Below are 105901 nucleotides of genomic sequence, written 5' to 3' on the forward strand. Positions count from 1 at the left end.
AGTGTCGCTTTAAGGACGGCCCACGGCGCCTGATGGCGATCTGCGCTTCGAGGCGGCAGCGTCTCGCCGTTTCAAGTTGAAAACTTCCACATTTCAGGCTCTGTTGACCCAGTAAGTCATCAGAGAACAGAGAACTTTCAGAAGAAGTCAGCATGAGTTTATTCGGACATTCCATTGTTAATGGACATTTTGTAATGAAAGAACGTGCGGGCAGAGTCGCATGTCGGGCCGGACCCGACCGTGGGGGGTTGCGACAGGAAAAACACCTCCGTTGGAAACCTTAACGGACAAGTTGGAACATGCCCAAGCTGTTAAACAATTTCTCAGTTACTCACTTGTTGAAAGCCATCAAAAGCCGCCTGAATTTTACAAATGGTTTTCAAACACGGAGGTGTTTTCCTGTTGCGGCGCACACAGATTTGCCAAGTTGTCACGGAAACGACTCGGCGAATTTGCACGCACGTCTTTCATTACAAAATGTCCTTAAACAGTGGAATGTCCGCATAAAGTCCTCATGCCGGCCTCTTCTGAATCTTCTCTGTTCTCTCACAACGTCCTGGGTGAATTAAGCCTTAAATTAGGATGTTTTCAGGTCGAAACAGGCCGACGACGGTGCCTGGAAGCGCTGCACGACGTCCCGCTCCGTGGGAAGTCTTTAACAGCGACAGAAACACCCCATAATCTCTCATCAGCCGTTAAACTTTTCACCGAAAACCAGCTTAATTTCTCGAATAGTGTCCACATCGGATATTCCTCACAGGTCCAGAAAAATGTTGATAAAGCAACGCGCGCCGTCCGCAGCGGCTATTCAGACAAAGAGATTCCGACGGGCGGGGTGGAGCACTCCTCACTCAAGGCCTGCCCACAGGCGAATGACGTCACCGACACGCGTGAAAAAACTCACGCATGCGCACGAGGGTTCAAGCTTGTCTGACGTAAAAACATATGAATCAAATCCATTTATTTTTTGAAAAAAATAAAAAGGACCGCTTTTTTCATCACAGACCTCGTATAGCTCTGATTAATGTGTAAACTATAGGAATATGTTGTCAGACATAAATCCTCAAGAGGATTCACATGGAATCCGTCTGTGCACGGTCGTATCACGTATGAGTAATACACCCTCGGATCTTCAGTGCTCTTCATAAAGGTTTAGACCCTAAAAGTCGTTGAAAGAACCAAAAAAAAAAAAAAAAGATGTAATTTTTTGTTCATCTCATAGATTTGGGAGGCTCAAAAACTCTCTTAAGCGTCTATGAGCGGTCAGAAGACACACGCTCATCGTTGATCAATTGAACAGGCGCCTTAAAGGTCCAATAAACGGATTACTACCACGAGATGCACCAGTACCAACATCTCACACCAAAACATCAGCATCCCTTCGGCTGCTCTGCCTCACCTCACTACTACCGACATGAAAGACAAGGAACGTCAGTTCCATGTCAAATTGAAGCACTTTAGCAACTCACAGGGCTCCACATATGGGAAAAGCTACATCTTTGTTGAATGTAGTCTCACTATATTCTTGGCCAGAGGTCTCTTTATTCTCTGTCTGTAGTTTCTTGGGGGCAAAGCTAAGTGGGCGGTCACTACTGTCTCTTTATCAACGTGGGGGTTACACCTGCAATGAAAACAAGGACCATAAAAGCTCAGATTACATCACACACAGAGGGAGTGTTGCTTCATCCTTTGCACAAGATGCCATTACGCCACCACATCTTTACATAGGAAATAGTTGTTGGCTGCTATATTAATGTGTAAAATGTAATTTAGTGGACCTTTAAATGCTTTTGGTAAACACCTCATAACAACAATTCTACAATCATCTTAGCCTTAAGATGTTTTTGGGAACCCTGGCTCCTTTTTTTCTTTATTTTTCATATTTTTTGGGCTTGGCATTTTATTTCCTTGACTTCATGTCAACAACTTGTTCTTTTTTTAAAACCAAAACATTTTCTTGATTCACTACTTTTAAACCATTTCCAATGCAGTGATTTTTTTTAAAAAAAGAAAAAAGACTGAAGGATGAAATACAGATTACAGCTATTGTTGTTTTTTTTTGTTTTTTTTTTTTGTTAATGATCAAATAAGTATTTATTGTCTGTATTTGTACATTACACATGTTTATATAAATTATTTAAGTCTGTATTTACAGTGCCCTCCAAAAATATTGGACCCCTTGGAAATTCACATTTTAATTTGTTTTTCCCATTTCAGATACAGAAATAAATCAGGCTTCTCAAGATAAAAATTTCTGAAATTATCTTCCTGAAACTGAAACTCAAAGCAATCTCAAAAACCTGATATAAATTAGTTAAAAATAAAAGCCAAGATGATGGTTGCATAAGTAATGGAACACTTTGGTATGATACCTAAATTAGTTTTATTGCCAGTTTTCTTCAGAGAAGTCAGGGGATGGATACATAAATGTTTCCAAGTCACTGAATATGTCTTGGACTTTATTTACAACAATTATGAAGAAATGCAAACAGTATGGCACTCTGTGGTAAATCTGTGTGGAGTGGACAGTTCTCAAAAACAGAGTTACTGTGAAAGGAGAAAAGTGAGGAAAGACACCAAGACACGCAGACAACCCAGAAGAAGTTATAGGCTTCTCTGGCTGTGATGGGAGAAATTGTGCATAGTGTATGTTTTGCGTTTTGTATCCCCAGTTATACAGCTTCATGTTGAAGTGGTATAGAGCAGGATTTTCTTAAAAAGAAGACCTGAAAGTTCAGCTACAGTTTGCCAGAAGGTACATCTGAGATGCAAACCTGAATTTGTTTTGGTGAAAGAAAACGTCTCAAGAAAACTGGCAGTAAAACTGATTATTTACAAGTATTATACCAAAGGGACCCATTACTTATGCAACCCATCATCTTGGCTTTTATATTTTAATTAATTTATATCAAGTTGTAGAGATTTGCTTTGAGTTTGAGTTTAAGGAAGATAGAAATTTTTATACCGAGCCTGATTTACTTTTTGTATCTGAAATGGCATGAACAAATTAAAATGTGTGAAATACCAACGGACTCAGTACTTTTGGAAGGCACTGTAAGTCTCTAGTAGCTAAATGGAAAAGTTCAATTCGTAATTTGTTGTGGACCTACACTTTTAGTGGGCATGTTTGCCATTCGTTTGTGCCTCTACCTTTTGTAAACAACTTTAGTTCTTCTCTCTCAGCACTTGTATTTTTCCCACTTACCATCTCATGAAGACATTTTTTAGTTAGAAAAGTCACTGTCATATACTCTCAATGACTTGCGTCATTGTGGAGTGTGAATATTGTCACTGATTTCCCACAGTGTGTAACGTTACAGTACAACTCGTCACTTATGTTGCATTTAAAACTCTCTGAGCTTTTTTATCGATGCTGCTGCAGCCTGATGTGTTTGTTAATCATGCTACAGTTTGATTAGCCTAGTGTTTTATGGGTTTAAGTTTGAAATATTTCCAGGATGACCTCAAACTCTGACATGAAATGAATTAAAGTCAAATAGATGAACAAGTAACACTTCACAATAAGGGTCATTAATTAACATTAGTTAATGCGTTAATAAACATGAATTAACAGTGAATTACAACTCTGTTTGGTTGTAATTTATTAATAGTATTCATGTTAAGCATGTTAATTTCAACATTAATAAATTATAGACACAAAACACATTACTAAATTATTGCTAAAACATAACTCTTCATGCTTACTAATGCATTAACTGACATGGACACCAATAATAAATGATTACGAAACACCTGACTCTTAATGCTTGTTAATGCATTAACTACATTAACAAGCACATCATTAATTGTGTTCATGCGCCTTAATCAGTTCATGTGCATTAATCATGCACATGAACATGATTACTAAACACAGTTAACTCTTTATTCACTGTTAGTTAAAGCTTATTAATGCCTTAATTAACTTTAACACATTAATAAATGATTAGTAAACATCTTAGTTAATGCTTAAGTAACTGTTAGTTAATTGTTACGAATACAGTAATTAGCAATAAATGACTACTAAACACCTTAGTTAATGCTCATTTAACTGTTAGTTAATGGTTACTGATGCATTAATTAGCATCAGCACATTAATAAATGATTACTAAACACCGTTGTTAACAATTATCTGTTAATACTTATTATACTGTGACTAACATGATTAATAAATGATTACAAAACACCTTTATTAACAATTATCTGTTAAACTTATTATACCTTTACTAACATGATTAATAAATGATTACTAAACATGATCAACGCTTTACTGTAATGCTTTCTATTTATTTATTTATATTTATATAGCGCCAAATCACAACAAACAGTTGCCCCAAGGCGCTTTATATTGTAAGGCAAGGCCATACAATAATTACGTAAAAACCCCAACGGTCAAAACGACCCCCTGTGAGCAAGCACTTGGCGACAGTGGGAAGGAAAAACTCCCTTTTAACAGGAAGAAACCTCCAGCAGAACCAGGCTCAGGGAGGGGCAGTCTTCTGCTGGGACTGGTTGGGGCTGAGGGAGAGAACCAAGAAAAAGACATTCTGTGGAGGGGAGCAGAGATCAATCACTAATGATTAAATGCAGAGTGGTACATACAGAGCAAAAAGAGAAAGAAACACTCAGCGCATCATGGGAACCCCCCAGCAGTCTAAGTCTATAGCAGCATAACTAAGGGATGGTTCAGGGTCACCCGATCCAGCCCTAACTATAAGCTTTAGCAAAAAGGAAAGTTTTAAGCCTAATCTTAAAAGTAGAGAGGGTGTCTGTCTCCCTGATCCGAATTGGGAGCTGGTTCCACAGGAGAGGAGCCTGAAAGCTGAAGGCTCTGCCTCCCATTCTACTCTTACAAACCCTAGGAACTACAAGTAAGCCTGCAGTCTGAGAGCGAAGCGCTCTATTGGGGTGATATGGTACTATGAGGTCCCTAAGGTAAGATGGGACCTGATTATTCAAAACCTTATAAGTAAGAAGAAGAGTTTTAAATTCTATTCTAGAATTAACAGGAAGCCAATGAAGAGAGGCCAATATGGGTGAGATATGCTCTCTCCTTCTAGTCCCCGTTAGTACTCTAGCTGCAGCATTTTGAATTAACTGAAGGCTTTTCAGGGAACTTTTAGGACAACCTGATAATAATGAATTACAATAGTCCAGCCTAGAGGAAATAAATGCATGAATTAGTTTTTCAGCATCACTCTGAGATAAGACCTTTCTAATTTTAGAGATATTGTGTAAATGCAAAAAAGCAGTCCTACATATTTGTTTAATATGCGCTTTGAATGACATATCCTGATCAAAAATGACTCCAAGATTTCTCACAGTATTACTAGAGGTCAGGGTAATGCCATCCAGAGTAAGGATCTGGTTAGACACCATGTTTCTAAGATTTGTGGGGCCAAGTACAATAACTTCAGTTTTATCTGAGTTTAAAAGCAGGAAATTAGAGGTCATCCATGTCTTTATGTCTGTAAGACAATCCTGCAGTTTAGCTAATTGGTGTGTGTCCTCTGGCTTCATGGATAGATAAAGCTGAGTATCATCTGCGTAACAATGAAAATTTAAGCAATGCCGTCTAATAATACTGCCTAAGGGAAGCATGTATAAAGTGAATAAAATTGGTCCTAGCACAGAACTTGTGGAACTCTATAATTAACCTTAGTCTGTGAAGAAGATTCCCCATTTACATGAACAAATTGCAATCTATTAGATAAATATGATTCAAACCACCGCAGCGCAGTGCCTTTAATACCTATGGCATGCTCTAATCTCTGTAATAAAATTTTATGGTCAACAGTATCAAAAACAGCACTGAGGTCTAACAGAACAAGCACAGAGATGAGTCCACTGTCTGAGGCCATAAGAAGATCATTTGTAACCTTCACTAATGCTGTTTCTGTACTATGATGAATTCTAAAACCTGACTGAAACTCTTCAAATAGACCATTCCTCTGCAGATGATCAGTTATCTGTTTTACAACTACCCTTTCAAGAATTTTTGAGAGAAATTAATCAACACTGATTTCTTTATAAATGATGACTAAGCACTTTAGGTAGTGTTTAATTAACTGTTAATTCATGCTTATTACTGCATTAACTAATGTCACTTAATGTACCCTGGTTGTAAAGTGTTACCATTGAGCACCTTATCGCACAGTTATTGCATATTATTAGTTGTTGAAGGACCATTATCCTGCATAAGACGCTTCATTGTGTACCAAAGACTTGGTCAGCCAACCATATTGTCTTTAGGTTTTTTCCTTTGCTTTCACTGGCAACTATGAGATTAGTACGTTGTGCTGTGTGTGAAACAGGCCAGTCAACCTGTTGATCACTGCAGCCTAACAATTTCAAGATTCACACAGTCATATGTAACAAACTAATATTCAGTAAACTTCTAAATGTTTGGGTCATCTTGGGATTTTTTGTGCTTTCTTTTCACGCATATATGCTTATTATTATTCTTGAAAGGTAATTTATAATTATGTGATCAGTTATTCACGCACACAGGTTTGATATTGAACAATGTTTTAAGAATGTCTGGAAAAGTGCATTTTGAAATGCAGGTTTTCCATCTCAATTAATTTTCTTCTGTAACGGTCACAAATATAAAAGTGAATTTACATTAAAATTCTCAATGCTTCCAAGGATATTGTGCTAAAAATAAAAGAAAACACTTTGTGAAGAAGCAGTTTTAGTGCACAGGAAAGAAATTGTTGAAAGTTAAATGAGTTAATTATTTTATATTTTGCAGCGTTTTAAATGTCATAGCTGTGGATCAATGCATGCAGGTCCATTTATCTTCTGCTGTGGTCTACTTGTCTCTCTCTCTCTCCTGCCTTACAGCTTACTAACATCACCTCTCCCCTCCTGAAGTGCTGCTTGTAAAGTATTGTCACTTACAATCCTTGTAACTGGAAACATTCCTCTTGGCTCTGTCTTGTATATAAATGGAGATTTCTGTGTTGGCACCCATCACACAGATATTAACTCCTCTGTATATCACGGTGAAGAAACTGGCTTGCTGCTTTGTCAAGCGTCATTGTTACGAGTGATGGTCGGCAGTCGGTTTTGGCCGCGTCAGGTCAGGGTTGGCGTGGTCTGGGTAGGTGACCCCGAGTCTGCACAATGACTCTGAGCTGCTTGACACAAACAGGTGTCAGCCTGTGACAAAGTCTTAATCCCAATGCTCACCTTTATCTTTTGAGTGTTCTGGAATTCTTTCTCATGTCTGTGGACAAGTAACAAAAAGTTGTCAATAAAATAAAAATAAGGCAAATAAATGTGTTGAAATTTATGTTTGATTTTTGTGTCACATGTTTGTTCTCATTGATTGTGGGAATCCTGCAGGTATAAAACTGCAGCTAGTCACTTTAAACCTTATCATAGAAAGTGTTTGCATTTGTTACTGTAATTACAAATTTGTACCATAGATGTGATGTGTGCACACAATATCAAATAATCAGTGACAATAATAGACTAAATAATAAATACATACATACATAAAGCAGTGACAAGATTAGGGACTACCATAGAGTTGAAGACATAATTTACTGAATGTTAAATGTGGAATTAAGGGACTTTTGGGTCGCCCAAAAGTAATTTTTCATTTTATTAGCAAAAGTGTTGCCTTCCAAGAGCCAACAGTAACTTTAATGTTCGGGCCAATATTAGTGCCATAATGATGGGAACCAATAACTTGACCAACTATTAGCAAATCTGGCTGAAAATGGTGTAAATATGTACATAGTTATAGTTGAAATTTTGTTGAAATCACCCTGACCATCTGTCCATGAGTGTTCGTGAGCGCAAGTCCTACTAAACCGGTCTATGGGTTTCAGTGAAATTTCACACAATGGTAGCACACTGTATGAAGACATCCTTGAAGGGAAACGATCCCTGTCCAGTGTCTTCAAGTGAAAATTATTTGAGTTTTTCCCCCCTTGATGTATCATATGATCTTGACAATGTAAGGGAAACTCCTGGTCTGTTTTAGGGATTTCGATAAACCTTCACACAATGGAGGCACACTGTGTGAAGATGTGCATGAAGGAAAATAATATTCAAGGGGAGATCATTGAACTTTTGTGTTCATTTAATGCATCATATGACATTGATGTACAAGTGCAACTCCTCCTTAACCAGTTTAAGGAGTTCAATGAAATTTAACACAACAGTAGCACACGATGTGAATGTGTGCATGAAGGAAAACAATTCCACTCCGACGTCTTCAAGCGGAAATAATTAAACTTTTGTCAATTATGTGTATAAACAGATCTGTTGGCTTCTTCAGAATCAGAATCAAATTTATTGACAAGTAAGCTCTCATATACAAGGAATCTGATCTGGTGTCATTGGTGCATAAACAACAGCAAAAAGAAATGTAACATAGTGGAATGGGGCTGTGCAAAGGCATGCAGATGTACCATCACCAGTTTGTTAATTCTGATATTTACTACCACAAATATATAATATGTGCAAACACCCATCATTGCATAATTTTGTGACTTTGCACTTAAAACTTAAACAACTTGAATAATCTTTAAATTTTAGGATATTCTGACAGGAAGCAGCAACATGAAGAAAGCTCTGTAATTGTTTCTGTTTTACTGTCAGTATGTGACTTTGGAGCCAAAGATAACTGGGAAAACTGGGACTAATATCGGAACCTTCATGACATGATCCAAAAGTATGACCATCTAACAACAACTTGCTGAAACTCTATGATGCTGTAATCTTGCAGTGAAAATCAACTCTTATCGACGTAGGTTTGCCAGCTGAATCTCTGTGACCTGAGTTGTCAGTAACAGATGACATAATACTGAGCAGCTGTGCCTGTAGCATTGTGAATGTACCCTTTTGTTCCATAAAAACACATCCATCTGAGCATGTGCACAGACACAGTGCATGAGAACCCACAGAAACAAGCACGCTACATGGAATTTTTTCCCAACATACATTTACAGTAGCATCATTCTATACTTCCAGGTGCAGGTAACTCAATCCTACCTCTTGAATTATAAACACTAAAAAGGCCCCCATCTGAGGTTTGGCATCAAGGTGATGCTTCTTCTGGGTCCTTTTGGATTTTGTCTCCAACATTGTGAAGAGACTTGTGGATTTTCAGCACAATTATTGTTATTATTTTGAGACATTTTGGTTGGTGATCCAATATTGTAAGTATTCAGTGAGTTGTGTTAAATGTTAACAAAATGGGTATATTTGATATAGTACTAATCAAAATCTTTGATGTGTCAGACTGAATGGGTTTAATATGCATTTTGATGTAAAGGTTAAATTATTAAATGATTTGTATCTTATCTGACATAAGTTACATTTAGGATTAATTAATTTGTGTGTAGAATTACAATTTTGATTAAAAACACCGGCCAGCATTGTGCACAAGTTTTAGGTTTTCCACAATGTTTGATAAAAATGCAGATTTTTATCAAGTTCTTTTCTGTGTCACCAGAAAATTAAGGTTGCTCAAAATGTCAAATGGCAAATGTTTGTGTGTGTGTGAAATTTATTATTCACAACTGTAAGTTGTGTTTCTGAAGAGTATTGCTGTCCTTATGCCCAATTGCCTGTCCATCCATCAAACCTTCCCTGTCCTAAAACTCAAGAACTGTTGAACTCTCAAAATCACAATTTTTACACATTTATACTGGGAATCAAAACTCTGTCTGCCAAAAAAATCATGCATTTCTGACATTTATAAATGCCTTTTTTTTTAAACTGAATTTTGGGTTTCAAATATGAAATGTACCAGAAGCCCTGAAATGCTCACATCACCCACTAGATGGTGACAAAAGCTTCTCAAATGTGTGGCAAGGTCTTGACTGTTTTCATTTGAGAAGTGAACTTTTGGCGAAAAATAAGTTGGGTTGACATCCAAAAATCAACTTTCAGTTGTGTCCTTTGCCCTTATGGGAAATTTACTTGTATATTATATTGCATATACTGCATATACTGACTCTGGTGGACATTGATACATGCCGTACTGCCTGAAAGGTCTGATGCCACCAGTAGGTTGGACACAAATGCAGGATTTAGGATTCACTTTACAGAGTTTAATGCAAGTGTGGGTTGGTACACAAAAAGGCAGTCCATACATAGCAGCAGTAGCAGAAGCATGAGGCAGAGACAGAATCCAAAAAACAGGCAGACAGGTCGAGGCGCAATTAAGCAAAAAACAGGACTAGGAAACTCTGAGGACAAACGCTTGAAAGTGGCACAAGGCTCAACAACCTCTCAAGTGAGAGAGGAAGAAGGTGTGACCAATAAAGGGGACGTGAAAATACACCGCAGGTGTGTGAGGAAAGATCCAGAACGAGGCATGGCAAGCAGGGAGGGAAGACAGGAGGGACACGCCCAACACCAAACACACAACACAAGACAAGAGAGATCCAACCCCCAAACCCCAGTGCAAAAACTAACAGCATACCCAAAAAAAGAAGACGACTAAATAACATACAATAAACCCCACAAACCCAGTCGTGACACTGCCACCTGTTGGATGGTTAGTGGAGTTGCCTGACTTTACATTCATTAGTTAACAAATTACAAACGGTTAGTGGATGCTGAATAAGTTGTCTGGAAAAGATGAACAGCTGTGGTTCAAACTTGAAGTTTATTTGTTTCCTGAAATCTGGACATGCTGTTTGCTCGTCACTGGCTTTGGAACCAGTTAGTAGTATACATAGGGACAAATATGATGCCCACTACAGAATGGGAAACTAAAATTAAATAGAACGTGGGGCTGGGGATGGTGCCAAAACATTGTTCTACAAACTAATGATGCCTAACTACTACAAACACTACCCCAGAGTATTTCAGTGCCTGTTTCAAACAATATTCCAGAGTCTGTGTGAAAGAGTTGACATTGAAAAACTGATCTGAATGAACATCAGATCAATGTGTATATTGTGTTGATAACCACAAGCTGTGCTAAATTGGGCCCCAATGTGTCAACAACTGATTCAAAACAAATGCGTTGGAATGTTCCAGTTGCAATTATGATATATTTACAAAAATTGATTAAACATTAAATACACATAATTACAGCCCGAAGCTTGTGGTAATATTTTACATGCAGCCTTCAATCACTCAGAAGTTTAATTTGATAAAATACTGTGGTGCAGATCGTATCAGATCCGCTGTGGCGACCCCAAGCAAAATGGGAGAAGCCAAGAGAACGTACATTGACAGCAGTGATTGTCTGGAACTTGTTCATGCAGCTGAATCTGCTTTAACTGAAAGATGAATCTGTAATCTGCCATTACAACTTGACATTTTTTCATTTCAGTCTGTAGTGGCACCTGAAACAGGATATCATGTCTCCCCAAACTCCAACACTTGCTTTCTTCTCCACTCCGTGTGGTCTATGGTGCATTCAGTGATCCAGGTCCAGTTTCATCACTGATTCTGTCTACTGTTCTGTGCATTGAGCATGTTTGTACATGCACTTTCAGGGGGGTCTCTGTTTTAGAACATGGCTCTGAGGCCGTCCAGTTTCACGGCTCACTGATCTTCTGCATCATGTTTCTCCTCTGGTGGAGGTCCCTTTTTCCTCCCTCTTTATCTGCTTTCAGTGGGTGTTGCTGCACATTGTTCTTATTTTCTTTGTCGTTTTCTGACAGAGGAGCTCCTCCTCCTTTCAAACGTCCGGGAGCAAATGAGCAGAACCGACATGGAGACCAACAAGGTGACTGCTGATCAGATAATTTACAAGTGTTGACAAAAACAACAAAATATTCCCATGAAAGAACAATTCACCTGAGAGAAAGTTCATATTATTCACTTCATTGCCATATTGACCCAAATGTAAGGCAGCGTGCTGTTCTTTAAAACACATCTTTAAAAAAATAAAACAATAAAAATCAGAGGATGTCTTATAATCAGGACCGTCTTATATTGGAACCATTACTGTATTTGCTAAACTTAGCAAATCATTGCTGTGGAAGAAAGTCATGATTAAAGGGGAAAATATGGTCATCTATGAGCGTGATATTACGTACCTACGGTACATGCAGTTAATCACTACACCGATACACCCACAGTCAGGGACTGACACTTTATTCGGCACACCTTTCTATGCAATATTACGTAATGTTGGCAAGTGCTTTAAGGTAATTTTGCAAACACTAGACAGGAATGTCATCAACCAGTGACAGCTCCAGACATTTTGTTCTTGGTGGGGCTATAGGTGGTGGTGGATGGTGGAGGTTAAAAACAAACACCCTCCTGCTCACAGAACGTAGATCCTAATACTCTGCAACATTAGATCCTTACATTGTGATGTGCTCAACATGGTTTTCACATTATTTCCTGTATAGAAGGACAGACACACAGAGTCCATAAGGCTGGTTTTTCAGTGATATATACTAAGGTCCATAAGTATTTGAACATTGCCCCATCCTGCTCTGCTTATTAGGTGAATGATTGCTAGGCAACTAGTGCTTGAATTGTCTTAGATTTAAACCATCAATAGCATCAAAGATGGATTTGAGCTTTGAGCTTTCTTATTGAGCTTTGATCTTGACTGATCAACAATTTTATTGCTTTAACATTAGGAATATTAGGACACTGAGAGCAGACAGGAAGGAAGGAAGGAAGGATGTTTGTAGCAGGTGTTGTATTTGGAGGAGTTGCATGTGTGTGTGTGTGTGTGTGGGGGGGGGGGGGTATGTGGGAGTTGTGTGTGTGTGTTTGTGTTGATTTAAGGGTGGGGATGTTGCTGCAGTTACTGTTGCTTAGAAACAGGCCAGTCATGGGTGGACATATATAATACCCACATACAGTTTTAGTAGGACACCTTTCACCCTAATACTACATTGCCCGATAAGCTAAGGAATTGCTCATGCCATATGTGTGTGTGTTCCCAGCAGCCAGTGAAGGAGGTGCTTCCTCTGCCACACCACTCTGACCCCAGCCAACACCATGTGTCCTCTTCCTTGGTGACTCCAGCTGCCGCTCTAAAGAAACACAGCACAAGCTCCATCCAGCATGTGCAGCTGGCCTCCTCAGGTTAGTCAGAAATACAAGAGCATATCATTAAAAATTCCCATCACTTGTCTTTCTGAGAATATTTTTGATTTTATTCTGCACTTGAGTGAGTCCCTTCACCTGGATGCTCTTCCTCACACAACTACACATTACAGTGAGAATGGGGAGGAGCGGCAGTGAACCAGGAACCATCTGCTCTGGAAACCACCACCACTGCCAACTTAGATTTGATTCATGTACCTTTGTTATTATTATTTATTTTTAAAAATCATTTTTCTTAATGATTTTCCTATTTTGCAGTGGTGACGTCATTCAGTCACCTGAAGCCTCCAGAGAAGGACACCACCGTGCTGGCTCATATGAAGCCGATCAAGTCCCTGAGACAGGCTGGTTTCACTGCTGTCTTCACCGGAAAAGCGGTGGGTGAACCAGACTGCTTCAATTAAATTCAGGAAGTGCAAAGGATGTGCTCTGACATCATAAAGACAGCTGATATCGCTGTTACACAAACTGAGGATAATATGAGGTATAATTTATTTCATTAGTGTCAGTGTTCTTCTATCCAGTAATGGCTCCAAAGATATTTTTGGTTTTGTCTTGGTGGTGGTGGGGCATAATTATTTAAGGATGTCGTACCAGATTCCGCATATGAAGTGAAAATATGTATTTTAAAATATAATCCATGATTTTTTAAAATGATGAGTAATGCAAACTTAATCAGTTGATCATAGTCCAGTTCATAAACAATGTGTCATGGTTGCCATGGAAACTGGGGGTGCTATGGAACAGGATCAGTGAGAGCAGCCCCTCCCTAACTTAAGAACGTCACGGCTCACTGTGAAATCACATTTTATTTGATACACGAGACCATGATGAAGTATTTCCATATGTATGACATGTTAAAGTAGCTCAAATGAAGAATAAGGCATAATTGAAATATTACCATAAAGTTTGAAATTAGTATTTTATATATTTCCTCCTTCAGTAAGTCACATTTTAATCAATGTGAATTATATTGTAGTATTTATTGTATTTTAATTTGTGCACTTTGTATATACAGCTGTTCATTTGTGTTTTGTTATTTGTGATAAAATCATAATCATAAATGTGTTTGAGTAATTTTAAACTTTATTAGAAAATGGAAAAATGTCGGTTTTTGAAATGTTAATGCTAAGGAAGGGTAGGTTTGTGTTTTTCCAGCACAGCAATGAGGTGTGATTTTTGTGCCCGCTGACAGAAGCCTGAGAGTGAGGTGAAGGTCCCGATCATTGATGTGATCCTGGCAGACGTTGACTCTCTGGTGCCCACTCATGACGAAGGCGGACAGCCCATAACAGAGTGGAAACGCCAGGTGATGGTGCGGCAGCTGCAGGTCCGGCTGCAGGATGAGGAAGAACAGAGGAGTCTGGTATCTATCAATTATCCATTTTGTTCACACAAGTGTGAATGTAAAATGCATGGAGAATTGGTTCAAAATACGCCTATACAGTAGTTATTAAAAAACACTACTATGGATTCATGTATCACCTTTCTATGACCTTTGAGTTTGACCTTTCAAAGTTAGCCAAGCTCAATGTCACAAGAGTTTGGAGCCAATAACATTTGAACATAATGGAAAGATGATGAAGTGATTTAATTTTGGACAGAACTGACAAATGCCAGCAGGTACAGTAGTGTTCAGAATAATAGTAGTGCTATGTGACTAAAAAGATTAATCCAAGTTTTGAGTATATTTCTTATTGTTACATGGAAACAAGGTACCAGTAGATTCAGTATATATAGATTCTCACAAATCCAACAAGACCAAGCATTCATGATATGCACACTCTTAAGGCTATGAAATTGGGCTATTAGTAAAAAAAAGTAGAAAAGGGGTGTTCATAATAATAGTAGCATCTGCTGTTGACGCTACAAACTCAAAACTATTATGTTCAAACTGCTTTTTTAGCAATCCTGTGAATCACTAGTATTTAGTTGTATAACCACAGTTTTTCATGATTTCTTCACATCTGCGCGTCATTAATTTTGTTGGTTTGGAACCAAGATTTTGCTGGTTTACTAGTGTGCTTGGGGTCTTTGTCTTGTTGAAACACCCATTTCAAGGGCATGTCCTCTTCAGCATAAGGCAACATGACCTCTTCAAGTATTTTGACATATCCAAACTGATCCATGATACCTGGTATGCGATATATAGGCCCAACACCATAGTAGGAGAAACATGCCCATATCATGACGCTTGCACCACCATGCTTCACTATCTTCACTGTGAACTGTGGCTTGAATTCAGAGTTTGGGGGTCGTCTCACAAACTGTCTGCGGCCCTTGGACCCAACAAGAACAGTTTTACTCTCATCAGTCCACAAAATATTCCTCCATTTCTCTTTAGGCCAGTTGATGTGTTCTTTGGCAAATTGCAACCTCTTCTGCACATGTCTTTTATTTAACAGAGGGACTTTGCGGGGGATTCTTGCAAATAAATTAGCTTCACACAGGTGTCTTCTAACTGTCACAGCACTTACAGGTAACTCCAGACTGTCTTTGATCATCCTGGAGCTGATCAATGGGTGAGCCTTTGCCATTCTGGTTATTCTTCTATCCATTTTGATGGTTGTTTTCCGTTTTCTTCCACGCGTCTCTGGGTTGTTGTTGTTGTTTTTGTTTTTTTTGTTTTTGTCCATTTTAAAGCATTGGAGATCATTGTAGATGAACAGCCTATGATTTTTTGCACCTGCGTATACGTTTTCCCCTCTCCAATCAACTTTTTAATCAAACTACGCTGTTCTTCTGAACAATGTCATGAGCGTCCCATTTTGCTCAGGCTTTCAAAGAGAAAAGCATGTTCAACAGGTGCTGGCTTCATCCTCAAATAGGGGACACCTGATTCACACCTGTTTGTTCCACAAAACTGACGAACTCACTGACTGAATGCCACACTACTATTATTGTGAACACCGCTTTTTTTACTTTTTTTTTACTAATAGCCCAATTTCATAGCCTTAAGAGTGTGCATATCATGAATGCTTGGTCTTGTTGGATTTGTGAGAATCTACTGGTACCTTGTTTCCCATGTAACAATAAGAAATATACTCAAAACCTGGATGCAAAAAAACACTACTGTATAACGAATGAATGATTCTTATATTTACTTCTCTTTCATTACAGACAGTGTGAATCAAAGATTTTTCAAGTTTTGTTCAGCCAACTTCACTTCATTTGTTAATATACACCCATTTCTGCATTTCAGGCTCGCAACACATTCAAAAAAAAAAGTTGGGAAGGAGGCAATTTGTGGGCGGTAATGAAAATAAATAAATTATATTATTTCAAACAGGTGAATGAAATCATGATTTGGTACAAAAACAGTATTCAGGAGAGGTTGAGTCTTTAAGAAGTGGAGATTAGCAGAGGGTCTCCAGTTTTGGAACAAATGTGTGATAAAAATTATTGAAATATTTAAAACAATCTTGAAAGATTGGAAACAATCAAAAGATTGCAAACAATCAGAAAGATTGGAAGAGATTTGCATATTTATCCCTTTGCAGTTCCTAATATTATTAAAGGATTCAAGGAATCTACAGGGATTTCAGGGAGTACAGGGCAAAGACATAAAGCCTAACCTCTACACTCCAGATCTCCAATCCCTCAGACGGCACTGCATCAAGAACCACTATTCATCAATAGCGAATATAACCACACGGGCAAGACTTTACTTTGAGAAATCTTTGTCAAGCACTACAGTACAGAGATATGTTTCCCAAAAGCAACTTTTAAAACTTTACTGTTAAAAAAAAGAAGCTTGAAGTTTACTTTTCTCAGAAGTGGAATCAGCTTATTTGGGCTCAGAGGCATCTGCGTTGGACCATCATACAATGGAAACATGTGTGTGTATATATATATATATATGCAGTCATACTACATTAGATTTGAAGTAGAAGTAAGCTATGGAAAGCTTTCTTACCTTTGTTAAAGCTCAGTTCAGGTAAACAAATTCTACAAACATCATTTTCAGCATCAGATGATTTTGTTGGAATAAATTATATTTCTCCTCCCTCCAGGGCATGACTGATGAATACACACATGGGGACGGCTGGAAGTACTCCCAAAACCACAACACTGTCCTGGGACCTTTCGGTGAGCTGCTAACTGAGGATGACCTGGTATACCTGCAGCAACAGATTGAGAATATGTCAGTGCAGAAGCGACGTCAGGCCTACGAACTGGAGCTGAGCAGGCTGACCGAGGAGCTGAGGGCCATCTTACCTGATCCGCTTTTCAACATAAGCCTTAACAAAGAGATGGTACAGCAGATGGAGTCAGAGGGACGATGGACTTTACCGAAGTGGTGCCGTCTTGTGTCAGAGATCGTCAAGAATGTGTCGCTGCTCATGACCAATCTGACCCGAGACACAGAAGAAGATACGGAGAGAGCACGGTGGATGAAATGACCAATGGCTTTTTAGAAGCTGCAAATAACATAGGAATTGGTCCAGGCCAGGTTCTGATGCAAGAAGGCCAGAAGATGGCTCCAACACATGGGGAGACATCGAGTAGTTACAAGATAGGGAACATAGAGATGGAGGCACCATGTGGCCTTCCTCTGGACACCAGCTGCTTCAGCAGATCCCAGAGGGAAAAGGTGTCAAGGGAGATCCAGCAGTCTGGGGTGTCGGTCAGAAACCTCAGATCCAACTTTGAGGCACAGATCGGATGTATTTATCCCTTTGCTGGGATGGTGAACAACACACATGACCGTGTCAACGTGCAGAGTTTAAACCGTGAGAACAGTGAGAGCTCCTGCAGAAAACAACCAGAGCGACAACACAGCCTCTGATTTGCAAGTGCACCCCTGTGAAGCTACTAAACATCTGGGATCAGTCATGGAAACCACCAGATTAAGGAAAGAGCGTATAGTCATCCTGTTCCTCAGCCACTGGAAGAAGTCTGCATATGCTGCTTCACTGAGAGCAGGGAGGCTGAGAAGCAACCAGGAGGCTTCTTCAAGCAGAGCGCAGCATCCTCACCAGAAGACCACCTCCATGCCTCACGTCTGCCGACAAAGAGGTGCTGTGGACAAGATGCTCCACTCCTGGAAGAACAAACTAGCCCCCAAAGATGCGAAAAGTCCTTCAGTGACCTACTCGCCAGAACAATTCCTGCAAGATGTGAACGGTGCAGCAATGACACATGATAGCTTGACCCTTGACCTATTCATGCTGGGATACTTCCACATATTAGAGCAAAAACTGTCGCCCGAGGAGAGGAAAATGAGGCATCTCCTCTGCTTTGAAGTCTTTGACCATGTAGGGAGCTTCCCGTGGGAAATGGTCCGTGACTTCCACAAGGCTGTTCTGCAGGAAATCCAGGCTGGGAAGAGACAGTGGAACGACGGCTTTGAAGACATCAAAGCTCGCTTCTTTGGCAGCTCAACACTATGCCGCCGTTCATCATCATCATTCTTGTTGCCAGACATCAGGCTAGTACCAAAGGTTATAGTTCAGCCCGACACGCCACAGGATGGCGACAGTGACAAAAACATCCTGCGCCAGCAGTGACGATATCTGTAAATAATCGACCGGAGCTTTGCTTTCTGGAAACAGAAGGAGAAAGAACTGTTTGATTTTAAACATTAGTTTTGAAATGTATATTTCTGATTTTGAGCAGGACTGTAACAGAGAGCCTTAATCATTTTCACGGGGATGGGGGATACTCAGTCATGTAACATTTCACTTGTTAGTAATATTACTTCAGTTGTAATGACATGATTGTCATAAAACTTGGTATATGAATTACGCATGGTGACCCCAAAAAGCCTATTGGTTTTGGGGTCAAAACGTCAAAGATCAAGGTCACTGGAGAGTTTTATAAAAGTCTTGTGAGCATAATAACTTTTTAAAAAACTTCCCCGTCATCAAACTTGGTAGGTGTATTAGACATGGTGATCCCAAGAAACTGACTGATTATGGGGTCAAGTCAAGGTCAAATCCCTGAACAGCAAAACCCTTGTGCAGAAAAGTGTTACTCAAAGGTAAGTGTATGGTTTGTCCCAGGCGCTGCAGATGCGACTGTGTACTTGTCGTTGCTGTTGTTGTAAATAATGTCACAACAATTATTTACAGCCTTGGTCAGTCAAGAAACAACCACAAACTCCACACAGATGTACCCTGTTACATCTCTGACACATCAGAAATCAAAGTTACAACATGTACATACTGTGTAAAAGTTTTGGGCATCCCAGGATTATAATAAGAGTAGTGCTTGATGCCCCTCCCCCACTCTCTCTTTTTATTGGCATGTCAAACAACATCAGTTCGAACAAAAGTGAATATGTGAGCTATATTTTCATTCCAAAATAATAACAGTTTTATTGTAAGTGTACTGGCCATTAGAATATCACACAAGACAATTACACACGATCATGCAATATTAAAATAATTGTCAAACACGATGACTCACATTTTGCTGCATTTTTCTTAAAATAGCTTTTGAGGTGCTGCAACTTATATAGTAAAATCACGCATAAATAGAACCCAATTTTCATATCAATTATCATTAAAGCTGAAATTCATTACACATTCATTTATTTATGAATATTTCTCAGGTTTTCATAGTTTTTAATGCTTTTCTGATGCAATAAATATGCCTAAAACATTTACACAGTATTCCATGTTTGCTTGGGCAGCGTGGTGAATTAGTAGTTTGTACTGTTGCCTCATAGCAAGAAGGTCGTGGGATCCATTCCCACCTGTGGCCTTTCTGTGTGGAGTTTGCATTTTCACCCGTGTTTGTGTGATCCATTTTCCTGTTGTGCAATCCTTCTCTACTCCGCCAACATGGAGCGTTCAAAGAAAGAAACCAACGTTACAAACCTGCACATTCACCATTTCAACAAGTAGATCAAACAGATCCTCCAACACAGAATGCAGAATCAAAACCAGTTTGATTTAAACAATTTATTACTTAAATTCTATAAACAGATAAAAAAATAAATACATATATCCTAAAAACACACAGTGTGACCACTTCGGATGTCACGTGGAGGTCATGGTTCCATGTACACGGAAGCGATAAACACACGTGTACTCGGGATGACCCCAGTTTGTGAGGACACGCAGCTCCACAAAACGATGGAGCACATCGCTGGGTTTCTGCAAGCAGAGAAGAAAAAGAAGATTAGAACAAAGTACATACTGTTAGAATGTGTGTAGGTCTGCAGGACAGCAGGTCCCTGCCTAAAGTCTGCAGATAAATATTCTGCAGTCAAACCAGATCGGATTCTTTGGACTCACAGGCAGCTCAAACGTCTGCGTCGGCTCGCCATCCTGATTATAGATGAATTTCCCCAGCAGAGTACCGTCTTCATTCTCACTGACTGTCCCCTGAAAAAGACGCAAAGACATGTCAGAAAAAAAAAACTTAACTGCAAAAAGTAACAGAAAGAAAGTGTAGAACACTGAAGCTAACAGCTACGCTAACGAGCAGAATGAAAAGTGCTGTAAAATGCAGAAGGCTACGGATTAGCGACGTGATTTTGACTGAACATTATTAGTATAAATTTATCAAGAAACACAATCATAATTTATTTTGGCTGCCTGTGTTTTGTTTGGGGAAACCACAGTAGATGAATAACTGTTAAAAATTAAGTCTGTAAGTAGTTAATGTTAGCTTATCCCTCATGAGGCAAAAATTGGTTAATCGCTGCTGACGCTCTGAAATGTCCCATACGCAGTGAAGGCAGGGGGACCGATCAGACCGCAACACTGTTAGCTTGGACATCAGCATTAAAGTTTCACAATAAACTGTTTTCTGAAGTCTTCTGCATTTTAAAACCAATTAGTTTTTTCCTTTTAGCTGAAAAGAAATCACAGTCGCAATGTTGTGCACGTTAAATGTTAGATTAGGTGTTAGCATAGAAAAGCAGCAGGTCAGTGTGCTAACGTGACCACAATGTGATTTCTGTACAAGACGTCGATTCTGCTTCAGTTTTCCAAAAAAATTTTCAACAGCCAAAGTTTTGTTTGACAAAATTTCAAAAATATCTGAATTAAACAAGGTTCCAATAGTTGGGTAACACGGTGCCTGTCAACAACAGGTTATCCATGAGCAGGTAAACAACAAGTCTACAATTCTTGGGTAAATAAACGAGTCCTGGAGTTCCACACTTCTTTTCTGGATTGTAACCACTCACGTAGATCTCGAAATCTTTTGGCGCCGAGTCCATGCGTCCAGTTGGGGAGTTGTAGCGTGGCAGGTGGTCCAGTGTCACATGGGTAATTCTGACCGGGTGGGACAGGGAGATGAAAAGAGTTCCCTGTGCACCCGGAAATGGCCAGCACCTCCCTGAGAGCAGCACAGGGTGACCCTGAAATATCAAAGTCAGATTATCGTTACTGAGAAGATCTTCAGAAAGAAGAAGAGACTCAGAGGTACGAACAACCAAAGCAAAAATAAAAAACATACCTGAATAACAACGCGTGGGCTCACTGAGCACTGCCACAAGGGGAGGCCAAACAGGGTCAGGCAATTTGAAGGACAGCTGTGGGTCTTAGAAGTCGCTGTCTGACCACATGAGCACCTACAAAGAATAAAACCAACATCAATTCAATGTAAAGAAAAATAACTTTTACCTGAAAACTAATGAGATAAAACCACAGAGTAGCTGATTAAACATTTTTTAAAATTACGAGGAAACTCAACTTTTCATTAAAAATATAATAATTCCACAAACAAAAAGTGTACTAAATTGTTACGTCCATGTTTGTAGTTTTTTTTAACTCTACATTTTCCATCTAAAAAATTCATGAATTTGTTGAATATTTTAAATATTAAATCACTGGATGGCAGAAATGAATAAAAACTGAAAGTATTTTATTATTACACTCCAAACAACAACTGAGAAACCAACCGAGAGACTCCAGGGCAAAATCGGGCATTTTGTCGGCAACGGGTCGTCCACAGTCTGAGGAGCAGCGTTGGTCCAACAGCCGGATCATATCGTACTCCTGATTAACACACAACACAAAGAAAGACACAACAAAATGATTAAAACTCCACTGAGTCCCATCTGCCTGTGAAACTTTCATCCACATCATCATCATTTAACCACAAAGATTAGTGCAAAAGAACAAATCAAACTGCTGATATCATCTCTGAAGTTGATACATCTTCTAGATCCACCGACCTTGATACGCCCAGCGAGCCACTGCTCCAAGGCCTGTTTGAGCTCTGGGCTCAGGTCATCAGGGTCCAACACAGGACCGAGTTCTGCAGGTGTCTGTAGCTTTGCTGTGATGGTCATGTAGGTGTTGAGGAACAGAAAGAGAAACCAAACACCTGGAGAAAACAGGGAATACTGCTCTAAAAACCACAGAGGAAAAAGAACCCAGGTGCCATAACAAAAACAACAACAATAATAAAACATCAAATAGATGTTGAACAACACCACAACTGACAATTGTGCAGGTTACAAATGTGACTGGGTTCAAAATATGTAAACTAAATAAATTATTTTATATTTAATTGCAATTATCAGATTCTTAAATGAAGGTTTTAATCTGTGCTTCTTCTGTGAATTTCACATTGACTTCCTCCAAGCTGCAGGTGGCGCACTTTCACCACTCCAGCCCAACGATATTCAAAGTCTTGAAGTTAAACACTTGTTGCAGGTGCTGCAAATTAAAATAATTTATTTTTATATAACTTTAGACCCTTTTGGGTTTTAAAAATAAAAAAAATTGATAAACTTTATAATTTATATAATTGTGAACACTGAAGTGAAAATCTGCCAAAGAGATGATCAACCTAGTGAAGAATTTATTTGGTGTTGCCATGACGACAACAACTTCTGAGTTCACGAATTCCATCAGCTAAAATGACGGATTACATTATAAATTTAAAGCGGCACAAAACAGATTTTTAATTTATTGCAGTTTAAATTTTCCTGTTTTCTTCTTGTTAAAACTTTACATTTTAGAATCTGGAAAAATTTTTAAAAAAAAACCATTTCCCAGCGGGGACTTTGCAGTAAGCTTTAACATTTCTGTAAACTGGTATTTAAGCGTAAATGAATTGTGCTTCTTACTGAGAGCGATGAAGAAGAGATGGAGGAAAAGTTCACATGACTTCTTTGTAGCTGTGAAGAAAGAAAAGAAGAAAATTTCTATGAATAATGATAATCAGGAGCTCAATCACATGCAGCGTTAACATGTGCATGTAGCTCCACGTGCACGCTGTGCTACTGTTGTGTTACATGAAGTCATGTTAGTATCACCTTTGTAGAGATGAGACACGCCGCTCTTTGCACGTGCAGCCATGGGTGGCTCGGTGCTGGCAGAACCGCCATCCTCTCTGACCGGCCGACTGAACTTATGAGTGCTCCTCTTCATTTTGGAATCCCTGGAGGGAGGAAAGAAAAATAAAGAGACGGCAAAGAAAATATCAGAATTAAAGCTACAAATCCCCGAATCAGGTACCTGAGATGAGACTCGCAGTCAGAAAGACTCATGGGACTCGAGTCAGTGTCCTCATGGAAGCTTGAGTCCATCTTGGAAAGGAGGCGAAGACTTCTACGAGTCTGAGAGAGAGAGAGAGAGAGAATACCAGACTTCATTAAATATTTCACAAATTAAAATTCCATTTGTGTGAAGAGTCAACAACACACTGATAATGTTAATAACTAATAATACACTGGATCTCCAACTTTCTGATGGACAGGACACAGCAGGTGAGGCTGGGGAGCATCACATCCAGCACACGGACAATCAGCATTGGCACCCCTCAGGGGTGTGTGCTTTTCACTGCTCTTCTCTCCATACAAACGACTGCACCTCAGGGAACCCCTCTGTTAAACTCCTGAAGTTTGCGGATGACACCACCATCACTGGACTCACCCAGGATGGTGATGAGGCTGCATACAGACAGGAGGTGGAACAGATGGTCCTCTGGTGTGGTCAAAACAAACTGGAGCTGAACCCGCTCAAGACTGTGGCAATGTTAGTAGACTTCTGGTGGAACCCTCCATCACCACCCCCCCTCCCTGCCGCAATCATCAACAACTATGTCTACTGGGGACACTTTCCGGTTCCTGGGATCCACTATCTCCCAGGATCTAAGAGAGTGCAGCTCAAACTGAAGTCAATTCCTTGTATTCTTGTAGATACTTGGCGAATAAAAGCTATTCTGAGTCTGATGTGCCCTCTTGTGGTGCTTTTTTAAATAGCAGAATTGGCATATTAATTCATGTTGATTTTTATGTACTTCAATGAACTTTTTCTTTGAAATAAAGAGAATGAAATTAATTTTTCACGATTTTAACAATCATTTTATTTTGATCTTTTAAATGAGAGTTATATTCCTTAATAATACAGGATTATTTTATTTGTGGAAATGTGAATATCTGTGTGTATAAATTTTATTTCCTGTAAACCCACTGATAAAATCATATAAAAACAAATGGTTTGGTTCAAAAATCATTTGAGGTCATCTAAAACTTTTGCACAATCTGATGTACCATTATTATCATTATTATTACTGTGTCTGTTATAATCTCACTGTTTACAGACTAAATCATTTAAATTATGTATTTTTCAGCTTCTGGTCGCCCAGTAAGTCCGAGTGGGAAAGACAGTGAATTTTTACTGATTTATTTGACAAACGGTCATATTTTAATCCACATTAAATGGTGCCTGCACAATATTGTGACTGTGATGAAATATGAAATTTAACTGTAAACAGACGGCAACAAAAACACGAGCGTTAAAAGTCTGAATCATTTACCTGATTTTGTTGAGACGATCTGTTTAAAGTTTGTCAGAAATTCCACTCAGCGACCACAAACCTCAACTTCGTTTGACTTTTAAAACAATTATCACACCAGCTGAAGATCTGATTTATCAAAGAAACAAAATCCACAGAGCGAAAATAAAAAGCTGCTGCACGTTAAGTTAGCGAGCGAGAACTGAAAGACCGAGCATTGGAACAACAGTCTCTTATACAAAGAGACTGGTAGCGTGTTTTTGAAACATGGCTGTGATTGGTCCATCTGATACGTCGGCTGCTATTGGCTATCACGCCACGCTCTGTGATTGGCTGTGGCGTAACCGCCGAAAATGTAAGTTGGTTCCACTGTGTTACGTTGTAAACAAAGGCTGCAGCCAATCAGAGAGCGGCGTGTCTCAGCCAATCAGCAAAATGTCAGAATCCTGACTAAAAGTCAGGTGACCAAATAACCCGATTCCGACTCCTTTGCATTGGCTGGAGGAGTGGAACCAACTATAAAGACCAAACGCTCACGCGTCATCAATACTGACGAAACGCACCCGTCAGAAAGAAAAGATCACTTCCGTTGACCCACCAAATTAAAAGCATCAGCCAAACCAAAAATGTCACTTCCGGTAAAACCAAATTAAAGCAACCATCATTTAAAAAAAGGACACTCGGTGAAACTACATTTGTGGACACACCAAAAATCTAATTTATGAAAACTCCACCTATAATCAACACAATTTTCCTCACAATGAGTATCAGTTATATTGCAAATAACTGAAATATACCAGCTTACAACTGGCTAAAGAAATGGGAACAATTTTACAAATTAATAGACTCTGAATGTCAGTGACCTTTTTGTATATTGAATCTTCGTATTACTTCAGCCGTATTTTTATATTTTAACATGCCTTATTTTGAAGTCTGTCAGTATTGTTCACACACACACACATATACATATATATATATACACCATGGTCAATGAGAATTCCATGTCAACTGGCGTGCATTATTTTCGTGTATATGCACATGTAGTTCGGCGAGTCACTGTTATAATCACTCCGCTGGTCGTCACCATAGCAACGCACAAATCAGTTGGCGCAGATCAGCTGTGTTTTGAAAAGTGAATAATAGAAACGCGATAAAACATGGATTTCCAAGTGAATTTTAATATTGGTGGCCAAATAAAACGTTTGAGGGATGGAAAGGGGAGAGCAAACGAGAAGAACAGCAAAAGCAACAGCGTAAAGATTTAACATCGGACAAACTGTACAAGATTGAAGATGGGAGAGAAAAAGAGAACGGTTCTATCCTTGTGGGCTGCCGGAGCGCTCTGCATTAAAATAGCGAGCGGAGCCTAGTTTCTGGACCTGTTTGCCAGAGTTTGTCACAACGCGACACAGCGGGGGGGGGAGTGGCCTGCTGCGGCTCGAGCCCGCAGACTCAGTAACCGCATCAGAGATAAAATAAAACATATAGTTCCAAATACTCACACATTTTTATCAAGTTCTGTTAACTTAAATATTTGTGTGTTAGCTCACTGTGTGGGACCATGGTATAAGCGGATTAAACAACTCAAAGCCGTGCATTATACGGTTTGAATGCACTTCGCGGAGTGTTTCAGACTCCGCGTCATGCATTCAAACCATATAATGCACAGCTTTGAGTTGTTTAATCCTTTTATATATTATATATATATATATATATAATCTTTATATATATATAAATCTTTATTTAACCAGGTTAGTCCCAATTGAGCAATTGAGATCAAGATCTCTTTTGCAAGGGAGGCCTGGACAATTATAGTTTCCAATTCACCATTTTACCATTTCATGAGTGTGCCGTTACCAAGCAACACATACGCCAAGCAAGTGTGCTCCCCAACACATGAGGCATGTGAGTGTGTCAGCCCCCCCAACACATGACATGCGGGGTGGGGTGGGGGTGGGGGAGCACACTTGCATTACATGCTGATAATTATGTACAGACAAGAACACATCTGAGCCACATCTCATCTGAGCCAGCTACGTCTGAGTGCACACGGCAAGGCGCTTTTCAGCTGATTGCTGGCCAGCCACTCACTGACAGCTGGAAATGATGGCTCAGTGCACATGATGTGATAAATTAAAAACACAGAGAACACAGCCAGGATAAGTATATAAATAAATACTACAATAACTACATATATAATTACATAACAAATACATAAAATAAAAATCACAACAAAGAAACAGATAGTGACACTTTGTTCTGTGCACTGATTGAAAAGGTAGGCGTGTCCACAAACAGCAGCAGCTGTTGGGATCTGTAGACTTGCAAGTCACAGTTGTAAAAATGTATTCTGTTATGATGGACATGACCTTACAACTGTCCACCGTGATGCGCGTACATGTGCATGCTGTCCTCATGTGGAAATACATAAAAACATATATCGCCTTTACAATGGGCTGGAACGACCATGTCAGCGCACACATTGGCATTCTGTGCCAGGTGAAAAGGACTGTCTGATCATGTGTACACTCAGCTGGAGATCTGAATGTCACATCACCTACATCAGCTATGGTCCACATGATGCAGTGTCCTTCGGCGTGCTGCTCGCTGGACATGCAGGGCCAGCTGGACATGCACGTGGGGCCGGCTTGACACACAGGGACATGATAAGAGCACACTGCTTCATCCATGTCATTTCATGACTTGACAGGTGACTGTCCAACTGTGTCCCTCTCGACAGCAGGTGGAATGTAAAACATTCCACAGTGTGTAAGTTGCCTATGCCATGGGTACTAACACCCCCCATACCATCACAGATGCTGGTTTTTGAACTTTGCACTGGTAACAATCTGGATGGTCTTTTTCCTCTTTTGTCCAGAGGACACGACGTCCATGACTTCCAAAACCAATTTGAAATGTGGACTCATCAGACCACAGCACACTTTTCCACTTTGCATCTTTCCATTTGAGCTCCAGCCCTGAGAAGGTGGCGGCATTTCTGGACGTTGTTGTTGATGTATGGCTTTCACTTTGCATGGTAGAGTTTTAACTTGCACTTGTAGATGTAGCGACGAACTCTGTTAATTGACAATGGTTTTCTGAAGTGTTCCTGAGCCCACGCGATAAGATCCTTTACACAGTGATGTCAGTTTTTAATGCAGTGCCACCTGAGGGATTGAAGGTCACAGGCATTTAATGTTGGTTTTCAGCCTTGCCACTTACATGTAGAAATTTAAAATAAACTTTATTGATCTCACAGAGAAGAAATTCATGTTACATCAGCTCTTAAAAAACACACAAGATGGGTGTAAGTAGAGGAAAATGTTCATTTCTCCAGATTCTCTGAATCTTCTGATTTATTATGGACTGTAGATGATGGAATCCCTAAATTCCTTGCAAGTGAACTTGAGAAACATTGTTCTTAAACTGTTGGACTATTTCTTCATGCAGTCGTTCACAAAGTGGTGATCCTTGCCCCATCTTTGCTTGTGAATGGCTGAGCCTTTTGGGGATGCTCCTTTTATACCCAATCATGACACTCACCTGGTTCCAATTAGGTGTTCTTTGAGCATTCAACAACTTTCCCAGTCTTTTGTTGCCCTGTCCCAACTTTTTTGAAATGTGTTGCAGGCATCCATCTCAAAATGACCAAATATTTGCACAAAAACAACAACGTTTATCAGTTTGAACATTAAATATCTTGTCTTTGTGGTGTATTCAATTGAATATAGGTTGAAGAGGATTTGCAAATCATTGTATTCTGTTTTTATTTACATTTTACACAACGTCCCAACTTCATTGCAATTGGGGTTGTACATTCAATGGGGTTTTCAATGGTAAATTTAAATGGCCACAAAATCTGTAATCTGGATCGGATCTGGATCAAACTTTGTCAGTTGATAAAGGATACCATCCTACATAAAGCTCACAAATATGAAAGAAATTAGTTTTTTTTTTGACAGCGTTATGAGTTTTTGAAAAATTGTTCAATGTTAAACATAGGGATTTTCCCAATTTTCCGAGATTTTTCCTGACTTTTACCTTTGACTTATGGCCTTGAAAATTGAATCAGTTCTTGCCTACCAGGATATGAATCTTCATGAAAAATGTCATAACGATATACAACCCCTGGCAAAAATTATGGAATCACCGGCCTCGGAGGATGTTCATTCAGTTGTTTAATTTTGTAGAAAAAAAGCAGATCACAGACATGACACAAAACTAAAGTCATTTCAAATGGCAACTTTCTGGCTTTAAGAAACACTATAAGAAATCAAGAAAAAAAGATTGTGGCAGTCAGTAACGGTTACTTTTTTAGACCAAGCAGAGGAAAAAAATATGGACTCACTCAATTCTGAGGAAAAAATTATGGAATCACCCAGTAAATTTTCATCCCTAAAACTAACACCTGCATCATATCAGATCTGCTCGTTAGTCTGCATCTAAAAGGAGTGAACACACCTTGGAGAGCTATTGCACCAAGTGGACTGACATGAATCATGGCTCCAACACGAGAGATGTCAATTGAAACAAAGGAGAGGGTTATCAAACTCTTAAAAGAGAGTAAATCATCACGCAATGTTGCAAAAGATGTTGGCTGTTCACAGTCAGCTGTGTCTAAACTCTGGACCAAATACAAACAACATGGGAAGGTTGTTAAAGGCAAACATATTGGTAGACCAAGGAAGACAAAGCGTCAAGACAGAAAACTTAAAGCAATATGTCTCAAAAATCGAAAAATGTACAACAAAACAAATGAGGAACGAATGGGAGGAAACTGGAGTCAACGTCTGTGACCGAACTGTAAGAAACTGCCTAAAGGAAATGGGATTTACATACAGAAAAGCTAAACAAAAGGCATCATTAACACCTAAACAGAAAAAAACAAGGTTACAATGGGCTAAGGAAAAGCAATTGTGGACTGTGGATGACTGGATGTAAGTCATATTCAGTGATGAATCTCGAATCTGCATTGGGCAAGGTGATGATGCTGGAATGTTGCTGCTTTATGCATGATGTTTTTTTTGTGTGTGTGTGGGTGTTTTAGCTCTGTGAGATGTCTGCATCATTAATGAGAGATTCATCATCCCTGGACTGAGCACAATCACTCCGTCCTCTACCTGCCCCTCTCTGGTAGAGGGACACTATGACATTAGGTAGGTACATCCTCTTATAGCATCAGTTTAATGCAGTCACTTTAACACAAAAAACCCCCACAAATTACTCATTTTTTAGTGGTATCTAATCAACAAGAAAAATACCATACTCACTTGACATTGTTTTTCTTTGGAAATACATCTGAAAAATATGGGGTCATCACAGACTACACTTTTACCTGTTATATACATCTGCAACAGTAGGTGGTGCCAGATAAGCACAAAGCAGTTCCTGCTGTCTTCCTCAAATTTTGTTTCAGCAATGTCATTCTATTTTTTGCTGCTCAAACTGCATCAGAAGAGATACAATATTCTTAAAGAGAGCAGCCGAATCATACCACATCATGTTTTTTTTTTTTCTCATACCTTTATCTTCCTCAGACAGGACCCACAGCAAGGTCTGGTAGTTCATCCATGTCATGAAGCACCTCTTCAGTCTATTTGTTCCAGGCCACCAAAACAAGAAAGATAAAAAAAAACACCTTCTTTTCTAATCTAAGTAGTCCCATTCGTGTCCCTTCATGAGAATCTTAGACAGCCTTTTGGGTATTTGCCCATCTGAAAATTTCTCAGAGTATTTCACTGATCCTATGTCATTACACAACTGGTTAGCACAAGCATAAAGTTATGCCTATGGAGAAATGATTGACTGACATGATGATGTGAGCAGTCATTGTAGGCTAGATCTCAGTGTTGACTGCAATACTGCTTTGTGCAAGCTAGCCTGATTTATTTCTCTCTCACTGGGGTTATATTGACATTATTTTAAAATAAAAACAGTTTCTGAATACAGACAAACATGATTTGGTCTCCAGAAAGTAGTTTCCTTATAATATGTTTGAAAAAAGGGGGTCTTATAATTGTTGTTGTTTATTCGGGCCAATGTGATGTGTGTTCTGGGTATAGGCTTTTGAAGGTAGACATCAAACCTCACAGTTCATGCTTTTTGCAGATGACATGTTATTCTGCAAACAGTGGAGGAAATAGCAGGGAAGCTACATTTATCAGAACAGAGAAGGGTGATGAGGACTAAAGAGTAACACAAAGAGCACCAAATACTCATATATATATGTGTGTGTGTGTGTGTGTGTGTGTGTGTGTGTGTGTGTGTGTGTGTGTGTGTGTGTGGTGTGTGTGTGTGTTGTGTGTGTGTGTGTGTGTGTGTGTGTGTGTGGATCCTCGAGCGGTTTTCAATATGCGGATACAGTTAGTTGTCAAGTAATGTTGCTGAAAGACAGATGTTGTAAATAACTGTTTTTGGGACCTAGGGGAATATAATCTACTGTACAAAGCAAAGGGGAAGCTGTATCACCTTGCAAATGTTAAAGATGTAGCAACTGGGGCAGTGTGAAAAATCAGTCTTCCATTCAAGGGAACCTGCCATCTGGACTAATCAATCCAATCAATGTTTGGGCACAATAGGCCATCCAGTGAGACATAAACTGATTTAGATGTACAACTGTAGTTAGGTTTTGCTAGTTGCTATCCCATCAGAGGTTGTTTGTGTTGTGTTGTGTAGACACACTGATCCCAGTTCTGGAGCATCCACCCCGGATCTGGACCCATACAGCCCCATGGACAGAAAGAAAGCTCTCAGAGGATGCACCTTTGTTCCTGACATCCAGGAGATTCGCGTCAGGTCAGGAGCTTTCAAATATTATCATTTGTTTGTGTGTAAAAGTGATGACATGTGGAAAAGTCATTCAATATCTGTGTTTTGTGTGTGTGTTTGCAGCCCCATTGTGTCTAAGAAGGGCTACCTGCACTTCCTGGAGCCCCACACCAGCGGCTGGGTGAAGCGCTACGTGGTGGTGCGCCGACCCTACGTGTACTTGTACCGCAGCGAGAGGGACAGCGTGGAGAGAGCCGTCATCAACTTGTCGTCTGCTAAGGTGGAATACAGTGAAGACAAACAGACCTTACTGCGGGTACGGCCGATAAAGTCTTTTCATAAGATAAATGTATTAACAGCTCCGCTGAAGCAGTAAGTAAGATCAAAATATTTTATCCTTCCAGACGCCCAACACATTTGCTGTGTGCACCGAGCATCATGGGATCCTGCTTCAGGCTGCCAACGACAAGGAGATGCACGACTGGCTGTATGCCTTTAACCCACTCTTAGCTGGCACCATCAGGTGAGGGGTGGAGACAGTTTGTAATAAAAAAAAAAAAAAAGAAAATCACAAAAAACTCCTCATCATTACTGTGAAGCCAATCTGGAGGCAGGGAAGAGGGGTGTGAGAGGAGCACATGTCCGCTTACGTAACACCAAAACTATTAATGTGATGACTTGAAGTTTTGTATGTGGTAATATGCAAATAAATGTCATCCTGTGTAGGGTGTTACCATGGTCTGGCCTTCTTCCAGGTAATCCCACTCCAGATTTGGATTTAGATTGGACTTTTTTTAAGTACTGTTTACCGCTGAGATAATCTTAAGTCGTATGTAGTTGATGAGGTCCACTGGTGCCAGTTTTGTGCTTATCATGGGATTCCTGTAGCGTGACATGGATGAGTGTTTACAACTCTCCCTGCACGGGACTCCAGTCCATCGCAGGTTATTTCCCCAGACAAGGCTAATACCCATTTATACTGTAGATGGGTGGACTGTGACAATGCAGATGAACTGTCTTGGCCGAGGACACAGATAGGGAGTGTGACTGGGAATCAAACCCAGGTCTACATATTGGTTACCCGACTCCTATCCCATTGAGCTACTTGCTAAATAACATTTATTTATTTCGTTATTAGTTTAACAAATTGACACTTTTGCCTCACAGCAAGAAGGTCCAAATTTCAAGCCCCCCAACGCCCAGTTCCTTTCCTGGGGTGATGCTTCTTCTCCATATCTGTGTATCTTTACTCTACTTTCTTCCATCAAACACATGCAGTATGAGATCTCGTAGATCTAGAGGGTGTCAGGCATAAAATGTGCCAAACCAAAATGGTGTCGCTGCACCCCATTCATTCTCCAAAGCCAACCAGGTCTGGACCAAGATTTGGGTTGGACTTTTTAAAACAAGTTCTTTACCTTAAATAGACTTTCAGTGTCTTGTCTTCTATGCCTGATGAGTTATGCTTTATACCGGTGGTTCTCTGACCTTTTCTTTCTTGCTGTCCTTTGAAAAGCCAAAAAAACAGCTACGCCAACTCAAGTGAAAAAATTTAACATTTGTTTTATCAACCTTTAACCCTCAAGCAACCGAGCTATTTTAGTGACTAATATGACTGAGTCATAAATGACCTCATTGACTTTATATTGGAATACATCCATGTAAATTATTGTTTTAGTGTTCTTCATATTTAGTACACTCCCTAATATAATTGTCCATCATCTAATGTAGTAAGGTATGGAATTTGATATTTATTTCACCAAAAGTAGGCAAACACACACACACAGATTGCCTTGTCTGTTACATCATATAAAATGCATGTTACCTTTATTTATTTGCGTTTTATTTCTGTGCATCAAAAATGAAAACAATACTTCTTTAAAAGTAAAGTTTCATTGAGTACAATATGTATTACAATGTGGTAGGATAGTTATAGCACCAAAATATTCCATAACAATTCTATATCAGGGTGGTCTGACATCTCAGAGGTTCGATCTTTACTGTCTGATGCTGACTCATCTCCATCAATGGAGCATTTAGCAGCAAAGCTTCACAAGTCCCACGTGGTCTGTCTGTATTTATCTTATGTTCTGAATAAAGTTGTCTGATTTAGATTCAGATCACTGTTTATGTTAAATGGTTCAAAATAGGAGGTTTGCTGGTCTCCCCCGTATCTAATAGATGCCAAACTTTCAGAGCTGAATATGCTGTAGGTTTTACGGAATTATTTATGGACTTTTGCAGATCCACCAGTCAAATCGAAGCTCTAACAAGATAGATTCTGGTCTGAGTCATTTTAAATTGAAGTGTTCTGTTCTGTTTTCAGGTCAAAGCTTTCTCGGAGAAAGTCGGTCCAGTCAGTCCAGCCTGCTCAGAGGATGTGAGAGGTGAACCAGGCTGGTGGAAAAACAGCAAACAAACACCATCTAAAGACTCGCCCTGCTCTCATCAACAAATACACATAAACAGCTGCATAAACTATTCAAAGAACCTACCCCCCCCCCCCCCCCCCAAAAAAAAAACACGGCAGCCTCTTCCCAAACACCCTAACAATAAACCCAAAACCACACATCCTGTTTTAGCATTCGCATGTCAGTAGCCATCTGAAACCCTGCATGGTTCACATTACATCCTCACTCTAGAAGAACACATAAACTAACAGCTCCAATCCAGTAATTACCTTAGCAGTGCTGGGACAACTTTGGATTGGTCTTTGATTTTCATATACTACATGTTCAACTGTCCTGTGTGAGGCTGTAAAAAACATAGAGGTAACAAATGTTTACTTCATGTGCTGTCTACCGTCATCCTTTCACTGTGAATAAGACCCAATCATACCCCAACCATTCATGTATTTCTAATAAATGCCATCAGGAGAGGCGAAAAACAATATTAAATCATCTTGTTTCCAGCCAGTAATCCGGGTGTTTGATTGTCGAAAGTGCGCTAGGTGCAGAGACAACAGCATGGCCTCGCTTATGAAACACCACACTTTACCTCAGTCAAGACGAGCGCGGTGCTTTCCACCATATGTACATTTGTAGTTTCACTGCAGAGATTTCGGAGAGCATGCACGGCATTTGCACACTGAGGTAGCATGAACGATTGCATAAGACGCAAGGGGAAGCTGTTATTGTGTTTGTTTCTCTCCCAAATGCATTTAACTGATTCAATAACAAATCAGTGTATTGCCAGATGTGGACGAAGGAAATCAAGTTTTTGCCTTGTGATTTTTTTAATATATTTATTTATTTATTTGTACAAATATTAGCATAAAGGATGACTGCTCCTGTTGCTATTGTAGCTGTACTTTTAGAACCACTAATAACCAGGGCCAGGGTTCTCCGAGGTTCAATCTTCATAGTTAAGATGTTTTCTACAATGGTTTTTCCCCAAAAGAGAAAACACATGATCTAGATCTGCATAAGAGGAGCTGTCCGTGGTGCTGATTGGACGTTAGGCACATTAATGCAGTCTGGTGCGTTCACGTCTGCCAGTTGTGTTGTATAATACAAAATAAAAAAATAAAATAAAATGTGTGCAACACATAAAACATTAGAAATCATCATGAAAATGAAGATGAAAACCGAGCTTCAAATGTGGTCTGGAGTCTGAATTTGTATTATTTAAGTTGTATTCCCCCCCCCCCCTTTTTTTTTTTACTGCGGTACTGACTGAATGTATTTTTTTTAATTACATGCTTATCAGTTGTCGATATAAACAGGATATTCAGGAAAAGCAGCATTTCAGTTGGATAAAATGGATATAATGTAGTATTGTGCCAATAACTGATAGAGAAAAAAATTTAAGTCAGAAAAAGTCATTATTATACGAGGTCTGTGATAAAAGTAACGGACCTTATTATTTTTTTCAAAAACCACATGGATTTGAATCACGTGTGATTACATCAGACATGCTTGAACCCTCGTGGGCATGCAAGAGTTTTTTCACGCCTGTCGGTTATGTCATTCGCCTGTGGGCAGTCTTTGAGTGAGGAGTGGCCCACCCTCTCATCGTTTTTTCATTGTTTAGGAATGGCTCAGAGACTGCTGCTTTGTTTGATAAATTTTTTTTCAAAAACTGTAAGGCACAACTGAGTGGACACCATTTCGATAAATTCAGCTGGTTTCGGTAAAAATTTTAACGGCTGATGAGAGATTTTGGGTCTGATAGTGTCGCTTTAAGGACGGCCCACGGCGCCTGATGGCGATCTGCGCTTCGAGGCGGCAGCGTCTCGCCGTTTCAAGTTGAAAACTTCCACATTTCAGGCTCTGTTGACCCAGTAAGTCATCAGAGAACAGAGAACTTTCAGAAGAAGTCAGCATGAGTTTTATTCGGACATTCCATTGTTAATGGACATTTTGTAATGAAAGAACGTGCGGGCAGAGTCGCATGTCGGGCCGGACCCGACCGTGGGGGGGTTGCGACAGGAAAAAACACCTCCGTTGGAAACCTTAACGGACAGTTGGAACATGCCCAAGCTGTTAAACAATTTCTCAGTTACTCACTTGTTGAAAGCCATCAAAAGCCGCCTGAATTTTACAAATGGTTTTCAACACGGAGGTGTTTTTCCTGTTGCGGCGCACACAGATTTGCCAAGTTGTCACGGAAACGACTCGGCGAATTTGCACGCACGTCTTTCATTACAAAATGTCCTTAAACAGTGGAATGTCCGCATAAAGTCCTCATGCCGGCCTCTTCTGAATCTTCTCTGTTCTCTCACAACGTCCTGGGTGAATTAAGCCTTAAATTAGGATGTTTTCAGGTCGAAACAGGCCGACGACGGTGCCTGGAAGCGCTGCACGACGTCCCGCTCCGTGGGAAGTCTTTACAGCGACAGAAACACCCCATAATCTCTCATCAGCCGTTAAACTTTTCACCGAAAACCAGCTTAATTTCTCGAATAGTGTCCACTCGGATATTCCTCACAGGTCCAGAAAAAATGTTGATAAAGCAACGCGCGCCGTCCGCAGCGGCTATTCAGACAAAGAGATTCCGACGGGCGGGGTGGAGCACTCCTCACTCAAGGCCTGCCCACAGGCGAATGACGTCACCGACACGCGTGAAAAAACTCACGCATGCGCACGAGGGTTCAAGCTTGTCTGACGTAAAAACATATGAATCAAATCCATTTATTTTTTGAAAAAAATAAAAAGGACCGCTTTTTTCATCACAGACCTCGTATAGCTCTGATTAATGTGTAAACTATAGGAATATGTTGTCAGACATAAATCCTCAAGAGGATTCACATGGAATCCGTCTGTGCACGGTCGTATCACGTATGAGTAATACACACCTCGGATCTTCAGTGCTCTTCATAAAGGTTTAGACCCTAAAAGTCGTTGAAAGAACCAAAATAAAAAAAAAAAAGATGTAATTTTTTGTTCATCTCATAGATTTGGGAGGCTCAAAAACTCTCTTAAGCGTCTATGAGCGGTCAGAAGACACACGCTCATCGTTGATCAATTGAACAGGCGCCTTAAAGGTCCAATAAACGGATTACTACCACGAGATGCACCAGTACCAACATCTCACACCAAAACATCAGCATCCCTTCGGCTGCTCTGCCTCACCTCACTACTACCGACATGAAAGACAAGGAACGTCAGTTCCATGTCAAATTGAAGCACTTTAGCAACTCACAGGGCTCCACATATGGGAAAAGCTACATCTTTGTTGAATGTAGTCTCACTATATTCTTGGCCAGAGGTCTCTTTATTCTCTGTCTGTAGTTTCTTGGGGGCAAAGCTAAGTGGGCGGTCACTACTGTCCTCTTTATCAACGTGGGGGTTACACCTGCAATGAAAACAAGGACCATAAAAGCTCAGATTACATCACACACAGAGGGAGTGTTGCTTCATCCTTTGCACAAGATGCCATTACGCCACCACATCTTTACATAGGAAATAGTTGTTGGCTGCTATATTAATGTGTAAAATGTATTTAGTGGACCTTTAAATGCTTTTGGTAAACACCTCATAACAACAATTCTACAATCATCTTAGCCTTAAGATGTTTTTGGGAACCCTGGCTCCTTTTTTTCTTTATTTTTCATATTTTTTGGGCTTGGCATTTTATTTCCTTGACTTCATGTCAACAACTTGTTCTTTTTTTAAAACCAAAACATTTTCTTGATTCACTACTTTTAAACCATTTCCAATGCAGTGATTTTTTTTAAAAAAAAGAAAAAAGACTGAAGGATGAAATACAGATTACAGCTATTGTTGTTTTTTTTTTGTTTTTTTTTTTGTTAATGATCAAATAAGTATTTATTGTCTGTATTTGTACATTACACATGTTTATATAAATTATTTAAGTCTGTATTTACAGTGCCCTCCAAAAATATTGGACCCCTTGGAAATTCACATTTTAATTTGTTTATTCCATTTCAGATACAGAAATAAATCAGGCTTCTCAAGATAAAAATTTCTGAAATTATCTTCCTGAAACTGAAACTCAAAGCAAATCTCAAAAACCTGATATAAATTAGTTAAAAATATAAAAGCCAAGATGATGGGTTGCATAAGTAATGGAACACTTTGGTATGATACCTAAATTAGTTTTATTGCCAGTTTTCTTCAGAGAAGTCAGGGGATGGATACATAAATGTTTCCAAGTCACTGAATATGTCTTGGACTTTATTTACAACAATTATGAAGAAATGCAAACAGTATGGCACTCTGTGGTAAATCTGTGTGGAGTGGACAGTTCTCAAAAACAGAGTTACTGTGAAAGGAGAAAAGTGAGGAAAGACACCAAGACACGCAGACAACCCAGAAGAAGTTATAGGGCTTCTCTGGCTGTGATGGGAGAAATTGTGCATAGTGTATGTTTTGCGTTTTGTATCCCCAGTTATACAGCTTCATGTTGAAGTGGTATAGAGCAGGATTTTCTTAAAAAGAAGACCTGAAAGTTCAGCTACAGTTTGCCAGAAGGTACATCTGAGATGCAAACCTGAATTTGTTTTGGTGAAAGAAAACGTCTCAAGAAAACTGGCAGTAAAACTGATTATTTACAAGTATTATACCAAAGGGACCCATTACTTATGCAACCCATCATCTTGGCTTTTATATTTTAATTAATTTATATCAAGTTGTAGAGATTGCTTTGAGTTTGAGTTTAAGGAAGATAGAAATTTTTATACCGAGCCTGATTTACTTTTTGTATCTGAAATGGCATGAACAAATTAAAATGTGTGAAATACCAACGGACTCAGTACTTTTGGAAGGCACTGTAAGTCTCTAGTAGCTAAATGGAAAAGTTCAATTCGTAATTTGTTGTGGACCTACACTTTTAGTGGGCATGTTTGCCATTCGTTTGTGCCTCTACCTTTTGTAAACAACTTTAGTTCTTCTCTCTCAGCACTTGTATTTTTCCCACTTACCATCTCATGAAGACATTTTTTAGTTAATAGAAAGTCACTGTCATATACTCTCAATGACTTGCGTCATTGTGGAGTGTGAATATTGTCACTGATTTCCCACAGTGTGTAACGTTACAGTACAACTCGTCACTTATGTTGCATTTAAAACTCTCTGAGCTTTTTTATCGATGCTGCTGCAGCCTGATGTGTTTGTTAATCATGCTACAGTTTGATTAGCCTAGTGTTTTATGGGTTTAAGTTTGAAATATTTCCAGGATGACCTCAAACTCTGACATGAAATGAATTAAAGTCAAATAGATGAACAAGTAACACTTCACAATAAGGGTCATTAATTAACATTAGTTAATGCGTTAATAAACATGAATTAACAGTGAATTACAACTCTGTTTGGTTGTAATTTATTAATAGTATTCATGTTAAGCATGTTAATTTCAACATTAATAAATTATAGACACAAAACACATTACTAAATTATTGCTAAAACATAACTCTTCATGCTTACTAATGCATTAACTGACATGGACACCAATAATAAATGATTACGAAACACCTGACTCTTAATGCTTGTTAATGCATTAACTACATTAACAAGCACATCATTAATTGTGTTCATGCGCCTTAATCAGTTCATGTGCATTAATCATGCACATGAACATGATTACTAAACACAGTTAACTCTTTATTCACTGTTAGTTAAAGCTTATTAATGCCTTAATTAACTTTAACACATTAATAAATGATTAGTAAACATCTTAGTTAATGCTTAAGTAACTGTTAGTTAATTGTTACGAATACAGTAATTAGCAATAAATGACTACTAAACACCTTAGTTAATGCTCATTTAACTGTTAGTTAATGGTTACTGATGCATTAATTAGCATCAGCACATTAATAAATGATTACTAAACACCGTTGTTAACAATTATCTGTTAATACTTATTATACTGTGACTAACATGATTAATAAATGATTACAAAACACCTTTATTAACAATATCTGTTAAACTTATTATACCTTTACTAACATGATTAATAAATGATTACTAAACATGATCAACGCTTTACTGTAATGCTTCTATTTATTTATTTATATTTATATAGCGCCAAATCACAACAAACAGTTGCCCCAAGGCGCTTTATATTGTAAGGCAAGGCCATACAATAATTACGTAAAAACCCCAACGGTCAAAACGACCCCCTGTGAGCAAGCACTTGGCGACAGTGGGAAGGAAAAACTCCCTTTTAACAGGAAGAAACCTCCAGCAGAACCAGGCTCAGGGAGGGGCAGTCTTCTGCTGGGACTGGTTGGGGCTGAGGGAGAGAACCAAGAAAAAGACATTCTGTGGAGGGGAGCAGAGATCAATCACTAATGATTAAATGCAGAGTGGTACATACAGAGCAAAAAGAGAAAGAAACACTCAGCGCATCATGGGAACCCCCCAGCAGTCTAAGTCTATAGCAGCATAACTAAGGGATGGTTCAGGGTCACCCGATCCAGCCCTAACTATAAGCTTTAGCAAAAAGGAAAGTTTTAAGCCTAATCTTAAAAGTAGAGAGGGTGTCTGTCTCCCTGATCCGAATTGGGAGCTGGTTCCACAGGAGAGGAGCCTGAAAGCTGAAGGCTCTGCCTCCCATTCTACTCTTACAAACCCTAGGAACTACAAGTAAGCCTGCAGTCTGAGAGCGAAGCGCTCTATTGGGGGTGATATGGTACTATGAGGTCCCTAAGGTAAGATGGGACCTGATTATTCAAAACCTTATAAGTAAGAAGAAGAGTTTTAAATTCTATTCTAGAATTAACAGGAAGCCAATGAAGAGAGGCCAATATGGGTGAGATATGCTCTCTCCTTCTAGTCCCCGTTAGTACTCTAGCTGCAGCATTTTGAATTAACTGAAGGCTTTTTAGGGAACTTTTAGGACAACCTGATAATAATGAATTACAATAGTCCAGCCTAGAGGAAATAAATGCAGGAATTAGTTTTTCAGCATCACTCTGAGATCAGACCTTTCTAATTTTAGAGATATTGTGTAAATGCAAAAAAGCAGTCCTACATATTTGTTTAATATGCGCTTTGAATGACATATCCTGATCAAAAATGACTCCAAGATTTCTCACAGTATTACTAGAGGTCAGGGTAATGCCATCCAGAGTAAGGATCTGGTTAGACACCATGTTTCTAAGATTTGTGGGGCCAAGTACAATAACTTCAGTTTTATCTGAGTTTAAAAGCAGGAAATTAGAGGTCATCCATGTCTTTATGTCTGTAAGACAATCCTGCAGTTTAGCTAATTGGTGTGTGTCCTCTGGCTTCATGGATAGATAAAGCTGAGTATCATCTGCGTAACAATGAAAATTTAAGCAATGCCGTCTAATAATACTGCCTAAGGGAAGCATGTATAAAGTGAATAAAATTGGTCCTAGCACAGAACTTGTGGAACTCTATAATTAACCTTAGTCTGTGAAGAAGATTCCCCATTTACATGAACAAATTGCAATCTATTAGATAAATATGATTCAAACCACCGCAGCGCAGTGCCTTTAATACCTATGGCATGCTCTAATCTCTGTAATAAAATTTTATGGTCAACAGTATCAAAAACAGCACTGAGGTCTAACAGAACAAGCACAGAGATGAGTCCACTGTCTGAGGCCATAAGAAGATCATTTGTAACCTTCACTAATGCTGTTTCTGTACTATGATGAATTCTAAAACCTGACTGAAACTCTTCAAATAGACCATTCCTCTGCAGATGATCAGTTATCTGTTTTACAACTACCCTTTCAAGAATTTTTGAGAGAAATTAATCAACACTGATTTCTTTATAAATGATGACTAAGCACTTTAGGTAGTGTTTAATTAACTGTTAATTCATGCTTATTACTGCATTAACTAATGTCACTTAATGTACCCTGGTTGTAAAGTGTTACCATTGAGCACCTTATCGCACAGTTATTGCATATTATTAGTTGTTGAAGGACCATTATCCTGCATAAGACGCTTCATTGTGTACCAAAGACTTGGTCAGCCAACCATATTGTCTTTAGGTTTTTTTCCTTTGCTTTCACTGGCAACTATGAGATTAGTACGTTGTGCTGTGTGTGAAACAGGCCAGTCAACCTGTTGATCACTGCAGCCTAACAATTCAAGATTCACACAGTCATATGTAACAAACTAATATTCAGTAAACTTCTAAATGTTTGGGTCATCTTGGGATTTTTTGTGCTTTCTTTTCACGCATATATGCTTATTATTATTCTTGAAAGGTAATTTATAATTATGTGATCAGTTATTCACGCACACAGGTTTGATATTGAACAATGTTTTAAGAATGTCTGGAAAAGTGCATTTTGAAATGCAGGTTTTCCATCTCAATTAATTTCTTCTGTAACGGTCACAAATATAAAAGTGAATTTACATTAAATTTCTCAATGCTTCCAAGGATATTGTGCTAAAAATAAAAGAAAACACTTTGTGAAGAAGCAGTTTTAGTGCACAGGAAAGAAATTGTTGAAAGTTAAATGAGTTAATTATTTTATATTTGCAGCGTTTTAAATGTCATAGCTGTGGATCAATGCATGCAGGTCCATTTATCTTCTGCTGTGGTCTACTTGTCTCTCTCTCTCTCCTGCCTTACAGCTTACTAACATCACCTCTCCCCTCCTGAAGTGCTGCTTGTAAAGTATTGTCACTTACAATCCTTGTAACTGGAAACATTCCTCTTGGCTCTGTCTTGTATATAAATGGAGATTTCTGTGTTGGCACCCATCACACAGATATTAACTCCTCTGTATATCACGGTGAAGAAACTGGCTTGCTGCTTTGTCAAGCGTCATTGTTACGAGTGATGGTCGGCAGTTCGGTTTTGGCCGCGTCAGGTCAGGGTTGGCGTGGTCTGGGTAGGTGACCCCGAGTCTGCACAATGACTCTGAGCTGCTTGACACAAACAGGTGTCAGCCTGTGACAAAGTCTTAATCCCAATGCTCACCTTTATCTTTTGAGTGTTCTGGAATCTTTCTCATGTCTGTGGACAAGTAACAAAAAGTTGTCAATAAAATAAAAATATAGGCCAAATAAATGTGTTGAAATTTATGTTTGATTTTTGTGTCACATGTTTGTTCTCATTGATTGTGGGAATCCTGCAGGTATAAAACTGCAGCTAGTCACTTTAAACCTTATCATAGAAAGTGTTTGCATTTGTTACTGTAATTACAAATTTGTACCATAGATGTGATGTGTGCACACAATATCAAATAATCAGTGACAATAATAGACTAAATAATAAATACATACATACATAAAGCAGTGACAAGATTAGGGACTACCATAGAGTTTGAAGACATAATTTACTGAATGTTAAATGTGGAATTAAGGGACTTTTGGGTCGCCCAAAAGTAATTTTTCATTTTATTAGCAAAAGTGTTGCCTTCCAAGAGCCAACAGTAACTTTAATGTTCGGGCCATATTAGTGCCATAATGATGGGAACCAATAACTTGACCAACTATTAGCAAATCTGGCTGAAAATGGTGTAAATATGTACATAGTTATAGTTGAAATTTTGTTGAAATCACCCTGACCATCTGTCCATGAGTGTTCGTGAGCGCAAGTCCTACTAAAACCGGTCTATGGGTTTCAGTGAAATTTCACACAATGGTAGCACACTGTATGAAGACATCCTTGAAGGGAAACGATCCCTGTCCAGTGTCTTCAAGTGAAAATTATTTGAGTTTTTCCCCCCTTGATGTATCATATGATCTTGACAATGTAAGGGAAACTCCTGGTCTGTTTTTAGGGATTTCGATAAACCTTCACACAATGGAGCACACTGTGTGAAGATGTGCATGAAGGAAATAATATTCAAGGGAGATCATTGAACTTTGTGTTCATTTAATGCATCATATGACATTGATGTACAAGTGCAACTCCTCCTTAACCAGTTTAAGGAGTTCAATGAAATTTAACACAACAGTAGCACACGATGTGAATGTGTGCATGAAGGAAAACAATTCCACTCCGACGTCTTCAAGCGGAAATAATTAAACTTTTGTCAATTATGTGTATAAACAGATCTGTTGGCTTCTTCAGAATCAGAATCAAATTTATTGACAAGTAAGCTCTCATATACAAGGAATCTGATCTGGTGTCATTGGTGCATAAACAACAGCAAAAAGAAATGTAACATAGTGGAATGGGGCTGTGCAAAGGCATGCAGATGTACCATCACCAGTTTGTTAATTCTGATATTTACTACCACAAATATATAATATGTGCAAACACCCATCATTGCATAATTTTGTGACTTTGCACTTAAAACTTAAACAACTTGAATAATCTTTAAATTTTAGGATATTCTGACAGGAAGCAGCAACATGAAGAAAGCTCTGTAATTGTTTCTGTTTTACTGTCAGTATGTGACTTTGGAGCCAAAGATAACTGGGAAAACTGGGACTAATATCGGAACCTTCATGACATGATCCAAAAGTATGACCATCAGTTAACAACAACTTGCTGACAACTCTATGATGCTGTAATCTTGCAGTGAAAATCAACTCTTATCGACGTAGGTTTGCCAGCTGAATCTCTGTGACCTGAGTTGTCAGTAACAGATGACATAATACTGAGCAGCTGTGCCTGTAGCATTGTGAATGTACCCTTTTGTTCCATAAAAACACATCCATCTGAGCATGTGCACAGACACAGTGCATGAGAACCCACAGAAACAAGCACGCTACATGGAATTTTTTCCCAACATACATTTACAGTAGCATCATTCTATACTTCCAGGTGCAGGTAACTCAATCCTACCTCTTGAATTATAAACACTAAAAAGGCCCCCATCTGAGGTTTGGCATCAAGGTGATGCTTCTTCTGGGTCCTTTTGGATTTTGTCTCCAACATTGTGAGAGACTTGTGGATTTTCAGCACAATTATGGTTATTATTTTGAGACATTTGGTTGGTGATCCAATATTGTAAGTATTCAGTGAGTTGTGTTAAATGTTAACAAAATGGGTATATTTGATATAGTACTAATCAAAATCTTTGATGTGTCAGACTGAATGGGTTTAATATGCATTTTGATGTAAAGGTTAAATTATTAAATGATTTGTATCTTATCTGACATAAGTTACATTTAGGATTAATTAATTTGTGTGTAGAATTACAATTTTGATTAAAAACACCGGCCAGCATTGTGCACAAGTTTTAGGTTTTCCACAATGTTTGATAAAAATGCAGATTTTTATCAAGTTCTTTTCTGTGTCACCAGAAAATTAAGGTTGCTCAAAATGTCAAATGGCAAATGTTTGTGTGTGTGTGAAATTTATTATTCACAACTGTAAGTTGTGTTTCTGAAGAGTATTGCTGTCCTTATGCCCAATTGCCTGTCCATCCATCAAAACCTTCCCTGTCCTAAAACTCAAGAACTGTTGAACTCTCAAAATCACAATTTTTACACATTTATACTGGGAATCAAAACTCTGTCTGCCAAAAAAATCATGCATTTCTGACATTTATAAATGCCTTTTTTTTTAAACTGAATTTTGGGTTTCAAATATGAAATGTACCAGAAGCCCTGAAATGCTCACATCACCCACTAGATGGTGACAAAAGCTTCTCAAATGTGTGGCAAGGTCTTGACTGTTTTCATTTGAGAAGTGAACTTTTGGCGAAAAATAAGTTGGGTTGACATCCAAAAATCAACTTTCAGTTGTGTCCTTTGCCCTTATGGGAAATTTACTTGTATATTATATATTGCATATACTGCATATACTGACTCTGGTGGACATTGATACATGCCGTACTGCCTGAAAGGTCTGATGCCACCAGTAGGTTGGACACAAATGCAGGATTTAGGATTCACTTTACAGAGTTTAATGCAAGTGTGGGTGGTACACAAAAAGGCAGTCCATACATAGCAGCAGTAGCAGAAGCATGAGGCAGAGACAGAATCCAAAAAACAGGCAGGACAGGTCGAGGCGCAATTAAGCAAAAAACAGGACTAGGAAACTCTGAGGACAAACGCTTGAAAGTGGCACAAGGCTCAACAACCTCTCAAGTGAGAGAGGAAGAAGGTGTGACCAATAAAGGGGACGTGAAAATACACCGCAGGTGTGTGAGGAAAGATCCAGAACGAGGCATGGCAAGCAGGGAGGGAAGACAGGAGGGACACGCCCAACACCAAACACACAACACAAGACAAGAGAGATCCAACCCCCAAACCCCAGTGCAAAAACTAACAGCATACCCAAAAAAAGAAGACGACTAAATAACATACAATAAACCCCACAAACCAGTCGTGACACTGCCACCTGTTGGATGGTTAGTGGAGTTGCCTGACTTTACATTCATTAGTTAACAAATTACAACGGTTAGTGGATGCTGAATAAGTTGTCTGGAAAAGATGAACAGCTGTGGTTCAAACTTGAAGTTTATTTGTTTCCTGAAATCTGGACATGCTGTTTGCTCGTCACTGGCTTTGGAACCAGTTAGTAGTATACATAGGGACAAATATGATGCCCACTACAGAATGGGAAACTAAAATTAAATAGAACGTGGGGCTGGGGATGGTGCCAAAACATTGTTCTACAAACTAATGATGCCTAACTACTACAAACACTACCCCAGAGTATTTCAGTGCCTGTTTCAAACAATATTCCAGAGTCTGTGTGAAAGAGTTGACATTGAAAAACTGATCTGAATGAACATCAGATCAATGTGTATATGTGTTGATAACCACAAGCTGTGCTAAATTGGGCCCCAATGTGTCAACAAACTGATTCAAAACAAATGCGTTGGAATGTTCCAGTTGCAATTATGATATATTTACAAAAATTGATTAAACATTAAATACACATAATTACAGCCCGAAGCTTGTGGTAATATTTTACATGCAGCCTTCAATCACTCAGAAGTTAATTTGATAAAATACTGTGGTGCAGATCGTATCAGATCCGCTGTGGCGACCCCAAGCAAAATGGGAGAAGCCAAGAGAACGTACATTGACAGCAGTGATTGTCTGGAACTTGTTCATGCAGCTGAATCTGCTTTAACTGAAAGATGAATCTGTAATCTGCCATTACAACTTGACATTTTTTCATTTCAGTCTGTAGTGGCACCTGAAACAGGATATCATGTCTCCCCAAACTCCAACACTTGCTTTCTTCTCCACTCCGTGTGGTCTATGGTGCATTCAGTGATCCAGGTCCAGTTTCATCACTGATTCTGTCTACTGTTCTGTGCATTGAGCATGTTTGTACATGCACTTTCAGGGGGGTCTCTGTTTTAGAACATGGCTCTGAGGCCGTCCAGTTTCACGGCTCACTGATCTTCTGCATCATGTTTCTCCTCTGGTGGAGGTCCCTGTTTTTCCTCCCCTCTTTATCTGCTTTCAGTGGGTGTTGCTGCACATTGTTCTTATTTTCTTTGTCGTTTTCTGACAGAGGAGCTCCTCCTCCTTTCAAACGTCCGGGAGCAAATGAGCAGAACCGACATGGAGACCAACAAGGTGACTGCTGATCAGATAATTTACAAGTGTTGACAAAAACAACAAAATATTCCCATGAAAGAACAATTCACCTGAGAGAAAGTTCATATTATTCACTTCATTGCCATATTGACCCAAATGTAAGGCAGCGTGCTGTTCTTTAAAACACATCTTTAAAAAAATAAAACAATAAAAATCAGAGGATGTCTTATAATCAGGACCGTCTTATATTGGAACCATTACTGTATTTGCTAAACTTAGCAAATCATTGCTGTGGAAGAAAGTCATGATTAAAGGGGAAAATATGGTCATCTATGAGCGTGATATTTACGTACCTACGGTACATGCAGTTAATCACTACACCGATACACCCACAGTCAGGGACTGACACTTTATTCGGCACACCTTTCTATGCAATATTACGTAATGTTGGCAAGTGCTTTAAGGTAATTTTGCAAACACTAGACAGGAATGTCATCAACCAGTGACAGCTCCAGACATTTTGTTCTTGGTGGGGCTATAGGTGGTGGTGGATGGTGGAGGTTAAAAACAAACACCCTCCTGCTCACAGAACGTAGATCCTAATACTCTGCAACATTAGATCCTTACATTGTGATGTGCTCAACATGGTTTTCACATTATTTCCTGTATAGAAGGACAGACACACAGAGTCCATAAGGCTGGTTTTTCAGTGATATATACTAAGGTCCATAAGTATTTGAACATTGCCCCATCCTGCTCTGCTTATTAGGTGAATGATTGCTAGGCAACTAGTGCTTGAATTGTCTTAGATTTAAACCATCAATAGCATCAAAGATGGATTTGAGCTTTGAGCTTTCTTATTGAGCTTTGATCTTGACTGATCAACAATTTTATTGCTTTAACATTAGGAATATTAGGACACTGAGAGCAGACAGGAAGGAAGGAAGGAAGGATGTTTGTAGCAGGTGTTGTATTTGGAGGAGTTGCATGTGTGTGTGTGTGTGTGTGTGGGGGGGGGGGTTATGTATGTGGGAGTTGTGTGTGTGTGTTTGTGTTGATTTAAGGGTGAGGGATGTTGCTGCAGTTACTGTTGCTTAGAAACAGGCCAGTCATGGGTGGACATATATAATACCCACATACAGTTTTAGTAGGACACCTTTCACCCTAATACTACATTGCCCGATAAGCTAAGGAATTGCTCATGCCATATGTGTGTGTGTTCCCAGCAGCCAGTGAAGGAGGTGCTTCCTCTGCCACACCACTCTGACCCCAGCCAACACCATGTGTCCTCTTCCTTGGTGACTCCAGCTGCCGCTCTAAAGAAACACAGCACAAGCTCCATCCAGCATGTGCAGCTGGCCTCCTCAGGTTAGTCAGAAATACAAGAGCATATCATTAAAAATTCCCATCACTTGTCTTTCTGAGAATATTTTTGATTTTATTCTGCACTTGAGTGAGTCCCTTCACCTGGATGCTCTTCCTCACACAACTACACATTACAGTGAGAATGGGGAGGAGCGGCAGTGAACCAGGAACCATCTGCTCTGGAAACCACCACCACTGCCAACTTAGATTTGATTCATGTACCTTTGTTATTATTATTTATTTTTAAAAATCATTTTTCTTAATGATTTTCCTATTTTGCAGTGGTGACGTCATTCAGTCACCTGAAGCCTCCAGAGAAGGACACCACCGTGCTGGCTCATATGAAGCCGATCAAGTCCCTGAGACAGGCTGGTTTCACTGCTGTCTTCACCGGAAAAGCGGTGGGTGAACCAGACTGCTTCAATTAAATTCAGGAAGTGCAAAGGATGTGCTCTGACATCATAAAGACAGCTGATATCGCTGTTACACAAACTGAGGATAATATATGAGGTATAATTTATTTCATTAGTGTCAGTGTTCTTCTATCCAGTAATGGCTCCAAAGATATTTTTGGTTTTGTCTTGGTGGTGGTGGGGCATAATTATTTAAGGATGTCGTACCAGATTCCGCATATGAAGTGAAAATATGTATTTTAAATATAATCCATGATTTTTTAAAATGATGAGTAATGCAAACTTAATCAGTTGATCATAGTCCAGTTCATAAACAATGTGTCATGGTTGCCATGGAAACTGGGGGTGCTATGGAACAGGATCAGTGAGAGCAGCCCCTCCCTAACTTAAGAACGTCACGGCTCACTGTGAAATCACATTTTATTTGATACACGAGACCATGATGAAGTATTTTCCATATGTAGACATGTTAAAGTAGCTCAAATGAAGAATAAGGCATAATTGAAATATACCATAAAGTTTGAAATTAGTATTTATATATTTCCTCCTTCAGTAAGTCACATTTTAATCAATGTGAATTATATTGTAGTATTATTGTATTTTAATTGTGCACTTTGTATATACAGCTGTTCATTTGTGTTTTGTTATTTGTGATAAAATCATAATCATAAATGTGTTTGAGTAATTTTAAACTTTATTAGAAAATGGAAAAATGTCGGTTTTTGAAATGTTAATGCTAAGGAAGGGTAGGTTTGTGTTTTTCCAGCACAGCAATGAGGTGTGATTTTTGTGCCCGCTGACAGAAGCCTGAGAGTGAGGTGAAGGTCCCGATCATTGATGTGATCCTGGCAGACGTTGACTCTCTGGTGCCCACTCATGACGAAGGCGGACAGCCCATAACAGAGTGGAAACGCCAGGTGATGGTGCGGCAGCTGCAGGTCCGGCTGCAGGATGAGGAAGAACAGAGGAGTCTGGTATCTATCAATTATCCATTTTGTTCACACAAGTGTGAATGTAAAATGCATGGAGAATTGGTTCAAAATACGCCTATACAGTAGTTATTAAAAAACACTACTATGGATTCATGTATCACCTTTCTATGACCTTTGAGTTTGACCTTTCAAAGTTAGCCAAGCTCAATGTCACAAGAGTTTGGAGCCAATAACATTTGAACATAATGGAAAGATGATGAAGTGATTTAATTTTGGACAGAACTGACAAATGCCAGCAGGTACAGTAGTGTTCAGAATAATAGTAGTGCTATGTGACTAAAAAGATTAATCCAAGTTTTGAGTATATTTCTTATTGTTACATGGAAACAAGGTACCAGTAGATTCAGTATATATAGATTCTCACAAATCCAACAAGACCAAGCATTCATGATATGCACACTCTTAAGGCTATGAAATTGGGCTATTAGTAAAAAAAAGTAGAAAAGGGGTGTTCATAATAATAGTAGCATCTGCTGTTGACGCTACAAACTCAAAACTATTATGTTCAAACTGCTTTTTTAGCAATCCTGTGAATCACTAGTATTTAGTTGTTTAACCACAGTTTTTCATGATTTCTTCACATCTGCGCGTCATTAATTTTGTTGGTTTGGAACCAAGATTTTGCTGGTTTACTAGTGTGCTTGGGGTCTTTGTCTTGTTGAAACACCCATTTCAAGGGCATGTCCTCTTCAGCATAAGGCAACATGACCTCTTCAAGTATTTTGACATATCCAAACTGATCCATGATACCTGGTATGCGATATATAGGCCCAACACCATAGTAGGAGAAACATGCCCATATCATGACGCTTGCACCACCATGCTTCACTATCTTCACTGTGAACTGTGGCTTGAATTCAGAGTTTGGGGGTCGTCTCACAAACTGTCTGCGGCCCTTGGACCCAACAAGAACAGTTTTACTCTCATCAGTCCACAAAATATTCCTCCATTTCTCTTTAGGCCAGTTGATGTGTTCTTTGGCAAATTGCAACCTCTTCTGCACATGTCTTTATTAACAGAGGGACTTTGCGGGGGATTCTTGCAAATAAATTAGCTTCACACAGGTGTCTTCTAACTGTCACAGCACTTACAGGTAACTCCAGACTGTCTTTGATCATCCTGGAGCTGATCAATGGGTGAGCCTTTGCCATTCTGGTTATTCTTCTATCCATTTTGATGGTTGTTTTCCGTTTTCTTCCACGCGTCTCTGGGTTGTTGTTGTTGTTTTGTTTTTTTGTTTTTGTCCATTTTAAAGCATTGGAGATCATTGTAGATGAACAGCCTATGATTTTTTGCACCTGCGTATACGTTTTCCCCTCTCCAATCAACTTTTTAATCAAACTACGCTGTTCTTCTGAACAATGTCATGAGCGTCCCATTTTGCTCAGGCTTTCAAAGAGAAAGCATGTTCAACAGGTGCTGGCTTCATCCTCAAATAGGGGACACCTGATTCACACCTGTTGTTCCACAAAACTGACGAACTCACTGACTGAATGCCACACTACTATTATTGTGAACACCGCTTTTTTTACTTTTTTTTTACTAATAGCCCAATTTCATAGCCTTAAGAGTGTGCATATCATGAATGCTTGGTCTTGTTGGATTTGTGAGAATCTACTGGTACCTTGTTTCCCATGTAACAATAAGAAATATACTCAAAACCTGGATGCAAAAAAACACTACTGTATAACGAATGAATGATTCTTATATTTACTTCTCTTTCATTACAGACAGTGTGAATCAAAGATTTTTCAAGTTTTGTTCAGCCAACTTCACTTCATTTGTTAATATACACCCATTTCTGCATTTCAGGCTCGCAACACATTCAAAAAAAAAAGTTGGGAAGGAGGCAATTTGTGGGCGGTAATGAAAATAAATAAATTATATTATTTCAAACAGGTGAATGAAATCATGATTTGGTACAAAAACAGTATTCAGGAGAGGTTGAGTCTTTAAGAAGTGGAGATTAGCAGAGGGTCTCCAGTTTTGGAACAAATGTGTGATAAAATTATTGAAATATTTAAAACAATCTTGAAAGATTGGAAACAATCAAAAGATTGCAAACAATCAGAAAGATTGGAAGAGATTTGCATATTTATCCCTTTGCAGTTCCTAATATTATTAAAGGATTCAAGGAATCTACAGGGATTTCAGGGAGTACAGGGCAAAGACATAAAGCCTAACCTCTACACTCCAGATCTCCAATCCCTCAGACGGCACTGCATCAAGAACCACTATTCATCAATAGCGAATATAACCACACGGGCAAGACTTTACTTTGAGAAATCTTTGTCAAGCACTACAGTACAGAGATATGTTTCCCAAAAGCAACTTTTAAAACTTTACTGTTAAAAAAAGAAGCTTGAAGTTTACTTTCTCAGAAGTGGAATCAGCTTATTTGGGCTCAGAGGCATCTGCGTTGGACCATCATACAATGGAAACATGTGTGTGTGTATATATATATATATATGCAGTCATACTACATTAGATTTGAAGTAGAAGTAAGCTATGGAAAGCTTTCTTACCTTTGTTAAAGCTCAGTTCAGGTAAACAAATTCTACAAACATCATTTTCAGCATCAGATGATTTTGTTGGAATAAATTATATTTCTCCTCCCTCCAGGGCATGACTGATGAATACACACATGGGGACGGCTGGAAGTACTCCCAAAACCACAACACTGTCCTGGGACCTTTCGGTGAGCTGCTAACTGAGGATGACCTGGTATACCTGCAGCAACAGATTGAGAATATGTCAGTGCAGAAGCGACGTCAGGCCTACGAACTGGAGCTGAGCAGGCTGACCGAGGAGCTGAGGGCCATCTTACCTGATCCGCTTTTCAACATAAGCCTTAACAAAGAGATGGTACAGCAGATGGAGTCAGAGGGACGATGGACTTTACCGAAGTGGTGCCGTCTTGTGTCAGAGATCGTCAAGAATGTGTCGCTGCTCATGACCAATCTGACCCGAGACACAGAAGAAGATACGGAGAAGAGCACGGTGGATGAAATGACCAATGGCTTTTTAGAAGCTGCAAATAACATAGGAATTGGTCCAGGCCAGGTTCTGATGCAAGAAGGCCAGAAGATGGCTCCAACACATGGGGAGACATCGAGTAGTTACAAGATAGGGAACATAGAGATGGAGGCACCATGTGGCCTTCCTCTGGACACCAGCTGCTTCAGCAGATCCCAGAGGGAAAAGGTGTCAAGGGAGATCCAGCAGTCTGGGGTGTCGGTCAGAAACCTCAGATCCAACTTTGAGGCACAGATCGGATGTATTTATCCCTTTGCTGGGATGGTGAACAACACACATGACCGTGTCAACGTGCAGAGTTTAAACCGTGAGATAACAGTGAGAGCTCCTGCAGAAAACAACCAGAGCGACAACACAGCCTCTGATTTGCAAGTGCACCCCTGTGAAGCTACTAAACATCTGGGATCAGTCATGGAAACCACCAGATTAAGGAAAGAGCGTATAGTCATCCTGTTCCTCAGCCACTGGAAGAAGTCTGCATATGCTGCTTCACTGAGAGCAGGGAGGCTGAGAAGCAACCAGGAGGCTCTTCAAGCAGAGCGCAGCATCCTCACCAGAAGACCACCTCCATGCCTCACGTCTGCCGACAAAGAGGTGCTGTGGACAAGATGCTCCACTCCTGGAAGAACAAACTAGCCCCCAAAGATGCGAAAAGTCCTTCAGTGACCTACTCGCCAGAACAATTCCTGCAAGATGTGAACGGTGCAGCAATGACACATGATAGCTTGACCCTTGACCTATTCATGCTGGGATACTTCCACATATTAGAGCAAAAACTGTCGCCCGAGGAGAGGAAAATGAGGCATCTCCTCTGCTTTGAAGTCTTTGACCATGTAGGGAGCTTCCCGTGGGAAATGGTCCGTGACTTCCACAAGGCTGTTCTGCAGGAAATCCAGGCTGGGAAGAGACAGTGGAACGACGGCTTTGAAGACATCAAAGCTCGCTTCTTTGGCAGCTCAACACTATGCCGCCGTTCATCATCATCATTCTTGTTGCCAGACATCAGGCTAGTACCAAAGGTTATAGTTCAGCCCGACACGCCACAGGATGGCGACAGTGACAAAAACATCTCCTGCGCCAGCAGTGACGATATCTGTAAATATATCGACCGGAGCTTTGCTTTCTGGAAACAGAAGGAGAAAGAACTGTTTGATTTTAAACATTAGTTTTGAAATGTATATTTCTGATTTTGAGCAGGACTGTAACAGAGAGCCTTAATCATTTTCACGGGGATGGGGGATACTCAGTCATGTAACATTTCACTTGTTAGTAATATTACTTCAGTTGTAATGACATGATTGTCATAAAACTTGGTATATGAATTACGCATGGTGACCCCAAAAAGCCTATTGGTTTTGGGGTCAAAACGTCAAAGATCAAGGTCACTGGAGAGTTTTATAAAAGTCTTGTGAGCATAATAACTTTTTAAAAAACTTCCCCGTCATCAAACTTGGTAGGTGTATTAGACATGGTGATCCCAAGAAACTGACTGATTATGGGGTCAAAATGTCAAAGGTCAAAATCCCTGAACAGCAAAACCCTTGTGCAGAAAAGTGTTACTCAAAGGTAAGTGTATGGTTTGTCCCAGGCGCTGCAGATGCAGACTGTGTACTTGTCGTTGCTGTTGTTGTAAATAATGTCACAACAATTATTTACAGCCTTGGTCAGTCAAGAAACAACCACAAACTCCACACAGATGTACCCTGTTACATCTCTGACACATCAGAAATCAAAGTTACAACATGTACAATACTGTGTAAAAGTTTTGGGCATCCCAGGATTATAATAAGAGTAGTGCTTGATGCCCCTCCCCCACTCTCTCTTTTTATTGGCATGTCAACACAACATCAGTTCGAACAAAAGTGAATATGTGAGCTATATTTTCATTCCAAAATAATAACAGTTTTATTGTAAGTGTACTGGCCATTAGAATATCACACAAGACAATTACACACGATCATGCAATATTAAAATAATTGTCAAACACGATGACTCACATTTTGCTGCATTTTTCTTAAAATAGCTTTTGAGGTGCTGCAACTTATATATAGTAAAATCACGCATAAATAGAACCCAATTTTCATATCAATTATCATTAAAGCTGAAATTCATTACACATTCATTTATTTATGAATATTTCTCAGGTTTTCATAGTTTTTAATGCTTTTCTGATGCAATAAATATGCCTAAAACATTTACACAGTATTCCATGTTTGCTTGGGCAGCGTGGTGAATTAGTAGTTTGTACTGTTGCCTCATAGCAAGAAGGTCGTGGGATCCATTCCCACCTGTGGCCTTTCTGTGTGGAGTTTGCATTTTCACCCGTGTTTGTGTGATCCATTTTCCTGTTGTGCAATCCTTCTCTACTCCGCTCCAACATGGAGCGTTCAAAGAAAGAAACCAACGTTACAAACCTGCACATTCACCATTTTCAACAAGTAGATCAAACAGATCCTCCAACACAGAATGCAGAATCAAAACCAGTTTGATTTAAACAATTTATTACTTAAATTCTATAAACAGATAAAAAAATAAATACATATATCCTAAAAACACACAGTGTGACCACTTCGGATGTCACGTGGAGGTCATGGTTCCATGTACACGGAAGCGATAAACACACGTGTACTCGGGATGACCCCAGTTTGTGAGGACACGCAGCTCCACAAAACGATGGAGCACATCGCTGGGTTTCTGCAAGCAGAGAGAAGAAAAAAGAAGATTAGAACAAAGTACATACTGTTAGAATGTGTGTAGGTCTGCAGGACAGCAGGTCCCTGCCTAAAGTCTGCAGATAAATATTCTGCAGTCAAAACCAGATCGGATTCTTTGGACTCACAGGCAGCTCAAACGTCTGCGTCGGCTCGCCATCCTGATTATAGATGAATTTCCCCAGCAGAGTACCGTCTTCATTCTCACTGACTGTCCCCTGAAAAAGACGCAAAGACATGTCAGAAAAAAAAAAACTTAACTGCAAAAAGTAACAGAAAGAAAGTGTAGAACACTGAAGCTAACAGCTACGCTAACGAGCAGAATGAAAAGTGCTGTAAAATGCAGAAGGCTACGGATTAGCGACGTGATTTTGACTGAACAATTATTAGTAAATTTATCAAGAAACACAATCATAATTTATTTTGGCTGCCTGTGTTTTTGTTTGGGGAAACCACAGTAGATGAATAACTGTTAAAAATTAAGTCTGTAAGTATGTTAATGTTAGCTTATCCCTCATGAGGCAAAAATTGGTTAATCGCTGCTGACGCTCTGAAATGTCCCATACGCAGTGAAGGCAGGGGGACCGATCAGACCGCAACATCCTGTTAGCTTGGACATCAGCATTAAAGTTTCACAATAAACTGTTTTCTGAAGTCTTCTGCATTTTAAAACCAATTAGTTTTTTCCTTTTAGCTGAAAAGAAAATCACAGTCGCAATGTTGTGCACGTTAAATGTTAGATTAGGTGTTAGCATAGAAAAGCAGCAGGTCAGTGTGCTAACGTGACCACAATGTGATTTCTGTACAAGACGTCGATTCTGCTTCAGTTTTCCAAAAAAATTTTCAACAGCCAAAGTTTTGTTTGACAAAATTTCAAAAATATCTGAATTAAACAAGGTTCCAACAGTTGGGTAACACGGTGCCTGTCAACAACAGGTTATCCATGAGCAGGTAAACAACAAGTCTACAATTCTTGGGTAAATAAACGAGTCCTGGAGTTCCACACTTCTTTTCTGGATTGTAACCACTCACGTAGATCTCGAAATCTTTTGGCGCCGAGTCCATGCGTCCAGTTGGGGAGTTGTAGCGTGGCAGGTGGTCCAGTGTCACATGGGTAATTCTGACCGGGTGGGACAGGGAGATGAAAAGAGTTCCCTGTGCACCCGGAAATGGCCAGCACCTCCCTGAGAGCAGCACAGGGTGACCCTGAAATATCAAAGTCAGATTATCGTTACTGAGAAGATCTTCAGAAAGAAGAAGAGACTCAGAGGTAGCGAACAACCAAAGCAAAAATAAAAAAACATACCTGAATAACAACGCGTGGGCTCACTGAGCACTGCCACAAGGGGAGGCCAAACAGGGTCAGGCAATTTGAAGGACAGCTGTGGGTCTTAGAAGATCGCTGTCTGACCACATGAGCACCTACAAAGAATAAAACCAACATCAATTCAATGTAAAGAAAAATAACTTTTACCTGAAAACTAATGAGATAAAACACACAGAGTAGACCTGATTAAACATTTTTTAAAAATTACGAGGAAACTCAACTTTTCATTAAAAATATAATAATTCCACAAACAAAAAGTGTACTAAATTGTTACGTCCATGTTTGTAGTTTTTTTTAACTCTACATTTTCCATCTAAAAATTTATTCATGATATTTGTTGAATATTTTAAATATTAAATCACTGGATGGCAGAAATGAATAAAAACTGAAAGTATTTTATTATTACACTCCAAACAACAACTGAGAAACCAACCGAGAGACTCCAGGGCAAAATCGGGCATTTTGTCGGCAACGGGTCGTCCACAGTCTGAGGAGCAGCGTTGGTCCAACAGCCGGATCATATCGTACTCCTGATTAACACACAACACAAAGAAAGACACACAACAAAATGATTAAAACTCCACTGAGTCCCATCTGCCTGTGAAACTTTCATCCACATCATCATCATTTAACCACAAAGATTAGTGCAAAAGAACAAATCAAACTGCTGAATATCATCTCTGAAGTTGATACATCTTCTAGATCCACCGACCTTGATACGCCCAGCGAGCCACTGCTCCAAGGCCTGTTTGAGCTCTGGGCTCAGGTCATCAGGGTCCAACACAGGACCGAGTTCTGCAGGTGTCTGTAGCTTTGCTGTGATGGTCATGTAGGTGTTGAGGAACAGAAAGAGAAACCAAACACCTGGAGAAAACAGGGAATACTGCTCTAAAAACCACAGAGGAAAAAGAACCCAGGTGCCATAACAAAAACAACAACAATAATAAAACATCAAATAGATGTTGAACAACACCACAACTGACAATTGTGCAGGTTACAAATGTGACTGGGTTCAAAATATGTAAAACTAAATAAATTATTTTATATTTAATTGCAATTATCAGATTCTTAAATGAAGGTTTTAATCTGTGCTTCTTCTGTGAATTTCACATTGACTTCCTCCAAGCTGCAGGTGGCGCACTTTCACCACTCCAGCCCAACGATATTCAAAGTCTTGAAGTTAAACACTTGTTGCAGGTGCTGCAAAATTAAAATAAATTTATTTATTTATATAACTTTAGACCCTTTTGGGTTTAAAAAATAAATAAAATTGATAAACTTTATAATTTATATAAATTGTGAACACTGAAGTGAAAATCTGCCAAAGAGATGATCAACCTAGTGAAGAATTTAATTTGGTGTTGCCATGACGACAACAACTTCTGAGTTCACGAATTCCATCAGCTAAAATGACGTGATTACATTATAAATTTAAAGCGGCACAAAACAGATTTTTTTAATTTATTGCAGTTTAAATTTTCCTGTTTTCTTCTTGTTAAAACTTTACATTTTAGAATCTGGAAAATATGTTTATAAAAAAAACCATTTCCCAGCGGGGACTTTGCAGTAAGCTTTAACATTTCTGTAAAACTGGTATTTAAGCGTAAATGAATTGTGCTTCTTACTGAGAGCGATGAAGAAGAGATGGAGGAAAAGTTCACATGACTTCTTTGTAGCTGTGAAGAAAGAAAAGAAGAAAATTTCTATGAATAATGATAATCAGGAGCTCAATCACATGCAGCGTTAACATGTGCATGTAGCTCCACGTGCACGCTGTGCTACTGTTGTGTTACATGAAGTCATGTTAGTATCACCTTTGTAGAGATGAGACACGCCGCTCTTTGCACGTGCAGCCATGGGTGGCTCGGTGCTGGCAGAACCGCCATCCTCTCTGACCGGCCGACTGAACTTATGAGTGCTCCTCTTCATTTTGGAATCCCTGGAGGGAGGAAAAGAAAAATAAAGAGACGGCAAAGAAAATATCAGAATTAAAGCTACAAATCCCCGAATCAGGTACCTGAGATGAGACTCGCAGTCAGAAAGACTCATGGGACTCGAGTCAGTGTCCTCATGGAAGCTTGAGTCCATCTTGGAAAGGAGGCGAAGACTTCTACGAGTCATGACTGGAGAGAGAGAGAGAGAGAATACCAGACTTCATTAAATATTTCACATTAATTAAAATTCCATTTGTGTGAAGAGTCAACAACACACTGATAATGTTAATAACTAATAATACACTGGATCTCCAACTTTCTGATGGACAGGACACAGCAGGTGAGGCTGGGGAGCATCACATCCAGCACACGGACAATCAGCATTGGCACCCCTCAGGGGTGTGTGCTTTCCTCACTGCTCTTCTCCCTCCATACAAACGACTGCACCTCAGGGAACCCCTCTGTTAAACTCCTGAAGTTTGCGGATGACACCACCATCACTGGACTCACCCAGGATGGTGATGAGGCTGCATACAGACAGGAGGTGGAACAGATGGTCCTCTGGTGTGGTCAAAACAAACTGGAGCTGAACCCGCTCAAGACTGTGGCAATGTTAGTAGACTTCTGGTGGAACCCTCCATCACCACCCCCCTCCCTGCCGCAATCATCAACAACTATGTCTACTGGGGACACTTTCCGGTTCCTGGGATCCACTATCTCCCAGGATCTAAGAGAGTGCAGCTCAAACTGAAGTCAAATTCCTTGTATTCTTGTAGATACTTGGCGAATAAAAGCTATTCTGAGTCTGATGTGCCCTCTTGTGGTGCTTTTTTAAATAGCAGAATTGGCATATTAATTCATGTTGATTTTTATGTACTTCAATGAACTTTTTCTTTGAAATAAAGAGAATGAAATTAATTTTTCACGATTTTAACAATCATTTTATTTTGATCTTTTAAATGAGAGTTATATTCCTTAATAATACAGGATTATTTTATTTGTGGAAATGTGAATATCTGTGTGTATAAATTTTATTTCCTGTAAACCCACTGATAAAATCATATAAAAACAAATGGTTTGGTTCAAAAATCATTTGAGGTCATCTAAAACTTTTGCACAATCTGATGTACCATTATTATCATTATTATTACTGTGTCTGTTATAATCTCACTGTTTACAGACTAAATCATTTAAATTATGTATTTTTCAGCTTCTGGTCGCCCAGTAAGTCCGAGTGGGAAAGACAGTGAATTTTTACTGATTTATTTGACAAACGGTCATATTTTAATCCACATTAAATGGTGCCTGCACAATATTGTGACTGTGATGAAATATGAAATTTAACTGTAAACAGACGGCAACAAAAACACGAGCGTTAAAAGTCTGAATCATTTACCTGATTTTGTTGAGATGAGACGATCTGTTTAAAGTTTGTCAGAAATTCCACTCAGCGACCACAAACCTCAACTTCGTTTGACTTTTAAAACAATTATCACACCAGCTGAAGATCTGATTTATCAAAGAAACAAAATCCACAGAGCGAAAATAAAAAGCTGCTGCACGTTAAGTTAGCGAGCGAGAACTGAAAGACCGAGCATTGGAACAACAGTCTCTTATACAAAGAGACTGGTAGCGTGTTTTTGAAAACATGGCTGTGATTGGTCCATCTGATACGTCGGCTGCTATTGGCTATCACGCCACGCTCTGTGATTGGCTGTGGCGTAACCGCCGAAAATGTAAGTTGGTTCCACTGTGTTACGTTGTAAACAAAGGCTGCAGCCAATCAGAGAGCGGCGTGTCTCAGCCAATCAGCAAAATGTCAGAATCCTGACTAAAAGTCAGGTGACCAAATAACCCGATTCCGACTCCTTTGCATTGGCTGGAGGAGTGGAACCAACTTATAAAAGACCAAACGCTCACGCGTCATCAATACTGACGAAACGCACCCGTCAGAAAGAAAAGATCACTTCCGTTGACCCACCAAATTAAAAGCATCAGCCAAACCAAAAATGTCACTTCCGGTAAAACCAAATTAAAGCAACCATCATTTAAAAAAAGGACACTCGGTGAAACTACATTTGTGGACACACCAAAAATCTAATTTATGAAAACTCCACCTATAATCAACACAATTTTCCTCACAATGAGTATCAGTTATATTGCAAATAACTGAAATATACCAGCTTACAACTGGCTAAAGAAATGGGAACAATTTTACAAATTAATAGACTCTGAATGTCAGTGACCTTTTTGTATATTGAATCTTCGTTATTACTTCAGCCGTATTTTTATATTTTAACATGCCTTATTTTGAAGTCTGTCAGTATTGTTCACACACACACACACATATACATATATATATATACACCATGGTCAATGAGAATTCCATGTCTAACTGGCGTGCATTATTTTCGTGTATATGCACATGTAGTTCGGCGAGTCACTGTTATAATCACTCCGCTCTGGTCGTCACCATAGCAACGCACAAATCAGTTGGCGCAGATCAGCTGTGTTTTGAAAAGTGAATAATAGAAACGCGATAAAACATGGATTTCCAAGTGAATTTTAATATTGGTGGCCAAAATAAAACGTTTGAGGGATGGAAAGGGGAGAGCAAACGAGAAGAACAGCAAAAGCAACAGCGTAAAGATTTAACATCGGACAAACTGTACAAGATTGAAGATGGGAGAGAAAAAGAGAACGGTTCTATCCTTGTGGGCTGCCGGAGCGCTCTGCATTAAAATAGCGAGCGGAGCCTAGTTTCTGGACCTGTTTGCCAGAGTTTGTCACAACACGACACAGCGGGGGGGGGAGTGGCCTGCTGCGGCTCGAGCCCGCAGACTCAGTAACCGCATCAGAGATAAAATAAAACATATAGTTCCAAATACTCACACATTTTTATCAAGTTCTGTTAACTTAAATATTTGTGTGTTAGCTCACTGTGTGGGACCATGGTATAAGCGGATTAAACAACTCAAAGCCGTGCATTATACGGTTTGAATGCACTTCGCGGAGTGTTTCAGACTCCGCGTCATGCATTCAAACCATATAATGCACAGCTCGAGTTGTTTAATCCTTTTATTTATATATATATATATATATATATATATATATATATAAATCTTTATATATATATATATAAATCTTTATTTAACCAGGTTAGTCCCAATTGAGCAATTGAGATCAAGATCTCTTTTGCAAGGGAGGCCTGGACAATTATAGTTTCCAATTCACCATTTTACCATTTCATGAGTGTGCCGTTACCAAGCAACACATACGCCAAGCAAGTGTGCTCCCCAACACATGAGGCATGTGAGTGTGTCAGCCCCCCCAACACATGACATGCGGGGTGGGGTGGGGGTGGGGGAGCACACTTGCATTACATGCTGATAATTATGTACAGACAAGAACACATCTGAGCCACATCTCATCTGAGCCAGCTACGTCTGAGTGCACACGGCAAGGCGCTTTTCAGCTGATTGCTGGCCAGCCACTCACTGACAGCTGGAAATGATGGCTCAGTGCACATGATGTGATAAATTAAAAACACAGAGAACACAGCCAGGATAAGTATATAAATAAATACTACAATAACTACATATATAATTACATAACAAATACATAAAATAAATAATCACAACAAAGAAACAGATAGTGACACTTTGTTCTGTGCACTGATTGAAAAGGTAGGCGTGTCCACAAACAGCAGCAGCTGTTGGGATCTGTAGACTTGCAAGTCACAGTTGTAAAAATGTATTCTGTTATGATGGACATGACCTTACAACTGTCCACCGTGATGCGCGTACATGTGCATGCTGTCCTCATGTGGAAATACATAAAAACATATATCGCCTTTACAATGGGCTGGAACGACCATGTCAGCGCACACATTGGCATTCTGTGCCAGGTGAAAAGGACTGTCTGATCATGTGTACACTCAGCTGGAGATCTGAATGTCACATCACCTACATCAGCTATGGTCCACATGATGCAGTGTCCTTCGGCGTGCTGCTCGCTGGACATGCAGGGCCAGCTGGACATGCACGTGGGGCCGGCTTGACACACAGGGACATGATAAGAGCACACTGCTTCATCCATGTCATTTCATGACTTGACAGGTGACTGTCCAACTGTGTCCCTCTCGACAGCAGGTGGAATGTAAAACATTCCACAGTGTGTAAGTTGCCTATGCCATGGGTACTAACACACCCCCATACCATCACAGATGCTGGTTTTTGAACTTTGCACTGGTAACAATCTGGATGGTCTTTTTCCTCTTTTGTCCAGAGGACACGACGTCCATGACTTCCAAAACCAATTTGAAATGTGGACTCATCAGACCACAGCACACTTTTCCACTTTGCATCTTTCCATTTGAGCTCCAGCCCTGAGAAGGTGGCGGCATTTCTGGACGTTGTTGTTGATGTATGGCTTTCACTTTGCATGGTAGAGTTTTAACTTGCACTTGTAGATGTAGCGACGAACTCTGTTAATTGACAATGGTTTTCTGAAGTGTTCCTGAGCCCACGCGATAAGATCCTTTACACAGTGATGTCAGTTTTTAATGCAGTGCCACCTGAGGGATTGAAGGTCACAGGCATTTAATGTTGGTTTTCAGCCTTGCCACTTACATGTAGAAATTTAAAATAAACTTTATTGATCTCACAGAGAAGAAATTCATGTTACATCAGCTCTTAAAAAACACACAAGATGGGTGTAAGTAGAGGAAAATGTTCATTTCTCCAGATTCTCTGAATCTTCTGATTATATTATGGACTGTAGATGATGGAATCCCTAAATTCCTTGCAAGTGAACTTGAGAAACATTGTTCTTAAACTGTTGGACTATTTCTTCATGCAGTCGTTCACAAAGTGGTGATCCTTGCCCCATCTTTGCTTGTGAATGGCTGAGCCTTTTGGGGATGCTCCTTTTATACCCAATCATGACACTCACCTGGTTCCAATTAGGTGTTCTTTGAGCATTCAACAACTTTCCCAGTCTTTTGTTGCCCTGTCCCAACTTTTTTGAAATGTGTTGCAGGCATCCATCTCAAAATGACCAAATATTTGCACAAAAACAACAACGTTTATCAGTTTGAACATTAAATATCTTGTCTTTGTGGTGTATTCAATTGAATATAGGTTGAAGAGGATTTGCAAATCATTGTATTCTGTTTTTATTTACATTTTACACAACGTCCCAACTTCATTGCAATTGGGGTTGTACATTCAATGGGGTTTTCAATGGTAAATTTAAATGGCCACAAAATCTGTAATCTGGATCGGATCTGGATCAAACTTTGTCAGTTGATAAAGGATACCATCCTACATAAAGCTCACAAATATGAAAGAAATTAGTTTTTTTTTTGACAGCGTTATGAGTTTTTGAAAAATTGTTCAATGTTAAACATAGGGATTTTCCCAATTTTCCGAGATTTTTCCTGACTTTTACCTTTGACTTATGGCCTTGAAAATTGAATCAGTTCTTGCCTACCAGGATATGAATCTTCATGAAAAATGTCATAACGATATACAACCCCTGGCAAAAATTATGGAATCACCGGCCTCGGAGGATGTTCATTCAGTTGTTTAATTTTGTAGAAAAAAAGCAGATCACAGACATGACACAAAACTAAAGTCATTTCAAATGGCAACTTTCTGGCTTTAAGAAACACTATAAGAAATCAAGAAAAAAAGATTGTGGCAGTCAGTAACGGTTACTTTTTTAGACCAAGCAGAGGAAAAAAATATGGACTCACTCAATTCTGAGGAAAAAATTATGGAATCACCCAGTAAATTTTCATCCCTAAAACTAACACCTGCATCATATCAGATCTGCTCGTTAGTCTGCATCTAAAAAGGAGTGAACACACCTTGGAGAGCTATTGCACCAAGTGGACTGACATGAATCATGGCTCCAACACGAGAGATGTCAATTGAAACAAAGGAGAGGGTTATCAAACTCTTAAAAGAGAGTAAATCATCACGCAATGTTGCAAAAGATGTTGGCTGTTCACAGTCAGCTGTGTCTAAACTCTGGACCAAATACAAACAACATGGGAAGGTTGTTAAAGGCAAACATATTGGTAGACCAAGGAAGACAAAGCGTCAAGACAGAAAACTTAAAGCAATATGTCTCAAAAATCGAAAAATGTACAACAAAACAAATGAGGAACGAATGGGAGGAAACTGGAGTCAACGTCTGTGACCGAACTGTAAGAAACTGCCTAAAGGAAATGGGATTTACATACAGAAAAGCTAAACAAAAGGCATCATTAACACCTAAACAGAAAAAAACAAGGTTACAATGGGCTAAGGAAAAGCAATTGTGGACTGTGGATGACTGGATGTAAGTCATATTCAGTGATGAATCTCGAATCTGCATTGGGCAAGGTGATGATGCTGGAACTTTTGTTTGGTGCCTTTCCAATGAGATTTATAAAGATGACTGCCTGAAGAGAACATGTACATTTCCACAGTCATTGATGATATGGGGCTGCATGTCAGGTAAAGGCACTGGGGAGATGGCTGTCATTACATCATCAATAAATGCACAAGTTTATGTTGATATTATGGACAATTGAAAGGATGTTTGGGGATGATGAAATCGAAATTGAGTGATTCCATATTTTTTCCTCTGCTTGGTCTAAAAAAGTAACCGTTACTGACTGCCACAATCTTTTCTTCTTGATTAAAAAAAAATATATATAAAAAAATTGATTGATTGATTGATTGATTGATTTCTTATAGTGTTTCTTAAAGCCAGAAAGTTGCCATTTGAAATGACTTTAGTTTTGTGTCATGTCTGTGATCTGCTTTTTTTCTACAAAATTAAACAACTGAATGAACATCCTCTGAGGCCGGTGATTCCATAATTTTTGCCAGGGGTTGTATGAAAAATTGTGGGTTCCATGCTCTTCACAAACAGACAAACAAACAGACAAACAGAAAAACAAACTACGGGTGAAAACATAACCTCCTCCGAATTTGTTGGTGGATGTAATAACACCACACATTCTGGATTTAGTAATGCACGTTGTCACAGGCCATACATGAACATCCCAGGTACCTTAAGTGGCCCTTAGTTTTGCCCCACAAGTCAAACTTTCATACTGCTCATTTACAAGGTTATATTGTATTGGTTTATATATCACCATTTTGACTCACTGATCTTTTTTTTTTTTTTTTTTTTAACTATATTTGCCTTTTCCTATTTTAATTTTCCTGCCTGTTTGTAACTTCCACGGTCCAACCTGTGGGTTGTAACTGATGTGGATCGTGGCTGCGTGACTTGGTGAGGGGGGAGGTGGGACGTGGCTTGCGTTGATGACGCGTGCCATCGGGAGACATTAGGACAGCCGATGTAACCCACATAACCGAGCAACAAATGGTGCGTGTGCGCTGCGTGGGGACCTGATGCTGGAGCAGGGGAAGATGCCCCCCAAGACTGCAGCGTGGCTTTAAAGATCTGCTGCAAAATCCGCCACAGGAGCACGAGACGCGCCGTGTCATCTGTTGATCCGGAGGACTGGAGATGTGTCCGACTTTGCACAGGTAGGTGCCGAAGTGCAAAAAGGGAAAAATAGCGCATCTGTGCGCGGCTGTCAGGGCGCGTTCACGGGCGCAGGAGCAGGTACGGGGGGGCTATAATCGGCATGCGGATGATGACTTCAAAGGTTGCCTGGAAACCCTTCTGCATCCGCCTCTCGTGCACTTTCAACCGCGGCGTTATTTTCCCGATAATTGCAGGATTTGCAGGCCTGCACACATTAAAGGCGGGGTGACGTTCAGACATCAGCATGCGTGTGGCAAAGTCATCAGCTCTCTGCAGCCAGTGCACGCAAACTGCACTTGTTCTAAATCACAGCGCTGGGATTTATCGATTTATTATTATTATTATCTCGTACTCTTTGTCAAACAGCAAGCAATGAAACAAACCAGGTGAATTCGCCTTTTGTAACAATGTGGACGCCTCATGAAAGGATTAAAGGGGTTATATTGCGCAAAATATTTTTTCTACATTGCACACTTGCATACTTTTGGGGTTTCATGTTAGATGTCCCAGAAGTTGCAAACTTTTTTTGACAGCATGGACAGCATCAACATCTGATCCTGTTGTAAGCAAAGTGTCAGCTCATTTTAGACACATACATACATATGTACGGGCCATACTAAAATACGAAATGGATGAAATGGAGTGAAATGGGCGTTGATAATCACGAAAAAAAAAAATACCTAATAGCGGAGCAGATATGTGATTGTAAAATTTTATGGGGAAAGCACCAACGTTTGCACTGGCATTGCGTGATATCTAAAAAAAAAAAGAAAAAAAAAAAGATTATCATGCAAAGCTCAATTTGGATAATAAATAGGACAATCCAGATGGCCGACATTCCTTTCTGGAATATCTTCAAAACACTGTCTTTATTAACCTATATCATACAGACACAAATGAAGTGATGTTTTCTTACACACTGAATGCATTTCAACCAGAATTAAACTGATTAATAAAATTAATTAATTGAAAACTATATATCAAACAATGCCTGTGCAAAATGTATTGCCTTGGCCATAAAACAGTTGTAGTGATATTTTCCACCGATCTGCCTCGATATAAACTGACAGATAAGTAGGACTATAGCACTTGTTGCAGCTTGGGTGTGTGCAACAACAATGTGCAACATCTGGATACATAGAAGAGGAACTGAGGGCTCAGAATGACTTGGAATGACCCAACATGACAAGGAAATTCTGATTTGTGTGTTCAGATCACAGTTGCAGGCATCTGATACGTGTCCAATTTGTTTCCACTTAAATTGGATCTGATAATAAGCAAATCATTGTTATATTTGTGATGCATTTCAGTGCATGCCACATGTGAGCAAAAGATCAGAATCAGTAAGTGTCACTGTAACTGTAGCCATAGAGACATGAGCATTAGGTTACAAAAAAAAAAAAAAATCATATATGCATTTTGATTAGAACAAACTAGAGCACCTCACTCGCAGAGCACAAACCTCCGCCAACACTAGTCTCCAGTTGCACAAAATCTTACCTTGGAAAAAAATTTTCAAGGTCAAAGTCCTGTTAGAAGTGACTTTTCATAAGCAATGCAAATTATGTATTTAGTTAATGCATTGAATCAAAGGTTTTTTTTTAATGTGAATTCGTTTTCAGATCATTTTCACATTGGTTATCTCTGCTATGCACAATTTGTCATTGCTTTTTGGAACTTGGTTTCTGAATGATAACTGGAAGACAAACAGGCATAAAATTGGAACCTCCATCCAATTTTGATGGTGTAGGTAAATCCATAACAGAAAAATGAGAGTGATTGAGGCACTTTTGAATGAGATATAATGCAAAATGTAAACCAAACTGGCTTTTCAATATTAAATTCAAAAGTCCACAAAATCCACAATCCGGATCAGATCCAGATCAAACTTTGTCAGGTGATAGTGAGTGCCAGTCTGCACCTCACTTTCAAATATGAGAGTGATTGGGGCACATTTGATTAAAATATAATGTAAAATCTACATTAAATGGGGTTTTCAATGTTAAATGTAAAGGGCCATAAAATCTGTAATCTGGATCAGATCCAGATCAAACCATGCCAGTTGATAAAAGATACCACCCTACATAATGCTGTCAAATATGAAAGAAATTTGATATTTTGTGACAGTTATGAAATTTTGAGTATTTCGTCAATGTTAAAGATAAGGATTTTTTTCCCAGTTTTCCAAGATTTTTCCTGATTTTGACCTATGACCTTGAAAATTACATAATTTCTTGCCTACCAGGATATGAATCTTCAGTAAAAATCTCATAATGATATATGAAAAATTCTGGGCTCCAGGCTGTTCACAAACATACAGATAAACAGTCAAGCAAACAGATAGACAAAAACAGACAAACAAACCAACAAACGGGGCAAAAACATAACTTATCTTTTCTTATATGTGTGTATGTGGACGGGGTCCGTTTTGCATATGACCTCTCATGGCCCACCTGCAGTACCTTCATTGCCCATCAAGGGATCACAACCCTCTCTTTGGGACTCACTGGTGGACACTACAAGCATATCTTGCCCCCCCCCCCCCCCCAAAAGGTACCAAAAATGTCACTGTCTAATAACTTCTGGACCTGACAGTACCTAATTTTCTTGCACACCAACACCTGTTATTTTTGACATGAAAATAAGCTTTGTAGCCACATTTAAGAGCTGTGACTCACACTTTCTTGGCTGCTTTGCTGAGCCACTCAGATTACGGCTGTCTCGCTGTCAGTCGTGATCGGATTGTTGACACCTGAGTACCAGAGGTGGTTCAAATCTTTCTTATTCCTACTCGTACTAACAGACACTGAGCCTCTGGGTGCCCAGGCTGCAGGCTGCAGGCTGATTTGTTTGTAGTTAGGCAGTACCATATCACATTTAATAGGGATCAGCAGCCTTGTGATATACTGACAGCAGCTGGTCACACGCCATATGTTTGTTTGGTCTTGTGCAGATTGTTACCAGTGCCTTAAACTCGCCTGCCCCCAACCATTCGAACTGGGTTCACCGGCTTACCGTGGCTTTAGCGTCTGTGCAGGAAATTTAGGGCATACTGTAGCTGTTTGTTTGTCTGCCCGATGCTTTAAACCAGTAAAGTCAGGCTGTGATTGTAAGTTGCGCTGTGAAAACTTCTCCACGTAGCCGTGATGAGATCCAGAAGGAGAAACTGCAGGATGACACACCGGGACGAGGAGGTAGGATGAAGTCCTGTGAAAAGATGGAGATCGGCACCAGGAGACCGTCAGTGTGCTCCATGTGTTTGCCGGCTATAGTTGTGCAATTATTGTGATTATTAATTAATTGTTTTCATCAAAAATGTCAGTTATTATCCAGTTGAAGCTTCTCCAGTGTGAGGGTTTTTTACTTTGAATACCTTTTACAGACCTCCAGCAGTTACTCAAACAGCTGATTAATTTAGTAAACTTTGCAAAAAAAAAAAAAGTTCAAATGTTTTAATAATCAAATTATTGTCATTTATTATGGAAAAAATATAAAACATTTCCAGGTTATATAATGTATTGTTTGCTTTACTTTTATATAGGTTTTATTCTGTTCATTGGAGAAAACAGGACATTTGACTTTGGGCTGTGGGACACTGATCAACGTTTTTACTATCATACAAGATTTTATGGATTAAATCAGTGATTCCCAGAGTTTTATTCTTGGACCCCCTACTTATATCAAAGAACGGCTGACACCCCCCCACCACCACACATGCTTGCATATGTGACTGCACGCATGTATGCACACAAGCATGCGTGTGCACCCAGAGTATTGTTTTTTTGTTATTGACAAAATTAACTTTACCACATGTATATATATACTTATATCTTTTTAATTAGTTTCAATTGTCCAGTAAGTGTGTTATTATGCCTTTTAATACTAACTTCAAATTTTTACAATCTCAAAGCAGATATAGTACCCCCCCCATCCTTATTTTGTTGCCCTCTGAAACCATCTTGGGAAAAAGGGGTGGGGGTATAATTCATTCATTCTAAAAATATAAGAGATTATGCAATATTGAATATAGTTTTTACTTTAGCTTTTTGGTTGCAGAAATGATGTTATTTTGATCCATTTTTAGACATATGTTGGATTTGGGAAATTGTGAGTGGCATTTTTCATTGTTGTGTAACATTTTATAAATTTATTCATGAACCACAAATACAGTAGCCCTGAATGATATTTTACCTGATTTCTCTAAAATAATCTACATTAGTAAATGTGAGCAATGAATAATAATGGAAACATTTACTTAAATCTCTATTAACGGGCGTGCACATGACTGATGCTCAGGTGCTTGGGTCAGCTAAAAATACATGATGCGCAGAAGAAAACACGGAGAGAAGCATTTCTCAAGAGGAGGAAAAGCGCTTTCTTCCCCGTTTTCTGCTGTGCATCTTTTTTTTAGCACGCACCAGCACCGGTTATGTGCACATCTGCATATTAAGTGGTTTTATTACAACGTTTGAATGTTGGAAAAGTATACACTGGGAATACAGATGGGTGTCCTGAAACAGGAAAATGCGGATTGAGATGACAGGAATGACTGGTGCATTGTGATGAAATGTGTTCCTTCCTACAGGTGAAGTTAGAGGAGAGTGAAATGATTCCAAAATCAGGAAAATCTCCGGCAGACTCGAGGAAAGGTGTCAGCATCCATGATTTCGCAGCACTTGCCAGATCCTCCTTCAATGGTAAACACTCCCCCCCCCCGGACATGTTGTCAGTCCTTCAGATGCTGACCTTTGCCCCTGTACACAGGTATCTCTCAGGCAGTAAGGGACCATGTGACGAAGCCCACCTCTCTGGCTCAGGGCCGAGTTGCCCACCTGATAGAATGGAAAGGATGGCCCAAACCTGTGAGCCTGCCACTGGCTGCCCACTCCCACTTTAACTCCTACTGCCACCTGACTGAAGGAGAGAAGGAGGCCCGCTTTGCTGCAGGTAAAGATGATGATGATCTTCATTTTGTTGTAATCTGTCTCAAGACATACCAGAGACAGGTTCTGTGTCTCGCTGCCATCAATCTAAAAACATGACGCAAGCACAGCGTGGCAGGAAAACATTTGAGGTGTTGTGAGTGTGAAGTCCCGCAGTGATTGGTGTGGGGGTAACTGTTCATCATTGTGTGTTTCTCTTCCTTATTAATATATATATATATATATATATATATATATATATATGTGGGCTATGATACAATTCCAGGGCAATATTTTTTATTGTAGAATAATTCCGTTTGGTGCAATTTGATGGAATTTGTTTTGTTTTTTTTCCCCCCGTGATAAATTAGAATAAGCCAGACGTGGCCTTGCTTATCTTCAAATACATGTTTCATGAAAAACCAGGGGGCCCTGTGATGGACTGCCATCCGGTCCAGGGTGTATCCTCTCACACCCTATTACTGCTGGGATAGGCTCCAGCCCCCCCGCGAACCTTAATTGGAGTAAGCGGTTGAAGATGAGTGAGTGAGTGAGTGAAAAACCAGGGATGATCTTCAGGTTTTTACTACTGTGCTACAGCATGTCTACACTGCATCTTCTCACCTTTTTAACCACTGGGGGGCAGCACTACATAAGTAACAGAAAATTCAGCATGGAATCCCAGAAGAAGAAGCCAGCTGTTGTTAGCCTGTTCAATTCAATTCATTTTCAATTTAATCATCTTATAAAGCGCCAAATCACAATAAAAGCCATTTCAAGGTGCCTCACACAGAACAATTCAATATAAAAAAAAAAAAAAATTAAAAATGAATAAAAAATTCAAATACATAATTAAAACAGAAGTAAAAGAATAAAACAGATTAAAAAATAAAAACTATTCATAAGAAAGAATAAAAATAGGTTTTAAGTCTTGACTTAAAAATGTCCACGGATTCCGACTGCCTCACGGTTGCAGGAAGACCGTTCCACAGGGTGGGTGCACGATGAGAAAAAGCTCTTTGACCCGCTGACTTCTTCACCCTGGGAACACAGAGAAGTCCCACATCCTGCGACCGCAAAGCCCGGGCCGGCACGTAAGGTTCCACCAGATCAGCCAGATAATATAAGCCTGTTACCATAGCAAAAATTTACAAGTGCTGAAATTCATCTTCTTTTTTTTATGTTTGAACTCCTCAATTTTCTTCTTTATTTTGTAATGATTCAAGCCTGTTGTGCAGCAGAAATGAGCCCGTCCATCAGCCAGAAGCGACGTGTAGAAACGTGGGAGTAAAAATGGGCATATAAGCGTTTAAACGGACTTTCCTGTTCTGAACCGGCGACAGTCTCATGCTAGCCTTTGAATATTTTCAAGAGTTTGAGGACACAAAAATAGCAGCACAATACTTTCACTCAACTGATTCATGATGTTAAAGTTGGACCATTGATCCAGGGGTCCACGATTTGATGTATCAAGGTGTCTTTAATAAACATAACATAGATCTTAACTATGGCATGAAAACTCACCAAATAGTAAACATAATAATACAACATAAAATAATAAGAAAACTAGTTAAAAACCACTCGGGATAATGTTTAAAAACCTAGCGACAGTAGGTATATAAAAGAGTTCTTGTACCTATTGATCTTACATCTCTTGGACATAAATCTACAACCAGACAGAAGGAGTTTGAACTCTGGGTACAAGGGGTGACTGGGATCATCCAAGATGGACCATGCCTTCTTAATGGCTCTGTTTTTATGCAAGGATGGCAGGTCATTTAAGGAAAATCTTGCTGCACTTATTTACAATACGACGCAGACGGTTTTTGTTTTTCAAAGTTAAAAACCCATACCAGTAGATAACAGATTCAATGAAACATCTTCATAAAAGTGCTGTCCACATTAAAATGCCTGAGTTTATGGTAACAATGCATGCGTTGGTGAGCTTTCTTACATACCTGGTCAATCTGTTGCAGTCATTAACTTTAAAACTAATTTCCAGTTCACATCAGTGAATTGTTCCACTCATAACCTGCACCAAATTTTGTTAAAATGTAATCAGTTCATCTACTCCCCAGGTTGTACCACTGGTGTAAGTATCAAGTGTGCACCATGTAGGTGACTGAGCTAAGGATGTGTTGTAGGAAAATGTGAAAATGGTGTTTATACTGGTTGGGGATGAAAGAAAAAAAAAAATAACAGGTCATGTGTGTATGGCTGAATGTGCACAGATGCACTTTAACCCAAACAGAGACCTACGGCGACAGATCGTCTGCCCCTGAAAGACGCTCTGATAAGTTCTTAGTGCAGATTAGCTCCACTACTGTCTTCTGGTTTGAAGTTAGTGGTTAGCTCTCCTGATTGCTCAGTCTCTTGGGTGATGACTTGCCTTGGCGGCAGCAGATGGCGTCTGATCAGACAGTCTCCCCAAACGCATTACTGTCCACCAGTCATAAGACGGCTCGAGTTGTTGTGCTGTGACTCATCCTCGCCAGCTTTGGTGGCATCTGTGTGGCTTCACTGACAGACAGGAAGGAGAAAAAACAAAGCAAAAGTACACAATGACAGTAATATACATTGACGAGATCAGTATGTATCAGAGTGCATGAGTGCAGGCTTCAGCCAAGGGCCAACTGTGCGCACAATCTGGATCTAGAGCCTTAGGTGTAATGCTGCATTCAATCGGATAAAAGAAATGTTAGCTGCTGTCTTGAGGCTAAATCTGTTTTATGTGTTCTGCTGTGGTCTCTCTGTAACTATGCATGTTACAACCAGTATGGCACTGTGTGGTAAATCTGTTTACAGCAGGCCTGGTGCCAGGAAAAAAATATTAAGGGGGCGATGAGTTTATCACAGGGTCGCGCCCCCCCCCCCCCCAAAAAAAGTGCGCACTGGAGGAGACGTGCCTCTGAGCGTGCGTAATGAATTGGGTGCGCTCCTGGAAAGCTTGTGTATTTAGGCTACACCGTTGTAAGAGACTGACTGCGTAAGAGTAAAGAGTGATGACAGTATTTTTTTTTTATCATTTGAATGTATAGACCCTCGGTCAAGTGATCTCCTGCATACCACACAGAGCCGGTGTTCTGTCGAGATGAGGTGCGCCAACTTTCGACACTGAGCTGTGACGTACCTTTGTGTTGTCCAAAAAATGAGGTGGGCTTCATAGATAATTGGCAAAGCTTCTGGGGAAAACCTGGTCTTGTTAGGAGAGACGGCAGCCATCCCACTTTGGATGGAGCAGCTCTCATTTCTAGAAATCTGGCCAATTTTCTTAAATCCTCCAAACCGTGACTATCCAGGGTTGGGACCAGGAAGCAGAGTTGTAGTCTTACACACCTCTCTGCAGCTTCTCTCCCCCTGCCATCCCCTCATTACCCCATCCCCGTAGAGACGGTGCCTGCTCCCAGACTACCAATAACCAGCAAAAATCTATTTAAGCATAAAAATTCAAAAAGAAAAAATAATATAGCACCTTCAACTGCACCACAGACTAAAACAGTTAAATGTGGTCTATTAAACATTAGGTCTCTCTCTTCTAAGTCCCTGTTGGTAAATGATATAATAATTGATCAACATATTGATTTATTCTGCCTAACAGAAACCTGGTTACAGCAGGATGAATATGTTAGTTTAAATGAGTCAACACCCCCGAGTCACACTAACTGTCAGAATGCTCGTAGCACGGGCCGGGGTGGAGGATTAGCAGCAATCTTCCATTCCAGCTTATTAATTAATCCAAAACCCAGACAGAGCTTTAATTCATTTGAAAGCTTGTCTCTTAGTCTTGTCCATCCAAATTGGAAGTCCCAAAAACCAGTTTTATTTGTTATTATCTATCGTCCACCTGGTCGTTACTGTGAGTTTCTCTGTGAATTTTCAGACCTTTTGTCTGACTTAGTGCTTAGCTCAGATAAGATAATTATAGTGGGCGATTTTAACATCCACACAGATGCTGAGAATGACAGCCTCAACACTGCATTTAATCTATTATTAGACTCTATTGGCTTTGCTCAAAAAGTAAATGAGTCCACCCACCACTTTAATCATATCTTAGATCTTGTTCTGACTTATGGTATGGAAATAGAAGACTTAACAGTATTCCCTGATAACTCCCTTCTGTCTGATCATTTCTTAATAACATTTACATTTACTCTGATGGACTACCCAGCAGTGGGGAATAAGTTTCATTACACTAGAAGTCTTTCAGAAAGCGCTGTAACTAGGTTTAAGGATATGATTCCTTCTTTATGTTCTCTAATGCCATATACCAACACAGTGCAGAGTAGCTACCTAAACTCTGTAAGGGAGATAGAGTATCTCGTCAATAGTTTTACATCCTCATTGAAGACAACTTTGGATGCTGTAGCTCCTCTGAAAAAGAGAGCTTTAAATCAGAAGTGTCTGACTCCGTGGTATAACTCACAAACTCGTAGCTTAAAGCAGATAACCCGTAAGTTGGAGAGGAAATGGCGTCTCACTAATTTAGAAGATCTTCACTTAGCCTGGAAAAAGAGTCTGTTGCTCTATAAAAAAGCCCTTCGTAAAGCTAGGACATCTTTCTACTCATCACTAATTGAAGAAAATAAGAACAACCCCAGGTTTCTTTTCAGCACTGTAGCCAGGCTGACAAAGAGTCAGAGCTCTATTGAGCTGAGTATTCCATTAACTTTAACTAGTAATGACTTCATGACTTTCTTTGCTAACAAAATTTTAACTATTAGAGAAAAAATTACTCATAACCATCCCAAAGACGTATCGTTATCTTTGGCTGCTTTCAGTGATGCCGGTATTTGGTTAGACTCTTTCTCTCCGATTGTTCTGTCTGAGTTATTCTCATTAGTTACTTCATCCAAACCATCAACATGTTTATTAGACCCCATTCCTACCAGGCTGCTCAAGGAAGCCCTACCATTATTTAATGCTTCGATCTTAAATATGATCAATCTATCTTTGTTAGTTGGCTATGTACCACAGGCTTTTAAGGTGGCAGTAATTAAACCATTACTTAAAAAGCCATCACTTGACCCAGCTATCTTAGCTAATTATAGGCCAATCTCCAACCTTCCTTTTCTCTCAAAAATTCTTGAAAGGGTAGTTGTAAAACAGCTAACTGATCATCTGCAGAGGAATGGTCTATTTGAAGAGTTTCAGTCAGGTTTTAGAATTCATCATAGTACAGAAACAGCATTAGTGAAGGTTACAAATGATCTTCTTATGGCCTCGGACAGTGGACTCATCTCTGTGCTTGTTCTGTTAGATCTCAGTGCTGCTTTTGATACTGTTGACCATAAAATTTTATTACAGAGATTAGAGCATGCCATAGGTATTAAAGGCACTGCGCTGCGGTGGTTTGAATCATATTTGTCTAATAGATTACAATTTGTTCATGTAAATGGGGAATCTTCTTCACAGACTAAAGTTAATTATGGAGTTCCACAAGGTTCTGTGCTAGGACCAATTTTATTCACTTTATACATGCTTCCCTTAGGCAGTATTATTAGACGGTATTGCTTAAATTTTCATTGTTACGCAGATGATACCCAGCTTTATCTATCCATGAAGCCAGAGGACACACACCAATTAGCTAAACTGCAGGATTGTCTTACAGACATAAAGACATGGATGACCTCTAATTTCCTGCTTTTAAACTCAGATAAAACTGAAGTTATTGTACTTGGCCCCACAAATCTTAGAAACATGGTGTCTAACCAGATCCTTACTCTGGATGGCATTACCCTGACCTCTAGTAATACTGTGAGAAATCTTGGAGTCATTTTTGATCAGGATATGTCATTCAAAGTGCATATTAAACAAATATGTAGGACTGCTTTTTTGCATTTACGCAATATCTCTAAAATCAGAAAGGTCTTGTCTCAGAGTGATGCTGAAAAACTAATTCATGCATTTATTTCCTCTAGGCTGGACTATTGTAATTCATTATTATCAGGTTGTCCTAAAAGTTCCCTAAAAAGCCTTCAGTTAATTCAAAATGCTGCAGCTAGAGTACTGACGGGGACTAGAAGGAGAGAGCATATCTCACCCATATTGGCCTCTCTTCATTGGCTTCCTGTTAATTCTAGAATAGAATTTAAAATTCTTCTTCTTACTTATAAGGTTTTGAATAATCAGGTCCCATCTTATCTTAGGGACCTCGTAGTACCATATTACCCCAATAGAGCGCTTCGCTCTCAGACTGCAGGCTTACTTGTAGTTCCTAGGGTTTGTAAGAGTAGAATGGGAGGCAGAGCCTTCAGCTTTCAGGCTCCTCTCCTGTGGAACCAGCTCCCAATTCAGATCAGGGAGACAGACACCCTCTCTACTTTTAAGATTAGGCTTAAAACTTTCCTTTTTGCTAAAGCTTATAGTTAGGGCTGGATCAGGTGACCCTGAACCATCCCTTAGTTATGCTGCTATAGACGTAGACTGCTGGGGGGTTCCCATGATGCACTGTTTCTTTTTCTTTTTGCTCTGTATGCACCACTCTGCATTTAATCATTAGTGATCGATCTCTGCTCCCCTCCACAGCATGTCTTTTTCCTGGTTCTCTCCCTCAGCCCCAACCAGTCCCAGCAGAAGACTGCCCCTCCCTGAGCCTGGTTCTGCTGGAGGTTTCTTCCTGTTAAAAGGGAGTTTTTCCTTCCCACTGTAGCCAAGTGCTTGCTCACAGGGGGTCGTTTTGACCGTTGGGGTTTTACATAATTATTGTATGGCCTTGCCTTACAATATAAAGCGCCTTGGGGCAACTGTTTGTTGTGATTTGGCGCTATATAAAAAAAAATTGATTGATTGATTGATTGATTGTCCAATACGAAAACACGGATGACTCGTGGCAGAAACCACTGATCTGTACAAAATGGATTGGACCAATCCGATTGGTGCAGAAACCACTGATCTGTACAAAACAATGTGTGACAGGACTGCTCATTTAGAGAGCAGTTTTCTGAAGAAAAATCATTGAAAATGTTTTGTTGTTACCTCAAAATTTCTGATTACTGTTAAAAAAAAGTTTAGAACACTTGTAATTAAAATAGCTAAATAAATCAATAAATGGTTCTTTAGAAGCCTTTCATCTGTAAATTAAAACCACCTGTTATTTCATATTAGATAATTTCTTGTTTAACATAAGGAACCTCAGACATTTATTTTTAGACAAATAAAATAACATGGAAACTTGTATATTTTTTAAGTCTGGTAGATTATTCATATCTCATTTCAACCAGAAAAACAAACACTAAATAAATACAAATGTTTATTATAAATGCAAAAGGAAATAATTTAACAATGACTGCAGCGTGATTGTAAAGTAGGATTTCTGTGACATAAACCTCATGATGAATTTTTTTAGTCATTTAAACTTGTAATTTCGTCAAAATATGTAATTGCCTTTAATGTTATCAGGACAGAGTCATTTCTAAAATATGAATTTGAGCACAATAAGTGGAGAGCTTCTACTTGTGCAAATGTCTTTTGACTTTGATTTCGTGGACATTTTTAATGATCCGTTCATTTATTGTTAAAATATAAAATGAAACAGCTTTTTTAAAAATAATAAAATAGTTGCTGTTCAAAGAGCCTTTTATTTAGAAGCAGGTGTTCTGCTGGATTCTCGGGACCAGATGAAGGTCTCTTCTGCAGCTTTGAACTCTGGTGGTGGTGCTGAAGACACTTTTGTCCTATTTTGAAGAGCAGAGATGTTTTCTTTCGACTGGACTTCGCGGTGTTCAGCTCATCAATGGAAGTTTAGTTGTCTGCACAGCAAATGTTCCTGATTGGGACAAATAAAAATATTTCTTTAAATATAAAGAAACACTAAACAGTTTATACATAAAAAAAGGGGGGGAAACGGCAAAAAAAAAAAAAAAAAAAAAAAAGGAAAAAAAGCCCGAAAAAATAAGTTATTTAAAGTTGAGCTTTTGTGGTGTCTGAAAAAAGCTGTAGCTTTATTGGTAAAAATAAAAAAGACAACCATTTACAAATTAAAAGTGTTTACTCAGATCAACTGTGCTAAAAGGTTAAGCTAACATTAGCCGATCATTAAACCTTCACAGTTCAGTAAACGTCACGTTTTATTTGTACATTATTCTCACCTCGATAAAGCTGCAGAACTAAACTCCATTGGGCAAACTGGGACTTCGCATATATCCAAAAAGTGGGAGATTTCAGACTGAGTGGGTTTGCTCCATCACCCCGGTGGCCTGGATTGCTCTGCCCAGTGATGATGCCTGAAGGCTGGCTTCTCTGTGTGGGTCAGCCCGCTGTCGCGGTTCGATCGATATCCCACCAAGACGTCAGTCCTCCCTCAGTCGGTGTCACTCCGAAAAGTACAACCCCTGGCAAAAATTATGGAATCACCGGCCTCAGAGGATGTTCATTCAGTTGTTTAATTTTGTAGAAAAAAAGCAGATCACAGACATGACACAAAACTAAAGTCATTTCAAATGGCAACTTTCTGGCTTTAAGAAACACTATAAGAAATCAAGAAAAAAAGATTGTGGCAGTCAGTAACGGTTACTTTTTTTAGACCAAGCAGAGGAAAAAAATATGGAATCACTCAATTCTGAGGAAAAAATTATGGAATCACCCTGTAAATTTTCATCCCCAAAACTAACACCTGCATCATATCAGATCTGCTCTTTAGTCTGCATCTAAAAAGGAGTGATCACACCTTGGAGAGCTGTTGCACCAAGTGGACTGACATGAATCATGGCTCCAACACGAGAGATGTCAATTGAAACAAAGGAGAGGATTATCAAACTCTTAAAAGAGAGTAAATCATCACGCAATGTTGCAAAAGATGTTGGTTGTTCACAGTCAGCTGTGTCTAAACTCTGGACCAAATACAAACAACATGGGAAGGTTGTTAAAGGCAAACATACTGGTAGACCAAGGAAGACATCAAAGCGTCAAGACAGAAAACTTAAAGCAATATGTCTCAAAAATCGAAAAATGTACAACAAAACAAATGAGGAACGAATGGGAGGAAACTGGAGTCAATGTCTGTGACCGAACTGTAAGAAACCGCCTAAAGGAAATGGGATTTACATACAGAAAAGCTAAACGAAAGGCATCATTAACACCTAAACAGAAAAAAACAAGGTTACAATGGGCTAAGGAAAAGCAATTGTGGATGACTGGATGAAAGTCATATTCAGTGATGAATCTCGAATCTGCATTGGGCAAGGTGATGATGCTGGAACTTTTGTTTGGTGCCTTTCCAATGAGATTTATAAAGATGACTGCCTGAAGAGAACATGTAAATTTCCACAGTCATTGATGATATGGGGCTGCATGTCAGGTAAAGGCACTGGGGAGATGGCTGTCATTACATCATCAATAAATGCACAAGTTTATGTTGATATTTTGGACAATTGAAAGGATGTTTGGGGATGATGAAATCATTTTTCAAGATGATAATGCATCTTGCCATAGAGCAAAAACTGCAAAAACATTCCTTGCAAAAAGACACATAGGGTCAATGTCATGGCATAGGGTCAATGTCAATGAGCAGATCTGATTTAATGCAGGTGTTAATTTGGGGGATGAAAATTTACAGGGTGATTCCATAATTTTTTCCTCAGAATTGAGTGATTCCATATTTTTTTCCTCTGCTTGGTCTAAAAAAGTAACCGTTACTGACTGTCACAATCTTTTTTTCTTGATTTCTTATAGTGTTTCTTAAAGCCAGAAAGTTGCCATTTGAAATGACTTTAGTTTTGTGTCATGTCTGTGATCTGCTTTTTTTCTACAAAATTAAACAACTGAATGAACATCCTCTGAGGCCGGTGATTCCATAATTTTTGCCAGGGGTTGTAGCTGAAAAAAGCTTCTCCCAGCAGGGTGATGGGAGAATCGTTCTACTGCTGTTTTTTAAAGGTTTTTTTGTGGTTCAGGCGACCGAAGTTCAAGACGGCGATCGCTGAACTTTTTTCAGATTGTGGAAACAGCCAGAGTGTGACGTAGCAATCTCTGCCCCCTTGCCGCTTCCGAAGCGACACGTCTGACGTCACGACGCGTTGGAAACGCACCGCCCTCTGCCGCACTGACAAGCGCAACCCTCAACCTATCAAATCCCTTGAACACAGACACACGCCATATCCGTTTGTTTTAAAATTACTTTAGTTAATTAATTTGGTTTATTTGTTAAATACATGATATTAGTGAATAACTAATATTTTGCTATATTTTCCAGTATTTCTTTTTATTTTTTGATAACTCTAACATCCGAGGGGGCGAGGTTGGTGACGTGAGGGGGCGTCCCCCCCAAACGCCCCTCGTGGTGCCAGCTATGGTCTACAGTAAGCAGTTCTCAAAAACTGTGTGACTGTGCAAAAAGAAACTAATGAGGGAAGCCACCAAGACACCTGAAAGAGTTACAGTCTTCTGTGGTTGTGATGGTAGAAATTGTACATACAAGCTTTGTCTGTTGCAACATGAGTTATACATCATTACGGTGGAATTGAACAGATTTTTTTTTTTCGTCCCGCTCTACCAGGAAACTGTTACTGGTGGTGGACTCACTTTCCACATTCTCCAACCACATCCCGCAGAAGCATAGAACTCCTTCAGAGTGGTCTGAGTGTCTTGGTGGTTTCCCTCATGCTGTTTTTAAGAAGTGCTCACTTGACACAGGTTTCCCACACAGAGCCACAGTGTTTGCATTTCTTAATACTCGATATATAAATGAAGTCTAAGATGTATTCAGTGATTTGGAAATGCTCATGTGTCCATCTATTGAGCTGTCTAAAGAAAACTGGATTTAAAATTGATGATCTCTATGAGAAATGAAGCACATACGAGCTCCAAAAACGGACACACTACGTATACAAGTTACTGTAATTCCTATGCCTTTGTGAAGGCTGAAAGTGTCCACTACAAGCACATTTTAATGGTTTCATTTTCAACTGCATTGTGGTCTTGTACAAAGGCAAAGGCAAAAAAAACCCCCAAAAAAACTGTCCTGTTGCCTGACTGTAAAAACAGCCTATAGACATAAAAAAAAAATAGGGAAACATTTTGATCTGTCTGAGAAATAATCCCTTTTGGTGCCTGTTGCTTTAAATGGGAATGAGCTGCCACTGACCACACCCTCTCTCCAATTTGGTGAGTCTCCAAACATCTTTCCCACAGATCCTGTGTCTGTGTCACACAAAGGAAGACAGCTGTGAAATTCATGCACTGTAGAAGTCTAAAACGAGCTGTTTTTGACCTAAATTTAGCTTCTAGCAGGTGCACTGCACAATGCTAAAGAGGACACTTTGTATTGCAGTGCAACATGGCAGCTCCCATGGCGGCGCACACTCCCATGTAAATATGAAGGATTCATTCTAAGCTCATGAAAAATAAAATGCATTGATTAATTATTGCAGGTAATGAACAGAGAATTATAGAGGGCACAATATATATTGTGTGTGTGTATATATATATATATATATATATATATATATATATACGAGGGCTGTCAATAAAGTAACGGTCCTTTTTATTTTTTTCAAAAACTATATGGATTTCATTCATATGTTTTTACGTCAGACATGCTTGAACCCTCGTGCGCATGCGTGAGTTTTTCCACGCCTGTCGGTGACGTCATTCGCCTGTGAGCACTCCTTGTGGGAGGAGTCGTCCAGCCCCTCGTCGGAATTCCTTTGTCTGAGAAGTTGCTGAGAGACTGGCGCGTTGTTTGATCAAAATTTTTTCTAAACCTGTGAGACACATCGAAGTGGACACGGTTCGAAAAATTAAGCTGGTTTTCAGTGAAAATTTTAACAGCTGATGAGAGATTTTGACGTGATTCTGTCGCTTTAAGGACTTTTCACGGTGCGAGACGTCGCGCTGCGCTCTCAGGCAGCGTCATCAGCCTGTTCAAGCTGAAAACCTCCACATTTCAGGCTCTATTGATCCAGGACGTCGTGAGAGAACAGAGAAGTTTCAGAAGAAGTCGGTTTCAGCATTTTATCCGGATATTCCACTGTTAAAGGAGATTTTTTTAATGAAAGACGTGCGGACGGATCCGCGCGTCGGGACGCAGCCGACGCGGTGCGGCGGCACAGGAAAACACCTCCGTGTTGATAACCATTTGTAAAATCCAGGCGGCTTTGATGGCTTTCAGTGGAGTGAGTATATGAGAAATTGTTTAACAGGCAGGACATGTTCCAACTTGTCCTTAAGGCTTTCAACAGAGGTGTTTTTCCTGTGGCGGAGCGTCGCGGCGGCTGCGTCCCGACGCGCGGACCCGTCCGCACGTCTTTCATTAAAAAAATCTCCTTTAACAGTGGAATATCCGGATAAAATGCTGAAACCGACTTCTTCTGAAACTTCTCTGTTCTCTCACGACGTCCTGGATCAATAGAGCCTGAAATGTGGAGGTTTTCAGCTTGAAACAGGCTGATGATGCCGCCTGAGAGCGCTGAGCGACGTCTCGCACCGTGAAAAGTCCTTAAAGCGACAGAATCACCTCAAAATCTCTCATCAGCCGTTAAAATTTTCACTGAAAACCAGCTTAATTTTTCGAACCGTGTCCACTTCGATGTGTCTCACAGGTTTAGAAAAAATTTTGATCAAACAACGCGCCAGTCTCTCAGCAACTTCTCAGACAAAGGAATTCCGACGAGGGGCTGGACGACTCCTCCCACAAGGAGTGCTCACAGGCGAATGACGTCACCGACAGGCGTGGAAAAACTCACGCATGCGCACGAGGGTTCAAGCATGTCTGACGTAAAAACATATGAATGAAATCCATATAGTTTTTGAAAAAAATAAAAAGGACCGTAACTTTATTGACAGCCCTCGTATATATACACACACACACACACACACACAGTGAGGAAAATAAGTATTTGAACACCCTGCGGTTTTGCAAGTTCTCCCACTTACAAATCATGGAGGGATCTGAAATTTTCATCTTAGGTGCATGTCCACTATGAGAGACATAATCTAAAAAAAAAACAAAAAACAAAAAAACAAAAATCCGGAAATCACAATGTATGATTTTTTAATAATTTATTTGTATGTTACTGCTGCAAATAAGTATTTGAACACCTGTGAAAATCAATGTTAATATTTGGTACAGTAGCCTTTGTTTGCAATTACAGAGGTCAAATGTTTCCTGTAGTTTTTCAAAAGGTTTTCACACACTGCAGCAGGGATTTTGGTCCACTCCTCCATACAGATCTTCTCTAGATCTTTCAGGTTTGGAGTTTCAGCTCCCTCCAAAGATTTTCTATTGAGTTCAGGTCTGGAGACTGGCCAGGCCACTCCAGGACCTTGAAATGCTTCTTATGGAGCCCCTCCTTAGTTGCCCTGGCTGTGTGTTTGGGGTCACTGTCATGCTGGAAGACCCAGCCATGACCCATCTTCAATGCTCTTACTGAGGGAAGGAGGTTGTTTGCCAAAATCTCGCAATACATGACCCCATCCATCCTCCCTTCAATACGGTGCAGTCGTCCTGTCCCCTTTGCAGAAGAGCACCCCCAGAGTATGATGTTTACACCCCCATGCTTCACGGTTGGGATGGTTTTCTTGGGGTTGTTCTCATCCTCTAAACATTGTAAGTGGAGTTGATTCCAAAAAGCTCTATTCTGGTCTCATCTGACCACATGACCTTCTCCCATGCCTCCTCTGGATCATCCAGATGGTCACTGGTGAACTTCAAATGGGCCTGGATATGTCCTGGCTTGAGCAGGGGGACCTTGCTGCCCTGCAGGATTTTAAACCATGACAGCATCATGTGTTATTAATGTAATCTTTGTGACTGTCCCATCTTATCTTAGGGACCTCATAGTACCATATCACCCCAATAGAGCGCTTTGCTCTCAGACTGCAGGCTTACTTGTAGTTCCTAGGGTTTGTAAGAGTAGAATGGGAGGCAGAGCCTTCAGCTTTCAGGCTCCTCTCCTGTGGAACCAGCTCCCAATTCAGATCAGGGAGACAGACACCCCCTCTACTTTTAAGATTAGGCTTAAAACTTTCCTTTTTGCTAAAGCTTATAGTTAGGGCTGGATCAGGTGACCCTGAACCATCCCTTAGTTATGCTGCTATAGACTTAGACTGCTGGGGGGTTCCCATGATGCACTGAGTGTTTCTTTCTCCTTTTGCTCTGTATGCACCACTCTGCATTTAATCATTAGTGATTGATCTCTGCTCCCCTCCACAGCATGTCTTTTTCCTGGTTCTCTCCCTCAGCCCCAACCAGTCCCAGCAGAAGACTGCCCCTCCCTGAGCCTGGTTCTGCTGGAGGTTTCTTCCTGTTAAAAGGGAGTTTTTCCTTCCCACTGTTGCCAAGTGCTTGCTCACAGGGGGTCGTTTTGACCGTTGGGGTTTTTCCGTAATTATTGTATGGCCTTGCCTTACAATATAAGGCGCCTTGGGGCAACTGTTTGTTGTGATTTGGCGCTATATAAATAAAATTGATTTGATTTGACTGTGGTCCCAGCTCTCTTCAGGTCATTGACCAGGTCCTCCTGTGTAGTTCTGAGCTTTCTCAGAATCATCCTTACCCCACAAAGTGAGATCTTGCATGGAATCCCAGACCGAGGGAGATTGACAGTCATCTTGTGTTTCTTCCACTTTCTAATAAATAATCATAACAGTTGTTGTCTTCTACCAAGCTGCTTGCCTGTTGTCCTGTAGTCCATCCCAGCCTTGTGCAGGTCTACAGTTTTGTCCCTGGTGTCTTTGGACAGCTCTTTGGTCTTGGCTATGGTGGACAGGTTGGAGTGTGATCGAGTGTGTGAACAGGTGTCTTTTATACAGGTAACAAGTTCAAACAGGTGCAATTAATACAGGTAAAGAGTGCAGAATATGAAGGCTTCTTAAAGAAAAATGAACAGGTCTGTGTGAAACAGAATTCTTGCTGGTTGGTAGGTGTTCAAATACTTATTTGCAGCAGTAACATACAAATAAATGATTAAGAAAATCATACATTGTGATTTCTGGATTTTTTTTTTTTTTTTTTTTTAGATTATGTCTCTCACAGTGGACATGCACCTAAGATGAAAATTTCAGACCCCTCCATGATTTCTAAATAGGAAAACTTGAAAAATGGCAGGGTGTTCAAATACTTATTTTCCTCACTGTATATATATATATATATATATATATATATATATATATATATATATATATATAATTCTTGGTTTTACAGAAAAATTCTGGCAGCTGTGGTTACCAGGGGAATTCTGTAAAAATTACAGTTAATATGTAAATGTTTTACATAAAATATGTAAATTTTACAGTGTAAACCTGTTGTAATTTTATTGTCTATTTAGAAGATAAAATCTCTGCAAAACAGTCACCTTATATTTAAATATTCTCAAAATGTAGTTCAAACAGACACACCACCTCTTTTTTTCAAACCCTTAATTACCTCCGCCAAGGAGGTTATGTTTTTGGTTGCGTCTGTCTGTCTGTCTGTCAGCAGGATAACTCAAAAAGGTTTGAACGGATTTTGATGAAATTTTGTGGAGTGGTTGGAAATGACAAGAGGAACAAGTGATTAAATTTTAGTGGTGATCCGGTGGTGGTGATCACGATCCGGATCCCGATGCTAACGCGTTAGCATGTCTATGGCATTTCCAATGTTAAAAGTTAGTATTAAGCAGATGCAGCTGTCATGTTTGGGTGCATTTGTTTTCAAATTGTAATATTTCTTAAATTTATTTTTGTTTATATATTAATAATCTAATGATTATTATATACAATTTTAGAGAAAGACAAAAAGAAATAGATCACTGTGCCAAGGAGGGAATCTCTTTAGGGTCAGTGACCCAATGGCCTTGTTTAGAGAAGTGTTTCATAAATGTTAAAAAATTCATATATTTGCAGTTTAGTTGCATAATAAATTGAATTTTGTCTATTTGTTTTTGTCTATAAGCACATGCAATATCAATATCAGTGCTCAGATGACAGTAGCTTCTGGGAAAGATGCAAGTTGCAATAAACTGTGATGCCAAGCGCTAAGGTTACATGCTATCCAGTCACAGCAGATGAATTTTTTTTTACTACTGAGCAAACATCATTGTTAGACATTTTTAGGTTCAATGATTCAATGATTTTTTTTTCTTTTTTTTTTTACAGAAACACCCCTCCATCCTACACACTGTGGCTTTAAGTTATGCGCATTTGCTTTCACTTGTGAAATAAAATTGTCAAAATGCATCATGGTGAAAGTTTTAAGGAAGTGGTAATGAACTCCCTGAGCTATAAAAATTTGATATTGTTTTTTCTCCCCTCCAAACGTTTCCACAAAGCCTCCTTAGAATTTATTCATTACTTTTCGAGTAATCGTGCTGGCAATCAAATGGAGGTGAAAACATAATGTCCTTGGATGTGGTCATTAATTGCTCCTGTGTTCCCGTTAGGAGTGGCTGAGCAGTTTGATATCGCCGAGGCTAAACTGTGCGCGTGGGCGTCCATGGATGATGATGATGACGATGATGATGCTGATGAGGAGGAGGAAGATGGAGCACCTGCGGATGGACAGACATCTTGCAGACAGAGCTCAGGTATCACCACATGTTGACATTTTGTTGTTTCATCTCATTTCATTCCCGCTCCATCACTGACAAAACGCTCTTTGCCCCCTCTTCATCTTCCACTCGTGCACCTCAAGGTGTTCTGACTCTTTGCTCCTCTCTCAGACGCTGCCACGTTCAATCCCGTGTCTGGAGGTCTGTGCCAGCCTGAGGTGGAAAGCAGTGAAGCCCTGCCCTCTTGTTCTCACCCGCTTTTTCGTTGCCCTGCCTCGCGCAGTGACCCACCATCCTCCCAGACCAACTCTGCATCCTTACACAGCGAATGCATGAGTCCGTTCCTGGAGGACGAGGAGGACGAGGCGGAGGAGGAGCAGGAGGGGCGGCCTGCTCCTTTACAGGGCCACCGCGGTGAGGTGTACATCCACCAAAAGCCCGAGTGGCGGGCTCGGAGTCGGAGTAGCAGGTTCGACTCCTGCTACTCCACCTCCCACTCCGAGTCTCCTGGAGAGGAGGATGAGGAGTACGAGGAGGAGGAAGGCAGCGTGTTCCATGAGGTACGAGGGTGTCACCACAGCCCCAGAAGCTTCTTCTCTGACTGCGCCTCCTCGGGAGTGGCCTCATTTGATGATGAGGAGGAGAAAGATAAAGATGATAAGAGTGACGAGAAGGAGCGCCTGATGTGATGTGTTGTCCATCGTGATGTCGTTGAGTCGGTGTTGATTTTGGATGTGACATCATCTCTGCTGGTTTCACTGTACATCCATGGCAAGATGTTTTTACATTTAGAGAGAAGATTCACAGGAACTAACGCAAATATGCAGCAGAAGATGCTCATAATATCACATATTCTGACTAATCATTACAGAGATCTATAAAGCTGATCGGCTCGTCAATTCATTGACTCTGACCTAGCAGTGATTAACGCACAGGAAGAAAAAATGTTAGCCTACTGTAACCGGTTAGGAAAAACAAGAAGAATGGCTGCAAAGAAGATTTATGTCAGAGTGTTTAACCCAAATCTGTCAGTGGAGACACTTGGGAATGTCTTCCAGAAAGACGGTCCCTCATTGGTTCACAGATACAATGTGCCAGATTGGCCATAAAGAGATAGAGGGTATATAAATATATGGGTGATTCTTAGACTACGGGCACTTATTATGTCCTGTGATCATATTGTATGAAAAAACAGAAAAAAGGGGAAATTTCACACTTTTATAGTTATCTTTACAATGAAAGTGTGTTAAGAAATTTGTTCTAGTAGTCTATGATGACTTTTTCTCCTTTTTTCGGCATCATTATATGCAAATATTGCCGTTTTGTGCTTGTCCCACACCCAGACTTTTGATCTTCAATGATAAAAATGAATTATAAAGAAACTTTTTTTCTAATGTTTTAAAATATCTCTGAATAAAATATCAGTAAAATAATCAAAACATAATTGGGGTATTCAATGTCATACAACTGTTGTGATTTTTTTTAAACAAAATGTAGTTGTCCCACACTATTGCTGTAATTTCCACCACAACACTAATGTCCCTTTAAACAGTTTGTATGAAAGATTGTTTGGGTAGTTTCTATGGAGATAAACAGTGACATCAGAGCACATGTATATAGCACCAAATCACAACAAACAGTTGCCCCAAGGTGCTTTATATTGTAAGGCAATGGTGTGGCGGAAATTACATTTACAAGGCCAATAGTGCCCGTAGTTAAAGAATCACCCATATATAAATAAAATTCTTTCTCACACTTTCAGGAATTTGTTCCCACATTCTGATCAATTCATTTCCACATTTTTACTGTTTTCATTTATATGCTTTTACTCAGTTCTTCTCATGTTATGATTTTTGTCCCCCCACTTTGATGAGTTAGTTCCTAGACCTTTACTACAGTTGCTTACAGCCTCCTGCTCAAAAAAGAAAATGCATCTCTCAAAATATTACAATATTTTATTTAAAGCCACTATTTATGCAGTATGAATACCATGGATATCCCAAATATCTGCTTCAAAACACACAACCACAATCATGGGGGAGACTGCTGATTTGACAGTTGTCTAGAAGACACTCACGGACTGTGTCCACAGGGAGATTAAGCCACAGAAGGCCATTGCTGAAAGCTCTGGCTGTACAGAGTTCTAGATCAAAGCATATTCATGGAAAGTTGACTGGAAGGGAAAAGTGTGGTTGGAAAAGATGCACAAGCAACAGGGACAACTGCAGCCTAGATTGTCAAGCAAAGCTGATTTCAGAACTTGGAGGAGCTTCAGGAGTGGACTGAGGCTGGAGTCAGTGCATCAAGAGCCAACACGCACAGATTTGTCCAGGAAATTAGCTACAAGTGTTGTATTGATGGTGCCAAGGCACTCCTGAACCAGTGACCATGTGTGAAACGTCTTACCTGGGCTAAGGAGAAAAAGAACAACGCCCTTGCTCAGTAGTCCAAAGTCCTCTTTTCAGATGCAAGTAAATTTAGCATTTCATTTGGAAACCAAGGTCCGAGAGTCTGGAGGAGGAGTGGAGAGGTTGAATCCAAGCTGCTTGAAGTTCAGTATGAACTTTCCACAGCTAGTGATGATTTGGTGCCATGTCATCGGCTGGTGTTGGTCCACTGTGTTTTATCAAGTCCAACGTCAACCAGCCGTCTACCAGAAGGTTTTTGAACACATCATGCTTCCATCTGTTGACAAGTCTTATGGAGATGCTGATGTTCTTTTCCAGCTGGACTTGGCATCTGCCCACGGTCCGAAAACTTCTAGTGACTGGTTTGCTGACTAGGGGTTTATTGTATTTGATTGTCCCTATAGACCAGGGGTAGGCAACCTGTTCCAGAAAGAGCCATGAGGGTGCAGGTTTTCTCTGCAGCCACTGACTCCACCAGGTGATTTCTCTGATTAACTGATTCCATCTGCTCAAAGTGATATTAATCAGTAAAATCACCTGGTGGAGTCAGTGGCTGCAAAGAAAACCTGCACCCTCATGGCTCTTTCTGGAACAGGTTGCCTACCCCTGCTATAGACAGTCCCTCATAGATTCTCTATAGGGGATTGTCAAGAGGAAGATTAGAGACACCAGATCCAACAATCCAGATGACCTGAAGGCTGCTATCAAAGCAACCTGAAGTTCCAGACCACCTCAGCAGTGCCACAGGCTGATCACCTCCATGCCGTACTGCTGCAGGAATTCATTCAAAAGGAGCTGCAAATAAGTGCTGAGTGCATACATTTCTGTATTATAAATCTTTTTTAAAAATCTGAACAGGTGAAATATTCTGAGAAATGCATTTTCTATTTTTTTGGAACTGTGTGCCATAATGATCAAAATTAAAATTAAAAAATGACAAACATGTTAGTTTCTATGTTTTGAAACTAGAATATGTAAAACATTCTAATGTTTTGACATGCACCTATTTGTTCATATGCTTTTACGAATTTGTTCTCACATTCTGATTCATTTTTTCCAATGGTTTGACAAGTTGGTTCCAACACATTTACTAATTCATTGCCACACTTTTACTAATTTGTTTCCACACTTTTACTATTTTGTTCCTACTGATGGATTAATTCTTTCTAACTTCTTAATAATTCATTCTGACATTTTTGCTAATTTCCTACCACATATTTGGGTGATTCTTTAACTACGGACACTATTGGCCTTGTAAATGTAATTTCCACCACACCATTGCCTTACAATATAAAGCACCTTGGGGCAACTGTTTGTTGTGATTTGGCGCTATATACGTGTGCTCTGATGTCACTGTTTATCTCCATAGAAACTACCCAAACAATCTTTCATACAAACTGTTTAAAGGGACATTACAGTGTTGTGGTGGAAATTACAGCAATAGTGTGGGACAACTACATTTTGTTTAAAAAAAATCACAACAGTTGTATGACATTGAATACCCCAATTATGTTTTGATTATTTTACTGATATTTTATTCAGAGATATTTTAAAACATTAGAAAAAACGTTTCTTTACCATTCATTTTTATCATTGAAGATCAAAGGTCTGGGTGTGGGACAAGCACAAAACTGCAATATTTGCATATAATGATGCTGAAAAAAGGTGAAAAAGTTATAGACTACTACAACAAATTTCTTAACACACTTTCATTGTAAAGATAACTATAAAAGTGTGAAATTTCCCCTTTTTTCTGTTTTTCATACAATATGATCAAAGGACATAATAAGTGCCTGTAGTCTAAAAATCACCCATTTATTCGTTTACATGCCTTTACAAATTTCTTCTTACATTACGATTTTTTCCCCATACTTTAATGAGTTAGTTCCCAAGCTTTCACTAATTCATTTATACGCCTTTCCTAATTTCTCACAATTTGAGTCATTCATTCCCTTGCTTTTACCAATTTGATCCTGTTCTATTACAAATTTGTTCACATTTTGAAGAATTTGCTCAGACACATTTGCTGAAATGCTCAAGAGATAATCAGTGTGGTCAGGCAGCCATCAATGGCAATAAAGTTCACATTTACACAAAATGCCAACACTGAAAGAACGTTAATTTTGGAAGACGAATTGAAATAGTCATATTATAAGCTAAAATCCATTGCAATGTATTTACTATTTCATTATGATGTTTAAAAACATATCTCACTTGATACGTACATAAATTGTTCACTCAGTCTGTACAATTCCATGTTGGCCACTTCCAGCCCCATCAAGTATGTGCAAGATGACATGAGAAAGTAAATTCAAACAGTGGCTGTCTTGATATCAGTAACATTCTGGCAGCTGAAGACGTCTCCAAACCAAAAAGCTTGCCAAGTTATTATCCATAATTTAACGGAAGATATTGTTAAAGAATTTAAAGTTTTAGTCACCGAAGACAGTGCATATCCAACTTAATTTTGAATACTTTTGACTCCAGTTTCAGAAATTTCCAGTCACAACAATCATATTTGGCCTTATTTAGATTTTCTCAAAGATATTTCTGATATATTAAAATGTTATTGGTAAAAGAGATCTTTAAATAGATTTAAGGTTAAAACTGCAATGAAGATAAATTAGAATTTAGGGTAGTTATTCTTTAAATGAAGATAAGAATTCACATTTTGAATGGTCAAAAATTAAATGGAGATGTCTGCAATTAGTTTCTCTGAAGTTGATGACAGAATGCAGTTACATTCATTTTTTGAATAGTTCAAATCATATTTATAGGTATGTTAAATTATAATTCAAACTACATCTTTAAAATCTTTGTGGCGATAGTAATTATTAGTTTGCTTTGTTAATTCAAGACATTCAAGATGTGTTCATGAAGAAATCACATTGCACATTTTAATGCTAATTTCCTTTACCTTGACTCAAAGTTCAAATATTGTTGCTAAAATACCATTTTGACTTAACGGATATTTTCAATGACCATTCAGGATTTGTAAAGTGGGAATCTGTTTTGTCTTTGTCCAGTTGATGTCTGAAATGGAATTTTTACTAGTCAAAGGTCACTGGGAGATGAACAATGTACAGGTAAATCATTTACACTCGTTTGTTAAAATGACTTGCCATAGTAGACTATCAGTCTTCTCCTTTGTCTTCTCAACTCATTGCCTTTGTCACTCATCCTTCAGCCATCTGCAGCCGTATATTGAAGAGTTTGACCAAAGTGTAAAGCTGTTGTTCAAACTGAGTTTTGTACGTATTTGTGAAGTGTGTTGCTGTTGCGTTGGTTTTCTATGGATATTTTGTAGTGTTGTTTTTCTGGTTCACGCTATGGTCATGTGGGTAACTGGACTGTTTGATACAAACAGTCTGAATGTGCTGCATATAAAGTTTTTGGAGGAAAAAACAATGTCTTTTTTGCCTGCTTGCTCCTCATCATCTAATTGAATTTAGTGAGCTACATGTGCCACTACGCGTCCTGTGGTCTCAGGACGCCGGCCTGCTGAGTGTTCCAAGGGCAATGAAAATGTCAGGAAGTTGCAGAGCTTTTGCCGATCAAGCGCTATTTCTGTGATTTAAAATTCAAGAACCATAAAACTCTCAAAAATGAATTTTTTATATATTAATACTGAGAGGACAATGGTCTGCCTGCCAAGAAATCATGCTTTTCTGACCTTTATAAATGCCTTACTTATTTTTTACTGTATTGTGTGTTTCAAGTAGGATATATAACAGAAGCCCTGAAACACTCACATTGCCCAGTAGATGGCAACAAAAGCTGCTCAAATGTGCAGCAAGGTCTTGACTGTTTATTCTTTTGAGAAGTTAACTTTTGTCAAAAATAAGATGGACTGACAGCCAAAAATCAACTTACAATTGTGTCTCTTGCCCTTATGGGTAATTTGATTGTTTGTGGGTTTCAAATTTCTGAACACATTTTGAATTCTAAGGCACTTTGAAAAAGCACTTAAAAATTAAATTCAGTTGATTGATCATAATTGTATGAAGAAAAGTGATCAATATAATAAATGATAATAGAAATAAAACAAAAGTTATAATTAAAAAAGCAGAGTGACTCAAATATGTTTTAAAACATAGAAGAATAAAAAATGTAACAACCTAAAATTAATATTAAACCAAAATTAGTGAAGTAAAAAATTAATAATTGCTATTAAAATGAATTTAAGAAGGCATGTTTTTAAATATGTTTTCCCACTTTGTAGTAATTCTGCAGTGATAAAGTTACAGGAAATGATTTTAAAAAATGGTTTTGACATTTGAATAATTCATACAGTAGACCAACACTTTGAATCCACGGATCCAAACACACCAGGCTCAAAAAACAACAACAACAAAAACCCAATCAATTCCAGTTTTTTGTTTTAAACATACATATTTTTTGTTTAAATTTAATCTTCCACTGATGTACAAAAACAATTTCATGTTTTCTGAAAAATAACGATGGTTGTTAATTTCAAATGCATAATTCTCCTATGTACAAAGCATGTATGTGTATTTTCATATGTACAACACATATACAGGCCAGTGCCATGTAAAGGGAGATACTACATTCTTATTGCTTAGCCAGATACGCTGCGATTTACAATAAACTCCTCATACATTATTTTATATCGCGGGCACTATTTGCATTCTATATGCAAACAAAAGTCACATGATCTTTGCAGAAAAAAAGGCCCAACCTGCTGTGACGTCACGCAAGCTTGAAACATGACTCAGAATGAACACGTAAAGCTAAATCATTCACCAGAACAAAATCTACATTTCAACTTTGACTGTGGTTGGAACAAGAATATATTCTGCTCTAAAATATTTTGTTGGACATGTGGCTATAGTAGGTGCGCTTCATACAGGAGTCAGACGACTTTAGAGGACAGGCTGGATAAAACACAAACATATCGGTGTGAATATGTACAAGCTGCATACTATGTGTGTGCATGTGTTTGTGTGCTCTGTACAATAACAGATGCTTCACTTCATCATGCCAGTAAGAAATCAAACTGTATAGTCACTAGTGGTGGGCACATATAACTTAAAAGTTAGCTTTGATAAGCGCTAATCCGCCAACTGAAAAGTTAACTGTGATAATGCTAAATCAATAAACTCATTCATTCATTTTCTGATACTAATCATCCCAGGTGAGGAGACAAAGGATGATTCAATAGTTAGTCAGTCTTCAGTCCAGTGGACCTTTGGAATAATGTGTCACCAGCAAAGACAAGGCTAATAATGCTAATGCTGGATAAAGCAACACAAAGACAGCCGAATACCATATTTATGGAGTTAAAAACATACAAGTCTCCTGTGTTTTGATTATTAAATGTGGCTCAACCAGATGATGCTGGGAGAGGCTAACAGATTAGCGTTGCAGGATGCCCAGCTAACCTCTACGACAGTGCACAACTTCATACATGCAAAAAATAAATAAATAAATAAAAACTGGTGCACAAATCTTAACACTAATGACAAACACTGTTCTCCAAAATTGGAAAATTTATCAACAAAAAGTCCCTTGTAACTCTACTGCAAATGATCTATAAGCTCCAACAGAAACAAAAGTAAGATTTTAGAATTTACAAATGTTTTTCACCATTATTTACTTAAAACAATGTTAGCACACTTAAACCTTTGCAGAATTAAATTTAGTGGAATCTAGCTCAATTTTTTTTTAAAGTTAGCAGAAAAGCTCATGTACTAAAGAAAGGCTAACTGTGCTAACCAGCAGTTAGCAGATTAGTGAAACTGTGCCCACCACTGAACAGCAGAAAAGGCAGTTTGTACATTTTTAATTATATTGTGCAAGTTATAAAATATGAATAATTTATTTAAAACAGCCCAGAGAATGCCAAAAACAAGGCTGCAATAAATTATGTTGATGGTAGTTACAATGTGCTTTTTATTGATCCTGGTTTAGCTCTGAAAGCTGCCTTTGTAGTTGTGGTTGTTGTTGGGGCTAATAGCTACAATTGACAAACCGTCAGAATTGTAAACACAGAACTGTTGCTAAATTACCTTTACTGCATAATCTAAAAGACATTTATTACAGATTAACTAATGTGTAACAGATCTCATGTTAGCCAGTAATTGCTGGCTTTTGAGACATTGGTCCAGTGATGAAGAATTGGCAGCTGTTTGCATCCCGTTATGTGCTCATCAAAAAACACATTTGACTTTTGTGCTTTATTCTGTAATATATCAGTTTAGTTTCCCTTCATGTTTTCTTTGTGACATATATACACACACTGATCTGTATACAACCCCTGGCAATAATTATGGAATCACCGGCCTCGGAGGATGTTCATTCAGTTGTTTAATTTTGTAGAAAAAAAGCAGATCACAGACATGGCACAAAACTAAAGTAATTTCAAATGGCAACTTTCCGGCTTTGAAGAAACACTATAAGAAATCAGGAAAAAAAAAAAATTGTGGCAGTCAGTAACGGTTACTTTTTTAGACCAAGCAGAGGGAAAAAAATATGGACTCACTCAATTCTGAGGAATAAATTATGGAATCACCCTGTAAATTTTCATCCCCAAAACTAACACCTGCATCAAATCAGATCTGCTCGTTAGTCTGCATCTCAAAAGGAGTGATCACACCTTGGAGAGCTATTGCACCAAGTGGACTGACATGAATCATGGCTCCAACACGAGAGATGTCAATTGAAACAAAGGAGAGGATTATCAAACTCTTAAAAGAGGGTAAATCATCACGCAATGTTGCAAAAGATGTTGGTTGTTCACAGTCAGCTGTGTCTAAACTCTGGACCATATACAAACAACATGGGAAGGTTGTTAAAGGCAAACATACTGGTAGACCAAGGAAGACATCAAAGCGTCAAGACAGAAAACTTAAAGCAATATGTCTCAAAAATTGAAAATGCACAACAAAACAAATGAGGAACGAATGGGAGGAAACTGGAGTCAACGTCTGTGACCGAACTGTAAGAAACCGCCTAAAGGAAATGGGATTTGCATACAGAAAAGCTAAACAAAAGCCATTATTAACACCTAAACAGAAAAAAACAAGATTACAATGGGCTAAGGAAAAGCAATCGTGGACTGTGGATGACTGGATGAAAGTCATATTCAGTGATGAATCTCGAATCTGCATTGGGCAAGGTGATGATGCTGGAACTTTTGTTTGGTGCCGTTCCAATGAGATTTCTAAAGATGACTGCCTGAAGAGAACATGTAAATTTCCACAGTCATTGATGATATGGGGCTGCATGTCAGGTAAAGGCACTGGGGAGATGGCTGTCATTACATCATCAATAAATGCACAAGTTTACGTTGATATTTTGGACACTTTTCTTATCCCATCAGTTGAAAGGATGTTTGGGGATGATGAAATCATTTTTCAAGATGATAATGCATCTTGCCATAGAGCAAAAACTGTGAAAACATTCCTTGCAAAAAGACACATAGGGTCAATATCATGGCCTGCAAATAGTCCGGATCTTAATCCAATTGAAAATCTTTGGTGGAAGTTGAAGAAAATGGTCCATGACAAGGCTCCAACCTGCAAAGCTGATCTGGCAACAGCAATCAGAGAAAGTTGGAGCCAGATTGATGAAGAGTACTGTTTGTCACTCATTAAGTCCATGCCTCAGAGACTGCAAGCTGTTATAAAAGCCAGAGGTGGTGCAACAAAATACTAGCGATGTGTTGGAGCGTTCTTTTGTTTTTCATGATTCCATAATTTTTTCCTCAGAATTGAGTGAGTCCATATTATTTCCCTCTGCTTGGTCTAAAAAAGTAACCGTTACTGACTGCCACAATTTTTTTTTTCCTGATTTCTTATAGTGTTTCTTAAAGCCAGAAAGTTGCCATTTGAAATGACTTTAGTTTTGTGTCATGTCTGATCTGCTTTTTTTCTACAAAATTAAACAACTGAATGAACATCCTCCGAGGCCAGTGATTCCATCATTTTTGCCAGGGGTTGTATAACACTGGACAGCTCATTGGTCCACACACTCCGTACAATCCACTGAAGCAAACTGGCGGCCATCTTGCCACTCCCAATTTATGCAGACTGCACATAGCTTATTAGAATGTCAACAATTTCAGGTAATATCTGAGCTAATTCTCTCATTTATTTATTTTTGTTCTTCAGATGATGTAAGATTGATTCCTCCTAATCTATGCCTGCCATGATTAGCTATTTGATTTATTTTCTTTCTTTTATTACTTTGACACTTTCTTCCCTTCAGTTCTCACGCATCTCTCACTGGGACAAATACTCAATTCTAAAAATTATCATTCTTTAATCAAAGTTTATACTATCCATCCATCCATCCATTTTCTTCTGCTTTATCTGGAGTCGGGTTGCGGGGGCAGCAGCTCAAGCAAAGCCGCCCAGCCCTCCCGATCCACACACCTCTCCCAGCTACTCCGGAGGAACCCCAAGGCGTTCCCAAGCCAGCTGAGAGACGTAGTCCCTCCAGCGTGTCCTGGGTCTTCCCCAGGGCCTCCTCCCAATGGGACGTGCCCGGAACACCTCTCCAGCAAGGTGTCCAGGGGAAATCCGGAAAAGATGCCCGAGCCACCTCAGCTGGCTCCTTTCGACGTGGAGGAGCAGCGGCTCAACTCCGAGTTCCTCCCGAGTGGCCGAGCTCCTCACCCTATCTCTAAGGGAGTGCACAGCCACCCTGCAACGGAAACTCATTTCAGCCGCTTGTACTCTCGATCTCGTTCGTTCAGTCATGAGCTAAATCTCATGACCATAGGTGAGGGTCGGAACGTAGATCAATCGGTAAATCGAGAGCTTTGCCCCCCTACTCAGTTCTCTCTTCAACACGACGGTCCGATACAGCGACTGCATCACTGCAGATGCTGCACCGATCCGTCTGTCGATCTCACGCTCCATCCATCCCTCACTCGTGAACAAGCCCCGAGATACTCCTCCACTTGAGGCACGGACACTCCACCGAGCTGAAGAGGGCAAGGCACCTTTTTCCGGTCGAGAACCATGGCTTCAGATTTGGAGGTGCTGATTTTCATCCTGGACGCTTCACACTTGGCTGCAAATCGCCCCAGTGCACGCTGAAGGTCCTGATTTGAGGAAGCCAACAGAACCACATTGTCCGCAAACAGCAGAGATGAGATTCTGTGGTTCCCAAACCAGACCCCCTCTACACCCTGGCTGCGCCTAGAAATTCTGTCCATAAAGATAATGAACAGAACCGGTGACAAAGTGCAGCCCTGGCGGAGGCCAATGTTCACTGGAAACAGGTTTGACTTACTACCGGCAATGCGGACCAAGCTCCTGCTGTGGTTGTACAGGGACCAGATAGCCCTTAGCAACGGACCCCGGACCCCGTACTCCCGGAGCACCCCCCACAGGGCGCCTCAAGGGACACGGTCAAATGCCTTCTCCAGATCCACAAAGCACATGTGGACTGGTTGGGCGAACTCCCATGAACCCTCGAGCACCTGATGGAGTGGTCCAGTGTGCCGCGACCAGGACAAAAACCACACTGCTCCTCCTGAATCCGAGGTTCGTCTATTGATCGAATTCTCCTCTCCAGTACTCTGGAATAGACTTTACCGGGGAGGCTGAGGAGTGTGATCCCCCTGTAGTTGGAACACACCCTCTGGTCCCCCTTCTTAAACAGAGGGACCACCAGTCCGGTCTGCCAATCCAGAGGCACTGTCCCCGACCACCACGCGATGTTGCAGAGGCGTGTCAACCAAGACAGTCCCACAACATCCAGAGACTTAAGGTACTCAGGATGGATTTCATCCACCCCAAGAGCCTGGCCACCGAGGAGCTTTCTAACCACCTCAGTGACTTCGGCCTGGGTGATAGATGAGTCCGCCTCTGAGACCCCAGTCTCTGCTTCCTCTTCAGAAGACATGTCGATGGGATTGAGGAGATCTCAATCCCATCTCCTCTCCTCAAGATTATACTAATTTTGTGGAATCATCAGCAAGCTTTTATATATATATATATATATATATATATATATATATATATATATATATATATATATATATATATATATATATATATATATATATATATATATATATATATATATATATATATATATATATATATATATATATATATATATATATATGTATATGTATGTGTGTGTATTGGTACCATATCATGAACAAAAGTGGATGGATAACAAAAGTCATGATGGATAATAACAGAAATAGTGGATTTTTTTTTTTAAATAGTTGCACTGAAATAATAAAATACTACTTAACTAGCTACAGGAGAGTTAGTTTTCCCTGGAATGACATTTATTACACACAGCTCTGAGCTTCAGCCTAATATAAGTAATAAAGCTAAATACCTAAAGCTCCAATACTATGCACAAGTAGACCTAATAAATGTCTTAAAATAGTTCATCCAACACAAAACTCAACAAGTGGCTACACATGTTGAGTTAATAAGCCACTTATTATTATCTTTGCCTATTTGCTGGAATAAGGGATAGAACTCTTCAAATTATTCATTACTTCACATTTCAATCATACTCACAGGTGAAATGTTCGTTCACAGCCTTTGATCTGGCGATTTGCGCAGTTTATAGCTGCACATGAAGGTATTTAACAAAATTACAAAGAATAAAGTTGCGTGCGGCTCATTGAAGATCAACAGAAAAGAGCGTTCAGGAGCGGGACATCGGAGTGGCAATATGGCGGCCAGTTTGCTTCAAAAATATTGGCCAGTGAGCTATCCAGTAATATATAGAGATCAGTGCATACACACCTGATACCCACGTGCACAGAGCAGTTGCACAATCTAAAACACAGCTATGCATATGGGATTAGATTTGTGCCCAAAATATTTAATGATAATGTGATATCATCATCTCAACTGAATAAGTATAGCTGTGCTTATGTGTTGCCTCAAGTCTACGGGACATCTTTAAAACCATACCAGTGACCACCCATATGTGCTTTTCAACTTGGTGCATTATGCATAATGACATGTATTTGTTTGAATATATTCAGAGTATCTGCATACTACTTATACTACTATATGGCAAATTATTTAAATCTTGTTATTTAGTGCTTCTTTGGAAATGCATCAACACTTTATTTTAGATACCTCCATTTTCTATATTTGTTTACTCCAATTAAAGGTCCCGGGGGGGATCATTAGCTTATCCCAGCTGTCATAGGGCATGAGGCACGGCAAACCTAGAACTGTCACCAAATTAGAATGCCAGTCTACTGCAGGGATGTGTGTGTGTAGATGATATATATATTTTTGGCACAAATCTGTCTCCATATTCTTCTCTCCACACTCATGCCTTACAAACATGCACTCGGAACATAGGCTGTTTTTTAAACATGAGAATGACATATATAAACATAAACTTTCTTGAATATTTCTGGCATAAATATGATCCCATATAGTTCTCTCTACACTCACTCCTTATAAACAGAGTCTGTCGACAGGCTGTTTCTACATGCGATAGAGACATATACAAACATAGGGAACTCAGCTGAATGTTTTTTTTTTTTGGCATAAATCAGATCCTATATAGTTCTCTCTACACTCACTCATTATATAGTCAGTATACAGCTGCTTTTACATGTGAGACTGACATATACAAACATAAGAAACTTTTTGGCACAAAGATAATCAGAGTACACTTCTCTCATATATATATCGTAGGTATCTGGGCAGAGTTTACATGTGAGTGACATATACAAACATAAGAAAGTTAGCTGAATATTTTTGGCACAAATCTAGTCCCAGACATTAATATTCTCATTCATTATAACCATACTGTTGCCATCTCAACTGGATTTATGGGTGAGAGTGACATAAATGTTTGACATTCATGCGGCGACAGTTTGGACTGCTTTACTGTTCATTGACCCCTGATCATTCTGATCAGCCATCAATGTAGGCGGAGTTGGCTTCTCCTTCGGGTTCCGATGGATGCCCGTTTGCAGAGGGACTTCTGTACTCTTTCCCCCGATCGGAATCATCTGGCTCGGGAGTGTATGTTTGAATGTCATAGTCACAAATCAGTTCTGACTCATCAGTGTGGGAGGGGCTGCAATCAAATGTAAATTCTGATTGGTCCTCAGTATATGAGGAACTTTCCTGCAGCACCAGCTCTGATGATCGATTTGTGACGCTGCCTGGGTTGCTTTCAGAGTTCACATTTGATTGTTCGGAGACGTTGGCAGGGATGTCTTTGTAGTGGAGATCCAGCTTGTCCTCTGTGTTAGGGGGCTTGGGCTCCCGCAGCAAAGAGAGCCCCCTGTGGCGAATGCAAATCTTATGGAGTTCTGTTACCTCAGATACACTTGTGCTGTTCCCACTGTCACGGAAACTGGCCAAAGGGGGTCGAACTTTAACTCCAGTTACCGTCACTGATCCTTCGATGGCCTTACGCAGCTGCAGGCAAAAATAAAAGAAAGCAGAACACCACCATCACAAATCCAACTGTAGATGTCCCCAAGGACACAAATGAAACAAACTGAAAGCTGTGAGGCTGAATTTTTTCTTCCTGTACTTTGGTATGACTCTAAATGAATATTTCACATTTTAGTTCCAGGTTTTCATGTATGAAAATTGTTCCTTTCCCTAATTTCTTTTTGTAAATCCATTATTTTTGGTTTTACTGATATTGCAGAATTTTTTCCCGGTATTTTCACTATAACATGCCTGTGATTTTATGAAACAGCATAATCCTTCTTATCCAGAACTGCATTTTCATACACTAAAGAATCCAATATCAAGATTTCAAATGGTAAAAAATAAGACACCATTGATTTTTAAGACATAAATGAGCCTCGTGCAACATTTTTGTAAACCAGTTTTTTTTATACTATGATGGACTTCTATCAATCAATCAATCAACAAACAGTTGCCCCAAGGTGCTCCACATTGCAAGGCAAGGCCATACAATAATTATGAAACACAGTCTACGTCTAAAGCAACATAACCAAGGGATGGTCCAGGGTCACCCGATCCAGCCCTAACTATAAGCCTTAGCGAAAAGGAAAGTTTTAAGCCTAATCTTAAAAGTAGAGAGGGTATCTGTCTCCCTGATCTGAATTGGGAGCTGGTTCCACAGGAGAGGAGCCTGAAAGCTGAAGGCTCTGCCTCCCATTCTACTCTTACAAACCCTAGGAACTACAAGTAAGCCCGCAGTCTGAGAGCGAAGCGCTCTAATGGGGTAATATGGTACTACGAGGTCCCTAAGATAAGATGGGACCTGATTATTCAAAACCTTATAAGTAAGAAGAAGAATTTTAAATTCTATTCTAGCATTAACAGGAAGCCAATGAAGGGAGGCCAACACGGGTGAGATATGCTCTCTCCTGCTAGTCCCCGTCAGTACTCTAGCTGCAGCATTCTGAACCAACTGAAGGCTTTTTAGGGAACTTTTAGGACAACCTGATAATAATGAATTACAATAGTCCAGCCTAGAGGAAACAAATGCATGAATTAGTTTTTCAGCATCACTCTGAGACAAGACCTTTCTGATTTTAGAGATATTGCGTAAATGCAAAAAGGCAGTCCTACATATTTGTTTAATATGCGCTTTGAATGACATATCCTGATCAAAAATAACTCCAAGATTTCTCACAGTATTACTAGAGATCAGGGAAATGCCATCCAGAGTAACGATCTGGTTAGACACCATGCTTCTAAGATTTGTGGGGCCAAGTACAATAACTTCAGTTTTATCTGAGTTTAAAAGCAGGAAATTAGAGGTCATCCATGTCTTTATGTCTGTAAGATAATCCTGCAGTTTAGCTAATTGGTGCGTATCCTCTGGCTTCATGGATAGATAAAGCTGGGTATCATCTGCGTAACAATGAAAATTTAAGCAATACCGTCTAATAATACTGCCCAAGGGAAGCATGTATAAAGTGAATAAAATTGGTCCTAGCACAGAACCTTGTGGAACTCCATAATTAACTTTAGTCTGTGAAGAAGATTCCCCATTTACATGAACAAACTGTAATCTATTAGACAAATATGATTCAAACCACCGCAGCGCAATGCCTTTAATACCTATGACATGCTCTAATCTCTGTAATAAAATTTTATGGTCAACAGTATCAAAAGCAGCACTGAGGTCCAACAGAACAAGCACAGAGATAAGTCCACTGTCCGAAGCCATAAGAAGATCATTTGTAACCTTCACTAATGCTGTTTCTGTACTATGATGAATTCTAAAACCTGACTGAAACTCTTCAAATAGACCATTCCTCTGCAGGTGATCAGTTAGCTGTTTTACAACTACCCTCTCAAGAATCTTTGAGAGAAAAGGAAGGTTGGAGATTGGCCTATAATTAGCTAAGATAGCTGGGTCAAGTGATGGCTTTTTAAGTAATGGTTTAATTACTGCCACCTTAAAGGCCTGTGGTACATAACCAACTAACAAAGATAGATTGATCATATTTAAGATTGAAGCATTAAATAATGGTAGGACTTCCTTGAGCAGCCTGGCAGGAATGGGGTCTAATAAGCATGTTGATGGTTTGGATGAAGTAACTAATGAAAATAACTCAGACAGAACAATCGGAGAGAAAGAGTCTAACCAAATACCGGCATCACTGAAAGCAGCCAAAGATAACGATACATCTTTGGGATGGTTATGAGTAATTTTTTCTCTAATAGTCAAAATTTTGTTAGCAAAGAAAGTCATGAAGTCATTACTAGTTAAAGTTAATGGAATACTCAGCTCAATAGAGCTCTGACTCTTTGTCAGCCTGGCTACAGTGCTGAAAAGAAACCTGGGGTTGTTCTTATTTTCTTCAATTAGTGATGAGTAGAAAGATGTCCTAGCTTCACGAAGGGCTTTCTTATAGAGCAACAAACTCTTTTTCCAGGCTAAGTGAAGATCTTCTAAATTAGTGAGATGCCATTTCCTCTCCAACTTACGGGTTATCTGCTTTAAGCTACGAGTTTGTGAGTTATACCACGGAGTCAGACACTTCTGATTTAAAGCTCTCTTTTTCAGAGGAGCTACAGCATCCAAAGTTGTCTTCAATGAGGATGTAAAACTATTGACAAGATACTCTAACTCCCTTACAGAGTTTAGGTAGCTACTCTGCTCTGTGTTGGTATATGACATTAGAGAACATAAAGAAGGAATCATATCCTTAAACCTAGTTACAGCGCTTTCTGAAAGACTTCTAGTGTAATGAAACTTATTCCCCACTGCAGGGTAGTCCATCAGGGTAAATGTAAATGTTATTAAAAAATGATCAGACAAAAGGGAGTTTTCAGGGAATACTGTTAAGTCTTCTATTTCCATACCATAAGTCAGAACAAGATCTAAAATATGATTAAAGTGGTGGGTGGACTCATTTACTTTTTGAGCAAAGCCGATAGAGTCTAATAATAGATTAAATGCAGTGTTGAGGCTGTCATTCTCAGCATCTGTGG

The 105901-nt window shown here is 39.5% G+C and overlaps 6 protein-coding genes and 1 long non-coding RNA gene across 9 annotated transcripts in view; 4 read left to right on the plus strand and 3 right to left on the minus strand.

The window, feature by feature from the left end:
• Positions 1-12781: 12781 nt before the first annotated feature.
• LOC117521301 (espin-like protein) lies at positions 12782-18557 on the plus strand. Its single transcript, XM_034182620.1, has 7 exons — positions 12782-13026; positions 13306-13424; positions 13827-13835; positions 14243-14403; positions 17048-17399; positions 17432-17714; positions 17797-18557. Exons 1-7 carry the CDS (start codon positions 12867-12869, stop codon positions 18555-18557), a joined length of 1845 nt encoding a protein of 614 aa, XP_034038511.1. The 5' UTR covers positions 12782-12866.
• Positions 18558-21558: 3001 nt separating this feature from the next.
• On the minus strand, positions 21559-22297 carry LOC117522213. The gene is made up of 3 exons (XR_004564174.1): positions 22184-22297; positions 21908-22004; positions 21559-21577 (listed from the first exon to the last, which is right to left on the minus strand). It is a non-coding gene; the product is annotated as an uncharacterized LOC117522213 (long non-coding RNA).
• A 1637-nt stretch (positions 22298-23934) lies between these two features.
• LOC117521303 (kinesin-like protein KIF1A) lies at positions 23935-33946 on the plus strand. Its single transcript, XM_034182621.1, has 6 exons — positions 23935-24134; positions 29835-29912; positions 31432-31551; positions 31648-31840; positions 31929-32047; positions 33851-33946. The coding sequence occupies exons 1-6, from the start codon at positions 23935-23937 to the stop codon at positions 33906-33908; spliced, it is 768 nt and encodes a 255-aa protein (XP_034038512.1). The 3' UTR covers positions 33909-33946.
• Positions 33947-48477: 14531 nt separating this feature from the next.
• Positions 48478-54344, plus strand: LOC117521304 (espin-like protein). Its single transcript, XM_034182622.1, is given in 6 exon segments — positions 48478-48740; positions 49020-49138; positions 49542-49550; positions 49954-50114; positions 52752-53716; positions 53719-54344. Coding segments are annotated over 6 exon segments (2040 nt in total). The 5' UTR covers positions 48478-48580.
• Positions 54345-55755: 1411 nt separating this feature from the next.
• LOC117521305 (SUN domain-containing protein 2-like) lies at positions 55756-59145 on the minus strand. The gene is made up of 8 exons (XM_034182623.1): positions 59031-59145; positions 58842-58892; positions 57929-58080; positions 57650-57746; positions 57196-57311; positions 56922-57095; positions 56018-56107; positions 55756-55872 (listed from the first exon to the last, which is right to left on the minus strand). The coding sequence occupies exons 1-8, from the start codon at positions 59143-59145 to the stop codon at positions 55756-55758; spliced, it is 912 nt and encodes a 303-aa protein (XP_034038514.1).
• A 7305-nt stretch (positions 59146-66450) lies between these two features.
• fam131a (family with sequence similarity 131 member A) lies at positions 66451-88922 on the plus strand. The gene is made up of 5 exons (XM_034182675.1): positions 66451-66703; positions 71290-71401; positions 71469-71651; positions 87982-88125; positions 88261-88922. Exons 2-5 carry the CDS (start codon positions 71311-71313, stop codon positions 88776-88778), a joined length of 936 nt encoding a protein of 311 aa, XP_034038566.1. The 5' UTR covers positions 66451-66703; positions 71290-71310; the 3' UTR covers positions 88779-88922.
• Positions 88923-102124: 13202 nt separating this feature from the next.
• The window catches only part of clcn2a (chloride channel, voltage-sensitive 2a), a 150913-nt gene continuing 147136 nt past the window's right edge, over positions 102125-105901 (minus strand). For all 3 annotated transcript variants that reach the window (XM_034182674.1, XM_034182673.1, XM_034182672.1), the window contains exon 25: positions 102125-102892. In XM_034182674.1, the coding sequence (XP_034038565.1) occupies positions 102380-102892 (513 nt within the window). In that variant the 3' untranslated portion in view covers positions 102125-102379. The remainder of the gene's footprint in view (positions 102893-105901) is intronic.

The sequence above is a fragment of the Thalassophryne amazonica genome, chromosome 12, assembly GCF_902500255.1.
Source record: "Thalassophryne amazonica chromosome 12, fThaAma1.1, whole genome shotgun sequence".
Classification (NCBI taxonomy): domain Eukaryota; kingdom Metazoa; phylum Chordata; class Actinopteri; order Batrachoidiformes; family Batrachoididae; genus Thalassophryne; species Thalassophryne amazonica.

What these genes read in the sequence shown, in the direction of transcription:
- LOC117521301 (XM_034182620.1), top strand. Translation starts at nt 12,867, where the DNA reads ATGTGTGTGTGTTCCCAGCAGCCAGTGAAGGAGGTGCTTCCTCTGCCA. An exon ending in TGTGCAGCTGGCCTCCTCAG is followed by an intron (nt 13,027 to 13,305) that starts GTTAGTCAGAAA and finishes CCTATTTTGCAG; the next exon opens with TGGTGACGTCATTCAGTCAC. An exon ending in CTGCAGGATGAGGAAGAACA is followed by an intron (nt 14,404 to 17,047) that starts GAGGAGTCTGGT and finishes TAAATTATATTT; the next exon opens with CTCCTCCCTCCAGGGCATGA.
- LOC117521303 (XM_034182621.1), top strand. Translation starts at nt 23,935, where the DNA reads ATGGTCCTCTGGTGTGGTCAAAACAAACTGGAGCTGAACCCGCTCAAG. An exon ending in ATCCAGGAGATTCGCGTCAG is followed by an intron (nt 31,552 to 31,647) that starts GTCAGGAGCTTT and finishes GTGTGTTTGCAG; the next exon opens with CCCCATTGTGTCTAAGAAGG. An exon ending in CTCTTAGCTGGCACCATCAG is followed by an intron (nt 32,048 to 33,850) that starts GTGAGGGGTGGA and finishes TTCTGTTTTCAG; the next exon opens with GTCAAAGCTTTCTCGGAGAA.
- LOC117521305 (XM_034182623.1), bottom strand. Translation starts at nt 59,145, where the DNA reads ATGAAGAGGAGCACTCATAAGTTCAGTCGGCCGGTCAGAGAGGATGGC. An exon ending in CGTGTCTCATCTCTACAAAG is followed by an intron (nt 58,893 to 59,030) that starts GTGATACTAACA and finishes CTTTCTTCACAG; the next exon opens with CTACAAAGAAGTCATGTGAA. An exon ending in CGCAGACGTTTGAGCTGCCT is followed by an intron (nt 55,873 to 56,017) that starts GTGAGTCCAAAG and finishes CTCTGCTTGCAG; the next exon opens with AAACCCAGCGATGTGCTCCA.
- fam131a (XM_034182675.1), top strand. Translation starts at nt 71,311, where the DNA reads ATGATTCCAAAATCAGGAAAATCTCCGGCAGACTCGAGGAAAGGTGTC. An exon ending in GGAGGCCCGCTTTGCTGCAG is followed by an intron (nt 71,652 to 87,981) that starts GTAAAGATGATG and finishes TGTTCCCGTTAG; the next exon opens with GAGTGGCTGAGCAGTTTGAT. An exon ending in ATCTTGCAGACAGAGCTCAG is followed by an intron (nt 88,126 to 88,260) that starts GTATCACCACAT and finishes CTCCTCTCTCAG; the next exon opens with ACGCTGCCACGTTCAATCCC.